This window comes from Marmota flaviventris, chromosome 10 (assembly GCF_047511675.1).
Source record: "Marmota flaviventris isolate mMarFla1 chromosome 10, mMarFla1.hap1, whole genome shotgun sequence".
Classification (NCBI taxonomy): domain Eukaryota; kingdom Metazoa; phylum Chordata; class Mammalia; order Rodentia; family Sciuridae; genus Marmota; species Marmota flaviventris.
In genome coordinates, this window is record NC_092507.1 from 116507088 (window position 1) to 116651266 (window position 144179).

The 144179-nt window shown below is 39.9% G+C and overlaps 4 protein-coding genes and 1 pseudogene across 6 annotated transcripts; all 5 read right to left on the bottom strand.

Moving 5' to 3' along the window:
* Nucleotides 1-17741: 17741 nt before the first annotated feature.
* On the bottom strand, nt 17742-21500 carry LOC139701314 (T-cell surface glycoprotein CD1a-like). Its single transcript, XM_071618288.1, has 5 exons — nt 20354-21500; nt 19317-19595; nt 19021-19134; nt 18425-18515; nt 17742-18248 (listed from the first exon to the last, which is right to left on the bottom strand). Exons 1-5 carry the CDS (start codon nt 20646-20648, stop codon nt 18206-18208), a joined length of 822 nt encoding a protein of 273 aa, XP_071474389.1. The 5' UTR covers nt 20649-21500; the 3' UTR covers nt 17742-18205.
* A 99-nt stretch (nt 21501-21599) lies between these two features.
* Nucleotides 21600-68953, bottom strand: LOC114079111 (T-cell surface glycoprotein CD1a-like). The gene is made up of 10 exons (XM_071618289.1): nt 68682-68953; nt 68363-68553; nt 65397-65601; nt 57291-58893; nt 56720-56999; nt 56256-56537; nt 55827-55917; nt 54618-54765; nt 27998-28094; nt 21600-23091 (listed from the first exon to the last, which is right to left on the bottom strand). The coding sequence occupies exons 5-8, from the start codon at nt 56901-56903 to the stop codon at nt 54624-54626; spliced, it is 699 nt and encodes a 232-aa protein (XP_071474390.1). The 5' UTR covers nt 56904-56999; nt 57291-58893; nt 65397-65601; nt 68363-68553; nt 68682-68953; the 3' UTR covers nt 21600-23091; nt 27998-28094; nt 54618-54623.
* A 5470-nt stretch (nt 68954-74423) lies between these two features.
* Nucleotides 74424-79762, bottom strand: LOC114079118 (antigen-presenting glycoprotein CD1d-like; annotated as a pseudogene).
* Nucleotides 79763-93126: 13364 nt separating this feature from the next.
* Nucleotides 93127-116769, bottom strand: LOC114084634 (antigen-presenting glycoprotein CD1d-like). Of its 3 annotated transcripts, none has more exons than XR_011708937.1 (6): nt 97727-97787; nt 97167-97433; nt 96619-96897; nt 95865-96143; nt 94304-94761; nt 93127-94191 (listed from the first exon to the last, which is right to left on the bottom strand). XR_011708937.1 is itself a non-coding variant. In XM_071618286.1 (6 exons), exons 1-6 carry the CDS (start codon nt 97785-97787, stop codon nt 94740-94742), a joined length of 1011 nt encoding a protein of 336 aa, XP_071474387.1. In that variant the 3' UTR covers nt 94642-94739. The 3 variants fall into 3 exon arrangements, 1 of the variants encoding a protein (XP_071474387.1); XR_011708938.1 differs by lacking the exon at nt 97727-97787 and adding an exon at nt 116709-116769 and having other exon boundaries at nt 93128-94191; nt 97167-97378; XM_071618286.1 differs by lacking the exon at nt 93127-94191 and adding an exon at nt 94859-94961 and having other exon boundaries at nt 94642-94761.
* Nucleotides 113259-117085, bottom strand: LOC139707290 (antigen-presenting glycoprotein CD1d-like). The gene is made up of 6 exons (XM_071618287.1): nt 116709-117085; nt 116149-116415; nt 115601-115879; nt 114844-115122; nt 113862-113964; nt 113259-113764 (listed from the first exon to the last, which is right to left on the bottom strand). The coding sequence occupies exons 1-6, from the start codon at nt 116767-116769 to the stop codon at nt 113743-113745; spliced, it is 1011 nt and encodes a 336-aa protein (XP_071474388.1). The 5' UTR covers nt 116770-117085; the 3' UTR covers nt 113259-113742.
* Between the last annotated feature and the right edge of the window lie 27094 nt (nt 117086-144179).

Consider the following 144179-nt stretch of genomic DNA (forward strand, 5'->3'; position numbering starts at 1 on the left):
AAAAGGTGATTATTTTGCATTCCTCTGGAAAGGAAGTTCCAATTACTATTGGCTTTTGAATGGCAAGACCCAAATACCAAAGTAACTACCCAGTAATGTTGGACCGTCCTACCTCAGGGATTTAAAAACTCTCTACTCTGTTTAATGAATTCCTGGCAAAAGATTTCCAAGGGCTACATCTGGATCAGGGAATCCTCTTAAAATATGTGGATGACCTGCTTATACCTACCACAAACTATGAACATCATCTTTCCAATACTGTTGCTGCTCTAAACCATATAGATTCATGCAGATAAAATGTGTCCACTAAAAAGGCCCAAACTTACAAACAAGTCACTTACCTGGGATTTCAGCTTAGCCAAGGGATCTGAAGTGTGCTGGAGACTGAACGCAGGCAATCTTGAGCCTCAGGGAACCCAGAAACTGGACCTAGTTATGTGGGTTCCTGGAAGTGGCAGCATTCCACCATATCTGAATCCCTAACTTTGGATTTTTAGCCCTTGTGTGAGGCATCAAGAGAAACAGAATTAGAACCTTTTATTTGGACCCCAGAATGCCAAGCTTCCTTTGAGAAGTTAAAACATAGCTTCATGACAGCCCCTGCCCTAGGTCTTCCTGGTTTACAAAAGGAATTCAGATTATATGTGCATGAGAAACAAGGTACAGTCCTTGGAGTTCTCTTACAGACACTGGGAGATACACCATGACCAGGGAACTGGTAATAAAACAGCTGGACCACACAGCCAAAGATGTACCTCTGCCCATAGGCAGTAGCTGCCACGTGTGATTTGCTACAGGAGACTGAAGCATTCTCTCCAGGACAACCCATCACTGTGTTTTTTTGTCCTTCACCAAGTCTTGGCCCTACTAGGACAGGAGGATGGCTACTGGCTGACTGCTGGGAGGATGGGGAGGTATCAGGCCATCCCACTAGACAACCAAACTGTCAACCTTAAAGTTGTGTCCATGTTAAATCCAGCAACACTGCTGCCATCAGATGGTAACAAAACATAATTGCCTAGAAATTTTAGAAACTGACTATTCCAGCAGATTGGAATTGTCTGATCAGCCTATTACACAGCAGGATTGGGACATCTTCACAGATGGGAGGAGCTACATGGATCATGGCCAGTGACCTGGATACCCTGTGGTCATAGAACAATAGGTACACCGATGGGGCACACCATTGGGTCCTCCAAATCTGTCAAAAACTTTGATCACCTCAGCCAATGAGACAGCCTTGTCCATCTCAAACTATCAGACTTCTCTGGGATCCTTGGTAAAGGTAGTTCTAGATAGCTACATGCATTAGACTATCTATTAGCTGAACAAGGGGGAGATTCTGCCATAGCTAATAAATCTCCCTGCATTTACATTAAAGCTTCCTCACAGGTGGAGACCAGGATTGAAAAGATCAGGCGACAAGCAACCTGGCTACAACGGAAGCTAGACCACCACACAGCCCTTTTGGATGGGTTGGAGATAGTCCTAACTGACTGCGTCTCTAGCCTCTTCTCTCGGATATGGAGAGACAGTAAGTCTATTTCACTAGGTCTTCTCTTCCTCATTCTGATGACCCTCTTCATCATCACCCTTGTGTGTGGGTCTCCATTCACTTCTCTGTTGCTATTCCACCCTTTGCAACTGGGAAACAGAAATCCAGAAGGGAGAGTGGCAACAAGTAAAACCTTCCATTCCAGAGAACCCCTTATCACCCCTTTTCAGCAAGAAGTAGCCTGGAGATGTCCTCACACACTGTCCATAGAAATGAAGCTGGAAATTGACACTGGGGAAACGTAACAGGGGTTACCTTGATGCTCTGACTCTGTGCCTTGTCACAATAAAATTTACATGTTTTTTTTTTTTCTTTTCCCCAACCCTCTTTTCCCTCATCTTCTCCTCCCTTTTCTTTTCCCTAACTTTATCCTCCCTGATCTTCTTTTCCCTGGTTTTCTCCTTCCTAATCTCTCCTCTCCAATCTCATGTCCTGAATTACGTCTTTACAAAACCCTGCTCCTGCTGATGGGCAGAATCACAGGCTCTGAGACAGGAGTCCCCTGTGATTCTCCTTTGCTAGCAAATCAATAAAACTTTTTCTTTTTTCTCAAAAACAAAGTATATGGAAGAGGTTCTGTATGTACAGGCATTTACACACTTGCCTGATAAGGAGGGTGAACAATCAGAAAATAAGTTGAAGATGAAAAAAAAAAAAAAACTATCTCTTTGTTTAAAAATATAAGGACACCAAAAAAAAAGTGGTTAAAAAATATTTAAATCTAGAGTTGAGTAGAAAAAAAACAGCCGAATACTCCCAGGAAGTATAAGCCTAACAGCATTTCTCACACCCTCCACAGGAGCCTGGGAGGATATCTACTTGATGTCCACAATTCATGGTTGTGAAATGAGAATTCAGAATCAGGCAGAAAGGCAGTCTCAGTCCTGGCCATCACAGGTGGTTGGCACCCAAGATTTGCAGCTTCAGCCAGTGAGAGTTTGGGCATGTGTGGGATGCCTGTCTCTGTCCTGGGCAGCTCACAGGAGGGTGACCAGGCAGTGGGAACTAGAACTCAGTTGACCTGACTGAGTCTTTTTCTGGTAGCAGAGAGAGTACTCCAGTGATCTGTGTCAGTTAGACAGGAGACTTCTGCACACAAACAACCTGCAGAGAACCCAGAACCACAAGTCCCACATTTGCAGATGGCAACCAGGCCCTATGCCACTTTGACTAGGACCCTGTGGATGGGAGCAGGAGCATGGTGACCTGTGATAGAGTGACAGCCCAGAGCCCTGCAGTCTGAGCTTCTGTGTAGAACAGAAGCAGTCAGCAGACACAATGTCATAACCTCTGAGCATCCAGCCTCAGGTCCCTGAGCTGACAAAAAAGAACCAGCTGCTGGGAGGACCACAGCAACTGGGGGAGTGGCTCCTATGCCCCAGCACCTTTGGGAAGATCCAAAGTTAACCAGTGATGGACATCTTTTAAAGATCTTAAATTCTGACGAAATCCAGACCAAGACTCAATAACAATTTTCTTCTCCTTGACCTGTTTTACTAAAAATAATTGTGATATCAACTTTGATCTTATACATGTCATTCCTGATCTGGATTTGGCATTTGTTACCATAGTATTTGACATCATGCCCTCGACCCATTTGATTGTTTTTCTTCTAATGTTTTAAAGCTCTAATTGCAATTATTCTCTTTGTTTTGCTAGCTCAGGTTTACACTTGCTGTTGTATGGGTTCTGGTGTCTCTTACCTTACCTGCTACTGTCTCAAATTCCACCCCATCCAACTTTTTCTTCCTTTACCCATGGTGTGTATTATTTTGTTCTTTATTTATTTATTTCCCTCTTTCTTTTTCTTTTATTCTTCTTTGCCCAATATTTCTCTCCTTGCCTTTTCAGCCATTATATAATACTGCATAAAAGTTACTATATTTAACAACTATATTTTCATCCTATTCCAAAACTTTACCACAAGTTTATACCTGGATTACAGAAATTATGAGAACAGTATCAAAAAGTTTTGGTGTTTTATCTAAGATTAAATAATATGTGGCTTGCTCTGAAGTGATTGTAGTAAATAGGTTCCAATGTCTTTGCGTAAAGTGGTTTTGCTTGTGAAAAAATGATTTCTATATTAAACTAAACAGTATATTAATATAATTGAATGGATTAACTGAGTGGGTCAATGTGACATTGGTATATATTTTGTCCCTGGTGAAAGGAGAACCATCTCCTCTCCCTACCCCCCTACCCCCCACCTCTCTCTCATCTTTGTTTCTGGGAGGTCCTGTCCTGAACCACTTTCTTCCATCACACTGTTCTGCCAAGATGTTATCCCTCTACTCAGGCCCTTAGGAATGGAGTCAGCCATCTATGAACTGAGACCTCTGAAACATAGGCCCCTATAAACTTTTCCTCTTTAAAGTGGTTCTTGTCAGGTCTTTAAACGGTCACAGCAGTGAAAACAGTGACCAAAACAAGCCGATGACACACAGTGAGTTAAAGTGTTAATACTATTTGCTCAGGATATTTTCCCAACCTGGGGTTTTCCAGAAAAAGAGGTTCACTAAATAGACTGTGGCATAAAAAAGGCAATAATCATCTCCACAGAAGGGGAGACAGGAGCAGTATGGAAAAGCAAAGGGACAAACCACCTCAAAGAGCCCACAACACTCCAACAGTTGACTTCATTAATGGTGTGGTGAGAAAAACGTCAGAGAAAGGATTTAGAACATTATGGATAAACATTTTAGTGAGTTAAAAGAAGATTCAAGGAATGAACTTAGAGAGAAAATGAAAGATCATTTCAACAGAGACAGAGATTCTGGAAAACAACCAAATGGAAATCCTGGAAATGAAAGACTCAATAAATCAAATTAAAAATTCAATGAAAAGGATCACCAATGGATTAGACGACTTTGATGACAGATTATCAGGCCTTGAAAATAAAGTATATAATATCAAAAATAAAGTCAAAAATAAAGAAATTATATTAAGAGACCATGACAACCATATTCAAGAAATCTGAGATAGCATTAAGTGACAAATTTAAGAATCATTGGAGTAGAAGAAGACTCCAAAACACATACTATGGCTATGCACATTTTTAATGAAATAATATTAGAAACTTGTCAAAATTTTTGGAATGAGATGGAAACCCAAACAAAAGATTTATATAGAACCTAAATAAGCAAGATTAAAAAGAGATCCTCTACAAGACACATTACAATAAAAATCCCAAATATGCAAAATATGAATAAAATTTTAAAAGCTGCAGAGGAAAATAAGGTATCATATCTAAAAGTAAACCAATTCAGATTTCCAGTGATTTCTTAACCTAGACCTCATTTGGGGGGCAAAACAAGGAAAGCTTGGAATAATATACATTTAGCCCTGAAAGGAGTGCCAACATTACTATATTCTGCAAAATTATCCTTCAGAATTGAAGATAAAATTTTCAAAATCTTACATGATCAGCAGAAACTTAAAGAATTTACAACCACTATGTCTGTGTTGCAAAACATACTCAGTGAAATCTATAGAATACAGAAGAAAAAAATTGAAGAAACTTTAGAAGATGAAAATACTCCTTGGGTAGGCCGAATTAATATTTCTTAAATGACCATACTACCAAAAGCACTATACAGACTCAACACAATCCCCATCAAAATTCCAATTATATTCTTCATAGAACTAGAAAAATCAGTTCTGGAATTCATTTGGAAAAATAAGAGACCCAGAATAGGCAAAGTAATCCTGAGCAAGAAGAGAATGTGGGAGAGATCACAATACTGGACCTCAAATCATACTACAGAACTGTGGTAGTGAAAACAGTGTGGTATTGGCACCAAAATAGACATAAAGACCAGTGGATAGAATAAAACACACAGAGGCAAATCCACAAAAATACGGTAAAATTATACTCGAAAAAGGTGTCTAAAACATGCTTTTTTATTCTACTACTGCTGGTTCAAAAGGTGAAACTGAGTGATAACTCAAACTATGATTCAGGATCTAACACTGAATGACACCCAAGAAATTAGACTTGCCCATGAACAGCTGTGGCTTGGCACCAATAACCAGTGGTGAGTTTAGTCTTAAAAATTTCTGCCTCATCCAACATTAACTAAATTTTTGGTGAAATCCAAATAATTCTGTACCCCTCCTAGTAGCCATGCATAGGAAGGTAAAGACATATGTGTGGAATTAAAAACAAAGTAAAAGAGTTGCATAACTTTGTCCTCACTGTTATCTCTACACAGATGTCTGACTTCCCATGATTCAACTTAAGATTTTTCAACTTTACGGTGGCATGAAAATGACATGTATTCAGAAGAAGCTATACTCTGAGTTTTGATCTGTCCCCAGACTAGTCATATGTAGTACAATACGTCCTCTTGTTGCTGGGCAGTAGCAATGAGCCACAGTTCCCAGTCAGCCACACGATCAGGATAAACACTCTATATTATACTATAAACACTCTATATTTCACAATACATTGTGTTAGTGAGCTATAATGTTCATTAGGTTTAGTGTATTGAATGTTTTTTGACTTAAGATACTTTCAATCAACGGTGAGTTTATTGGTCTATAACTGTTGTAAGTTGTAGAGTATTTGCACAGTTTCAGTAAATGAGAAAATATAACATATGGTAAAATGATATCCATAAAAAATCAACAAATCTGAAAAATAAATGAATAAATTATTATCTAATTTATAGACATCAGAACTAGCACAAAATTCTGGGCACATTGGCACATACCTGTAATCCCAGTGGTTTGGAAGGTTGAGACAGGAGGATCACAAATTCATAGCCAGCCTTAGCAAAAAATTGAGCAAGGCCCCAGGCAACTTAGCAAGACCCTGTCTCTAAATAAAACACAAAAAGGGCTGGGGTTGTGGTTCAGTGGATAAGTTCCCCTGAGTTCAATCCCCAGTACAAAATGATTTTAAAAGTTAGTATCATAAATACACTTGAAGAATTATAACCAAAAAGTGAAATAAACGTGTAATATGGGGAATTCCATAAAGTGGATGCAATTTTTAAAAAATCATAGAATCAGTTCTAGAAAACAAAAACATAGTAGATGGCCTGAACAGCAGTACACATTGTGAAGAGAGTCAGTGATCTCAAAGAAAGATCAATAGAAATTATCCAAAATAAAAAATAGAAAAAAAATTGACAGATCAAAAATCTTAAAACAGCCTCTATGACCTGTGCTGTATAATTATTGTATGAGAAATTCCACCCAGAGTACATCCACAGCCCTCTTTTTTTTTATTTTGAGAGAGGTTCTCACTAAATTGCTCAGGCTGATCTCTTGATCTTACCTTCAGCCTCAGCCTCCTGAGTTGCTGGAATTACAGGTATATGCCGCCGTGCTTATCCAGAAACATTTTTCTTTTAGAAATAATGGCAAATTTCCTCAAAAATTGATGAGAACTGTAAATTTGAAAATCCTAGTGAGAAATAAGGATGTAGTGTCTGTGATAGAGAGCATAAGGTCTTGGAACCAATTCCAAGCACCGCAAAACAACAACCCAAAACAACCACTTCTTCCTCCAAATTCCCCCCATCCTACTCAATCCCAAGCAAAATAGATACAAATAAAACTAAGCACGCCATAGTCAAGCTGCTGAAAACCAGAGACAAAAATTAAAATCCTAAAAGCAGTCATGAAAAAAAAAAGAAAAAAAGATAGTACTTGAATGGGAAGAATCACAGTAGGCTTTTCATCAGAAATATAAATTAGCATGTAATGGAACAGACAAGATCTTTAAAAAGGCTAAGAACAAGCAAATAAAAACAACCTATCTACTTAGACTTCTACATCAAGCAAAATATTCTTTTACACTAAGGTGAAATAAAGACATTTTAATGATTTAAAAAAAGAAAAGAGAAAAGAAAGCTTAGGGGTGTTTTGTCAGTGAATATTTAAAAAATGCTAAAAGATCCTTGTAATTCCAGCTATTTATGAAGCACAAAAAGTTTAAGACTCCTCTAGAAAACTAAGTAAGACCCTATCTCACAATAATAAATTGAAAGGGCTGGGGTCGTAGCTTAGTAATAGAGTGCTCCTGGATTTAGTTCCCATTGCTAGAAAAAGAAAAAAAATTAAAGAAAGAAAGAACTGCAAAGAAAAAAGTCCTATAGGATGAAGAAAACACAAGATGTAAGCTCAGATATACAAGGAAAACTGAAAGGAATTGGAATACAAATTGTAAATAAGTGCAATTCTCATAATAATAAAAATAGTTTACAAAGAAGACTTTAAAATTCTAATTTATGTAATAACAAAATTTCAAAATCCATGATGGAAAAAAATTGGTTTTGATTGATTCATTTGATACAAAGGGAGAAATAAAACAAACCAAAACCCTGGTTGGCAATATTAATTCTGCCTATCCAAGAACATGGAATCTCTTTCCATCTTCTAAGGTATTATCCGATTTCTTCTTTGGAGGTCTTCTCCAATTTCTGTTCAGTGTTCTATAGGCTTCATTGCAGAGGTCTTTTAACTCATTGGTTAGATTTATTTATTGAGGTTATTGATGGCAACGTGAGAAAGATAAGGGTGTCAAGTCAGGCTCAACAACATCTTGGGTTCCAACCCCTTGAATGCAATCTGGGAGACCAAAGATTAAGTATAAATTTGTTATTGTTGTTGTTGTTTTTACATGCCAGATTATTTATCTTATCCTTCTCCTAGGATGAGATTTGTTATGTAAATTAAATGCACAGATAAGTTTACCAAAACAACAACAACTCCATTTCCAATCTCACCAGACATCAAGGAAAAAGAAACTAACCACACTCTACTGTAGGTCTATTAAAAATATGAGGAAGGCTGCGTGGACCAAAAGGACCCTGAGAGTGGCTATCAGTGTTATCTCAGAGGTAACCTGCACCAGGAAGTAAAAATACCCTCCTTAAGAGAGAAACCCTGATAAGGATCCAGCCTCTTCTGGACAAATTTTTAAAACATCTATCATGAGAAGGCCAGCACCTCACCAGGGTAATCTTTCCTGCTCAGAAGGGGATAAACCAGAGAAAAAATAAAAGTTCGAAGAAGTTAGCAAAAAATAAAGAGTCAGAACTGAGAAATAGTTTTAAAACATATGGAGCACCTGATAGATCCAATCCACACAGGAGCTGGAGCTGGACAACTAGAAAAAGGCTTCAGTTGTTTATTTAAGAGGGTTCATCAAGGACAGGGGTAAGGATTCAGCAGGAGGAGTCTTGCTTTATGGTGTCTTGCAGTCAACAGGTTGATTGGCATCTTGGCAAGCCACACCTATCTCTGAGAGGCTGTGTTGTTCATGTGGCTCCAGCAGGTCACCCCATCTCTGCTGCTGTGTTGGACCTGGCAGAGCTAAGTATATTGTCACATGTCACCAACAGGAGTACTGCTGGGAGTTCCCTGATACCAGACTTTCCTATCCAAAGGCTTCCATGCCCATTTGGTTCATGCACAGCACACAGATGGCTTCCAACAACATGCATTGAGCCAGGCTGGTGGAGCACACCTGTAATCCCAGCAGCTCTGGAGGCTGAGGCAGAGGACCATGAGTTCAAAGCCAGCCTCAGCAAAATTGAGTCACTAAGCAACACAGTAAGACTCTTCTTCACCTCGTGGACCACTGAAATGAAGGAATCTATACTTCAGGCCTGGCACCTGTGGCTCTAAGAAATGACTCTCTCTCAGGGCTACAAATGAATTATGACTTGTGACAGGGCTCAGCTGGAGTTCAGCCTTTACCTCACCTCTTTAAAAGCCCACTGTTCCCTGGATAAAAACACAGCCTCTGGGGCTGGAATCCACTTTGTATTCTCCTTTGCAATCTAAACAATGACACTTCCTTTTCCTTTTCCTCAAATATTTTACTCATTATCATGTCAGCATTGGGCATGAGGACTGAGGTTTTGGTTTCAAATGGAATATAATAGTCACTATGATTGTGTAGACAGGGAAGGCTAAAGAGATTGAACGACAGAGAAGAAGACCCCACTTTAAAGTGTCCACCAAAAAGTGAAGAAGATGAGGGTACCTGATTGGAGAAAAGGGTGGCCCTAGGATACCTCTGAGGAAAGACAATACAGCTCAATCCTGCAGTCCATGGGAGACATTGGCTGCATATGTAGCAGGAGACTGAAGTATTTGAAGAATCAGGGTTTTGTTTATAGCAACATCTCAAGTGTGAGAACTGCAGGTTTATGGTGAGGAGAGCAGAATATGATTCAGAACAAAGAGTAGGCTGTTTCCTGGAGAAATAAAAATTATACTGAGACACCCCCACATCCCTTCTCCCTTACTACTCCCCAGTGAGGAAACTGAACTCACGCTCAGATGGTAAAACCGCAGCATGAAGCTCCTAAACAACTCTGATAAAGTGTAACTGGGAAAATCTATCCAGGTCCCCCAGATCCTTATTACTGAAGTTGCCCCTGGACCAGGGATACAGGAAATTGATGGTGCCAGAGCTGCTGGTCCAGATGTGAGTCTGCAGCTCCCCCAACCAGCCTGACCACAGATGTCGTACCTGGGAATCATTGTAAAAAGGAAGAAATATGGAACATGGTAGGGGGAGATAGACTCTTCAGACCCTGCAGCAAATAACAGAGAGAATTGGGAGAGAGGAGACATTGGGAAGGAGAGAATTGAGAAAACCAGGAGACCAGAGTAGGGAGGCAGAGAATCTGTGGAAAAAGAGAGCCAAAGTCATCTTAGCAGACATTAGCCAGCCAGAGGGTCCCAGGATTTATCAACAACCTCCAGAAGAACACAGAGACTTTGAGTCAGGGACACTCAGAATGGTTCCAAGGCATGGCATGGCACTCTTAGGCCCAGGAATACCCTGGGGAAACTGGCCTACACACACACACACACACACACACACACACAATGGAACCCAACTAGTCAATTGCCAGAGTTCTCACCAACTTCATTCTCAACACCTGGGAAGAGAGCAGTTTAAAAGGGAATCAGAAACAGCGTGGCACTACACGGTGTTCCTTTTTTCTGTTTTAAAAGTTGGTCTTTGGTTTCTGTTCTAAAGAAACCTACCTACAGAATAAACCTAGCCCACAGAACCACTCTTCCTTCTCCAAGCAATAGACACACCTCCCCTGTTTACTACAAAAAAGTCTGTTCCCTCCCAATACCCTGCTTCTCCTACTCAGTCTCCCGTTTCCTCTCTGGTCCTGAGTCCCTCCTCAGACTTCAAACTTCTCTCAGTGGCACGAACTCCCATTGGGTTCATCTTCACCAATTCTATATGCTGTAGAAAAAAAATTTTGTGGCATTGAAGAGTCGCCTTATCACTAAAGACAATTTTTGTTTCTTTTTACTTTTTTTTAATAAACTTGAATTTCTGTGTCACTACAGTGTGCTGATTTTAGATTTCTTGGTAAATACCATAGAGTGAAATACCTGGGTCATAGGCTGACTCCATTTCCAGTTACAGAGGAACCTCCGTGTTGCTTTCAAGAATGATTGTTCTAATTTGGAGCCCTACGATGTGTAAATGTACTTTTCCCCCAACATTCTCATCAGCATTTATTCCTTTTTTTTTTAATTGTTTCATCAGCATTTATTCTTATTTTTATTGTCAGTAACTGCCATTCTGATTAGAGTGAAATAAAATCTTGGTGTAGTTTTCATTTGCATTTCCCTGATTGCTAGTGATGTTGAACACTTGTTATTATATCTGTTGGAGATGTATTTGTTTTTTCTTTTTAGAAATATTTATGTAGCATTTATTCCATTTATTGATTGTTTGCTTGGCTTTGTTTGGTGTTGCTTTGCTTTGTATGTTTGGTGTTAAGATTTTTGTGTTCCTTGTATTCTGGATATAACCACCTTTCCAAGGAGGAGCTGGCAAAGACTTTCTCCCTTTCTGTGGGCCCTGTCCTCACGCTTTTAATCATTTCATTTCCTGTGCAGAAACTTTTTAATTTGGTGCCATCCTATTTCCTCATTGTTGACTTGATTTCTCAAGCTACAGGGACTTGTTTGAAAAGATAGTGTCTGCACCAGTGTCCTGGAGTATTTACCCTATGTTTTCATCTACCCATTGTAAGGTTTGTGCTCTAATTCCCAAGTCTTGGACCCATTTTTATATTTTATTTGACATTTGTGCAGGGTGAGAGAAAGACATAGTTTCATTCTTCTACATATGAATAACCAGTTTCCCCAACACCATTTGTTAAAAGGCTATGTTTTCTCCAACACATATTATTGGAACTTTTGTCATGTAGCAGAAGTCTACAAGGATATGGGTTTGTCTCTGTGTCTTCCACTCTATCTACTGGTCTTTAAGTTTGTTGTGATGTCCACACCATGCTGTTTTTATTACTAAAGCTCTGTAGTATCATTTGAAAACAGGTATTGTGGTGCCTCCTGCATCCCTCTTCTTACTCAGGATTGCTTTGGCTGTTCTGGGTCTCTTATTATTCCAGTTGAATATGAGGATTTTTTTTTCTAGTTGTGTAAAGAACATCATTGGTATGTTGATCAAAATTGCATCTAATGTGTATATTGCTTTTTTAATATGGCCATTTTAACAGTATTCGTTCTGCCTATCCATGAAATGGAAGGTCTTTCCAGCTTCTAAAGTCTCCTTCAATTACTTTCTTCAGTGCTCTATAATTGCTGTCATACAGATCTTTCATCTCCTTTGTTTCAGTAACTCCCAAGTATTATTGTAATTTTTGAGGTTGTTGGTGTCCTGGTTTCTTTCTCAGCAGCGTCACATTAGGATAGCTATTGATTTATGGATGTTGACATGGTATTCTGCTGCCTCACTGAAGTCTTCATTTATCAGTTCGAGAAGTCTTCTTGTGTTTTTTTTTTTTTTCTTGGGAAGGGGGTGTTCTAAATATGAGATCATTTTATCAGTAAACAGAGATTGTTTCTTTTTCTATTGGTATCCCTTTAGTTTCCTTCTCTTGTCTGATATCTAGCTAGAATTCTGAGAACTAAATTAAATAAAATTGGCTTTGTCCTATGTAGCCTTTATGCTGTTGAGGCATGTTTCTTCCTTCCCTAATTTCTCCAGGACTTTTAACATGAATGGGTTCTGATTTCTACCAAAGAACTTTGCTGCACCTATTGGGATGATCCTATGATTCCTATCCCTTATTTATGTGGCAAATTACACTTATTGATTTGTGTATTATGTATGTTTATGTATGTATTAATTGGTGTATTGTGCTGTGTGTGGTGAACCAACCTTACATCCACTTAATCCTGGAGTATTACCTTCTTAATTTGTTTTTGAATGAGGTTTACTAATATTTTATTAAGGATTTTCTGAATGCATGTTCATTCAGGGATACTGTTCAGTAGTTTTCCTTCTTAGATGTGTTGATGTGTCTTTATCTGGATTTGGTATCAGGTTATACTGGCTTCATACAATGAATTGGGGAGTATTCCCTCCCTCTCCGTTTCATTGAATAATTTGAGAATGTCTGGTGTTTGCTCTTGTCTAACTGTGTGCTAGAGCTCAGCTGACAAACCATCTGGTCCTGGGTTTTTCTTTGTTGAAGGACTTTAATTGCTATTTCAATTTTTATTACTTGATATTGTCTGTTTAGATTTTCTATATCTTCCTGGTTCAATTTTTTGGGGTCATATGTGTCTCAAAATTTTTCAGTATCTTTTAGATTATGCAGTTTATTGGAGTAAACTTTTCAGAGTAGTTTCCAATGATCCTCTGGATTTCAGAGGTGCCTGTGGTGGTGTCTTCTGTTTTATCTCCAATTTTGTTTACTTGGGCCTTCTCTCTGTTGTTAAAGTAAAAGTAAAGGTTTGTCAATCTCACTTAACATTTTGAAGAATACAATTTTCGTTGCATTGATCTGGTATTTTATGCTTTTTTATTCTCAATTTTACTCATTTCAGCTCTGATCATTATTATTTCTTGTTTTCTACTGATTTTGGAATTCATTTGTTCTTCCTTCTCTAAGACTTTGAAGTGAAGTATTAGCTTATTTCCTTGAGTCTGAGTAGGGGTAGGATAGGAGAAATAAAGACAGGTCAAAAGAAGTCTAGGGGGAAAGGAAAAGGAACTGACATTAACTCTAAGTTCCATGGACACCCTCCACTAACTTCTCAAGACCATTTTCCTGGACATAAATTACTAACAGGCTATTGAATCTTGGAGTATTGATATCAAAATCTGGATGTTTTTGGCATTCAGCTTGACTGCACAAGGCAGGAAACTCACATTAATAATATCTTCTAAAAGATGTAGTTATGTTTCTCTCCCTTGTTAAAAGACTAGAAATAAGTTTTTTTTTTTAAGTGGTTAGGGCATTCCATGGTGTCAGGGATTGGTTTCCCAGCTTCCTCTTTTGTTTGGGGGAATTTTTTATTTTTCAATTTTGTTTCATTTTGTTTTGGTCTTTACCATCCTTTGTCCCCATTCCTAAAGTCATTTCATCCCTGAGAACATTTCCAGAGTGTGGGTCTGCAATGAGGAGAAATAGAAGTGCTGGACCTACCACTTCCTGTCTTCATATACACTTTGCAGGAGTTAAAAAATCCACAGATCAGACTGAAGCCATGTGACCATAACAAGTTGAAAGATTTCTTCTATTTGATTGAACAAAGAAAAGTAGCTTTTTTAGTTTTATTTTATTAGCTACACATGACATTACAATGATCTTGGCAATTCATACATTTAAGTCATTGGGGTATAATTTCTCATTTTTCCTAATTGTACAGATTGCAGAATCACACTGGTCATAGAGTCACCTATATACATACAGCAATCATAAAGTAGCTTTTTTTCATCCCAGATAATAATTCAGAAAGGAGTGGGGGATTCATTCTAGAGGAAGTATAAAACAGATTCTGGGAGACAACCAGTGGTCTCTGGCACATAACCCCATTTTTCCCAAGACTAGTATCCATTTAGGTATATAGTATAGAGTTGGTAACCCATTTTGTCTGAATGAGAATCTGAAAATAATAGCTCAAAGACCGTGCATAGGGCCAGTAGCTCCTGCTCTGTTTCTAGCACATTTTTGGAGTCCAAGGATCTTCTCAGCAATTCTTTAATCTCCTCAAATCCTATCATAAAATTTATTCCAAACCTAAATGAGTAAGAATAAATTCCCATTATTCATAACCAACAACCCTGGCCAATAAAGTAGATACTAAAATTCTTATATGACAGGTTAGGAATTTGAGGCTCAGAGAGGTAACATAATTTGCCACAGAGCTCATACTTCTTGATGATATACTTGGATGGAGTCTATATTGGCACAAGGTTGTAGAAAATAATCTGTTAATATGGATCAAGCCTATTAAAATATTCAAGCCCTTTGGGGAAAAAAATAAGACCTGTGCATGGTTTTTGTTGATTTTTATGTTTGTTTTTTAGGACATATTATGCCCATATTGGAGTTCACATCTGTTTTAAATATTTTTTGTCTAAAATATGTACATATTAAATACACACGTACATCAAGATGAATAAGTTTAAACACATAAAATAAATTTGCTCTTACACCGAAAATAATTTAAATTAGTTATGCGGGATATTTGGAGTTTATATGTTCAATTAGATGACTTAAGGTCTATCTACCCTTAAGTTTGCCAGAAAACCAGATACTTGCATCCCAGCTCCAGGTCAAGTTGTGTTGTATAAAATTACTTTTCCTAATTCTTACTTCAGACTAATATAATCATGTTCCTTAAGGGACAGTATCACACAGTACTATGAATCTCATAAAATTTACTAAAACGACTCTCCTGAGAATGTTGTCCATGGTATCAAATAGTTTCTCCAGTACAAGAGCTGATAGGGAAAATCTCCATGCGGCCTCAGGACCTGGAAATTTCTCCTGAGCAACTCATTGTTGTTTCTTCTAGACTCTGCGAATATGTAAATGAGCCTGTCTTAATCATCTTATGGTCCTCTAATAATTGTGACCCACATACAACCAGTGAATAAGGTATCATAGGCCTCATTTTTTAAGTTTTCTCTGTATTTTATTGGCAGTATATTCCCCTGGAATCTATTCTGATATTATTACTGATACATTTTAATATTATGTGCATATTTTTGTAAGTAATTTTTAATAATTTTTGGAACTATAAATTATTATAAATTGAATAATGGATTTGTAAGCTGATTGATAATTGTAAGCTATTCAAGGGCTTAAGCCTTCACATTTTTAAGTTATAAGGATGCTAAAACTTTGTTTTAATCACTAGTGCCACCATTGAGAAATTATAAAAAATTAATCTACTTTATGGTCTTTCATAATGTTTGTAAAAACCCTCACATTACCAACCAGAGAGCTTTGATGTTGCAGGTACTTTATTCTGTACTTAGAAATCTAAGTATTTTATATGACTTTATACATTTATTATTTTTCCCTGAGAAGTATCCTTGGCACAATCTGTTAGTACAGTTCAGTCTCTTTCCTACAGCGCATAATAATTTTACAACATTTTTGTGCATTCTGTTCTGTCTTTGGAACCTTAACTACTGATTGTTGGGTTACTAATTTTCCTGTATTAATTATTTTCCTCATGAGTATAATTCACTCTAATGCTCTTTTCACATTTTATTGGTTCTTTTTAGTTACACATGACGGTAAAATCCATTTTGATATAATTATATAAGCATAGAATATACCTTCTTTTATTTCAGATCCCTTTCTTTTGGATGTACATGATGCTGAGAGTCACTGTGACATATTTATATATATATATATATGACTTAAGGTCTATCTACCCTTAAGTTTGCCAGAAAACCAGATAGTTGCATCCCAGCAACTATACACACACACACACACACACACACGAAAATTATATCAGGTTCATTCCACTCTTTCCTTTTCCTATACCTCCTCCCAGTTGTGCTTCTTCTATTTAACTATTCAAACCATTTAATTTTTTATCCCAATTTTTTTGCTTTCCCCAACATTTTAATATATTAATCTATCATCCTTCTCTATCTATGGTCTTCTAAAATGTGTTGCTTTTGTGTTAAAAGATGCTTCGTGCATAATGCATTTCATTTAGCGTGCTCTTAAAGACCTTCCCACACCACTCTACGTCTAGCCCATGTCTGGCCTCAACAAAGGACCCCATAGTGTGCATCTGCCACATTTCACTAAAGTGGTAACATGTTTACCACAGGGTAAACATATCAGGTATGCTTCTAACACCTTTTTAGCATTAAATTGTTGTGAAAAACATCATTGCATATTCCCTCTTGGAACTGTGGAGACATTATGTTCAGAAGTGGGATTTCAAGCACAACATGTACGTACTTAGATAAGACACTGCCACAAGCTCTACCTATCACTTCACCACATCAGTGCAGGAGGAGTCCAACTATTGCTCATTCCTGCATACACTGGGTTTCTCTGGATTTCTGATTTTCCCATTTGGTAATGTAAAATAACACTTTCTTTTAATTTTCACTTCTCTAATTACTAGTGCATTTGAGTATCATTAATATATGTTCATCTTTAGGGGTTTTCATCTGGGAATGGGTTATTTACATACTTTGTTTATTTTATAAATTTTTAATCTTGTGCAAAATTTTCTTTTCATCCCTCAAAACACTGACAGAATATATCGTGCCTTAATATAACTGAAGAAAAGAATAAGGAAACTTCAAAATCACTCACTTCCTCAGGAGCATAACCACCACGTTTGTTCCCGGTCAGTGCTTTGACAAAAATTCATGAAATGTCCCAGAGAGGGACCAATGCACATGCCACAGTTAAAACCAAAGTAGTATAAAAGTTGAAAAAGATAGGGACTTGTATTTTAAAAAAATAAAAGAGGTATGTTTTAAGGAATAGCCAACTTCAGGAAGAAAGTGGGAGGAAGAAGGAAATAAAAGGATGTTGCGACCAAAAGTAGAGATCATCTGAGTCCCCTGACGTCTGTATGCATCTAGCAGGATGATTTCAGTCTCCAACAAGAGGACACCCAACTTGATGACCTGAGAAAACTCAAGGAAGCATACTGACCAATAGGACTGAGAAATTCAGGGTCATGCAGGCTTTGGTTACAGTGGAGCAGGACTCTTCTGTGAGTACTTTACCTCTAACTTCTGGTCTGTATGATTTCATCCCTAGATTTGTTTCTCAATGCTGAAAAATGACTTGGGGAAATTCTACCCAGCATGAAATGTCTCAACTACAACTCAGGTGGCACAAAGGCAGCGAATTTAAAAAGAAAAAAAACTGCAAACCTTACATAAATTCAACACAGGTTTTTATTCCAGACACTTCACCAGGGATACAGATACTTCAAAAGCACGTGCTTTGCTCTCTATGTTCTAAAAACTGAAAGAAATAAACAAAGCTACACAACCGCCACAGAAGTAGACAATGAGGGGTACAGTTGACAGGTGGGGACACACAGATGGAGGGGAGATGGCTCCCCACTGTGGATCTAGGAAGGACCCCTGGAGGATGTGACACCTGGAATTCTTCTGATGATCCACTATATCTAACCCAGCAGAGATTGCTAGGTTCCTATTCCATTCACAGGTGAAGTCTCAGCCCAGGTCAGAACACACATCCTGCAAGATTCCACTGAGCCCATATTGGTAACTGATCATAAACCAGATAAATTATAGAGGCTTCACAAGGACAGTTGAGGTGATGTCATCACCCTGTGGTGTTCAGGTGTAGACTGGGCACCTGGGTAGCTGGGTCCTCACTTCAAAGGGACAGCACTGCAGGGAGCTTCACAGTGTGTCCTAAGTGAACCAAATGAGAACAGAGAAATAACAGACCTTCATAAGGTGGAGGTGAGAACTGAGCAGAAAATGGAAATGGGGCTGAGAGGAGAAGGAAAGTGAGGAAAAAGTCAAAACAGAAGGGAAGAGCATTGGGGAGGAGGGACGAACAGGACAGATGGATACAAAGAACTCACCAGCGTTTCCTAAACCAAAATCCAAGACCTGTCAGAAGAGCCAGGGCCACTATCACAGCCAAGAGGATCCAGCCCAGGGCACTAGGAGGTGCTGCAGATTCAAGTGGACACCAGGACGTTGTTTCCAATCCATTCCCCGTTTTACTCCACACACTCCCTGTTTGCTGTATTAACTATTTTCCTTGAGTTTCTACTGCACCAATCATTCCTCCTATTTTATTCTTATCCCTTTTCAGAGGGGAATCCTTCTTCTATCCTACATATTTCTGCATCTGCAGATCCCTCATGTTTAATTCTTCCATTCCTTGGATTAAAATATTTGTCTTCTTTTGAGTCTAAAATCCCTAATCTCCCAAATTTTTGCTGGCCCTCAAGCTCTGCTGTAGCAGACTGCCTCCCCCCATCTCCAGCCTGGGTCCCACTCTTACCACCCCAGTGGAGGACGAGGTCCTGCCTTCCTAGGCTGCTGTGCTTCACCCTGCAGGCCAGGCCAGCCACCTCCCCAGCTGCCACATCCAGGATTGCTCTGAGATACCACGTCCCATCAGCATTGGGCAGGATGTCACCTCTCTGAGTGCCCTGCTGCTCCTCCTCACCTCGCATCCACATCACCCACATGGGCTTTGGGTAGAAGCCAGACACATGGCACACCAGCAGCAGACGGCCAGGCCCAGGACTGGGGCCACTGGACAGCCAGGCCTCAGGCTTCACTGCAAAGGACAGAAAACACATCCAGACACAGACTCTAACATAGACTGAGAGGTTCAGAACTCCACATGAGACTACATGGATATATACTTCCCCCTTCTGGAAATGTCACTCGATATCCTCTTTTTATCCTGAATTTGACTTTAAAATAGAAAAATTCTTTGAGATGGGCTACAAGACTGACCTTGTTGCTGGAGCTGAGCCTTCCCTGCATCTAGAAGACCCAAGGTGAAACGTGGGCAGGTGTCACTGAGGAGCCTCTGTAACCTCTGTGTGTAGTCTTGGTTCTGACTGAGCAGTTTGCAGACTTTCTGGGCCTTTCTTCCACCCTCTGGAGATGGTGACCATGTTTCATTCTGGAAGCTCATGAACTCATATCCTTGGATAGCTACATGCTTCAAGCCTAGGAAGCCCTTCCCAGAGTGCAGTTCACAGCCTGTTGCAATCTGTAGATCAAAGGGATCTGGGGAAGAAGAGTCATGAATTAGAGGAGAAAGGGGAGAAAATGAAATGAGATGAAAGCAAAAGACTATAAAAGCAGAAGGGAGTTTGGGGAGTTTAGGGGATGGACCACAGTGTGGTTTGGTCTGAGGTTCACAGAAAGGAGAACTGGTAGGAGCTGGAGGTGGAGGAAGAGATGATAATATGAGGAAGGGAGGGGATTGTTCAAAGGTGATAGTGATGGTGGGGGGTGAAGGAATTAATGTGAGAGAGCTGAGACCTTAACTAACCAGGGTGAACGTATCCATGGTAACCATAGCAGTTTAGATGGGGATGACTGAAGAATGAAATGGGAGAGAAAGTCACACTTTAAGGAGTCAACCGAAGAGTGAGGAAGCTAAAGGCACCTGGCTGATTTCTGGGGAAAAGAGTGGCCACGGGATGCCTCTGAGGGGAGATAATAACGCACAGCCCCGCAGGCAATGAGGGAGCAGTTCATAAGTGGCAAAAACTGAAGTTTTTGAAGAATTGGGTTCTGGTGTATAGCACTTTCCCAGGGTGTGATTGCAGTTTTATGCTGAAGAGAGTGAAGTAAGATTCGGAACAGCGTAGGCTGTTTACTACAGGAATAAGAAGTTCACTGAGGGCTGAGGATACAGCTCAGTTTATAGAGAGCTTGCCTCACATGCACAAGGCTGGGGTCAATCCCCAGCACCACAGATAAAAAAGCTCACTGAGAAACCTTAGCTTTCTTCTCCCCAGCAATGGAACTAAACTCACCTTCAGACATGAAGTAATCAGTGTAAAATTCCTGAATTCCAATGGAGTTTACCCGGAGAAACCTTTCCAGATCCACCAACTCCCTGTTACTGAAGTTGCCCCTGGACCAGGGATACAGGTAAATGATGGCATCAGAGCTGCTGTTCCATCTGTGAATCTGCAGCTCCCCCAACCAGCCTGAGCTCAGATGTACCCAGGAATGGTTGTGAAAGGACGACGTCTGGAGGAGATGGTAGGAGACAGGCTCCTCAAACCCTGTGATGAAGAATAGATAGAATGTGGGGAAATGTGACATTGGGAGGGAGAGACTAGGAAAAGAAAGTTGTCAGAGTGGGAAGACTCAGAGTCTGGAAATGTGGAGAGCCACCGTTACCTTAGCTGACATCTGCTGCCCCCCAGGGTCCCATGCTCTATCAACATCCTCCATGACAGCACAGAGGGCTTGAGTAAGAACACGCAGAATGAGGCCAGCTTGGCACTCGTTCTCTCCAGGTATGTGCAGGGGAAACTACCATCAACACACACACACACACACACACACACACACACACACACACTTGCCCCTAACAGGTCTCTTGCCACAATTCTTACCATATTCACTGTCACCTACTGGGAAGAGAGCAGCTAACAAGGGGAGTAGCAGAGACATCATGGCACTTGCAGATGCTACCTCTTTCTCTTAAGAAAAGTTGTCCTTGGATTTCTGTTCTAAACCTACCCCACAGACCTCTCTTCTGACTTCCGTATTCAACCAACAGACAGACCTCTCCTGCCTGAAAATCTGCTTCCACCCCAAACCCTGACCACCTACTCAGTTTCCCATTTCCCCTGCTCTTCTGAGTCTCTGCCCAGTCTTCCAACTTCTCTCACTGTCTCATATTTCCATCCTGATCATCTTCCCCTATTTCAACTGCTATGCAACATGTTTTATGTGGCACTGAAAGTCACCATACCCCTAGGAACTCTTCTTTCAGTGTTGGGTATTGATCCCATGATTGTAAGCATTTTGAGTTATTTGAATAATTTTGAATTCTTCCCCCATGTGTCCTCTTCCCTACCCCATCCCCCATGCCACCATCTTCATATCGCTGACATCACTGGTTACTTATTTACTTCTTCAGAATCACTTTGGATTGTCCTCTACACCAAGTATCAAATAATTAATCTGTGGATCCTGTATCCAGGGTGTACTCTGGGAGGCATGCAGCCAGTCCAATAATACACTTACTGCTCCATGATCACCACCTTGAATTTTATAGTAATTTTATTGACTTTGTGTTTCATAAGCAAAGTTCAGTGAAACTTCTATGGGAGCTCACAGAGCCTCCCCAGCTTCTGTAGGGTTCTCCCTCCCACAACCTCACCACAGGTGCAGCACCTTTCCACCTGCTCCTCACTGTCTAGGGCCCTGGTAACTCTACACTCTTCCTATCCACCTCCATCCTGCCACCACTGCACTGACCATGTCTCTCTGAAGGCCCCATCTGCCATCAGCCTTGGTCACTGCCCCATGACTTGCAGACACAAAGGGAGAATGGCACATGCACCCAACAGTGTGTGGGCAGAACACAGGGGCAGTGATACCATCTAAAGTCTGCACCAAGTCATTTTGTAACTTGTCCACACTTATTCCAAGTACCAAATGCATCTCCATATAATTTTGTTGCAATTTCTCAGTGCTCATTCCTGTGCCAAGTGTGGGGAGGGTGAGTTCAAATTCCCACTTCAGTTCAGCCAGGGTAAGGATCATTTGAGCAGCTGGGGTAGCAGGAACCAGGCAGGGAAGCTTGCTTGAAGTCATGAACTGCAGAGCCCAGGTGTCTAAGTGCTCCTGCAATCATCCCGTAAGTATCCCTGTGCCCAAGGGACATAACATTAGCAAGTCAAATAAAAACACAGAGACATAACCTTTCCTTGAAATAAGAAGTTTTGAATTTTAGTACCTTTAAAAGCACTCCCTCCCCTCCCTTTTGAGCACACACCTCCTATGTTCTGAATCTTTATGTCTTCCCCAAATTCACATCCTGGAGTCCTAACCACCCATGTGATGGTATTAGGAGGTGGGGCCTTAGGGAGGTGATTAGGTCATGCTGTCTCCATCTCAGAAATGAGACTTGTGCCTTATAAAGGGGACCTCAGAGAGACCAAATAAACCTTCCATGATGTGAAAATATTTTGAAGGTATCTTTGATGAACCAAAATGCAGGTCTCAATACAAACTACATCTATCTTGACCTTGGACTTTTCAGACTCCAGAAATGTGAAAAATAATTTTTAGTGGTTATAATCCACCCATTCTATGGCATTCTGTGATATTAACCTGAATGACTCAGAGAAGGTTCTACATTTTCATTTTTCCCTGGATCCCACAAAATATATGACTGCTGCTCTTGAGTGTGGGATGGCAAAATCAAGGAGAAGATAGTTACAGTTGGACAGGAAAGAGAGCAAAGAAAATTAACTAAATAAGGAATGAGGTTCTGGGACCAAAAAGTTGTGAGCTGATAAGAGAAAAAGAAGGATATAACAGATGCAGGAGAAGGAGGAAGAAGGGTGTTTTAGTGAGCGTTTTTGCCTCTGAGACCAAAGGACATGACAAGAAAAATTTGAAGAAGGAAAAGTATATTTTGCGTCTCACAGTTTCCAAGCTCTTAGTCCATAGATGGTCAACTTCACTCCTCAGGGCCCAAGGTGAGGCAGGACATCATGGCAGAAGAGTGTGGCAGAGGAAAGCAGGTCTGGATATGGCCACCAAGAAGCAGAGAGAGAGAGAGAGAGAGAGAGAGAGAGAGAGAGAGAGAGAGAGCTCCACTCATCAAGGACAAAATATATGCTCCAAAGTCACATCCCCAGGAACCCACCTCCCCAGCCACACCTACCAACCCACAGTTACACTCAGTTAATCTTTATCAGAGGATTAACTTACTAATAGGGTTAAGGCTCTCAAGACCCAGTCATTTCACCTCCAAATCTTCTTGCACTGTCTCACACATAAGCATTTGGGGGACACCTCATACCTAAACCATAACAAGGGAAGCATAAAGGGAGTGGAAAAAGAATTCAAAATTTGTTCCCCTCTACTTTCCCCTGGCAGAGGGCTCCTGGTGAGGATGCAGGTAGCAGCTGGTGCTTGGGTCAGAGTCCCACTGAGGATCTGCAGCTCCCCAGTCCACTGCACCCCTGAGTGAGCTCTCAGCTGTGGAGGGGGAAAGACAAGGTCTGAGGAGGAGAGAGGAAAGGATGGAGACCATTGGGAGCTGCCTGGGGAAGGCTGAGATCTGGGGGAGCTGAGAGAGAGCAAGAGTATAGAGAAAAAAATAAGAGATAAAATAGGTGGGAAGTGACCAGGACCAGAAAAAGAAAAAATCTTTGAGAGAGGAGATGGTTATACAGATCACTGATGGTTGTGTGCTCCCTGGTCACAGGAAAACATGATGAAAATCCAGATGAGTAAGATCTATGCCAAATAGAACTCAGCCAGGCAGGGTGATTCTGCTATTTTAGGGGCATCCATGATGTTAAACCCCAATGCAAAGAAAAGACCACCGACTCTAATTTTAAATCATATTAAAGCAAGCTTGCATTGGTGTACACCAGAGCTGGCCAGGACTGTCTTTCCCGAAAACCCTGGGCTAGAGACCAGTACCCCAGCTCTCTAGGAACACAATTTTATAGCACAAAAAGTTGCGAAATGGGGGTATCTTGAAAACTTACAGATAACAGGATTTTGACAAGCATAATACAAAGGCAGATAGTAGGTTAAAGATCTACATGGCATGATATTTCAAGGTAGGAAGCAAATTCAAATGCAAACATCAGAACTTATGAGGTTTCAGAGAGGGTTGTTACCAGGTCAGGGAAAATTAGGCATGGGTGGGTTCAAGGCATGGGCAGGCATTCCAAACAAGTTTAGAAATCACAGTCATTTATAGTAAAACACAAATTAACTTTTCATGACTTTGTGATGAAATGGCTCCCAAACTCAAGATGGAATTAGGCTGGGTTCATCACAGGATTCTTCTCTTTGTAACAAGACCTTCCTTCAGGATTCTTCTTCTTGATTCATCTTTGCTTAGGCTACCAGCATGCTGTGTTCTTCCTAACACTTCTAACTGTTGCTCCCTGCACGCACCACAACTCCTGAACTTCTCCTTCCCCACACAGCTTCCCCGGGAACCAGGACATGAGCTCCCCCCTCCACAGGATCTCACTGTGCCATCTGACTTCCCCTCCTCACCAACACAGACCTCAATTTCTCTCCCCGAGAAACCCACTGCCTGTCCTAACTTCCTGCCAGCACTGTGCTTCTCCTTCCCATCCATACTTCCTCAAGTTTTTCTCTTGTCTTTCTGTCTTTCTTACATATAACCGGTGTGTTTTTTTCCTCTCATAGCAAATTTCTTGCAGTAAATGGAGCTTCAGACTGAGACTCATGTGATTTCGCGTACAGAACACCTGCACCAAATTGCAATGTCCTGAGCCTGGCCTGAGTGTCCCTGAATGTAAAATGACAGGAAGGAACTGAATGTTAGCTGCTATCCTGTGGCTGTGACGTTCTTTGTGACTTGCTGTGCTCCATGTCTACCCACCCATGTGTCCTCTCTTCCCTACTCTGCTTCTCTCTCCTCTTTCCCTCCCCAGGTTTTCACCATCATTCTTCACTTAGCTCTTATCTCAGCCCCAGGACCTCATCTCTCTTCTGTTTCTCCCTTCTATCCATTCAGTTTAACCTCCATCCTTCCTCCTTGACTCCCTTGACAATCCCAGTAAAATAATTTATCACATGGCCCTTGGAATCCTCTGTGTTAATGTAAAACACAAAGTTATGCAGTTGTTTCTGTCGAGATGCCTCATACAATAGGTTAAAAAGACCTGCCAGTAGAAAACACCAGGAAATGTGAGATTACATTTTAAACTAGTTTAAATGCAGAGCAGCATTTAGAATAAAATAAGGGAAGTCCTTTGGGGGAAAAAAGCAAAGACATGTAAAACTGGTATCTGGCACCAGTGTACACCCAAGTTCCCTACAGGTTGGGCTGCTGTGGTCTCCTGGATCTGAAATTCAGGACTTAGGTCTGGGCAAACAAGGTCAGAATTGTAATGCAGGCTTCTTCCATACCTTCAATTCTGAGACAGAAGAAGCTAGGAAAAAATCGAACCAAATTATATACGAAAGGAAGCTGGTATATCTGTTTGCTAAATGATGGTTGGTTGTTTTCCTCATTCTGAAAATTACAAATCACTGTTCTGAATTCAGAGTTAAAAAATATCTACTTACATAATCCTGGAATAAAATTCATAATAAGAAAAATTTATTGCAATTTTTATTGATTTTTTTAAGAATAAATGATAGCAAAATGCATTATAATTCTTATTTTTTATACATATACAGCACAATTTTTCATATCTCTAACTGTATATAAAGTATGTTGACACCAATTCGTGTCTTCATACATGTACTTTGGATAATGATGTCCATCACATTTCACCATCCTTGCTAATCCCCTGCTCCCTCCCTTTGCCTCCCACCCCTCAGCCTTATCTTGAGTTCATCTATTCCTCCCATGCTCCCCCTCCCTACCCAACTATGAACCCCCTTCCTTACATCAGAGAAAACATTTGGCATTTGTTTCTTGGGGATTGGCTAGCTTCATTTAGCATTATCCTCTCCAACTCCATCCATTTACCTGCAAATGCCATGATTTTATTCCCTTTTATTGCTGAGTAAAATTCCATTGGGTATATATGCCACATATTTTTAGTCCACTCATCTACGAAGGGCATCTAGGTTGGTTCCACAGTTTAGCTATTGCAAATTGTGCTGCTATAAACATTGATGTGGCTGTGTCCCTGTAATATGCTGATTTTAAATCCTTTGGGTATAGACTAAAGAGAGTGGTAGCTTGGTCAAATGATGGTTACATTCCCAAATTTTCAAGGAATCTGCATACTGCTTTCCATATTGGCTGCACCAATTTGCAGCAAAGTATGAGTGTACCCTTTTCCCCACATCCTCGCCAACACTTATTGTTATTTGTCTTCATATAGCTGCCATTCTGACTAGAGTGAGATGATATCTTAGAGTAGCTTTGATTTGCATTTCTCTAATTGCTAGCGATGATGAACATTTTTTCATATATTTGTTGATTGATTGTATATCCTCTTCTGAGAAGTGTCTGTTCAGGTCATTGGCCCATTTATTGATTGGATTATTATTTTTTTTTTTTTGGTGTTTAGCTTTCTGAGTTCTTTATATATCCTAGAGATTAGTGTCTGATGTGTGAATAGAAAGACTACATCCTGGGAGCAAATTTTTTATTGTAAATTTTTAATACCTCTATGAAAGCAGGTAAAATTTAAAGCAAAATTGATTAGGAGAACCCCCACCAACAAGCTGTGAAAATGACCCACACAAAGACTTCCTTAATTAGCCACAGTTCAAATGTAGAGGGTAGAGATTAAAATAATACACCATGAATGAAAGTTGACAGAGGAAATTTAGTTGACCCAAAAAACACACACATAGGAAATTACGTGCTTAAAGTTAGAATTATATGGTAAAAGAAAAATAAATCATACAAAAAAGGGACATGATTTAAAAAAAAATACCAGACACATTTGTAAAGCAAATTTAACCTTAAAACTACTGTTATTGCTATAATTGTATACAAACTCAAAAAGTAGACTAAACAAAAGAGAAATAATTTTGAAATATTTCTGAATCAGAAGGTCTGAAAACTTCCTTCTAATGCAATATACAGATGAAAGCTTTTGGGAAAAATGGGGGGCATTGAAAGATATAAAGCGTAGCTAGATGAGGTGGGTCCCACCATTTGTTCCAGTGAATCAGGAGACTGAGGTAGCAGGTTTGCAGCTTTGAGGTCAGCCTGGGCAACTTAGTGAGACCTTATCTCAAAGAAATAAAATAAAAATGCAGCTACGTGGTAGAGTGGGCCTGGGATTAAATTCCAGCATCAACTAAACAACAACAAAACAAAAGGGACAAACATTAGTTTGAATCCCAATATAGTCCTATGAGAATGTTATAAGGAGACAAAAACATAATGGAAAATGATATACTTAAAGAAATTGTGCCTGAGAATTTTCCAGAATTAATGAAATATGTGACTCTCAGTATTGGTAAAAGGCAAAATCTCCAAAGTAGAGTTAATGAGTCTGAAAAATAATTTTTATTTTCAAAGAGAATTTTCAAGAGATCCAGGAAACTCAGAACATAAAACAAATGTAAAACAAACTTTTTTATATAGTTGTTATTCCTGGAATAGGCATTCCATCTGCGTCTACAATATAGCAAGGATTGAATTCAACACTAGGATTAAAAAGGATATAAAGATAAAAGCTGAAACTCTAGAGAAAAGCACATATTAACCAACCATGAAAACAGCACATCAAAGAAAGTACAGAGAAAAGAATGAGCTTCATTAAATATGTTTTATTTTCATTAGCACTGCTCACATGGACTTAGTCTTGGAACCAGAATTTGGGCTGAAATAATCAGATATGACCAAGGCAGTGAGAACACATAACCATGAGACTATCTCAAGTGATTTTTAATTCAGAAATATATGAAGAAGTCAGAAAGGATTGACTTTGAACCTATACACTAACCACCACCTATGGTACCTTCAGAGTTCAGGAAACAACTTCTCTAACTCCTCAGTAGAAAGCTGAGAAATCCAGGGTGGTGTCCTGTGTTAGCCGGTTTCCATCAGTGAAATACCTGCAATAATTAAGTTTCTGAGAATAAAAGGGGTTTTGGGCTCACAGTCTTAGAGGCTCCAGTCCACAATTAGGTGATCCCATAACTTTGGGACAACAGTGAGACTGCACGTTATATTGGGAGAACATGACAGAGCAAAACTGCTGGCATCATAATCCAGGGAGCAAAAAGGAGATAGACAAAATAGAGGAAGAGACAGAGGTCCTACAAATCCCAACAAGGTTAAGCTTTCAATGACCTAAGGACTTGTCTCCTAAAGGTTACACCACCTCCCATTAACCCCACTCTGGCAACCAAACATTTAACACATGAACCTATGGGGACATTCAACATCCAAATATAGTGGGGCTCCCATGACCTGATCCCCTTCCCCATGCTTCATCCCTTAAAGATCTGCTACCTCTCGATACTTTACATTGGGAACCAAGATTCCAGAACATGAACCTCTGGGGAACAAACCACACCAAACCACAATACTGCAATGTTCTATTTCTTGACTGGATTCCAAGGAACCAATATCCTTTGCTGTATTACAGTTGAATGTATAATTTTTCTTTTAATTTTATATATTTGAGCTAAGCCTTATCTATTTTGACATTTCACAATAAAATAATTTAAAAATAGCATCACCCCCACCACTGGAAAAAAATAAAAAGAAAGAACAGTTTTAATTTGAGTCTGTCTTGTGCTCCATTTTCTGGAAACCTATTTTCTGTTCTTTTCTCAGATAGGTCTCTCCTGGTCATGCTTTCCTTCATATTCCTGGTCTTTAAAATGACATGCAGAGACTCCTTAGCAATTCATGTGCACTTGTCCAAGCTTCTGTATATATAGTGATATTGCTGAGAAGGTTTTGCCTGCCTCCAAATGTACTCTAGAAAATGACTGGCACTTGATTAAACTTGTTTTTTGTGTATTTTTTTGTGCCTGGAATTGTTTCATGCATGGTATTCAAGATACTGTTTTCCAAATAATAAAAAACATGAATGCCAGGAATATTCCTTTGTATTCTACACCTTTAGCCTCTAAAAGAATTTTTCAATGACGTCACAAGCAAAGCCACACAGGGTTCTAATAAAAATCAAAAAACAAAACACTCAATATTATAGGCATGTCAGTCTTAGGATCTCACTTCCTTAACAAAATTCCTGTGGCACAAGAAGTAAAATCAAGAATCAATAAATGGGACAGATTTGACCTAAAAAGCTTCTCAACAAAGGAAACAAACAGTAATATGAAGAAAGCGCCTACAGAATGGGAGAAAATCTTTACCATTTACACCTCAGATAGAGCATTAATCTCCAAGATATATAAAGAACTCAAAAAAAAATAAAACCATAAAAATTAATCAAAAATGGGCTAATGAAGTGAACAGAGCATTCCAAGAAGAAGAAATGCAATCAATCAAAAAATACATGAAAAAATGTTCAATATCTCTAGCAATTAGAGAAATGCAAATCAAAACTACTCTTAAGATTTCATCTCACTCCAGTTAGATCAGCAGTTATCAAGAATACAAAAAACAATAAGTGTTGGTGAGGATGTGAGGGAAAAGTACACTCATACTTTGCTGGTGGGACTGCAATTTGGTGCAACCCTTATGGAAAGCAGTATGGAGATTCCTCAGAAAACTTGGAATGGAACCACCATATGACCCAGCTATCCTACTCCTCGGTTTATACCCAAAGGATTTAAAATCAGCATATTACAATGATGCAGCCACAACAATATTTATAGCAGCTCAATTCACAATAGCTAAACTATGTAACCAACCTAGGTGTCCTTCAATAGATAAATGAATTTTTAAAATGTAATATATATATATATATATATATATATATATATATATATATACACACACACATAATATAATATTACTCGGCCTTGAAGAAGAATAAAATAATGGCATTTGGACAGAGCTTGAGAATATCATGCTAAGCAAAATAAGCCAATCCCCTCAAAAAACAAAAGCTGAATGTTTTTTCTGATATGCATTTGCTAATTCAATGGAAGGGGGAGCTAGGGAAGAATAGAGTTTCCTTGGATTGGGTAGAGGAGAGTGAAGGATGGGGAGTGGGCAGGAGGAAGGAAGAACAGTAGAACGAATCAGACATTATTACCCTATGGTTTACCCTATATATAACTACACCACCTGTGTGATTCTACATCATGTACAATCAGAAGAAGGAGGAATTATGCTCCATTATATATGATATAGCAAACTGCACTTTACTGTCATGCATAACTAATTAAAACAAATTTTTAAAAATTTCTTTTGAAAATAGTAGTGGATCATGCTTAGTTTTCTTCCACAATGTAGATCCTAAAGCAAAAAACAAGAGAAAAATCACAGTAATCTATATTGATATTGGGAGCTTTAAAGATAGAACTTTATTTGGGGACATGACGCTAGGTCCCAGGAGTGGGACACTAAGAAAGGTACAACAGGAAAGGATGTAAAGCCACAACAGTGAAGTTATCAGCCTTGTCACAGTTATGAAAAACTAGGGTCTGACCTACCTGGGAGCTCCTCATCCTGCATACTGATTGCGACCCTGAACTACCTCCCTGAGAGTTGAGAGAGCACATATTCATAACCTCTCATCCATTAATAGTCAAGGATTGCCCTGTGAGGTATTACCTCCCTGACACTTGCAGTTTTGAGCATTCACAAATGCTATGTGGCTTCTCTCAGGTGTCCCAGTCACATTGCAAGAAAAAATCCTGGGGCAAAGATGCAGAGGATATACAGTGCAGGGCAAGTTAGCTTCTATCTCAATTGCTTCAGTAGGGATGGTACAGAGGCATCTGCTACTATCATGTTATATTGACAAGTTATATATATATATATATGTGTGTGTGTGTGTGTGTGTGTGTGTGTGTGTGTGTGTGTGTGTAATACATACAAAAATTAAAATTAAAAACAAAAGATAAGAAAATCAATCATTTTTTTCCCAAAGCCTCAAAACATTCCACTGCCTTAGTTGAACTGTTTAGCTCTCTGCGCCACCTAGTGGTGAAATATAAACATCCACAAGTGTCAGTAAGTGTTTAAATAGAAAACTTGCTGTCTCCCTCTGTTCCAAATTGAAATTCTGGTGCCTGCTGTAGAATGCTCACCTGCAGTGACAGCTGTTTGTCTGTTAGGACCATTTTCTTAAGCCACTACTCTAAGATGAACAGGGAAACTCAATTTGGTACTTTTAAATAAATTATATTGGTGTGGGGAGCTTTGAAGGTGAGACAGTGCTATAAATGGAGGATTTTATCTGCCTCCGGGCTACTTCCCACATATTTTGTTCTACGGTTATGGTCAGCCTTATATAAGATTTGCAAACTGCATTTGTAATCTAAACAAGCCTAATTTCTCCAGTGTTCTGGAGATCACTGTGTTCTTAAATCTCCAGACTAAAGTATTCCTGACAAAATATACCAAACTAATTTCAATAAGCAAGCTAATTCCATTATTTTAAAACCATGATTAAAAATAATTGCCATCTTTTCAAATTTTATGTATTCCTTATTAAAAGTATATTTATTGTCATAAAATATTTTACATAAAATAATTTAATATTTTATATAAATTATTTTTATAAAAATTACATAGTAAAAAGACTGATGCATCAAATATTGAATAAAGGTTTTGTATGTTTTCTTTTGTAGCCTTTATTTCTATGAAATGTAATTATAGTAAATTCAACTGTTCCTACATGTCATTATATCTACCATAAAGTGTATTCTGTGTTGGGATTTTCTGGTATTGCTATTTATTTAAAATTTTTGATGAAGCAAAAATGGTTTGTTTAACTCCTTGTTGCACTTCTGATCAGATACTCTCTAATTGCTCTTTGTCCTGAATTGGATTATGATTTTGCTAATTTGGTTCTCCAACAGACTTTACAAACTGTGATCAATCCAGACTGAGAAAGGCCACAGAACACAATTAAATATTCTCTGTTTTATACACTACTGAGTCACTGATAAATATGTGTAGACTTATTTCTTCTCAGGCTTAATGGTTTTAATTCCTTCCTTTTGTCTTATTAACTTTTAATAATATCAAAATATTTAGCACAATGCTAAATAGAAATGACAAAAACAGATATTCTTGCTTTGTTCCCAATCTTGGAAGCATAAAATGTCAACATTCATATCAGATTAGGTGTAGCTTTTTGTTGTCCTTTATCAAACTGAGGACATTTCCCTGAATTCCTAATTCACTGAGAGTTCTTCTCATAAACAGATGTTGAATGTTTCAAATCTTTTACTTGTGTCTGTTGAGATGGACATACGGTTTTTCTCCTAAGGGCTGTTAATGTGATTAATTACACTTTTTGATTCTTAGATATTAAGTCAATGTTCCTTTCCTAGGATAAACATCATATGCCAATGATAAAATATCATTTTTACATTACTGGGTTTCATTATGTGTTGTTAAGAATTTCTGTATCTAACTTTGTGGGGAATATTGTCTGTATTTTTTTTTTTTTGTTATACTTTCATTTTAAGGTATCAGTGTGAGGAATATCCTGACCTCATAAAGCAAATTGGGGACTGCTGCAATCTCTGTTTTTTTTTTTTTTTTCAAAAATTTTGTGTAAAATTGTATTTTCTTTTCTCCTTTAAAGGTTTGATAGAATTCACTTAGCTTTCTGAGCCAGGATACTTCTTTAGTAGGAGGGTTTTTTAAAAAATATGTAGTAGAACTATTATTTTACTTTATTTTATTTACTACGTGTTCAATATATATTGTTTTAATAGCGAATTGCCCAGGAGCTATTCAGATGTTCACTTACTTCTTGTCTCAGTTTCAGTAAAGTTGTGTTCTTTAAGTATTTTTTTCAAGTAATTTATATTTTCAAATATATTACCATGAAGATTTTCATTGTATTCCCATCTTATCCTTTTAATAATAGAGTCTGCAGTAATGTCTTTAATTATTAATACTGGTTATGTGGTGATTATTTTTTTTTTTTTTTTTTTTTGGTACTGGGATTTCAACCCAGGGTTGCTTTACCACTGAGCTACATTCCCAGTCCTAATTATCTATTGAGAGAGCTTCTCACTAAGTTGCCGAGGCTGGCCTGGAACTTGTAATCCTCCTGCCTTGGCCTCCCCAGTAACTTTGAGTAAAGGTGTGTACCACTGGGCCCAGCTTCTTAATCATTCTTGCTTAGGAGATGTCAATTTTATTATCCTTTTTAAGGTGCTGCTTAATTTTCAAATATTCTAACTATTTTATAGATGTCTTATTGTTATTGATTCCAAATCCATTTGCATTGTGATCAGAGAACATACTCAGTGATCTCAATCGTTCCATATTCATGGAAACTTCTTTTGCAGCCCAACATGTGACCTACAACAAAGAATACTCAGTATGTGTTGGAAGAAAACATCTATTCAGAATTTGGTCAGGTATGATGTCTAATAGGTATGTATTTGGTCATGTTGATTGATATGATTGTCCAAGTCTTCTCTATCCTCACTAATTTTGTTTACTTAGTGTGAATATGCTTTAAAAAAAATCTCCCAACCAGGATTTTGATGTAATTATTTCTCCTTTTGTTTCTATCAATTTTTTCATTATGAATTTTAAAATTTTGTTATTAAGTTCATTAACATTTACAATTTTGAATCTTCTATATGAAATGTTTTATCATTACAAAAATTCTACACATTTAATATTGCCAATTCTTTCCAGTCTTGTATACCTGACTTCATAACTTGTATTCTCTTTACATTTCTAGGTTTCTTTCTGTAGTCTGGATTAAACCCAGGGCTTCACACATGCTAGACAAGCATGCAAACACTGAAGTGTACTTCCAAAACATTTATATATTTATTGATTTACTTACTTACTTACTTTGGGGTAGGGTTGTAGTAAGTTGTTCACACTGGCCTTAAGGCCTTAAACAGATCATCCTGCCTCAGCCTCCCAAGTAGCTAGGTTATGGGCATCCCTTAGCATTTTTCAATAGGTCTACTGGCAACAAATCCCCTCAGCTTCCAGTCATCATAAAATGTCTTTATTACTCTTTATTTTTAAAGATATTTTGATGGATGTATAATTCTAATAGGTGGGATGCTTTTTGTTGGTTAGGTCTGAGCATTTCAAAGGCCTCCTCTGCTCCATTACATGCTAGTTTACATTTCTGAAGAAAAGCCGACTGCAGTCCCTCTCAATGTTCCCGTGTGTGTGCTCTGTCATGGCTATTTCTCAGGTTTTTCCTTATCTTTGTTTTTCAACAGTTTGACTTTGACACTCTGTGACATATTTTTATTTGTATTTATTCTCCTTGGGATTCACTAGGATCCGAAGGCATTTGGGGTGTCTGGGGGGAGTTGTTTGCTTGTTAATTGTTTTGTGTGTGATGCTATCAGAATCTAGGGCCTCGTGCCTGCTAGGCAAGGGCTCCACTCTACTGAGCTACCTCCCATCCCTTACTAGGATTCTTTAATTGATAGTTTTCATTAACTTGGGGGAAAAATAATCGTTAGTTAAACAACTTTCATTTCCGGTTGGGCACAGAGGCACACACCTGTAATCCCAGCACCTCAGGAGGCGCCGGAGCCTGAGGCAGGAGGATCATGAATTCAAAGTCAACTTTAGCCACTTAGCAAGACCCCATCGCAAAATAAAAAAGGGAATGGAAGGCTGGGGTTGCAGCTCATTGGTAAAGCACCTCTGGGTTGAATTTCCAGTGCAATTATTACAGCACAAGCCATAGATGCTCTATGGAGATATTTTAATTCCTGAGCCATTTTCCTCTAAGTTATCTTTTATTGACTCTCTTTTCTACTGACTCTCTTTCTTCACAGTGTTACTTCTCTTGTTCAGGTCATCTGCTGTTTTTGCTTTTCAGACTCATGAGATTTTTTCAAAATTCCCTTCATTTTTGAGATTCCTCATATTTACCCACTTGTTTCGTTTTTTTGTTTATAAATTTCCAAGTGTATGTATAGTACTTTTAAAATAATTTTCTGATAGTTCTTATGTCTGGGTTTTCTGATTTTTTTATTTGTTGATTTTTGTATGGGTCCCCTCTTGCACAAATGTGTTGTAAATATTTTCTGGTGTGCCAAATATCATACACCAATGATGTGCCAATGAAATGCTATGCAGTTTAGGGTCGGCTTACAGCCCAATAAACCCATCATAAGTTGAAAACATCTCAAGTCAAGAATGCATTCCATACACCAAACCTACTGAACTTTACAGCTTACCGACACACTACACTGCAGAGTATGGAGTGCTCACTCTTGTGGTCATGTGGCTGCCTGGGAACTGTAGCTCACAGCCTCTGGGCAGCATCTAGAGAAAGTACTCTACTGCATATCACTAAGCCTGGAAAAAAGATCAAAATTCAAAATACAGCTCCTTCTGAATGCATATCATTTTCACACCTCTGTAAAGTTGAAAAATTATAAGTCAAACCATGGTAAGTCAGGGACCTTCTGTATGTAGATAATAGTGGAGGCTGAGTTATGCAACTCAGCCTTGTATTTTTTTTAACCAGACTTGTACAGTCTCTTTTCTCTGTATCATTGCTAAAGTGGAGAGGTTATCATTTGGATTTCACCAAAGATCTAGTTAACCTTGAACAAGGAAGCAGTGCTTAAGGTTGAATTTACTGCTGGTTAGTCTTTCTTCCCAATGTCACAGCTGTTCCTGCCCAAGTCTAATTTTTCTTGGACTTTTTTCCAATGTGTGATCCTGGAGCCTGGTCAGTTTCACATTTAGGATCAGTAGTACCAGAGACCCTCATTTCCAAGCAAGCATAACAAGAATAAATAAGTCTAGAGAGATTTTTTTCTACTTTTTAGCACCATTGTCTCTGTTCTTAGTGAAAATTAGTAGGTCAAGTGCATTTGGATGGGAGGTGTGATGGGGATTAAAACCAGAGGTGCTTAACCACTGAGCACATCCCTAGCCATTTTAAATTTTATTTTGAGTCAGGAACTCACCAAGTTGCTTAGAGCCTCCCTTAGTTGCTCAGGTTGTGGAATTCTCCTCCTGCGCCTCCTGAGGCACTGAGATTACAGGCATGCACCACCTTACCTGACCAGGTCAAGTACCCTTTACTTGCCCTTTATTTGTGAGGATTCTGTACTCCATTCTCCCTGCCCTGCCACCAGTAATGTCAGAACCTCACTGTCTGTATTTGGCAAGCTTTCTCCTCCACCTATTCCTCCAGAATGTCACTCCTTAATGACTTTCTCCTCCAATCCCTGCATCCACCACTCTTCAGTGTTTCATGGTCAAGTCTGAGTTTTATAACATATTAAGGGGTTTTTTTTTCGTTTTTGTTTGGGGCATTGCCATGAGAATGAATATCTTCCACTTTTTCCCATGTGCCAGTCAGAAAATTGTTTGTGTTTAAAAATTGTAGTCAGGTTGTAAAGAAAATTATAGTCTTATTATCTTGTTTACACTGAACTGGCTCTCTTTATAATTATCTCCTGCAGGATGGCAGGGGTGTTTTGAAGGGTAGTTACATGTAAAACTCTGGAATCTAGGATTCTGTTTTTCTCTCAGAAACCTAAGAGCTCATACTGCAAAAGCAGAACACAGATGGGACATGTTCTCTGGGGCTCTGTTTGTCTCAGAATGGAGATCTCCACCCACACTCCTTCAGAAGCAAACAGAGGGCTGGGTTTGTAGCTCAGTGGTTGGACAATTGCCTGGCATGTGTGAGACACTGGGTTGGATACTCAGCACCACATACAAATAAATAAATTGAATACAGGTACTGTGTCCATCTACAACTAAAAGTATTTTTAAGAAAAGCAAGATACACGACTAAGGAACACATGGAAACACAAAAGCTGACCTTGGAGCTTCTATAGCAGAGGAGAGATGGAGACACAACAGGGCACCAGAGAATCGGGCTTCCAGGGTACAGAGTTCAAGCCCAAAAAGTAGACCACTAACTCCAAAACAGCAGAAAATAGAGCAGCCAGCAACTGAGAGTTTCAGGGAGCCAGTCCAGATGCGCAAAATTAAAAGAATTCAGGGATGCAATGAATTCCCCTAGGACATCTGTTAGAGGCATGATCATCCTTGAAATAGCAAGAAAGTGAGAGTTAAGTCCTAAACCACCATGCTGAACCTGAACCTCTGGAGTGGTAAGAAGACAAAAGGAAATCCTCTTTGGAGAAAATATTTCCTGAAGTAGGCCCACTGAATTTGCCTAGAATAAGAACAATTATGACCTCTCATCCCAAATTCCATTTGGAATCTCAAAGGGCCCCAAAGAGTCAAAACTAAATTAATAATGAAGCCTCACACTCCCTGATTTCAAAGCCTATTACAGAACTAAAGACAGTGTGGGACTGGCATAAGACAGACATGAGGATGAATATCACCATATAAACAGCCCAGTAGTAACTCCTTGCATGCCTGGTCAGGTCATTTGGACAAGACTATCCAAATGAGAATGGAGAGTCACTTCAACAAATGGTTCTGGGTAAACTGGATATCCACAGGCAAGAGATATAAGTTGAACCCTTACCTTATAGTGTATATGAAAATTAAATCAAATGAATTGCATATCAAAATATAAGATCTAAAAATGTAAAATTCCTATAAGGGAACATAGGTGGGCTTGGATATCATTTGGATACAACATGGTGGATTTGAATAAAAACATGTCAATGGATTTGGATATAATTTCTTAAAAGAAAGCAAAATTTTGAATAGACATTTCTCTACAGGTTCACAAATAGCCTAACATCATATGAAAATGTGCTCAACATCACTAATCAAGGAAATGCAATTAGAGAATCACAGCCCCTGGGATAGGAGTTCCCTGTGTGTCTCCTTTGCTAGCAAAGCAATAAAACTTTTTCCTTTTTCTCAAAATTGTGTTCTCCTTATTGGATTAGCATCAGGGACAAGGACTGAGTTTATAGCAACAAATCTGGCACCCCAGATGTACACCAGAGCCACCTCTGCCCAGCTTTCCTGGGCAGGCCTGGCTCTCCAAGGAACCCCACTTTCATGCTGAGGACACAACATGGCTGGCAAACTTGAGAGCCAACTGCTGGAGAGTTAGGAGATGGGTGTCTGCCTCATTTGAACCAGAGATGCTATTCCTGGGAGTAAAACAAGGGACTGAGGCACAACCCCAGCAGCTGCTAAAGCTCCTTTTGCTTCGGGGAGCTCCCCCCTCTCCTCCTGTGTAGTACAGTTTGCCCCACTGTGGCCCACGTTGAGAGAAAGTAAACTGAACTCAGGGAAGTCATAACACCCTTGTCCATCTCATGAGTCCCCCAGTGTGCATGCAGAGAGCCTGGTTTCTGAATTATTGTACAATCTTGGAGTTGGAGTTGGTCTGTCAGAGGTAAATTAAGTGGAAGAAATTTGTACCTGTAGGTCTGTTTCAAACGATCCCATCTGCCAGCCATGTTTTCAGTGATCCTCTTTCTTGTCTCTCTCTGGTTTTTGTACCTGTTATTTGCCCTAAGACATGGGTCGAGTTCTGTCGGTCATATCTGTATTATCGTGAGAAGAAAGATCTTGGCTGACTGGGCCACCTATAGATATACATCTGTCTAAGAGAAAGGTGTGCTACTATAACACAGTCTGACCTTTGAAGGATTTTATACAATCTTGCAGTCAAAGCTGATCTACAGGGGTAAAGTATATGGAAGAGAGAATCACAGGCTCTGGGACAGGGGTCCCCTGTGCTTCTCCCCTGCTAGCAAAGCAACAAAACATTTTCCTTTTCTGGAAACTTTGTCTTCATTATTGGATTGGCATCGAGGATGAGGACCAAGATTTTGTTTACAAATTTGGTGACCATGGCAGGTCCTGAGATCAGACCCTACTGCAGATTTCTTGGGCAGGTCTGGCACTTCAAACAACCCCGACTTCCATGTTGAAGATACAAGGTGGTTGGGGAGTTTTTTGGGGGATGAGAGAAATTGAGAGAGAGTGTGACTTTGCCTTGGACCAAACCAGAGGAGCTGTTCATGGGAGTAAAGGGAGAGACTGAGGGACTGTCCCAGCAGCTGAGTGAACATCCAGGGAATAAGATGATGGTGCAAAGAGAGGCACAGCCTTGAGTGTGTGAAGATAGCAGAGAGTCAGTAGAGAGAGTTGAGGAGATTTGATAAACTTGAATCTAACAAGCCACTGAGATCCTAACTCTAACCTGGAGCATGACCAGCCGGCTGGTCTGGTAACACCTCTGACTCCCACTTGCTCCCTTTGTCCCATAAGAAGATCCCTCTCCTGGGGTGATATTTGTTATGTAAATTAAAAGTGCACACGAAGGGAAGGTGGAGGAAGAGGGGCTCCCACTATTGGCATCACAGGGTGACTCAGGGTGAGGGATGGTCTCCCCATCTAAAATCCACTGTGGCACTCCTTTTGATGGGAAGTACCCATTGTTGGGGCAGGCCAATTCCCCCTAAGGCAATACCCCATCAGCATAAATGCACAGGGGCGACCAGCTGGGTATCCCTGTACAGTCTCTTCTTGACCTCTGACTTGATGAATTGGGAAAATTCAAATGTAGCCTATCAAGAAGACTCACTGAAAATGGGTGAGTTGTTTACTGCCATTTTTGCCACTCACCACCCCATCTGGGCAGACCTACAAACTCTGCTTATTATGTTACCCACAGCTGATGGGCACTGAGGAGTGAGAGAGAGGGCAAGGGAAGAAGTTCTGAGGCTCCATTATGAGGACTCTCATCACAGCCCTGCACCAGCAGAAGCTATTCCTAGCAGGGAGCCCAATTGGGCCCCAATTTGGGGGGCAGACAGTGCAATGATTCATCATTATCAGACATGTCTTTTGGTGGGACTCAGGAGGGGAGTACTCAAGCAGAAAATTTTAAATAAGATTCAGGAAAATATCAATTAGGGCCCATTGGAATTTTTAGAGTGAGTTCATCAGGCATAGAGGAAATACACAGATGCAGATGGAGAAGCCACTGAAAACCACTGGACAAAGTGCTTCAGACACAAGAAGGAAACATCAGCAGGTGGAAAAGGGGCAGTTGGTATGAACCCCTCACATCTGTTGTTATTGCCTTTAAGGTATACAATTCCTGAGAGGAGCAGAAATGAAAATCAGCATGTGATTTACTGCAACCCCTGTAAAGGGAGCCTTAAGACAATCCAAAGGAAGGGACAGGGATGGGCACCAACCATTAACGCAAAACCAGTTTGCCTAGTGTAATGAAGGACATTGGAAAAAGGACTGTCCAAGGAAGTGAACGTCCCCAGGCTCAGATCACTCCCCTGAAAAAATAAATGTTTTCCCAAATCCAAGGCTCAGGTGACAAGTGACAGTGCTTGGGGCTCCAGACCTTGTTGGAGGCCTCTTACCAACAGCCACAGAGGAGCCCTGAGTACAGTTGACAGTGGGGACCCAACTGATGGCTTTCTGGTGGACACCAGTGCCAGTTATTCTGTTATAAATTCTAAATCGACCTCCTTAAGCACTGACATGGTGGCAGTAGTTGGAGTGACAGGCCACACAGAGCCTCATCCATTGCTCCTGCCCCTTGTTGTAAACTGAGAGAAAAAAAACTAAGGCACAGTTTTTTTGTATGTGCCAGATTGCCCAATCCCTCTCCTGGGATGACATTTGTTATGTAAATTAAATGCACAGATAACATTCTCACCCAAAAAGCAACAGCTTCATCTGCAAGTGCCCCCTGAAAATGCACTCTGGCCCCAGCTTTTGCTTGCTAATCAAGGAAAGGAAACTGAACCCAAAACATTGAAGGTCATCAGAAAAGTGAATAAAACTGTATGTGCTGATGGGACTTCAAGGAGGACCATTAAATTTACTCCCATCAAGATCTTGTTTAAGGAGGGGATAACCTGCCTTTAAAAAATAAATAAATAAAAGTACCCTCTTAAAAGAGAGGGACTAATAGGAATTCCGCTACTTCTAGATGTTTTTAAAATAGGAGTTGATTCAGCCTTGTCAGCCCCCCTGCAATACACCTATCCTGCCCATTAAGAAACTTCACACTGGATTGGGGCTGTAGCTAAGTGGTAGAGTGCTTGCCTAGCATGCATAAGGCACTGGGTTCAATCCTCAGCACTATGTAAAAATAAACAAATAAAATAAAGGCATTCTGTCCATCTACATGTATGAGAAAAAAAATTTTAAAAAGAAACCTCACACTGATGAGTGCCAATTTTTGCAAGACTTGAGAGCTATAGATAATATTATGCAGGACATTCATCCCTCAGTACTTACTCCATGCACCCTGTGGATTCCCATGCCAGGTAACCATGGCTGGTTCACAGAGCTGGGTTTATAAGGGGCATTATTTTGCATCCATCTGGAAAGGCAGTTCCAATTACTATTGGCTTTTGAATGGCAAGACCCAAATACCAAAGTAGCTACCCAGTAATAGTTGTACCTCCCTACCTCAGGGATTTAAAAACTCTCCTACTCTGTTTAATGAATTAAACAAATCTGGCAAAAGATTTCCAAGGGCTACAGGTGGATCAGGGAATTCTCTTGAAATATGTGGATGACCTGCTTATACCTACCCCAAACTATGAACATCATCTTTCCAATACTGTTGCTGCTCTAAACCATCTAGATTCATACAGATAAAATGTGTCCACTAAAAAGGCCCAAACTTACAAACAAGTCACTTACCTGGGATTTCAGCTTAGCCAAGGGACCTGAAGTGTGCTGGCAGACTGAAAGCTGGCAATCTTGAGCCTCAGGGAACCCAGAAACTGGACCTAGTTATGTGGGTTCCTGGGAATGACAGCATTTCACTGTATCTCAATCCCTAACTTTGGATTAACAGAAAAGCCCTTGTATGAGGCATCAAAAGAAACAGAAATAGAACCTTTTATTTGGACCCCAGAATGCCAAACTCCTTCTGAGAAGTTAAAACATTGCCTCTTGACAGCCACTGCCCTAGGACTTCCTGGTTTACAAAAAGAATTCAGATTATATGTGCATGAGAAACAAGGTTCAGCCTTCGAGTTCTCTTACAGACACTGGGAGATACACCATGACCAGGGAACTGGTAATAAAACATCTGGACCACACAGCCAAGAAGTACCTCTGCTCACAGGCAGTAGCTGCCACTTGTGATTTGCTACAGGAGACTGAAACATTCTCTCTAGGACAACCCATCACTGTGTTTTTTGTCCTTCACCAAATCTTGGTCCTACAAGGACAGGAGGGTGGCTACTGGCTGACTGCTTGGAGAATGGGGAGGTATCAGGCCATCCCACTAGACAACCAAACTGTCAACCTTAAACTTGTGTCCATGTTAAATTCAGCAACACTGCTGCCATTAGATGATAATAAAATATAATTGCCTAGAAATTTTAGAAACTATCTATACTAGCAGATTGGACTTGTCTGATTCTGATCAGCCTACACAGAAGGACTGGGACCTCTTCACAAATGGGAGCAGCTACATGGAGAATGGCCAGTGACCAGGATACACTGTGGTCATACAACAATAGGTACACCAATGGGGCACACCATTGGGTCCTCCAAAATCTGTCAAAAACTTTGATCACCTCAGCCAATGAGACAGCCTTATCCATCTCCAACTAACAGACTTCTCTGGGATCCTTGGTAAAGGTAGTTCTAGGTAGCTACATGGCATTAAACTCTCTATTATATGAACAAGGGGGAGATTCTGCCATAGCTAATAAATCTCACTGCATTAATATTAATGCCTCCTCACAGGTGGAGACCAGGATTGAAAAGATCAGGCGACAAGCAACCTGGCTACAACAGAAGCTAGACCCCACACAGCCCTTTTGGATGGGTTGGGGATAGTCCTAACTGACTGGTTCTGTATTGTCTTCTCTTGGATACTGAGAGACAGTAAGTCTATGTCACTAGGTCTTCTCTTCCTCATTCTGATGACCCTCTTCATCATCGCCCTTGTGTAAGGGTCTCCATTCACTTCTCTGTTGCTGTTCCATCCTTTGCAACTGGGAACAGAAATCCAGAAGGGAGAATGGCAACAAGTAAAACCTTCCATTCCAGAGATCCCCTTATCACCCCTTTTCAGCAAGAAGTAGCCTGGAGATGTCCTCATACACTGTCCATAGAAATGAAGCTGGAAATTGTCACTGGGGAAACGTAACAGGGGGTCACCTGATGCTCTGATTCTGTGCCTTGTCACTTTGAAATTTACATGTTTTTTTTTCTTTTCCCCAACCCTCTTTTCCCTGATCTTCTCCTCCCTTTTCTTTTCCCTAACTTTATCCTCCCTGATCTTCTTTTCCCTGATTTTCTCCTTCCTCATCTCTCCTCTCCAATCTCATGTCCTGAATTACGTCTTTACAAAACCCTGCTCCTGCTGATGGGCAGAATCACAGGCTCTGAGACAGGAGTCCCCTGTGATTCTCCTTTGCTAATAAATTAATAAAACTTTTTCTTTTTTCTCAAAAAACAAAGTATATGGAAGAGGTTCTGTATGTACAGGCATTTACACACTTGCCTGATAAGGAGGGTGAACAATCAGAAACTAAGTTGAAGATGAAAAAAAAAACCACTATCCCTTGTGTTCAAAGATAGAAGGACACCAGAAAAAAAATGGTTAAAAAAGATTTAAATCTGGAGTTGAGTAGAACAAAGAGCCAAAAACTCCCAGAAGTGCAAACCTCACAGCATTTCTCAAGCCTCCACAGAAGCCTGGGCAGATATCTACTTGATGTCCACAATTCATGGTGGTGAAATGAGAATTCAGAATCAGGCAGAAAGGCAATCTCAATCCTGGCCATCACAGGTGGCTGGCATCCAACCAGTGAGAGTTTGGGCATATGTGGGATGATTATCTCTTCCCTGGGCAGCTCACAAGAGGGTGACCAGGCAGTGGGAACTAGAAACCAGTTGAACTGGCTGAGTCTTTTTCTGGTAGCAGAGAGAGTACTCCAGTGATCTGTGTCAGTTAGACAGGGGACTTCTGCACACAGACAACCTGCAGAGAACCCATAACCACAAGTCCCACATTTGCAGATGGCAACCAGGCTCTATGCCACTTTGAATAGGACCCTGTGGATGGGAGCAGGTGCATGGTGACCTGTGATAGAGTGACATCCCAGAGCCCTGTAGTCTGAGCTTCTGTGTACAATAGAAACAATCAACAGACACAAAGTCATAACCTCTGAGCATCCAGCCTCAGGTCGCTGAGCTGACAACAAAGAACCAGCTGGTGGGAGGACCACAGCAACTAGGGGAGTGGCTCCTATGCCCCAGCACCTTTGGAAAGATCCAATGTTAACCAGTGATGGACATCTTTTAAAGATCTTAAATTCTGACGAAATCCAGACCAAGACTCAATAACAATTTTCTTCCGTTTGACATGGTTTACTAAAAATAATTGTAATGTCAACTTTGATCATACACATATCATTCCTGATCTGGATTTGGTATTTGTTACCATAGTATTTGACATTGTGCCCTCAACTCATTTAATTGTTTTTCTTCTAATGTTTTAAAGCACTAATTGCAATTATTCTCTTTGTTTTGCTAGCTCAGGTTTACACTTGCTGTTGTATGCGTTCTGGTCTCTCTTACCTTACCTGCTACTGTCTCAAATTCCACCCCATCCACCATTTTCCTCCTTTACCCATGGTATGTATTATTTTGTTCTTTCTTTCTTTATCTCCCTCTTTCTTTTTCTTTTATTCTTCTTTTGCCCAATATTTCTCTCCTTGCCTTTTCAGCCATTTATAATATCTCATAAAAGTTACTATATTAACAACTACATTTTCATCCTATTCCAAAATTTTACCACAAGTTTATACCTGGATTACAGAAATTATGAGAACAGTATCAAAAAGTTTGGGGGTTTTATCTAAGATTAAATATTATGTGGCTTGCTCTGAAGTGATTGTAATAAATAGGATCCGATGTCTTTGCTTAAAGTGGTGCTGATACTGGGTAAAGGAGTTCTATATTAACCTAAATAGTACATTAATATAATTTAATGGATTAACTGAGTGGGAACTCTAGGTATAAAAGAGGAAATGGGTCACTGTGACATTGGATATATATTTTGTCCTTGGTGAAAGGAGAACAATCTCCCTCTCCCTACCCCCCTACCCCCCACCTCTCTCTCTCTTCTTTGTTTCTGGGAGGTCCTGTCCTGAACCACTTTCTTCCATCACACTGTTCTGCCAAGATGTTATCCCTCTACTCAGGCCGTTAGGAATGGAGTCAGCCATCTATGAACTGAGACCTCTGAAACATAGGCCGCTATAAACTTTTCCTCTTTAAAATATTTCTTGTCATGTCTTTTGGTCACAGCAGTGAAAAAGCTAACCAAAACAAGCCTATGACACACAGTGAGTTAAAGTGTTAATACCTATTTGCTCAGGATATTTTCCCAGCCTGGGGTTCTCAAGAAAAAGAGGTTCACTAAATAGACTGTGGCATACAAAAGGCAATAATCAACCACACAGAAGGGGAGACATGAGCAGTTTGGAAAAGCAAAAAAAAAACACCTCAAAGAGCCCACAACACTCCAACAATTGACTTCATTAATGGTGTGGTGAGAAAAACATCAGAGAAAGGACTTAGATCATTTATGGATAAAAATTTTAGTGAGTTAAAAGAAGATTCAAGGAATGAACTTAGAGAGAAAATGAAAGATCATTTCAACAGAGACAGAGATTCTGGAAAACAATCAAATGGAAATCCTAGAAATGAAAGACTCAATAAATCAAATTAAAAATTCAATGAAAAGGATCACCAATGGACTAGACCACTTTGATGACAGATTATCAGGCCTTGAAAACAAAGTATATAATATTAAAAATAAAGCCAAATATAAAGAAATGATGTTAAGAGACCATGACCACAATATTCAAGAAATCTGAGATAACATTAAGTGACAAATTTAAGAATCACTGGAGTAGAAGAAGACTCCAAAGCACAAACTAAGGCTATGCACATTTTTAATGAAATAATATTAGAAACTTTTCAAAATTTTTGGAATGAGATGGAAACCCAAACAAAAGATTTATATAGAACCCAAATAAGCAAGATTAAAAACAGATCCTCTCCAAGACACATTACAATAAAAATGCCAAATATGCAAAATATGAATAAAATTTTAAAAGCTGCAGAGGAAAATAAGATCATATCTAAAAGTAAAACAATTCAGGTTTCCAGGGATTTCTTAACCCAGACCTCATTTGGGGAGCAAAAAAGGAAAGATTGGAATAATATACATTTAGCCCTGAAATGAGTGCCAACATTACTATATTCTGCAAAATTATCCTTCAGAATTGAAGATAAAATTTTCAAAATTTTCCATGATCAGCAGAAACTTAAAGAATTTATAACCACTATGTCTGTGTTGCAAAACATACTCAGTGAAAACTATAGAACACAGAAGAAAAAAATTGAAGAAACTTTAGAAGATGAAAATACTCCTTGGGTAGGCCAAATTAATATTTTTTAAATGGCCAAACTACCAAAAGCACTATACAGATTCAATACAATCCCCATCAAAATTCCCATGATTCTTCACAGATCTAGAAAAATCAGTTGTGGGATTCATTTGGAAAAATAAGAGACCCAGAATAGGCAAAGCAATCCTGAGCAAAAAGAGAATGTGGGAGAGATCACAATACTGGACCTCAAATCATACTACAGAACTGTGGTAGTGAAAACAGTGTGGTATTGGCACCAAAACAGACATAAAGACCAGTGGATAGAATAAAAGACAGAGGCAAATCCACAAAAATATGGTAACCTGATACTCGACAAAGATGTCTAAAACATGCTTTTTTTATTCTACTATTGCTGGTTCAAAAGGTGAAACTGAGTGATAACTCAAACTATGATTCAGGATCTAACACTGAACGAGACCCAAGAAATTAGACTTGGCCATGAACAGCTGTGGCTTGGCACCAACTAACCAGTGGTGAGTTTAGTCTTAAAAATTTCTTCCTCATCCAACATTAACTAAATTTTTGGTGAAATCCAAATAATTCTGTCCCCCTCCTAGTAGCATACATAGGAAGTTTAAGACATATGTGTGGAATTAGAAACAAAGTAAAAGAGTTGCATAACTTTGTCTTCACTGTTATCTCTACACAGATCTCTGACTTCCCATGACTCAACTTAAGATTTTTCAACTTTACGATGGCATGAAAATGACATGTATTCAGAAGAAGCTATACTCTTGAGTTTTGATCTGTCCCCAGACTAGTCATATGTAGTACAATACGTCCTCTTGTTGCTGGGCAGTAGCAATGAGCCACAGTTCCCAGTCAGCCACACGATCAGGATAAACACTCTATATTATACTATAAACACTCTATATTTCACAATGCATTGTGTTAGTGAGCTATAATGTTCATTAGGTTTAGTGTATTGAATGTTTTTTGACTTAAGATACTTTCAATCAACGGTGAGTTTATTGGTATATAACTGTTGTAAGTTGTAGAGTATTTGCACAATTTCAGCAAATGAGAAAATATTACATATGGTAAAATGAGATTCATAAAAAAATCAACAAATCTGAAAATAAATGCATAAATTGTTATATAATTTATAGACGTTAGAACTAGCACAAAATTCTGGACACAGTGGCACATGCCTGTAATCCCAGTGGTTTGGAAGGCTGAGGCACGAGGATCACAAGTTCACAGCCAGCCTTAGCAATTTAGCAAGGCCCTAGGCAACTTAGCAAGACCCTGTCTCTAAATAAAATACAAAAAGGGCTGAGGTTGTGCCTCAGTGGATAAGTTTCCGTGAGTTCAATCCCCAGTACAAAATGATTTTAAAAGTTAGTGTCATAAATACACTTGAATATTTATAACCAAAAAGTGAAATAAATGTGTAATATGGGGAATTCCATAAAGTGAATGAAATTTTTTAAAAAATCATAGAATCAGTTCTAGAAAACAGAAACACAGATGGCCTGAACATCAGTACACATTGTGAAGAGAGGCAGTGATCTCAAAAAAAGGTCAGAAAACCAGATAGTTGCATCCCAGGTCCAGGTCTAGTTGTGTTATATAAAATTACTTTTCCTAATTCTTACTTCAGACTAATATAATCATGTTCCTTAAGAGACAGTATCACACAGTACTATGAATCTCATAAAATTTACTAAAACAACTCTCCTGAGAATGTTGTTTACGGTATCAAATAGTTTCTCCTGTACAAGAGCTGATGGGCAAAATCTCCATGTGGCCCCAGGACCAGGACATTTCTCCTGAGCAACTCATTATCTGTTTTTTCTGGACTCTGCGAATATGTGAATGAGCCTGTCTTAATCATCTTATGGTCCTCTAATAATTGTGACCCACATGCAACCAGTGAATAAGGTATCATAGGCCTTATTTTTTAAGTTTTCTCTTTATTTTATTGGCAGTATATTCCCCTGGACTCTATTCTGATATTATTACTGATACATTTTAATATTATGTGCATATTTTTGTAAGTAATTATTCATAATTTTTGGAACTATAAATTATTATAAATTGAATAATGGATTTGTAAGCCAATTGATAGTTGTAAGCTGTTCAAGGGCTTAAGCCTTCACATTTTTAAGTTATAAGGATGTTAAACTTTGTTTTAATGACTAATGCCACCATTGGAAAATATAAAAAATTAATCTACCTTATGGTCTTTCATAATGTTTGTAAAAACCCTGACATTACCAACCAGACAGCTTTGATGTTGCAGGTACTTTATTCTGTACTTAGAAATTGAAATATTTTATATGACATTATACATTTATTATTTTTCCTTGAGAAAGTATCCCTGGCACAATTTGTTAGTCCAGTTCAGTCTCTTTCCTACAGAGCTTAATATTTTCCAACATTTTTGTGCATTGTGTTCTGTATTTGGAATCTTAACTACTGATTAAAATGTTCCTGTATTAATTATTTTCCTCATGAGTATCATTCACTCTAATGCCCTTCTCACATTTTTATTGATTCTTTTTAGTTATACATAACAGTAAAATCCACTTTGATATAATTATATAAGCATAGAATATATCTTATTTTAATTCAGGTCCCGGACTTGTGGATGTACATGATGGTGAGATTCACTGTGGCATATTCATATATGTATATAGGAAGATTATGTCAGGTTCATTCCACTCTTTCTTTTTCCTATCCCCCCTCCCAGTCATGCAATTCTTCTATTTAACTATTCAAACCATTTGATTTTTTTATCCCAGTTTTTTCCTTTCCCCTACTTTTTAATATATTAATGTATCATCCTTCTGTATCTATGGTCTTCTAAAATGTGTTGCTTTTGTGTAAAACTCGAATTGTAACACAGAATTAGAAAACAATGCTTCGAGCTGAATGCATTTAATTTAGCTTGTTTTTTTTTTAAGTTTATTTTTTTATTTTTTATTTTTTTTATTTTTTATTTTTTTTATTGGTTGTTCAAAACATTATAAAGCTATTGACATATCATATTTCATACATTAGATTCAAGTTGGTTATGAACTCCCAATTTTACCCCAAATACAGATTGCAGAATCACATCAGTTACACATCCACATTTTTACATAATGCCCTATTAGTAACTGTTGTATTCTGCTACCTTTCCTATCCTCTACTATCCCCCCTCCCTCCCCTCCCATCTTCTCTCTCTACCCCATCCACTGTAATTCATTTCTCTCCTTGTTTATTTTCCCATTCCCCTCACAACCTCTTATATGTAATTTTGTATAACAATGAGGGACTCCCTCCATTACCATGCAATTTCCCTTTTCTCTCCCTTTCCATCCCACCTCATGTATCTGTTTAATGTTAATCTTTTCTTCCTGCTCTTCCTCCCTGCTCTGTTCTTAGTTGCTCTCATTATATCAAAGAAGACATTTGGTATTTGTTTTTTAGGGATTGGCTAGCTTCACTAAGCATAATCTGCTCTAGTGCCATCCATTTCCCTGCAAATTCCATGATTTTGTCATTTTTTAGTGCTGCGTAATACTCCATGGTGTATAAATGTCACATTTTTTAATCCATTCATCTATTGAAGGGCATCTGGGTTGGTTCCACACTCTAGCAATTGTGAATTGTGCTGCTATGAACATCGATGTAGCAGTATCCCTGTAGTACGCTCTTTTAAGGTCTTCAGGGAATAGTCCGAGAAGGGCAATAGCTGGGTCAAATGGTGGTTCCATTCCCAGCTTTCCCAGGAATCTCCATACTGCTTTCCAAATTGGCCGCACCAGTTTGCAGTCCCACCAGCAATGTACAAGAGTACCCTTTTCCCCACATCCTCTCCAGCACTTGTTGTTGTTTGACTTCATAATGGCTGCCAATCTTACTGGAGTGAAATGGTATCTTAGGGTGGTTTTGATTTGCATTTCTCTGACTGCTAGAGATGGTGAGCATTTTTTCATGCACTTGTTGATTGATTGTATGTCCTCCTCTGAGAATATAGTTCTCGAAACACTGGCCAGAGCAATTAGACAGACGAAAGAAATTAAAGGCATAAAAATAGGAAAGGAAGAACTTAAATTATCACTATTTGCAGATGACATGATTCTATACCTAGAAGACCCAAAAGGGTCTACAAAAAAACTACTAGAACTAATAAATGAATTCAGCAAAGTGGCAGGATATAAAATCAACACGCATAAATCAAAGGCATTTCTGTATATCAGCGACAAAACTTCTGAAACGGAAATGAGGAAAAACACTCCATTCGCAATATCCTCAAAAAAAAAATAAAATACTTGGGAATCAACCTAACAAAAGAGGTGAAAGATTTATACAATGAAAACTACAAAACCCTAAAAAGAGAAGTAGAAGAAGATCTTAGAAGATGGAAAAATATACCCTGTTCATGGATAGGCAGAACTAACATCATCAAAATGGCGATATTACCAAAAGTTCTCTATAGGTTTAATGCAATGCCAATCAAAATCCCAACGGCATTTCTTGTAGAAATGGATAAAGCAATCATGAAATTCATATGGAAAAATAAAAGACCCAGAATAGCAAAAGCAATTCTAAGCAGGAAGTGCGAATCAGGCGGTATAGCGATACCAGACTTCAAACTATATTACAGAGCAATAGTAACAAAAACAGCATGGTACTGGTACCAAAACAGGCGGGTGGACCAATGGTACAGAATAGACGACACAGAGACTAATCCACAAAGCTACAACTATCTTATATTTGATAAAGGAGCTAAAAGCATGCAATGGAGGAGGATAGCATCTTCAACAAATGGTGCTGGGAAAACTGGAAATCCATATGCAACAAAATGAAACTGAATCCCCTCCTCTCGCCATGCACAAAAGTTAACTCAAAGTGGATCAAGGAGCTAGATATCAAATCAGAGACTCTGCATCTGATAGAAGAAAAAGTTGGCGCCGATCTACATATTGTAGGGTCGGGCTCCAAATTCCTTAATAGGACACCCATAGCACAAAAGTTGATAACAAGAATCAACAAATGGGACTTACTTAAACTGAAAAGTTTTCTCTCAGCAAGAGAAACAATAAAAGAGGTAAATAGGGAGCCTACATCATGGGAACAAATTTTTACTCCTCACACTTCAGATAGAGCCCTAATATCCAGAGTATACAAGGAACTCAAAAAATTAAACATTTAGCTTCTTCTTAAAGACCTTCCCACACCACTCTACATCTAGCCAGTTTCTGGCCTCTACACAGGACCCTACAGTGTGCATTTACCACATTTCACTAAATTGGTAACCTGTTTACCACAGGGTAAACATATCAGGTATGCTTCTAGCACCTCATGACCATTAAATTGTTGTGACAAACATCATTGTATGTTCCCTCGTGGAACTGAGGAGACATTATGTTCAGAAGTGGGATTTCAAGCACAACATGACTATACTTAGATAAGACACTGCCACAAGCTCTCCCTAATCACTTCACCACAGCAATGCAGGAGGAGTCCCAACTATTGCCCATTCCTGCATACCCTGGGTTTTTCTGGATTTCTGATTTTCCCAAATTGGTAATGTAAAATAATACTTTCTTTTAATTCTCACTTCTCTAATGACTAGTGCATTTGAGTATCATTTATATACTTTCATCTTTAGGGGTTTTCATCTGTGAATGTGTTATTCACACACTTTGTGTATTTTACAAATTTTTAATCTTCTTATTAATGCTTCTGCAAAATTATCTTTTCATCCCTCAAAACACTGACAGAATATATCGTGCTTCAATGTAACTGAAGAAAAGAATAAGGAACCTTTTCAAAATCACTCACTTCCCCAGGAGCATAACCACCACTTTTGTTCCTGGTCAGTGGTTTGACAAAAATTCATGAAATGTCCCAGAGAGGGGCCAATCCACATGCTACAGTTAAAACCAAAGCAGTATAAAAGTTGAAAAAGATAGGGACTTGTATTTAAAAAATAAAATAAAAGAGATATGTTTTAAGAAATAGTCAACTTCAGGAAGAAAGTGGGAGGAAGAAGGATGTAAAAGGATATTGCGACCCAAAGTAGAGATCAGCTGAGTCCCCTGACGTCTGTGTGCATCTAGCAGGATGATTTCAGTCTCCAACAAGAGGACACCCAACTTGATGACCTGAGAAAACTCAAGGAAGCATATTGGCCAATAGGACTGAGAAACCCAGGGTCATGCAGGCTTTGGTTACAGTGGATCAGGACTTTTCTGTGAGTTTGTTTCCTCTAACTTCTGGTCTGTATGATTTCATCCCTAGATTTGTTTCTCACGTGCTGAAAAATGACTTGGGGAAATTCTACCCAGCATGATAACATCCAAAACAAGAAAGAGCATCTCTTTCCCCCACCATCAAATGTGAAAATTGAGCTGCATATAAACTGAGCCAGCCACCTTAGGACAGGTGCATACACTGCCTCAACCCTTAGAGCCAATGTAAATGGGTCTCTGGTGTTTGTCTTGATTTATACATTACCTGTTTTCTTTAGTCTGTCATATTGGGACCTCATGATTGCCTTGTGCTAATCATCGGCACTGAGTGAAGTCAATCAACTGAAACCCCATTGCTGCCATGCAAACGTGAGACAGTGGACTGGAAGCTACATGGTTAGTAGCCAGTCATGTGCAATCCAATTAAAAAGACTTCAGCTCTCCCAGCGTTCATTCTCCCCCGCCCATGTTTTTACCTTTTCCTCTTCTCTCATCACAACTTCTTTTTCCAATTATTGTCCTGTACTTTGGAACTACTCTCAGTTCTCAGGGAATCTATTATTCATACAACTAGTAAGAGTTAGATGCGTGATGAAGGAAGGAAGGACAAGGGATGCTTCAATGAATGTCTCTGGAGGAAATCCACGGGGAATTTTCTTAGGTGTGCTGTCCCCTGTTCCTGGTCTCTCTGTATGTTCCCCTGGCCCTGGGCTCCACTTTCTCAGCTTCCTAAATGAAATAAGGCTAAGTCCCATTCCCCATGTTCATCTCAACTAATTCTTCCAGGAAGCAAAGAAAGAAAGAAAAATGAAAATAATTAACTGCACAATCAAATTGGGTAAGCAAAATTTTCAAGCTCAGAACACAGTGATGATTTTTTTTTCCTTCCATTACTTTAAACTCAATATGCACCTGCTGCTTAGTGAATGTACAGTAGGTGCCTAAGAACTGTTTGTTGAATCAATTTATGAATTTTAAAGTATTGAAGTCTGGTCATGGAGGTCTTGACTCACTGCCGGTTGAGGTCATTAGTACATCCCTATTAGTCAGGACTTCTGAATTACTCTACCTATGGATATTTGTAACCCTGCAGTAAGTATTCAGAGTGCTTTTGTGGTCATTCATGGATATGTACAGAGTGGTACAAAATGGGAGTCAAATGAAGAACACATTCCCTATGAAAGCCAAAAAACTTGATGCTCTGTCTTCAGATTTCACTTCTGAAATCTGGATGAGCATTCTTTGTGTGGTCTACCCAGTGCCATGTTTTTCACACTTTTGTGCTTTTTGTTACTGATTTTGCCAAGTAAAATGATGCCAAACACATCTCTAAAATGCTACCTAATTTCTTAAACTGAAAAGGCTCTGATGTGTATTACAGAAAAAATATGTGTTTTAGCTAAGCCTTGTCAGTGTTATAATGCTGTTTCCTGAGAGTTCTATGTTAATGAATAAACAATGCAATACACAGGAAAATGGAATATGATATTTGATGATTAGTAGGTGAAGCTAGTTTGTAAAGTAACCTCTATAATGCTACGATAAAGCTATAACAAAAACTAAAATTGGGGTTTCTTGAAATGACAGTAGATTATTTTACATATGGTAGACATTACTGTAAGAAGTTTGAAAGCCAAGGAAATTTATGATAACATTAATCAGGGTCAGGAAATTGTTAAACACTTCTCAGATAATCATGCAATTTACAGTAGTAAATATATATTAAATAAGATTTTCAAACAAAATACACAAAAACAAGGTTATGTATTCATCAGTTAACAAAAATATTGTGAACAGAAACTCAAAGGAACCTATCCCTCTATTTACCCTAGGAGCATGGCTCAGTGTTCACTAAGGAAGCATTTGCAGCTGTTAACTGTAGAGAACATAACTGCTGAGAATGCACCTTACTCACCTGCACCTACTTCAGTCCTGAAGAGCAGCATTTTGACTCCTCATTTTTTATTCTCTCTTCAGTGATGCCCTTGGGCCATATTTCAGGTATCACCACCATGAGGTGCCTCTTAACCTTCAATGCATCGATCCATCTTCTGATGATTCTGCTAAAATGAAATTATAATTCAGGCCACAGAGTCTACATTTCTACCAAACTCCATTGTAATAAATCTGCTGTTTGACCATAAACCACACAGGATATGGAAGACCTTCATCTTTCCCTGATCTTTCAGTTTAGAGCACTTGGAACAACAGTTTCACACTAATACTTCCCTAAATGAATAACAGAATCAGTAAGAGGCAACATTGTATTTACTCTCAGAGGCTCAGAGAAAAAACTGTAGAATTAGGGAAGCATAAAATCTCTTGGCCAAGCAAGACTTGAAGTTGGGCATGAAATGTCTCAACTACAACGCAGGTGACACAAAGGCAGAGAATTTAAAAAGAAAAAAAAACTGCAAACATTACATAAATTCAACACAGGTTTTTACTGAGAACATGTTGCATGCAGGCCAGACACTTCACCAGGGATACAGATACTTCAAAAGCACGTGCTTTGCTCCCTATGTTCTAGAAACTGAAAGAAAGAAAGAAAGCTACACAACTGTCACAGAAGTAGACAGTGAGGGGTACAGTTGACAGGTGGGGATGCACAGAGGGGAGATGGCTCCCCACTGTGGATCAAGGAAGGACCACTGGAGGATGTGACACCTGGAATTCATGTGATGATCCACTATATCTAACCCAGCGGAGGTTGCTAGTTTCCTATTCCATTCACAGGTAAAGTCTCAGCCCGGGTCTGAACACACATCCTGCAAGATTACATTGAGCATATATTGGTAACTGATCATGAACCAGGTAAATTACCAAGGTTTCACAAGGACAGTTGAAGTGATGTCATCACCACGTGGTGTCCAGGTGTAGACTGGGCACCTGGGTAGCTGGGTCCTCACTTCAAAGGGACAGCACTGCAGGGAGCTTCACGGTGTGTCCTAAGTGAACCAAATGAGAACAGAGAAATAACAGACCTTCATAAGGTGGAGGTGAGAACTGAGCAAAAAATGGGAATGGGGCTGAGAGGAGAAGGAAAGTGAGGAAAAAGTCAAAACAGAAGGGAAGAGCATTGGGGAGGAGGGACGAACAGGACAGATGGATACAAAGAACTCACCAGCGTTTACCAAACCAAAATCCAAGAGCTGTCAGAAGAGCCAGGGCCACTATCACAGCCAAGAGGATCCATCCCAGGGCACTATGAGGTGCTGCAGATTCAAGTGGACACCAGGACGTTGTTTCCAATCCATTCCCCATTTTACCCCACACACTCCCTGTTTGCTGTATTAACTATTTTCTTTGAGTTTCTACTGCACCAATCATTCCTCCTATTTTATTCTTATCCCTTTTCAGAGAGGAATCCTTCTTCTATCCTACAACTTTCTGCATCTACAGATTCCTCATATTTAATTCTTCCATTCCTTGGATTAAAATATTCGTTTTCTTTTGGACCTAAAATCTCTAATGTCCCAATTTTTTAGCTGGCCCTCAATTTCTGCTATAGCAGACCTCCTCCCCGCAATTCCAGCCTGGGTCCCACTCTTACCACCCCAGTGGAGGACGAGGTCCTGCCCTCCTAGGCTGCTATGCTTCACCCTGCAGGCCAGGCCAGCCACCTCCCCAGCTGCCACATCCAGGGTTGCTCGGAGATACCACGTCCCATCAGCATTGGGCAGGATGTCACCTCTCTGAGTGCCCAGCTGCCCCTGCTCACCTCGCATCCACATCACCCACACGGGCTTTGGGTAGAAGCCAGACAAGTAGCACACCAGCAACAGATGGCCAGGCCCAGGACTGGGGCCACTGGACAGCCAGGCCTCAGGTTTCACTGCAAAGGACAGAAAAGACATCCAGACACAGACTATAACATACACTGAGAGGCTCAGAACTCCACATGAGACTACATGGATACATCTTTCCCCCTTCTGGAAATGTCACTCGATATCCTCTTTTTATCCTGAATTTGACTTTAAAATAGAAAAATTCTTTGAGATGGGCTACAAGACTGACCTTGTCGCTGGAGATGAGCCTTCCCTGCATCTAGAAGACCCAAGGTGAAACGTGGGCAGGTGTCACTGAGGAGCCTATGTACCCTCTCTGTGCTGCCTTGTCTGAGATTGAGCAGTTTGCAGGCTTTCTGGGCCTTTCTTCCACCCTCTGGAGACGGTGACCATGTTTCATTCTGGAAGCTCATGAAGTCATGTCCTTGGATAGCTACCTGCTTGAAGCCTAGGAAGCCCTTTCCCAGTGTGCAGTTCACAGCCTGCTGTCACCTGTAGGTTAAAGGGATCTGGGGAAGAAGAGTCATGAATTAGAGGAGAAAATGAAGAAAAGGGAGAAAATGGGATGATATGGAAGCAAAAAGACAACAGAAACAGAAGGGAGTTTGGGGAGTTTAGGGGATGGACCCCAGTGTGGTTTGGTCTGAGGTTCACAGAAGGGGAACTGGTAGGAGCTGGAGGTGGAGGAAGAGATGATAATATGAGGAAGGGAGGGGACTGTTCAAAGGTGATAGCGATGGTGGGGGGGGGGACTTAATGGTTTCTATGACAGTTTAGACAGGGAAGACTGAAGAGATTACATGGGAGAGAAAATCATGCTTTAAAGAGTCCACCAAAGAGTGAGGAAGCAGAAGGCACTTGATTGAAGGCCTGGGTAAAAGGGGGCCACAGCATTCCTCTGAGGGGAGAGAATAACACAGAGCCCTGCAGGCAATGACAGAGCAGTTCATAAGTGGCAAAAACTAATGCTTTTGAAGAATTGGGTTCTGGTTTATAGCATGTGCCCAGTGTATGGTTTCAGTTTTATGCTGAAGAGGGTGGAGTAAGATTCAGATCACAGAGAAGGTGCTCACTAGAGGAATAAAAGTTCACTGAGATGCCCCACTTCCCCTCCCTTTCTTCTCCCCATCAAGAGAACTGAGCTCACATTTAAACAATAATCTATCACTATAAAATTCCTGAGGTCTGGTGAAGTATATCTGGAAAAAAACCTTTCCAGATCCACCAACTCCTTGTTACTGAAGTTGCCCCTGCACCAGGGAAACTGGTAAATGAAGGTACCAGAGCTGCTGTTCCAGCTGTGAGTCTGCAGCTCCCCCAACCAGCCTGAGCCCTGATGTACCCAGGAATGGTTGTGAAAGGACGATGACTGGATGACATGAAAGGAGACAGACTCCTCAAACCCTGTGGCAAAAGAATAGATAGAATAGGCAGAAATGTGACATTGGGAGGGAGAGACTTGGGAAGGTCAGTTCCAGAATCTGGAAAAGTGGAGAGCCACCGTTACCTTAGCTGACATCTGCTGGCCCCCAGGGTCCCATGCTCTATCAACAGCCTCCATGAGAGCACAGAGGGCTTGAGTAAGGGCACACAGAATGGGGCCAGCTTGGCACTCTTCTCTCCAGGTGTGTGCAGGGGAAACTACCATCACCACACACACACACACACCCATCTGGTCAGTTGCCCCAGTTCTTACCAACATCACTGTCCCCTCCTGGGAAGAGAGCAGCGAGCAAGGGGAGTAGCAGAAACAGCATGGCCCTTGAAGATGCTACTTCTTTCTCTCAGAGAAGTCGTCCTTTGATTTCTGTTGTAAACAAACCTACCCCACAGACCTCTCTTCTGACTTCCTTATTCAACCAACAGACAGACCTCTCCTGCCTGAAAATCTGCTTCCACTCCAAACCCTGACCACCTGCACAGTTTCCCATTTCCCCTGCTCTTCTGACTCTCTGCCCAGTCTTCCAACTTCTCTCATTGTTATGAAATTCCTTTCTGGTCATCTTCCCCTATTTCAACTGTTATGGGACAAGTCTTTTGTGGCCCTGAACAGTCACCTGACCACTAGGGGCATATTTTTCAGTCTTGTGGATGGAACCCAAGGTCTTAAGTATTTTCTGTCATTTTGTCCTGTTGACATTTTGAATTATCCCCCCACATGCTCTCTTCTCTACCCCATGCCCCACTCTGCCATATTCATATCTCTGACATCACCGGTTACTTTACTTACTTTTTCAGAGTCTCCTGTGATTGTCCTCCACAACAGTATAAACAATCACCAACTCTCCATTGTTCTTAGATTGGCCAGTAGCCATCACGGAAACCACAGGGACATGGACACATATACAGAAAGATTTCTTCTGAATTTCATTGATATATTTTCACTCAACAGTCACTTAGCACCTGCCAAGAACAAAGCATCTTGCTAAACTAATGAGTATCCAGTGGTTGATAGTGCAATTGTTTATTAAAGGATCTTTCAGTCTACATAGGGAGAAAAAGGCACCAAGAACTGTAAACCTTGGTGTGCTGGGTTCAAAGAGTAGAGTCTAGATTTTTTTTAAAAAATCCTGCTTGAAAAGTGTAATGTGGCTATCTTTAATGAATGTATGTCCAAACTGTATTTTTACTTCAGTGATTGGTTTGGGGTATTAGTTCTAATATTTTTTAATCCGATGTCCCCACCTAACAGAGTGACTGGCAAGTGGTAGGTATTTAGTAAGTATTTGCTCAATGTTTAAATTACTTGAGTCCATGCATACAATTATTATATTTAGTTATGAAGGAGATCTTTAACATAAAACTTTTAAGGAAATTACAAAGGATACTTATAACCCTACATGATGAAATGAGTATCCTACTTAATTTGACTTAGGATAAAGCATGTTACTAAGCGTAAACTTTACGTACAGGGTTCTGCTAAACTTCCTACTGCTCATAATAAGAAACTAGCCAGAATTTGTAAAACGTTAATAAAGTATTCTGAAATCTTTTACCCAGAATTCCCTTCTCATTGGTCCTACTTAGATGCTCCATAGTTATCTTGTCTTAAGACACTTGCTCCTGGACAGGGTTCCCTTCTTCTTTTATAGTGGTTTTGTTTGTTTGTTTGTTTGTTTGTTTGTTTTGGGGTCCAGAAAGGGGGGCAACAGGGGATGGGGGTGCAGTTACCAGGGATTGAACTCAGGGGCACTTGACCACTGAGCCACATCCCAGCCCTATTTTGTATTTTTTTATTTACAGAGAGAGACTGGCTTTGAACTCCCAATCCTCCTGTCTCAGCCTCCCAAGCTGCTGGGATTACAAGCGTGTCCTACCATGCCCAGCTTTTATAGTGTTTTTAAATATTTAAGCTCTTAAATATGTGTAAATATCACCTTATAAATATGTTTGAGTATTCATTCACTGTCTTGGTTTCTAAGAAAACAAACAATCTCATACAAATTTAGGAAAGAAATAAATTTTTGGAAGGATAAGGGTGCAGAAAGCTGGAAAGAATTCCACTCCCACACTTGCAATTTTTAAAGGCTAAATAACCAAAATCACAACTTGATTGGAGGAGACTTGAAGTATCCGGGCAACGTATGAACAACCCCCAAATCCAAGAAAAAACAGACTCCTCCAAGGAAGGATGGGAGGAAAACCTTGTGTACTTGGAACAGTTGACAAATGCTATACAAGTCAGTTAAAAGAATCCGATAAAATTGGTAACAAATTACCAAAGGCCAAGATGGTTTTACAGAAGGCCATCATCCACAGACACAGGGAGAGTTCACACCAGTCTCCAGACTGTTTTTCACAGACCCAAGCAAGAGCCCCTGAAAGACTGGAATCTGAGATGAAATCAGATACATAATCTCATGACGCAATTGTGAGGAATGACAGCAGCTGGCTACATGGAAAGGTAGGAAATCCCAACAAGGTCTTTTTGCTTTATTTTCTACCCACAAAGGAAGCCTTAACCTGACAGGGAGAGGCCAGAAATCTCTGCAGCCCTCAGGGTACAGGAGAAACCCCACTACACTTGGGGGAAAGAAAAAAGTGGAAAGAGACAAGATAGCACCCTGCTCCTAGACGAACAGAAGGAACCAGACTGCTAGGAAAAAGTCAGGAGCAATTCTATATCTCAAACCTGCTGAGAGCCATAGCCAAATAGGAATGACGCATGGCATTTTTGGTTGAAAGGTGACCCCAGCAAGCCATTGAGATGATAATGATTATGTTAAGATGTGCATTCAATTGGAGATTAGACCCCTGCTGTCTGCCTAGGCCTGCTACTTTGGAGCTCTCCAGGGACTCCTGGAGAGTTCCCATTGGTTGGGGAAGTGCCTTAGGAGGGAATTCCGGAGGAGGGATTTCCTTTTGGTGTAGTGTGTCCCGAGAGAAGGCCCCGTGCGTGGCATTTTCGCGGGAGTTTTGGAAATAAAGTTTGTTCCTGCTTGAGTGGCTCCAGCCAGACTGCGGCACAAACCCAAAATATAAAAAACAAGTCACCTGCTTAGCAATGAGATGAAACAAGACAGTGCCTTTCATCCCTCTCCCCAGCAGCATAGCAAACAGCCAGCAGCAAGATCACTCCTACAATGACATTCTTCACCCAATTACAAAAAGCAGTCCTTCAATTCATTTAGAAAAATAGCAGACCCAGAGCAGCCAAAGCAATTCCAAGCTGTAACAGTAGTGCTGGAGGCGTCACAGTATCCAACCTCAAGTTAAACCACCGAGCTAGAGTAACAATAACTTCAGGATACTGGCATGGAAAACAGACACATAGACCAATGGAACGGAACAAAAATCAGAGACAAATCTGAACAGATGTAGCCGTCTGATCTTTAACAAAGATATATGTCCAAGAAAAGTCTTTTTTTCTTCTTTTTTTGACAAATGGTGCTGGGAAAGCTAGAAATGCCTATGTAGAAGAAGAAAACTAGATCCTTCTCTCTCACACTGCACAAAAGTCAACTCAAATGGATCAAAGACCTAGGACTTAGACCAGAAACTTGACGACTCCTAGGAGAAAACTTAGGATCAGCACTCTAACATTCAGAAGCAGGCAATGACTTCCTCAATAGAACTTCTAAGTCTCAGGAAATAATACCAAGAATTAATATATGAGATGGCATCGAATTAAAAGTTTCTTCACGGCCAAGGAAACAAGAGCATGAAGCAAGAACCTACAGAATGGGAAAAAGATTCTTTGCCATCTACTTCTCCAAGAGAAGATTAATATCCCAAACACACAAAGAACTCAAAAACCTTATACACACACACACACACACACACACACACACACACACACACCAAAAAAAATCAATTAACCCAATCAAAAAATCAGTAAAAGAATTAAACAAGCCAAGTATGGTGGTGCATGCCTGTGATCCCAGCAAGCTCAGGAGGCTGAGGCAGAAGAATTGCAAGTTCAAATCCAGCCTCAGCAAAAGCAAGATGCTAATCAACCCAGTGAGACCCTGTCTCTAAATAAAATACAAAATAGGGATGAGGATGTGGCTCAGTGGTTGAGTGCCCCTGAGTTCAATCCCTGGTACCCCCCACCAAAAAAAAAAGTAACTAAATGGATATTTCTCAAAAGAAGAAATAAAAATGGCTGACAATTACATGAAAAAAATTTTTGACATCTTTAGCAATCAGAAAATGCAAATCAAAACACTAAGATTTTACCTCACTTCAATTAGAATGGCAACCAATGAGAATACAAATAATAATGAATGCAGGAGAAGATGGGGGTGAAAACAGTGATATAGACACTACAGTGTTTACAGCAGTTCAATTCACAATAGCCTAGCTAAGGGACCAACCTATGTACCTATCAACAGATGAACAAATAAAGAAAATGTGGTAAATACACACAATGGAATATCACTCAACCTTAAAGAAGAATGAAATTATGGCATTTGTTGATAAGTGGATAGAACTGGAGACTAACACACTAAATGAAATAAGCCAGTCCCAAAGACCTAAAAGCCAAATGTTCTCTATGACACACAGATTCTAACACACAACAAGTGGGGGAAGAGAGAGAATAGAAGTTTATTGGAATAGACAAAGGAGAATGAAGGGAAGGGAGGAGGATGGGAATAGGAAAGACAGAAGGACAAATTGGACATCACTTTCCCAAGTCATATAAGAATACACGACCTGTGTAACCCCACATCATGTACAACCACAAGAATGGGAAGTCATACTCCACGTATGTGTGTCAATAATTAATATTTATAATAATTATATAATAATAATTATACATGACTCTACTGTCATGTATGTCTGAAAAGAACAAATATGATAATATGACTTTTTATAAAAAGAAAAAATTGAACTGGCCAGGGCAGAAAGAAAGTCCCCTTCTCTCATCCACGTATTTCCACGGACCTCTATCTGGTGACAAGACCGCCAGGCTCACGTAATTGGAAATCTGCAAGAGGCAAAATGAGTCTGTGGATCTCTTGGACCCAGGGCTGGCTCCAAGGGGCATATAGACAGTTCAGTCACAGATAATTTAATTATCCTGTGATCACCAGCTTGAATTTTATAGGAGTTTTATTGAATTTGTGTTTCATAAGAGAAGTTCAGTGAAACTTGCATGGGAGCTCATAGGAGCCTCCCCAGCTATAGAGGTTCCTCCTCCACAGCCTCACCTGCATGCTCAGCCCTCCTCCACCTGCTCCCCACTGTCTGGGGCCTTGGCAACTCCATACTCTGCCTCTCCACCTCCATCCTGCCACCACTGCAGTGACCAGGTCTCATTGCAGGGACAGGGCAGGCCCCTTCTGTCATCAGCCTCTGCCACTGTCTCATACCTTGCAGGCACAAAGGGACAATGGGACACGCACCAACGGTGTGTGGGAAGAACACAGGTGCAGCTCTCCCATCCAGGGTCTGAACCGAGTTCTTTTGTAACTGGTCAGGGTGAGCCTCTTGCCCACTCTTGTTCCAAGTATCAGATGCATGTGCATGTATTTGGTTGCAATTTTTCAATGGTCACCCATGTTCCAAGTGACGGGGTGACCACTTTGAGAAGGGGAAATTAACTCTCACATTCATTCCAGCAGACGCAAAGGTCATTTGAGCAGCTAGGGCAGGTGGCACTAGGCAGCCAGCCAGCAGTTTGCACCTAGTCATGGAATGAGACCCCCAGGTGCCCAAGAGTTCCTGCAGTCATCCTGTAAGCATCCCTGTGCCCAAGGGACACAACATCAGCAAATCAGATAAAAACACACAGACATAACCTTCTATAGAAATAAGAAGTTTTGTATTTTAGTAGCTTTAAAAGCACTTCCCCCCACTGCCTTTTGAACACAAACGTGCTATTCTCTGAATCTTTATTTCTTCCCCAAATTCATACACTGGAATCCTAACCACCCATGTGATGAGACTAGGAGGCAGGGCCTTTGGAAGGTGATTAGGTCATGCTATCTCAATCATCAGAAATGAGATTATTGCCTTAAAAAAGGGACCCCAGGGAGGCCCCATTACGCTTCCACCATGAGAAGACATCTTCTGAAGGTGCCTTTGATGAATCAAAATGCAGATCCCACTAGAAACCAAATCTACTTTGGACTTCCCAGTCTCCAGAAGTGTGAAAAATCAATTTATGGCATTTATAAACCGCCCAGTCTGTGGCATTAATAGCCTCAAGGGCTGACAAGACTCCACATTTTCACTTATCCCTGAATTTCACAAAATATTTGACGGCTGCTCTTGAGAGTGAGGTGTGAAAAGCAAAGAGAGGACAGTTGGTTTGGGGTGGGAAAGAGAGGAAAGAAAATCAACTAAATTAGGAAAGAAGATCTGGAACCAAGAGGTTGTGAGCTGATAAGACACGGAGGAGGAGGAGGAGGAGGAGGAGGAGGAGGAGGAGGAGGAGGAGGAGGAGGAGGAAGAGGAGGAGGAGGGGGAGGAGGAGGAGGAGGAGGGGGAGGAGGAGGAGGAGGAGGAGGAGGAGGAGGAGGAGGAGGAGGAGGAGGAATAGGGGTGTTTTAGTCAGCCTTGTTGCCTCTGTGACCAAAGGACCTGACAAGAACAATTTGAAGGAGGAAAAGTTTACTTGGGGGCTCACTGTTTCAGAGCTCTTGGTCCATAAGTGGCCAACTCCACTCCTTGGGGCCCAAGTTGGAGGCAGAACATGGGTCGCTGATGGTTGTGGGCTCCCTCGTCACAGGAAAAGATGAGGAAAGGTCAGGGTGGGTAAGATACATGCTGATTGTAACTCAGCCAGCGGGTGTCCCCAGCTCTCCTAGGGACATCCAGGATTCTTCCCTTTGTCACAAGACCTTCCCTCAGGATCCCTCTTCTTGAATCGTTGTTGCTCAGGCTTCAGACATGCTTGTGTGGCTTCCTAACTCTTGTTCCCTGCGCACCACCCTAACTCCTGGATTCCTCCTTCCCACACAGCTTTTCCCAGAACACAGATAGAGGCTGCCCTGCCCACAGGAGCTCACTGTGCCCTCTGAATTCCCACCTCGCCAACACCAATCTCAGTCTCCCTCTCTGGGAAACCCACGCCCGTCCTGACTTCTGGCCCTTTCTGGGCTCCTCATTTAACCTCTCAAACTTCCTCAGGTTTTTCTCCTGCCTTTGTGGCTCCCTGCAGATGGCCTACGTGTTCTTTCCTCTCAGCAAACTCCTTGCAGGGAAAGGAGATTCAGACTGAGCGTCAAGGTCATCTCTTCAAGGTCATCTCCTGCACGGGTCACCTGCATTGCATTAGGATGTCAACACTCTGGCCTCAGTTCAAAAGAACTGAATACTGGCTAGTACCACTTATGGCTCTGACGCTCCTTGTCACCTACCGTGCCCCCCTCTCCACCCATCCCTGTGTCCTCTTCCCACTCTGCTCCTCCCTCCTTCCTTCTCACTCCACCATGTTTTCACTGTCAGTCTTCACTTACCTTGATCTCAGCTCCCAGGGCCTCATCTCTGTTTTCTTACTCTGTTCATTCAGTCTATGCTCCATTCTTCCTCCTCGATGCCCTTTCCAATCCTAGAACATGAATGTGTCCGTCCCATGGCCCTTGGAATTCTCTATGTCACTATAGAAGGCACAGTCCCCCAGTGGTTCCTGTCAAGGTGGCCCACGACATAGCTTTAAAAGACCTGCCAGGAGGAAACACCCAGAAAGGTGAGCTTTTATTTTAAACTCTTGAAGACAGAGCTGCATTCACAATGAAATAAGGGAAGTGTTCTTGAGGGGAAAAAAAAAAAGCAAAGAAAAAATATAATCTGACGCCAGTTTACAAATATCATTAGGTCCAGGTTCCCTAGTGGTTGGGCTATGAAGCCAATGTAGATACTCACTAAATCTTGGTTGCTTTTGCTTTTGCTTTTGCTTTTCTCATTCTGAGAATTACAAATCACTGGTCTGAGTTTTGAGTTGACAGATATCTACTTGCATGATCCTGGAATAAAATGCATACGATAAAAAGTGATTGCAAATTTTGAATACCTCTGTGACACCTGGTAAAATTTAAAGCAAAGTTGATCCAGAGATCCCCCTCAAACAAGCCATGAAGGCCATCCATGCAAAAGCCTTTCTTAGCTGCAGCACATACAATCTTTTAAAAGCATGCCTTCTTTCTAGGGGAGGGAGGTAGAAGAATCGTCTAACCTTGGCTTTTGAGTTTGTGATCTTGTCTTAATTTTTATGTTGGCTGTTAGTGAAACATGCCGATATGTGTTTTCAAGAATTTTTGTTTAAGGACGTGTTATATGAAAGGTTACAAAATGAAGATTTGAATATGTACGCAAGATAGCACACAAGTGTACAAGTGATTATTAACCTTGTTGTTTTATAAATTTGTATGAACTGGAGTATCTGTTGCCCATGACTATACATGTGCAAATAAATGTGGCTTAGACTTGTGTGACTGCTTAAGGAAAAAAAAAATAGAGATCCCAGAAATAAACCCACACATCTACACTCAACTGAATCTCACAAAGGCTGCTAAAACATATATTGGAGAAATAACAGTCTCTTCAATTAATCATGCTGGGAAAAATGGATATCCACATGTAGAAGACAGAAACTGGACCCCCATCTCTGATCCTGTACAAAACTCAACTCAAAATGGATAAAAAGCTTAAATGCAAGACTTGAAATTTCAAATTAGTAGAGGAAACAGAGGAATTAGCTCAAGATATTGGCACGGACAATGATTTTTCTGAACAAAACCCAAAAAAATCACAGGAAACAAAAACAAAAATTGACAAATGAAATAACATCAAACTGAAAAGGCTCTGAACAGCAAAGGAAGCAATTAACAAAGTGAAGAGACAATGTACAGAATGGGAGAAAATGCTTGTCACCTATGTACCTCACAGAGGGTTAAGACCAAGAGTGCATAGGGAACTCCAAAAAGAGCTTAATAACAAAAACGTAATACATTTAAAATGGACAAATGATCTGGAAAGGCATTTCTCAAATAAAGAAATACAAATGACCAATAAATACATGAAGAAATAATATAATTAGCCATCAGGGAAATGCAAGTCAAAACTAAATGAGATATCATCTCATCCCATTTACGACGACGGGTTGAGTGTAGTGGCACATTCCTTAATACCAGCTACTCAGGAGGCTGAGACATGAGGATTCCAAGTTGAAGGCTAACCTGGGCAACTTAGGGAGGCTCTGTCTCAAAATGAAAAATAAAAAGGACTGGGGATATAGCTCAGTGGTAAAATTCCCCTGGATTCAATCCCCAGTACCAATAAGGAAATAAATAACCTACTGGTGCTGGTGAGAAAAAGAAACTGCTATACATTGCTGTCAAGAATGTAAATTACTACAGTCACCATGGAGAATAGTATCAGTATGGAGGCTCCTCAAACAAATTCAAAATAGAGCTACGATATGATTCAGCTACTCCACTTCTGGGTGTTTATCCAAAGGAAAGCAAATCATCATGCCAAAGAGAGACCTAGACACTCATGTTTAGGCAACACTTTTCACAAGAGCTAAGATATGAAATTGACCTAAGTGTCCATCAACAGATAAATGGATTTTTAAAACATGGCATATATACATAATGGAAATTATTAGACCATAAAGAAAATCCTGCCATTTGCAGCAAAATGGATGGGACTGGAGGACATTATAACAAATGAAACAAGCCCAGACACTGAAAGACAAGGAGTGCATATTCCCTCTCATATGTGAAAGCTAAAACAATTCAACCTGAGTATTGAATAGTGACTAATCAAAGTTTGGAAGGGGCACAGAGGGGAAGATGATAAAAGGAAAATTAGATTAGATCCATGCATGCTATATGTATAGGTGTAGAAATATCAAACAAACCCCACTAATGTGTACAATTATCATGTTAATAAGTAAGAATAAAATTTGAAATTTAATAAGGGAAGAAATTCTTTAAAAAATACATATAACCTCTGACCCAGCAATCCCATTTCTATGTATATTCCCTAGAGAAACCAGTGCTTATGTTCATAAAGACATGGCACAAACCAGGTGTGGTGGCACTACTTGGGAGGGTGAGGCAGCAGTATCACAAATTTGTGGCCACCCCAAGCAACTTAGCAAGACCCTAACTCAAAATAAAATTTAAAAAGGGTTGGGGGTGTGGTTCAGGAGTAGAGTGCCCCTGGATTGAATCTCCAATACCACCGAGAAAAAAAAATATACAAAAAATGCTTAAAGTAGCATTATTCAAAATAGCTAAAATCTGGAACAATTAAATGTCCATTTATAGTAGAATGGGTAAACTGCTGTGTATTCACATGACTTAATACTACACAGCAATGAAAGTGTTGAACTACTGTTACATGCACAAACATGATAAATATCACAGAAATAATGTTCAACAACAACAAAAAAAGGCAGACATAAAATAGTACTTACCATTAAGATTCCGGTAATGTGAAGTTCAAAAACAGAATTAAATCTAATATAATGTGTTAGAGATCAGAATGTTGATTGTCTTTAAAAGGTTACTGATTGGAAAGGGCATCCATGAGGGAGACTTCTTGGTGCTGAAATATTTTTTTATAAGAGTAGTGGGTCAATTTTGGATTTCTTCCACAATGGAGATTCTAAAACAGAAAGGAAGGTCTATATCAGCATTGGGAGCTTTAAAGGTAGAACTTTATTTGGGGGCACTAGGAAGGGTAAAACAGGAAAGGATGGAAACTCAATACAGTGATGTTATCAGCCTTGTCACCTCCATGAAAAACTGAGATCCGACTCACTGGAAGCTTCCAATCCTCCGTACAGACTGTGCCTCTGACTTTTCTACCTGAGAGATGAGAAGAGCACATTTTCATGACCTCCCATCCATTAACAGACCAGGTATTATCTCCCTGACACTTGCAGTTCCGGGCGTTCACAAATGCTCAGTGGCTTCTCTCAGGTGTCCCCATCACATTGCAGGAAAAGTCTTGGGGCAAAGGTGCAGAGGGCGGGCGATGCAGCTGGAGTGAGCCTGTCACAATGGCTTCCGTGGGGATGGTACAGAGGTGTCTGCCACTATCATGTTATGTTGATGAATTATATATATGTATGTAGCACAAAAATAAATAAATATTTAAAAGTAAAAAAAAAAAAAAAAAATCAATCTTTCCCCCCCCCCCCCCCTAAGAAAGCTTCAATACTCCAGTCTCACAGCCTTGGTTTAACTGTTTAGCACTCGCGCCACCTTGTGGTGAAATATGAACATCCACAAGCTACAGCAGGTGTTCAAAGAGAAAATGGGCTGTTTCACTCTGTTCCAAACTGATATTCTGGTGCCTGCTATATAGAATGCTCACCTGCAATGACAGCTGTTTGTCTGTTAGGACCATTTTCTTAACCCCCTACTTTAAGATGAACAGGAAAACTCAATGTGGTACTTTTAAGTAAACTGTATTGGTGTGGGGAGCTTTGTAGGTGAGAAAACAGTGCTTAAATGGAGGATTTTATCTGCCTCTGGGCTATTTTTCCTATATTTTCTCCCACAGTTATGGTTAGCCTTAAATAAGATTTGCAGACTGTGTTTGTAATCTAAACAAGACTAATTACTCCAGTCTTCTGGAGATCACTATGTTTTTAAATCTCCAGACTTAAAGTATCTATGACAAGGGTCTGGGGTTGTAGTTCAATTGCAGAGCGTTTGCCTAGTACGTGTGAAGCACTGGGTTCAATCCTCAGCATCACATAAAAATAAACAAATAAGATAAAAGTATGCTGTCCATCTACAACTACAAAAAAAATTTTAAGTATCTATGACAAAATATACCAAATGAATTCCATTAATCAAACTAATTCTATTATTTTAAAACCACAATTAAATAATTTCTACCTTTCCCAATTGTATTTATGCTATATTCATTGTGATAAATTATTTTATATAAGACTTTTACATTTTATATAAAAAGTACACAGTAAAAAACTGATGCATCAAATATTGAATATAAAGGTTTTGTGCATTTCCTTCTGTAGCCATTATTTCTATGAAATGTAATTTTATTAGATTGAATTGTTCCTAGAAGTCATTTTTTCCACTCTAACATGTATTCTGTATTGGTTTTTGCCAGGATTCATATTTATTTAAGATTTTAGATAAAGCAAAAATGGTTTCTTAACTAATTGTTGCACTTCTCATCAGACACTCTCTAATTGCCTTTTGTCCTGAATTGGATTATAACATTGCTAATTTGCTTCTCCAACAGACTTTGCAAACTGTATACTAACTAGGCCCTCTGGACTGAGAAAGGGCACAGAACACAATTAAATATTCTCTGTTTTATACACTACTGAGCCACTTGCAAACATATGTAGGATTATTGCTTTTCAGACTTAATGGTTTTAATTCCTTCTTAATAATATGGAAACATCCAGTGCAATGCTGAATAGAAATGATGAACACAGACGTTCTTGCTTTCCTCCGAATCTTAGAAGCATAAAATGCTAACATTCATATCACGTTACAGTTTTTGTTGTTCTTTATCAAACTAGGACATTTCCTTCAATTCCTAATTTACTGAGAGTTCTTCTCATAAACAGATATTGATTGTTTGAACTCTTTTATTTCTGTTGAGATGAACACATGATTATTCCTCTATGATCTGTCAAGATGATTAATTATGCTGTTTGATTTTTAAATATTAAGCCTATGTTCCTGTTCTGGGATAAATTTCACATGCCCATGATAAAATACCTTTAGATACATTACGAGATTTTGTTAAGTTTTGTTAAGAATTTTTGTATCTAAATTTATGAGAAATATTGGGCTGTAATTTTTTGTTATAATTTTATTGTAAGTTATTGATGTTAGGAATAGCTGACCTCATAAAGCAAATTGGGAACTGCTGCCATCTCTGTTTTTACAATGAATTTATGTAAAACTGTTATTTTTTTCTCTTTTAAATGTTGTTAGAATTCACTGAGCTAAGACATTTCTTTAGTGGGAGGATTTTTAATAATATATGTAGTAGTAGTATTTATTTACTTATTTGATCTACTATATATTTGATATTTATTGTTTTAATAGCAAATTACCAAGGAGCTAACAGATGAACACTTTTTTCTTGTCTCAGTTTCAGTAAAGTTGTGTTCTTTTAAGTATTTTTTTCATTTAATTTATATTTTCAATTATATTACCATGATATTTTCATTATATTCCCAGCTTATCCTTTTAATAATATATTGTAATAATACCTTTTCGTTTATTATTAATATTTGTTATTTGATGTTTTTTTTTTCTTTTTCTTTTTCTTTTTTAAGGTACTGGAAATTTAACACAGGGTTGCTTTACCACTGAGTTACATGCTCAGTCTTTTTTCTTTTTATTTATTTATTTATTCATTTATTCATCTACTTTTTTGAGACAGAGTCTCACTAAATTGCCTAGGCTGGCCTAGAATTTGTAATCCTTCCACCTCAGCCTCTCTGGTATCTGTGAATACGGTTGTGTGCCACTGTATCCGGCTTCTTGACCATTTTTGCTAGAGAGACATCAATTTTATTAATCTTATCAAGGTGCTGTTTAATTTTCAAATATTCTGAGTACTTTCTAGATGTCTTATTGTTAGTGGTTTCAAATTTATTTCCTTTGTGATCAGAAAACATACTCAGTAATATCAATCCTTCCATATTAATTGAAATTTCTTTTACAGCCCAACATGTGTCCTACTACAAAGAATCTTCTGTATGTGTTGGAAGAGAACGTGGCTACTAATGACCAATAACGGGGAGGAGGGGGGAATAGAAGCTCATTGGATTAAACAAACAGAAGGAAGAGGAGGAAGGGGGGATGGGAATAGAAAAGACATTAGAATTAATCGGACATGACTTTCCTATGTTCATATACAAATACATGAACTCTGTAATTCCACATCATGTAAAGCCACAAGAATGGATCTTAATTAGAATAAGTTATACTCCACATATGTATAATACATCAAAATACATTCTAAGTTCATGTATACCTAAAAAACAAATAAAGAAAGAAAACATATATTCAGAATTTTGTCAGGTATAAAGTCAAACAGTTGTATATTGGGTCATGTTGGTTGATATTACTGTTCAAATCTTCTCGAGTCTCACTGATTTTATTTACTTATTCCATCAATTGCTGAGAGAAGAGTATGCTTTAAAAAAAACTCCAAACACTATTTTGATTTAATTATTTCTCCCTTTGTTTCTGTTGATCTCTTCATTATGAATTTTAATTTTTTTTATTTTTAGGTTCATTAACATTGAGGATTTTTAGGTCTTCTATATGAATTGTTTTATCACTGTGAAAAATTCTACTCATTGAATATTGTCAATTCTTTCCAGTCCCCCTTGTATATTTGAGTTTACAACTTGTATTCTCTTTACCCTGAAGGACTTCCTTGAACATTTCTTTGTTTCTTTTTGTACTGAGGATTGAACCCAGGGCCTTGCACATGCTAGACAATCAGGCTACCAATGAAGTGTACGCCTAGGGTCTTGGTAAGTTGCACTGGCTGGCCTTAAACTTGCAGATCATCCTGCCTCAGCCTCCCAAGTAGCTAGGTTATAGGCATCTTTTAGCATTTTTCAGTAGGTCTGCTGGCAATAAATCCTCTCAGCTTTCATTAAGCATAAGACATCACTTTATTTTTAAATTTTTTAAAAATATTTTTTAGTTGTAGTTGGACACAATACCTTTATTTTATTTATTTATTTTTATGTGCTGAGTATCAAACCCAGTGTCTAGCATGTGCTAGGCGAGCGCTCTACCACTGAACCACAGCCCCAGCCCTAAAATTATTTTGATGGATGTATAAGTCTAATAGGTGAGTTGCTTTTGTTTGTTGGGTTTCCACATTTTATTTATTCTATTACATGCTAGTTTACATTTCTGAAGAAAAGCCAACTGCAAGTCTTCTCATTGTTCCCACGTATGTGTTCTGTGCTGCTTCTAGGGTTTTTTTCTTTATCTTTGGTTTTCAGCAGTTTGACTTTGACACTCTTTGATACAGTTTTCTTTGTATTTATTCTGCTTTGAATTCACTGGAATTGGGGGGTCTTTGGGGTGGCTGGGGGGGAGTCGTTTGCTTTTTGTTTGTTTAGTGTGTAGTGCTGGGAGAACCTCGGGCCCCGTGCATGCTAGGCAAGGGCTTCATTCTACTGAGCTACCTCCCATCCCTCACTAGGATTTTTGAATTGATCGTTTTCATGGACTTGGGGAAAAAACAGTCATTACTTCAAAATTAGTCATTTTTTCAAAAAATATCATTTCTGCTTGGGCACAGTGGCACACACCTGTAATCCCATCAACTCAGGAGGTTCAGGAGGCTGAGGCAGGAGGATCATGAGTTCAAAGTCAACTTCAGCAACTTAGCAAGACCCCATCTCAAAAAAATAAAATAAAATAGAAGGTTGGGGGATGTAGCTCAGTGCTAAAGCACCCCCCGGATGAATTTCCAGTACAATTATTATAACACAAGTCATAGATGATGTTTTAATCTGTCAGCATTTTTTCCTCAGTGTTCTCTTTTGAATAATTTCTATTGACCTTTCTTCAAGATCCTTGATTCTTCTTTCACAGTGTTTGTTCCATTGTTAAGGTCAACTGCTATGATTTTGCTTTTTGGACTCATTCTATTAGGTTAGTTTTTTGTTTTTTAAGTTTCCTTTCATTTTTATGAGATTCCCCATATTTACCTGCTTGTTTCGTCTCTGCTTATAACTTTCCAAGTGGATTTTTTTTGTTTTTTATTGATTTTTTTTAAATGACAGTAGAATGCATTACAATTCTTATTACACATATACAGCACAGTTTTTCATATCTCTGGTTATATACAAAGTATGTTGACACCAATTGGAGTCTTCATACATGCACTTTGGATAATGATGTCCATCACATTCCACCATCCTTGCTTGTCCCCTGTCCCCTCCCTTTCCCTCCCACCCCTCTTCCCTATCTAGAATTCATCTATATAATTTTCTGCCAGTTCTGGTTTCTGAGTTGTCTATGATTTTTTTATTGATTGACTTTTGTATTTTGTATGGGTCTCATTTCCACATAAATGAATTTAGAAGCATTTCCTGGTATACTGAACATCATACTCCAATGATGTACAATTTAGATGCTAAGCAACTTAGGATGGGCTTACAACCCAATAAACCCATCATAAGTGGAAAACATCTTAAGTCAAGAATGCATTTAATGCAACAAACCTATGAACTTTGCAGCTTGGCCACACAGTGCACTGCAGAGTGTCAGCTGTTCACCCTTGTGGTCACGTGGCTGCCTGGGAAGGACAGCTCACAGCTGCTGCCCAGGGTCTAGAGAAGGTATTGTGCTGCATATCACCAGCCTGTAAAGAGATCGAAATTCAAAGTACAGCTCCTTCTGAATGTGTATCATTGTCACATCATTGTAAAGTTGTAAGATCATAAGTCAAACCATGGTAAGTCAGAGACCTTTTGTATATAGATAATAGTGGAGACTGCATTACACAACGTTTTTGCTTTGTTTTTTTATTACCAAACTTGTACAATCTCCTTGTTCTGTATCATTGATAAAGTGGGGAGGTGATCATTTGGATTTCACCAACTATCTAGCTAATCTTGGACAAGGAAGCCATGTTTAAGATTGAATTTACTGCTGGTTAGCCTTTCCTCACAATGCCACAGCTGTTCCTGCCCGAGTCTAATTTCCTTCATTTTTTTCAATGTGTGACCCTGGAGTATGGTGTGGGTTGGCACTCAGTTTCACATTTTGAATCAGACGTAGAAGAGCCCCCTCATTTCCAATCTCCTCAAGAATAAATAAGACTAGAGAGTTTTCTTCTACTTTTTAGCCACTGAGATTACAGGCATGGACCATACCATGCCCGACTAGGTCAAGTACATTTCTGCTGCATTTGGGAGGTTTCTACACTCCATTCTCCCTGCTCTCCACCAATATTGCCAGTACCTCTCTGTCAGTCTGGCAAGCTTTCTCCTCCACCTGTGCCTCCAGAATCTGTCACTTCTCAATGACTTCATTTTCTGAACTTTGCATCCACCACCCTTCAGTGCTTCATGGACAAGTTTGAGTTTTATAACATCTTAAGGGGTTGTGTTCTTGTTTTTATTTTGTGCATTGCCATAAGAGTGAATATCTTCCACCTTTTTCCACATCATAGTCACAAAGCCGTTTGTGTTTCAATTGTAGCCAGGCTGTAAAAAAAAATTATACTTTCCTTATTTTGTCTATAACTGATATGGCTTTCCTTATAATTATCTCTCCTGCTGGGTAGCAAGGGTGTTTTGAAGTGTAGTTATGTTTAAAACTCTGGAATTCAGGATTTTGTTTTTCTGTCGGGAACCTTGGAGCTCCTGCTACTGCACACACAGAACACAGAGGGGACATGTTCTCTGGGGCTCTGTTTGACTCCAAATGGGAGATCTCCACCCACACTCCTTCCAAAGCAAACACAGAGGGCTGGGTCTGTAGCTCAGTGGTAGAGCCCATGGGAGGCACTGGGTTCTATCCACATACAAATAAATAAATAAGATAAATGTATTATGTCCATCTAGAAAAATATTTTTTTTAAAAAAAAGCAAACAGAGACATAACTAAGGAACAAATGAAAACATAAACAACAGCTCAGCTTGGAGCTGCACAGCAGAGGAGAGAGACTCGGGCTTTGAAGGCATAGAGCTCAATCCAAAAACAGTAGAACACTAAGGCAAAAACAGCAGAAAATAGAGCAGCCAGCAACTGAGAGTTTCAGGGAGCCGGTCTCCATGTGCAAAATGAAAAGAAAGCATGGATACCCTGCAATGAATTCCCCTAGGAAATCCGTTAGCGGCATATTCATCCTTGAAACAGCAAGAAAGTGAGAGCTAAGTCCTAAGCCACCGAACCTGAGATGTCATTAGTCAGCAGTGTTCATTTGGGATGTCACACAGAATATTCTGCAAAATCATGCTGACGTTTTAAAATCAGACATGTCACATAAAATTCCAGATTTCCAGTCTTCTTGGGAAATGCAGATTACAGCCAAGCTAGAGTTTGACTTTGTACTTGACAACAGGCCACCGCAGCTGCCACCTTGGCACAGGATATGAGCTTCCCAGCTCAAGACAGATTCCATCACTCAGAGGCCAACACATGCACTTCCACCCTAGTCCCTGTATCTCCGCATTGCCTGCAGGTAAACACGGGAGTTTGCACTGCTGTTTGTACAGAATCACTTGTAACAGAAGGAAAAAGAACTTAAACTCTTTTAGATAAATGTTAAAAGAGGAGGTGATTATTTTTGTTACTTCTCCAAGACCACGCTCACTTCACACTCAGTTCCTGAGCAGGGGAAGACTACAGTCCTGGGAGCTTGATGCTCGGCCTCCAGAGAGGCAGGTGGCCAGGAGACTCACAGGAAGTCTTCATAGGAGCTGTGAGGGAGTAGAAACGGAGACACCTTTAGGAAAACAGGAACAGGGGATGGAGAAGAGAGAATGAGGGAAGGAGCAGATGGAAGGGGAGACTTACCTGCATTTCCTAATCCAGAAGGTTAAACCTAGAATGAGCATAAAGAGGAACACCAGACAGGTCACCACCAGGAGGACCAAGCCTACAGAGGTGTGGGTCCCATCTGCATGGGGGAAAACAAGGTGTGTGTCAGCACAGGACCCTTCCAGGTATCAAGTTCCCTGGCCTAGCACATGTGAGGGGGCCAGGTGCTGCTTATTCCCCACCACCACCATGGATTTAAAGCATCAACTTCTATTCCTCAGAAGTTTCGACTCCCCACCTTTTCACAGGGTCTAGGCACCTGCACTACAGTTCATTTCACTATATAATAACGTAGCGTACAGGTGAAGCTGTGTAGCCAGGCAGACCTGAATCGATATCCAGCTCTTCCACCTTCTATGAGACTCTGGGTAGTTAACCTATCTCAGCCTCAATTTCCTCATTTGTAAAATAAAATAACAGTAACTGCTTCAAAAGAGAGTGGTGATGCTCAGGTAAAGCACTGGATGCAGCGTTGCCTGGCCCCACGCAGGAAGCACTCAGTATACCACAGCTCTCCTTGTTAACCTGCTTTTCATAAGTCCCTGATCCCCATTCTGCTGGGAAATGAGTTTCCCAGAATTCTGTTTTCATTTTATATGCAGTGCTGCTGGTTGAATCCTAGAGTCTGGGACAAACCACTGAGCTGCATCCCTAGCCCTTATCTTTTATTTTGAGACAAGGTCTCCCTAATTTGGCTAGTCTGGCCACCTACTTGGAATTCTCCTGCATCAGCCTCCCCAGCAGCTGGGAATACAGATGAGTGCTGTCATGCCCAGCTTCCAGGGATTTATTATTTGCCAATAACTTCCAGATCTCTAAGATTATCAATCCCATTTCATCTTGTATTAATACATCAGATCTCAGTCCCATTTTTTTTTCCTTTCTGTGTCTGGAATCCATCCTTCTAGCCCTCCTAGTTGGTGTGCCAACTCCATCCTTCACAGTCGCTCCCTCTATGCTTCAGAACCACCTGTCTCCATTTCCAACAGAGCCCCAGCCCTTTCTCACCCCAGTAGAGGACGAGGTCCTGCCCTCCTAGGCTGCTGTGCTTCACCCTGCAGGCCAGGCCAGCTGCCTCCCCAGCTGCCACATCCAGGGTTGCTCTGAGATACCACGTCCCATCTGCTTTGGGCAGGATGTCACCTCTCTGAGTGCCCAGCTGCTCCTTCTCACCTCGCATCCACATGACCTACACAGGCTTTGGGTAGAAGCCAGACACGTGGCACACCAGCAGCAGACGGCCAGGCCAAGGGCTGGGGCCACGGGACAGCCAGGCCTCGGGCTTCACTGTATCCAATAAGGGATGAGGAAACCATAAGGTGAGAACTCTGCATCAGAGGTCCCAGGCCTCCTCCCAGGTTCATGCTCCCCAAAGGTCCACTTCTGGAGGTGGAGTCTCCAAGTAGCTTTGATCCCTTTGTTACCTTGCCCAGGAGACCCATCCCTCATCTCCTTCCCCTCCTCTGATCCCAGTGCCCTATAAATGCCTCACCTCCTACTCTAACACTCTGAGCTCAGCTGGAGCACACAGCATGTCTCAAACATTGTCTGAATCAATTCTGACCCACAGACTTGATTCAATTCAACTCATGGAACGAACCCAGCAGGTACTCAGTGACACTGGGTGATATGAACAAATACCCTCAATGTCAACATACCTTATATATAATCAGAAATATGATAAATTATTGAATAATGGTGTATTAAGAATTGTAGTGCAAAAATAAATAAGTAAATAAATAGAAAATATACCCTCAAGCCTTATTCATCCTTTCCTGTGTCCTGCTCTTTCTCTGATGCTTAAAGGAAAGCAAACCAACTGAGCAGTGATGCACAACTGTAATCCCAGCAGCTCAGGAGGCTGAGGCAGGAGGATCTGGAGTTCAAAGCCATCCTCAGAAAAAAGTGAGGTACTAAGCAACTCAGTGAAACCCTGTTCTCTAAATAAATACAAAATGGGCTGGGGATGTGGATCAGAGGTCGAATGCCTCTGAGTTCAATTCCAGCACCCCCAAAAAATAATAAAATGAAATGAATTTTTTAAAATGGAAAGAAAACCCTTGGATGGCAAAACCTAGAGGAGTCAGAGTGTAGGGTAGATGGAGAGGACAGAAGACTGACCTTGCTTCTCCAGTTCTGACTTCCCTGTCTCTAGGAGGCTGTTCACAAATTGGGGGCAGATGTCATTGAGGAGCCACTGAACTGTTTCCCTTGTCCCTTCGTCCTGGTTGAGCACTTTGATGACCAAATCTACCCACTGGGGGGCCTGTGGGGGCAGGCTCCCAAGCAGTTCCCTGGAAACTCAGGATATATTCTCCTTGATATGCTACATGGAGAAAGTGTTCTGAGACGTTCCCAGGGTGCACCTCACAGCCACCAGACAGCTGCAGCTCCATGGGATCTGTGGAGAGAAACGTGCAAAACTCAAATGAGCTTTAAAGGACTGAAAGGGAAGAAGGAGAAGAGACTGGTACTGGGGTTACACGGGGGACCCACAGTGGAAAGAAATGAGAGTGGGTGGCCTGATGCCTGAAACTGGGGCATGACCAGGCAGAAGTGCAAGCCCTCAGAGAGGGAGAAAGCAGACAACCTCATCCCCTCTCCCAGCAGGACTTCCATGCCCATTCTCACACTGTGGCGCCTGCCCTGGATCCATCCCCTCAACTCACACTCTAAGGACAGCATTTTGGCGAATCCCTGTATGTCCCTGGTGAAGCTGCTTCGAAAAACCCGAAATATATTCTGCAGGTGGACCCACTGCTGGCTGCTGAAGGTGCCCTGGGCCCAGGGCTTCACAAAGCTGATGGTGTCCGAGGCGTTGCTCCAACTGTGCGTCTGCAGCTCCCCCAACAGGATCAAGGCGTCAGTACGCATACAGCTGCTGTTAGCTAAGGAGGAGATCTGGAGATAGCGGAAGAGGACACTCCTTCGCAGGACTGGGGACAAGAAGACTGGGTAAGTACAGCGAATGGCCTACGGAGCAGACAGCACAGGGAGAGGAAGGAAGCAAAGCAGATCGTGAGTCCAGGAGGGTCAGCTGGGGTGCGCCTACCCTGACCCGCACCGCGCTAGGAGCCAGAGACCCCACAATCTCTGGTGCATTCGTGCGCGCCGGGCTCCACGGCCCAGCGCTCATCCCCTCGTCCAGGGGAGCCTTTCCCAAAGTCTCAAGCCCGCTCCCCCTCTTGGTCCTTTAGCGCCAGGACTCGGGCACCCTGGGCCACTCACCGTCAGAGCTTCCCCACACCTGCGGGAGCACCCACAACAGCAGGAACCAGCTGCACCCCAAGCCGCAGAGTCTGGGACCTTGCGGGCTCCGCCCTTCCCAGGGCGCTGCTCTCCACGCCACGCCCCCAGCAGCCTTGTGCGCTCCGCTTTTGGAGCGGACCCCAGCCAAGTCCCAGGCGCGTCTCAGGCAGCCGCCCCGCTCCTGCTGGGGTGCGTTTTACTCTTCTGCTAGACTGTCGCCCTAGCCCCTATGGGTTTCATCTGCAAGGAGTCCCTGCTGGAATGGGAGGAGTCCCGAAGCAGTCGCTCACTTCACTGGGTTGCACAACCAACTCACTTTCCCAGGATCTGTCTCAATGCAGAAGGAATATCAAACAGCACCTGCAGCACTTTGCAACTGTTATCTGTTAAAAGAGGACATTAGGTGTATAAGTTTTACCACTGCGACAGTGCCAAAAAAAAAAAACAAAAAAAAATTTTTTGAAAGAATTTGGTTTAGCGGTGTGGGTCGCCAGGTGGAGAGACTATGGGTGATTTTGATTTGTTTTACACTTTTAAGTCTTAAAAAAAAAAAATCTACAAGTGAATCTATACATTGACCATGAACTACAACATTAAAACCAATTTTCTCAGTGTCCTGAGGTAGGATAAAAGACATAGGATAGGTACAAAGGAGACAAGGGATAAAAATCAAGAGTAGCCTGGATTTAAGGTTCAGATTTAAAGTCCATGTTCACATGGATTAAAAGTGCAGGTTTCAAAGTCACTTTCACGTACTCTGATTACAAACAGCACTGCTCCAGCCATTATTAGTCCTCACCCACAGGACCTTAAATAACTTCTTTCCTCACCTGGACCCACAAGAAAAAAAATGGGTCTGAGAAATGCCTTTGCTCAACAAGTAGATATTCTTACAACTCATACATTGAGAATTGATTAGTCATCTATATGTTACTCTGCATCAAACCCTCAATGTTACACCAATGTAGTAACATTTAAGTTCACATGCAGAACAATGAACCCCCCCCTCCCGGGGGGGGGGTTGCAAAAAGCGATTTCTCTTCAAAAATAAATCAGAAAAGAAAATAATGCCTACTGGGTAATTGTTAACCTTTCCACTTACTGTCACAAAGCAGGACTAAACCACCCTCTTAGATCATGTCCCTGTACTACAAAGAGTTCACTCAGTTTGGGGAACTTGGTCCCATTTGCTCCCCTCACCAGCTTCCTGTTATAACCACTCTGACTTCAGGCTCTGAGATCAATTTCTCAGGGGAGTCTTCTGAGCCTCCCAGACTGTGAGCAAAGGCAGGAGAACTAGGCCAGCTCCACCTGCACTCCTTGCTCACTAACTTGCTTTGCAAACCTTTCTCCCAGCACCTGCAGAGCCTGTCATTATAGAAACATTCATGTGTGTGTCTCTTTCTGTGTGCTCTTGTCAATCAGCTGGAGGGACAGCACATGTAAGGATCACATCTCCTGGCTCCACTTCCTCCCATTTGACCACATGAATACTTCCCTTCCTCTCATACCCCCTGTGTCCCTAGAGAACACGCATCTGCCCCTCACTCTGAGCAGGGATCCTGGAGATCGCCCTAACCCACCTACCTTACTATAAGGAATTCCCAAAACAGTTTGAAAGAACACAGAAAACTTATTTGGGTAACAAATAAAGGTCTAAGTGATTAAATGAGAGTTCAAAATAGCCCAAATAGTGGATGGGAAGGGAACTGGGCATAGACGTGAGAAGAAAAGTACTGGGGACTGAATTGGAGCAAATTATATTCCATGCTTGCATAATTATATCAAAATAAACCCCAATATTATGTATAACTGTAATGCAGTAATGAAAAGATTAGAAAAGAAATGGAATTAATCTGTGTATTAGAGGTTATTTCATATAACTGCAATCTGAATGGCTGGGTATCCAGCTAGAAAATGAAGCAATATTGGAAGCTCTGTCCACATGGAGCTGCCTGTACCTCCCTCTGCCATTGATTTCATTGTATATTCTGAGGCCCTGCAGAAAGCATCTCTAAAGAGGTCACGGCAAGGGCAGAACTTTCCCTCTGGTCTTAGCCGAACCTCTACTGGTATCACTGGACTTGGTACTTCCCTCCATTCCTCCTTTCACTTTACTTTGTTCAACTTGCTTTGCAGACCTTTCTCCCAGCACTTCCTTTACTCTATTTGTCTTATCTACTGTTTAATTTTTATTAGTGCATTATAGGCATACATAAAGGTGAAATTCACTGTGGTACGTTCACTCGTGTACACAGGATCCTTCAGTCCACCATTCTTCACATTTTCTGCCTCTCCTCCCTCCCTCTCCTCCAACCCCTACCTCTACTCTATTGGTCTCTCTTCTGTTCTGATGAGATTCCTCCTCCCCTTTTTTCCCTTATTTTGGTCTAGCTTCTGCATAAGAAAGAAAACACTTGATCCTTGACTGTATGGGTCTGGCTTATTTCATTTAGCCTGATCCTCTCTGGTTCCAGTCATTTACTGGCAAAAGCTATGACTTCATTCTTCTTTATGGCTGAGTAAAGCTCCATTGTGTACATATACCATGCTTTTGTGATAGTAGGAGCAAATGTGACTCCATTTTGTTTTATGACTTCATCCTGTAAAACAACCATGCCAAGTAGAAGAGTCATGACTGGAGCAAGATGTTCTTTTCCTTTTGCTTTAGAAACCTATAAGAACACAGAACTATCTAATGGGGCATTGTTTCTGTAACTAGGGTAACAGGGCTCTGTTTCTGTAACTGGGGTGACTGGGCTAACTGTGATTGGTTAGGCTTCCCTCCGCTTGACTGCACTGTCTTGCTTCTGTAACCTGGCTTGCTTGCATTGGCTAGACCCCCTGAACACCCCTTTTGCAGTTTTCAGGCTTATAAGGAGTGCCCTTGCAATTGTTCGGGGCTGATCAGGGGAACAGCTTTATGTTCTGGTCAGCCGCCACCGGTGTGCTTCAATAAAGGCTTGATTCGATTATATGTGAGTGGTCTGGAAGTCAGTTTATGAAACCCTGGGACGAAGCTTTAACTATAACACTTTCTTTAACCATTCATCTGCTGACAGGCATCTGGGCTGGTTCCATAACCTGACTGGTGTGGATTGCACTGCTATAAACATCGATGTGGCTGTATCGTGATGGTAGGATGACCTTAGATCTTTACAATATGTGCCAAGGAGCTGTTGAGATCTATTTCTTAGTTCTATATTGTACACCTTAATTCGTCTATTTGTCCATTCCTATCTTATTACCATAATGTTTTGATATGGTGGCCTCTGGGTTTAGTATTTTGAATGGCAGACACTCTGACCCCATCATTACATTTTTTTTTCCTATTTTGGAGCCATTTTAATGCTACTTAAAATTTTATTTAACTGAAAAATTCGGGAGCTAATTAATATTTTGTTACATTAAGTGTTCTGAACCGAGAAAGGAATACATCTTTTCACTAATTCAAAATGGTTTTTATCCTTCAGAGAGCTATACAGTTTTTGATATGTGTCTGTACTATTCATATGAAATATATTCCTAAGTATCCTCTTTCTGTTTTTGGATTTTGAATACGTCACTTATTCCCATTTCCATTTCTAGTTTGTTGTAGTTAACACATGCTTTCATTTGTATGTGTTTATCTTTTTTACTTGAATAAACACCTTTATAAATTCTAGCAAATGTACTTTCAAACAGGGTTGTTGTTTGTTCTAGGTACATAATCACATCATTGGTGAAAGGATTCAGTTCATCTCTTCCCCTGTGGGTCCCTCTGCCTCAGCAGCTGCTCTTGGTCCAACAGAAGGGTGCACCTCCTGAATCCCCAGAGACTTCAAAGTCCAGAGGAAATTTCAACTGTCACATTCTGTGCCAGCTGATGCCCTTGTTTAGGATTAGGCCACAAAGCCTGCATCTTTTTTTCTATTTTTAGTTATACATGACAGTAGAATGTATTTTGGCAGAATATACATACATAGAGTATATCTTATTCTATTTAGGGTCTGCATTCTTGTGGTCATATACAGTGTGCAAATACAAGGCTAGGAAAGTTATGACCAATTAATTCTACTATATCCTATTCCCTTCTCCCCTCCCTTCCCTTCATTTCACTTTGTCTAATCCAATGGACTTTTATTCTTCTCCTTCCCACTCTCTCTTGTTGTGAGTTAGTATCCACAACAACATTCAGCCTTTGGTTTTGGGGGATTGGCTTATTTCACTTATCATGGTATTCTCTAATCAATCACCATCAATTTACCAGAAAATACTATAATTTCATTTTCTTTATTGCTGAATAATATTCATATTTTGAAGGCTATGTTGAATAGGAGTCATGGAAGAGGGCATCCCTGTCTAGTTCCAGTTTAGAGAGAGAATACTTTCAGTTTTTCTCCATTTAGATTGATTTTGGCCTCAGGTTTAAAATATTTAACTTTTACAATGTTGAGATATGTTCCTGTTATCCCTAGTTTTTCTAGTGTTTGAACACAGAGGGGTGCTGTATTTTGTCAAATACTTTTTCTGCATCTCTTCAGATGATCATATGATTCTTATCTTTAAGTCTATTGATGTGATGAATTTTATTTATTGAGTTTTGTATATTGAACCAATCTTGCATCCCTGGGATGAACCCCCACTTGACTGTGGTTGGCTCTTTTACATATGCTACAAAACTTGCATTATCTGGGGCAGGTTCCCTTGATCATGGTGGTAGGAAATTAACTCAACTTCCTGCTTCCTGCTTAGAGATAAGGGAGACAGCCACCTTCTTCTCTTAGAACCCAAAACATCTCTTTCCCAACTACACAAACCAAGCTAGTCTGGAAAAATTATTTCCCACTTCTTGTTTCTTCAAGAATTTCTGTCCGTGCCTTTATGTCCCATGTTCACTGCTTAGAGAAGCCCTAGAAAAAAATAACAGAATGATTGGGAAGCTATCTCTCTTTTCTCTCCTGCCACATTCTTCCCCTGAAGCAAAGAGAAACGTGTAGTTAACTTTCATGAATAAAGGGAAGGAAAGAAAAAAAATGCAAGGAAAGAAATAAAAGCATGTGCTAAAATGCCAAAATATTATCTAACAACATGACTTTAGAATTTTCCAGAAGGGCAGGCATAAAAATTAAATAATAAATAAGCCAAGGAAACACAAACCAACCAAAATGAAAAAGGCCAACTTCCCAGGATCCATTTGATGAATGGCCAATCTCTAATGTCCACTTAACTCAAAGCAGCACAGGAGAATTATGAACAGTGAGCACCAAGGCCCACACTTGCCTGCTTCCCTGTTTGTAAAATAAAAATAATCGCATTTAGTTTCTGCAAAAAGACAAAGAACAGTGAAGGGGCATCCAGGAACTTCTAGTGATCCAGTCCAGAAAGAGTGAATCCATTACGTTACTAAAGTGTTAAGAAAACCAGAGAAGGATTGTATTTTCTCAAAAAGTATATATATATATATATATATATATATATATATATATATATATATATATATTGGAAAGCTGTGTTGGTCAGCACTTTTTGACTAAAATAACTAACAAGAACAACTTAGAAGAAGAAGAGTTTATTTTGAGCTTATGGTTTCAGAGGTTTCCCCCACGCTGTGATGATCCCATTTTTAGGGGCTTGAGGTGAAGTGGGACACCACAGAAGAAAGAGGCAGGGGAGGAAAGCTGTGGGCTGTGGAGAGGCCACAAGCACTGCCATGGGCAAGGACAAAGGGGCACAGCTCAACACCTCGGGCCCCAGAGGCCAAAGTGAAGCTGCAGGACTCAGCTGCCCAGCTGGGTTTCGAGATTTGTTTTGGTCCCATCCTTCTATCCAGGCCCCTGTTCCTCGAGTTTGGAACGGGCACATTTACCCTGTGCCATTGTGCCTTGGATTGATGTGATTTGCTCTTGACCATTACTGGGCTCACAGCCAAGAGTTTCCCTGAGTCACAGATGAGACTCTGGACTTGGACTTTGGGGAAATGCTGGAACTAGTAAGACTATGGACAGTCTGGAGATGGACTCATGCATTTTGGGTTGTGAGATGGCATATGTTTGGGGGGACCAGAAATGAAATGCTACAATTGTATATCGGGTGTCCCTCCAAAGCTCTTGAGTTAATGTGGGAATATTCAAAGGTGAAATGATTGCACTGTGAGAGCTCTAGCCTAATGGACCTTCCTGGTTTGAATGGACTAAGTGCCAGGTAGCTGTAGGCAGATGCCATGGCTGGAGGAGGTGGGTCACTGAGGCCTGGAAGACTCTGACTTTGCCTTGGCCCCTTACCCCCTCTCTCTGCTTCCTGACAGTCTGTGAGCTGAGCTGCTCTTCTCCACCACCTCCTCTGGCCATGAAGCTCTGCCTCACTTCAGGCCCAGATTCATGGAATCAGTCAACCATGGACGGAACCTCTGCAACCATAAGTCCACAATGAACTTTCCTCCTCTGGTCGGGTATTTTGATCAAAGCTATGAAAAGCTGACAAATGCGAATACTTTTCAAAGTACATATTTTCTGTGAGCTTTCAACAATCCTTGAGCACCTTCTGGCTGTGAAGTATCCTTTGCTCCTTCCTTATTAGACTTTTCTGCCTTTCATTTTCATTTGCCAATTGGAGTATTTTGGCAGATGCTTGGGAACATTACCTGATTTTTTTATTCTCAGTTTCAATGACTGATTTTCTTGTGGCCTTCCACCATTGCTATCTAAAGACTGTTCTCACTGACACCCTGGTGTCAATTCTATGTTCATCTTCATGTCCTCTCACTGCCCTCGGCCCTCTGAGGGCTAAAGTATATCCTCACATAGGACAGAGCTACCTCCTGTTTGATTCTGTCAAGCACATCAAGGAAGCATTCAAATGTCCACCCTGTGTTCCAAAGATAAGCCACTGGACATTATAATACTGAAAGCACCCTGTCTGCTTTTTAGAAGAAACTTATTCGCATTAGCAGTTTAGGAGGAAAATGAAATAAGGGGACGTGTTCTTATTGTCATCTTCATTCACCAAACACTTTAGGAATCAATCAATATTGTCATCTCCGTGGAGTATGCAAGATCTCAGAGCATTTGACACTGAATCCATAAAAAGATTTCCACATGGGCCTGTTGTTCAGGATAAGACAAAAAACACATGTAAATAAGTAACAGAAATATATAGTTTTAAAAGATGGGTGAGATTTCTTTTATCTCATCAGGAAAGATCAACTTGTATGGAGCATTTCATACAATAAAAAAAAACATTTTGTTGACGTTGCAAACACTAGTATGCAGAAACTAATGGTTCCAACTACTGGGAAAAACAGAAAGTGAGGACTGTGAACAAATACAGGAACATATTCCAGATAATCACATAACTTTCCTTCCTCTGTCCACTTGGGGACAATTTCAGATCAACTCACATAGAAACCCTGCCAGGGCTAGTTACTCTCACTAAGATGAAGAGACAAAGATTTAAGTCCAGAGACACAGAGAGCTAGGTATAGTGTCAAGTGGTCTAACACGTTTACCATATTTGCAAGTGGGGCCTGAAAGCAAGAAGCTCAACAATCTCTCTCTCTCTTCTCTCTCTCTCTCTCTCTCTCCCTCTCTCTCTCTCTCTCTCTCTCTCTCTCTCTCCATACAAACACACACACACTCTGAAACAATGAAATTAACTTGATAAACAACAGGGATAAACATAAAATTTTGGAAGCCTTCAGGGTGAAATACACCTTACATATAGGGAGGAAATGAGAACAGTTTGTAAGTAAAATGCAAGCCAGAAGTTAGATAAATAACATATTAAAAGTGCTTTTAAAAACTCTCAAACCAGGATTCTATATCCAACAAACATCTATCGAAACTTAAGGTGAAAAACAAAGTATTTCAAAACTAAAAACTGAATGAATTTGCTTCCCGCACAGGTACATGAGAAATTCAAAAGGAATTTCTTCAACTTGAAGGAAAAGGGTGCTAGAGGAAATCTTGGATCTATAAAAAACAAAGAAGAGTGTCAGAAATGGTAAACGCATCAGTAAATATTAAATATTTTTTGTTATTTTTTAAAATTTAATTTAAAGGTAACTGTGTAGAGCAAGAACAAGACCGAGTACTGTAAATTAATTTCATATTTAAAAGGAAAACATATGGCTGCCCCTTGCCTATGCAGATCTCTGGCCCACTGCTGGGTGAACCTCCCAGACCTCAGGCTCCCCATCTACCAACACCAGGGCTCCTCCAGCCACCTCCTCTTGGCACACTGCAGCTGCCCCCATAGGCCCCTCAACATGGTAACCTCCACCTTGAGACACCAGACAGGGCCTGGAGGCAGGTGCCCACGGCAGTACTGCCTGCTACAGAGCTGTATCTCTGCACAAGCCATCCAACAACATCCCAAGGCCCACCCTCACTACCTCATCTCTGAAAGCTGTTGCCTCCATCTTGGGACACTTCTGCCGCCATCTTGGGTTACCTCCACTGTCACCATTGCCATTTTTAATTGGGGCAGCTTCCATCTTGGGACACCAGCTGGGGCCCAGAAGCCCAACATCAAGACACCTACAAGTTTGTCACAGCCACCAGCTAGAGACACAGCCACTTCCATCTAGGGACAACACCCAAGGCATGGATGACCACCACAAAGATCTTACAGTCTTGGTTACATGGGAGATCTCTCTGCTAGGTGTGCTAGTAGCCACTATCTTGCTGCAGAGTCAGGAGAGAATTTTGCACAGGGTTTCTAGGTTGAAAGAGATTGTGAGGAGATCTTAATCCGGGCTCACCCACCCAAACAGCCCAGCACCCACAGGGTTTTCAAGGCCAACTCTGGCAGCACTTGCTGGGACCCAACACCAGCCCAGTCCCCAGTCCCTCCCCAATCCAGCATCCACTGATCACCTGGTCCTACTGGTTTGGCAATCAACAGGGCCCTCTGGCTCTCCAATCCCCAGTCTTCCAGCACTCTAGCCACCAACCTGGCTCAGCACTTGCAGCAACATCGCTGGCCTGCTGCTCTCAGTGCCTGGTCCTCATCTGCACAATACACAACAGCTCTCCACAACAGGCACACTGATCCTGGTGCTCAGCCCTGAGGACCTCCAGAGAGAGATTCCAGATTAGGAAGTCAAAAGCATAGGTGTGAGAGAGATACAGTTTAGAAACTAAGTTCCAGACCAGGAATTGAGGGGTCCACAAGTTAAGACCAGGCTCCTACAACACACAAGTGGACCCCCAAGGAGATTCCTGGGCTTCAGTATTCCAACAGGGACTAGCAATTGCTAAGCCCTATCTCCAGGAGTTTCACATCCAAGACAAACCCTCCCAACCCTAGTAATCTTCATTTCAAGAAAGAGAGATTCTCAAAGAAATCCAAACAGAAATGCTCAAAATGAAGGAAACAATAAAAAAAACTGAAAATTCAATAGAAATCATCACCAAAAACAATTCTGGAAACAGAACCTCAGGCAATAAGGACATAATATATAATCTTGAAAATAAACTTGACCACACAGTGAAGATGGTAAGATATCATGATCAGAAACTCTAAGAATTATAGGATAACACAAAAAGACCAAATTTAAGATTTATTGGAATAAAGAAAGGCAGAGAGATACAAACCAAGGAAATATACTATTTTTTCAATGAAATAATACCAGAAAATTTCCCAAACCTGTAGAATGAAATGGAAAATCAAATACAAGAGGCTTACATGACACCAAATGTACAAAATTATAACATGGCTATTAATTTTGTCTTTCTGAGCAGTTTATCTCTGACTTTAAAATTTCCTCATAAAAATTGTGAATTATCTCTCTTTCAAGGAGACAACCCATGAACTGTCTTTTAAATGTAAGGAGTATTTTTCTCATGGAGTTTGGTTCTGCTAGAGGCATTTAGCTCTACCACCTAAAATTATCTCCATTCCCCACCCCACCCACCCACAAGTATATATCCTCACAGACTCACACTAAAGAAATCCTCCAACTCTTAAAAAATTTCCTTCCCAAGGCAAAATTGGGAAGTAATTAAAATTACTCTTTGATGCTTTGGGATTATTTATGTGTCAAAAATCTCATGTAATGCTTGCCATATAAATTAGATATTTTACAAATAAGGAAGTGAAGAACAAACATTTTTGTTGTCACATGATCAATAAATGTAAAGTTGGAATTTAAAAAAATTATAACAGATCCACACCCAGGCACATTATAATAAAAATACTTAGCATACAGAATAAGGAGAGAAATTTATAATAAAAATACCAAGCATACAAAATAAGGAGAGAATTTTAAAGGCCATAAAAGAAAAGTACCTTCTATTGTACACATATAGAAGGAAACCAATTTGGATCTCAGTAAATTTCTCAACCCAGACCCTCAGAGCTAGGAAATCCTGGAACAATATATACCAAGCTCTGAAAGAAAATGGATGCCAACCAAGAATCTTACATCCAGCAAAATTAAGCTTCAGATTTGATGATGAAACAAAAACCTTCCATGATCAACAAAAGTTAAAATAATTTACAACTAGAAAGCCTGCACTACAGAATATTCTCAGCAAAATATTCCATTAGGAGGAATGAAAATCAGCAAAAGGTGGAACTACATTGGAAAAGTCAATCAAAGGAAAAAACAAGTCACCTTAAAAAAACAAAAATAAACCAAAATGAATACAAATCATAGATCAATAATAACCCTGAATGTTAATTGCCTAAACTCATTAATCAAAAGACATAGTCTGGCAGATTGGGTTTCTTAAATAGACCCAACAATGTGCTGCCTTCAAGAGACTCATCTCATAGGAAAAGATATCCACAGACTGAAGGTGAAAGGATGGGAAAAAACATATCACCCACATGGACTGCGTAAACTAGCAGGGGTTTCCTTCCTCATGTCAGATAAAGTGGACTTCCAGCCATAGTTCATCAGAAGAGATAAATAAGGACATTTCACTCTACTTAAAGGAACCATACATCAACAAAACATAAGAATCATAAATATGTATACCTCAAGCAATGGAGCATCTATGTACATTGAACAAACCCTTCTCAATTTCTAGAATCAAATAGACCATAACAGAATAATACTGGATGACTTCAACACACCTCTCTCGCCACTACATAGATTCTCCAAACAAAAACTAAACAAAGAAACTATAGGAATCATCCATCAATAAGAAAATGCACTTTATTCTCAGCAACACATGGATCATTCTCTAAAACAGAACATATGTTATGCCACAAAGCATATCTTAGAAAATACAAAATAATAGAGATACTATCCTGCATTTTATAAAATTTCATAATAGAATGAAATTTGAAATCAATGATAAAATAAAAAATAGAAGCTACTCCAACACTTGGAGACTAAATAATACACTACTGAATAACAAATGGATAGCAGAAGACATCATGAAGGAGATTAAAAAAAACAACTCTTAGAAGTAAATGAGAACAATGATACAACATGTGAAAATCTCTGGGATTTATGAAGGCAGTGCTAAAAGGTAAATCCATTGCATTGAGCTCATTCATTAAAGAATAAAAGTCAACAAACAAATGACCTGACATTACATCTCAAAGCCCTAGAAAAAGAACAAATCAACACCAAAAGTAGTAGAAGACAGGAAATAATTGAAATCAATAAAATTGAAATAAAAGAAACAATTCAAAGAGTGGACAAAACAAAAAGTTGGTTCTTTGAAAAAATAAATAAAATTGATAAACCATGAGCCATGCTAGTGAAGAAGAGAGAGAAAACTGAAATTACTTAAATTCATGAGGAAAAAGACAATATGAAAAAGAAATATCATGATATAAGGATTGAAATACAGAAGATAAATTAGAAACTATTTTGAAAATTTACACTCCAGGAAAATAGAAAATATCAAAGATATCAACAAATTTGTAGAGACATATGGTATGGACAAACTGAGTCAGGACATACACAATTTAAACAAATCAATTTCAAGCAATGAAACAGAAGATGCCATCAAAAGCCTGCCAACCAAGAAAAACACAGGAACAGACAGATACACTGCTGAGCTTCTGCACGACCTTCAAAGAAGAATTAATTCCAATACTCCTCAAATTACTCTATGAAATAGGAAAGAAGGGACCCCTTCCAAACTCATTCTATTAAGCTAATATCACCCTGATACCAAAACCAGACAAAATCACATCAAGGAAAGAACTCTTCAGACCAATAGCCCTAATGAACATAGATGCAATAATTCTCAAGAATTCTGGCTAATTACATACAAAACACATTTAAAAAATAGTGCACCATGATCAAGTGGGGTTCATTCCAGGGATGCAAAGTCGGTTCAACATACAGAAATCAATAAATGTAATTTATCACATCAACAGACAAGAATCATACGATCATCTCAATAGATGTAGACACACATTTGACAACTACAGCACCTCTTTGTGTTCAAAACAGTAGAAAAACTAGGGGTAACAGGAATGTATCGCAACACTGTAAAAGCTATTTATGCTAAGTCCAAGGCCAACATCATTCTAAAGGGGAAAAAAATTTTTAAAATTCCCTCTAAAAACTGGAACAAGACAGGGATGCCCTCTTTCACCACTTCTAGTCAACATAGTCCTTGAAACTCTAGACAGAGCATATAGACAGAAGAAGAAATTAAAGGGATATGAATAGGAAAAGAAGCACTCAAACTATCACTATTTGCCAACAACATGATTCCCAATTTACAGGATCTAAGAAACTCCAACAGATAACTCCCAGAACTAATAAATGAATTCAGCAAAATAGCAGATGCCCTTAAACAGATGAATGGATAAAGAAACTGTGGTATATATACACAATGGAATATTACTCAGCATTAAAAGAGAATAAAATTATGGCATTTGTAGGTAAATGGATGGAGTTGGAGAATATCATGCTAAGTGAAGTAAGCCAATCCCAAAAAACTAAAGGTCCAGTGTTTTTCCTGATATGTGGATGCTGATTCCTAATGGGGGTTGGGGGAATATGGGAGGAACTTTAGATAGGGCAAAGGGGAGAGAGAGGAAGGGAGGAGTCATCAGGGTGGGAAATATGGTGTAATAAGATGGACATCATTACCATAAGTACATGTATGAAGACACCAATGGTGTGACTCTACTTTGCGTACAGCCGGGTAAATGAAAAATTGTCTCTATATGTGTACTATGAGTTGAAATTCATTCTGATGTCATGTATAACAAATTAGGATAAATAAATAAATTTTTAAGATAACAAAAGTAGCCTGTGATACAACCAAAAAATTACATTGAAAGCTGGAGCGCTGATGTACTTATAAATACATAGCCAAAAAGCTACTCTTGGCTATAAATAAAATCCTAAAAAGGAACAAGAAACGTGGGGTAAGTAAGAAAAGAATGGCAAGACAGCAGACTTAATCCATACCCCAAATTATATTGCTTTAATGTGACACAAATCACATGCAAATGGTGAAAACAATCACTTAAAAAATCAGATTGTCATATAGAATAAAAAGGTAAAATACAACTATCTGCAGTCTACAGAAAAACACTTTAAGAACAAAGACAGCAGTACAATGAATCTGACATGACTTTCCCATCTATATATATGTGATTAAATGACCAATGTAACCCCACATCGTATACAACCACACTAATGGGATCCTAAGTGGAAAACCACACAAAATACATTTGGGGAATCAAAGAGAAAGCCAATGACTAAAATACCCATAAAATACAGAAAACATTTGATAATTACACAGTATATTTTTAAATAACCAATAGACCAAAAAAAAAAAAACGAAACATATTTACTATTCAATTTCACAGTTCCACTTCTCAGGATTTACTTGAGATAAGGAAAACCAAGGGCACCCAAAGACTCTTCGTAAATGTTCAGAGCAGCTTCATTCCTGATGGCCCAGCATTATAAATCACCAAAGTCTGTGATTCCTTTAATCCGTAAGTATTAGTATATGGGAAGGAACTATTGATAAATGGAACATGGATGAGTCTCAACACACATTGTGTCAAGTGAAGAACACAAACATTCCATTCCATTTATATCAAATTCTCAGACTGGTAAAACAAAAAGAAGTAGAATGTAGATCAACACAAACTCATGCTGGTATTAACAAGGAGAAATCACAGACTTTGGGGAACTGAAAAGTTTTTGTGAACTCTGGGAAGATGGGAAAGTAGTTACATGGGTGTAGATATTAGTATAATTCCTTGAACTATAGGAACCCCTTCTTGTATTCAAATTATACTTTAAGTTTATTTTATTCAAGTTTATTTGTTTGTTAGCAAAACTAATAAGATTTTATAAGGAGGGTGCTCAGGAGAACAGATATAGGTCAGTTCTCAAGATTCAGAAAATTTCTCGTAGTAAGCAGGTGTTGAAATGGATCTTGAAGAAGGGAAAAGAGACATGATCTGGGTGCACCTGAGATGTGACCAGTCAGCAATGCTTATTTATCACAAAGAATATTTTGTCCAAAGATAAGTTAACTTTTTAAATCACCTGTCACAAAACCCACCTGAATCAAATGTATGAAATATGATATGTCAAGAGCTTTGTAATGTTTTGAACAACCAATAAAAAAAAAGAAATATTAAAAAAAAAAATAAATCACCTGTCACATAAAATTCTAGATTTCCAGTTTTCAGGAGAAACATAGGCTGCAATCAGGCCAGAGTTTGACTGGGCACTTGACAGCTGGCCACTGCAGCTACCACCTTTGCAAAGGACACGTTTTCCCAGCTCAGGACAGACCCTGTCACTCCATGGCCAACAAGGGCACTGCTACCCCAGCCCTTACCTGCTCCTTGCCAGCAGGTCATCAGAGGAGTGGGGCTCCTGTTTGCACAGAATCACTTGGGCTTAAAAACTTGTCATACAAGGGAAAGGACTCGAACTCTTTAGATAAACATTGAAAGGAGGTGGATGACCCTTTTCTTTGTTACTTCTCCAGGTTAACTCTCCATTCATCCTCCATTCCTAAGCAGGCAAAGACTGCAGTTCTGGGGACTTGAGGTCTTGGGCTCCAGACAGGCAGGTGACCAGAAGACTCACAAGATGTCTTCATAGGAGCTGTGAGGGAAGAGAAAGGGAGACACCATTCAGGAAACAGGAACAGGGGGTGGAGGAGAGAGAGCGAGGGAAGGAGCAGATGGAAGGGGAGACTCACCGGTGTCTCCTGATCCAATAGAAGCCTAGAATGAGCACAAAGAACAGCACCAGGCAAGCCAGTACCACCAGGATGACCAAGCCCACAGAGGTGTGGCTCCCACCTGCAGGGGACACAGGACCATGTACCAAGTTCCCTGGTCTAGCACATGTGAGGGGCCAGGCGCTGCCTTTTCCCTCCCCCTATTTAGAGCATCAACTTCTATTCCTCAGAAGTTTAGACTCCCCACCTTTCACAGGGTCTAGGCACCTCCACTACAGTTCATTTCACTATATAATAACGTAGCGTAGAGGTGAAGCTGTGTAGTCAGGCAGCCCTGAATCTCTACCCAGCTCTTCCACCTTCTGTGAGACTCTGGGTAGGTAACCTATCTCAGCCTCAATTTGTAAAATAGAATAACAATAAGTGCTTCAAAGGAGAGTGGTGATGCTCAGGTAAAGCACTGGATGCAGAGTGGACAGGCCCCCACGCAGGAAGCACTCAGTAAACCACAGCTCTCCTTGTTAACCTGCTTTTCATAAATCCCTGATCCCCATTCTGCTGGGAAATGAATCTTCCCAGATTCTGTTTTCATTTTATATGCAGTGCTGCTGGTTGAATCCTAGAATCTGGGGCAAACCACTGAGCTGCTTCCCTAGCTTTCACTTTTTGAGACAAGGTCTCCCTAATTTGGCTAGGCTGGCCACCTACTTGGAATTCTCCTGCATCAGCCTCCCCAGCAGCTGGGAATACAGATGAGTGCTGTCATGCCCAGCTTCCAGGGATTCATTATTTGCCAACAACTTCCAGATATCTGAGATTATCAGTCCCATTTCATCTTGCATTTAATACATCAAATGTCAGTCCTATTTTAGTTTCTAGACTCTATTTTCCTCCTTTCTGTAATTGGAATCTCATACTCAGGCCGTGCTGTGTGCCAACCGACCTTTCCGGGTCCTTCCCTCTATGCCTCTATGCTTGAGAACCACCTGTGTCCATTTCCAACACAGCCCCAGCCCTTTCTCACCCCAGTAGAGGACGAGGTCCTGCCCTCCTAGGCTGCTGTGCTTCACCCTGCAGGCCAGGCCAGCCGCCTCCCCAGCTGCCACATCCAGGGTTGCTCGGAGATACCACGTCTCATCACCATTGGGCAGGATGTCACCTCTCTGAGTGCCCTGCTGCTCCTGTTCCCCTCGCATCCACATCACCCACACGGGCTTTGGGTAGAAGCCAGACACGTGGCACACCAGCAGCAGACGGCCAGGCCCAGGGCTGGGGCCACTGGACAGCCAGGCCTCAGGCTTCACTGTATCCAATAAGGGATGAGGAAAGCATAAGGTGAGAACTCTGCATCAGAGGTCCCAGGCCTCCTCCCAGGTTCATGCTCCCCAAAGGTCCACTTCTGGAGGTGGAGTCTCCAGGTAGCTTTGATCCCTTTGTCACATTGCCCAGGAGACCCATCCCTCATCTCCTTCCCCTCCCCTGATCCCAGTGCCCTATAAATGCCTCACCTCCTACTCTAACACCCTGAGCTCAGCTGGAGCACACAGCATGTCTCAAACACTGTCTGAATCAATTCTGACCCACAGACTTGGTTTAATTCAACTCATGGAACCCAGCAGGTACTCAGTGACACTGGGTGATATGAACAAATACCCTCATGCCTTATCCATCCCCTATGTCTTGATCTTTGTCTGATGCTTAAAGGAAAGCAAACCCTTGGATGGCAAAACCTACTTGAAGCTTAAAAGTAGGATAGATGGAGAGGACAGAAGGCTGACCTTGCTTCTCCAGTTCTGACTTCCCTGTCTCTAAGAGGCCATTCAGAAATTGGGAGAAGATGTCATTGAGGAGCCACTGCACTGTTTCCCTTGTCCCATCATCCTGGTTGAGCACTTTGATGACCAAATCTACCCACTTAGGGGCCTTTGGGGCAGGCTCCCAAGCAGTTCCCTGGAAACTCAGGATATATTCTCCTTGATATGCTACATGGAGAAAGTGTTCTGAGACGTTCCCAGGGTGCACCTCACAGCCACCAGACAGCTGCAGCTCCATGGGATCTGTGGGGAGAAACGTGCAAAACTCAAATGAGCTTTAAAGGACTGAAAGGGATGAAGGAGAAGAGACTGGTACTGGGGTTACACGGGGGACCCACAATGGAAGGAAATGAGAGTGGGTGGCCTGATGCCTGAAACTGGGGCATGACCAGGCAGAAGTGCAAGTCCTCAGAGAGGGAGAAAGCACACAACCTCATCCCCTCTCCCAGCAGGACTTCCATGCCCATTCTCACACTGGGGCGCCTGCCCTGGATCCCATCCCCTCAACTCACACTCTAAGGACAGCATTTTGGCGAATTCCTGTATGTCCCTGGTGAAGCTGCTTCGAAAAACCCGAAATATATTCTGCAGGTGGACCCACTGCTGGCTGCTGAAGGTGCCCTGGGCCCAGGGCTTCACAAAGCTGATGGTGTCCGAGGCATTGCTCCAACTGTGCGTCTGCAGCTCCCCCAACAGGATCAAGGCGTCAGTGCGCATCCAGCTGCTGTTAGTGAAGGAGGAGATCTGGAGATAGCGGAAGAGGACACTCCTTTGCAGGACTGGGGACAAGAAGACTGGGTAAGTACAGCGAATGGCCCACGGAGCAGAGAGCACAGGGAAAGGAAAGAAGCAAAGCAGAAAGTGAGTCCAGGAGGGTCAGCTGAGGGTGCACCAACCCTGACATGTACCGCGCCAGGAGCCAGAGGCCCCTGGATCTTCATTGCATCCGTGTGCTCCAGGCTCCATGGCCCAAGGCACATCCCAGCGCCATGGAGAGCCTTTCCCTAAGTATCAAGCCCGCTCCCTCTCTCCGCACTTTAGCAACAGTACGCGGGCACCCTGGGCCACTCACCCTCAGAACTTCCCCACGCCTTGGGGAGCACCCACAGCAGCAGGAACCACCCGCACCCCATCCGCGGAGTCTGGGGACCTTCCTGGCTACGAACATAACAAAGAGCTGCCATCCACGCCCCGCCCCCAGCAGGCTCTTGTGCTCTGCTTTTGGCAGGGACCCCAGCCAAGTCCCAATGGCAGCTCCTGCTGGGGTGCGCTTTACTCTTCTGCTAGACTGTCCCCCTCGCCCCTAGCGGTTCCATCTGCAAGGAGTCCCGAAGCTGTGGCTCACTTCACTGGGTTTCACAACCAACTTACTTTCCCAGGATCTGTCCCGAAGCAGAAGGAATAGGAAACAGCACATGCGACACTTTGCAACTGTTATCTGTTAAAATAGGACATTAGGTGTATCTGTGTTAGGTCTGCGACAGTGCCAAAAAAAGAATAGGAAATAATTTGCTTTAGCCATTGGGGTCGCCAGATGGAGAGACTATGGATGATTTTGATTTATTTTGCATTTTTAAGTCTTCAAAAAAAACCTACAAGTGAATCTATTACATTGTCCATAAACTACCACATTAAACCAATTTTCTCAGTGTCCTGAGGTAGGATAAAAGACATAGGATAGGTAGAAAGGAGACAGGGGATAAAATCAAGAGTGGCCCGGATTTAAGGTTCAGATTTAAAAATCCACTTTCATATGGACTAAAAGTGCAGGTTTCAAAGTCTCTTTCACGTACTCTGATTACAAACAACACTGCTCCAGCAGTTGTTAGTCCTCACCCACAGGACCTTAAATAACTTCTTTCCTGACCTGGACCCACAAGAAAAAAACAGGTCTGAGAAATGCCTTTGCTCAACAAGTAGATATTCTTACTACTCATACATTGATGCTGATACATCTTTATGTCATACTCTGCATCAAACCCTCAATGTTACACCAGTGTAGTAATGTTTAAATTTGCAAGCAGAACAATGAAAACTCCCCAGGGGTACATTATAAGCCATTTTTCATCAAAAATAAATCAGAGAAGGAAATGACCCTACTGGGTAATTGTTAACCCGTCCAATCACAGTCACAAAGCAGGACTAAACCACCCTCTTAGATCATGTCCCTGTACTACAAAGAGTTCACTCAGTTTGGGGAACTTGGTCCCATTTGTTCCCCTCACCAGCGTCCTGTTATAACCACTCTGACCTCAGGCTCTGAGGCCAATTTCTCAGAGGAGTCTTCTGAGCCTCCCAGACTGTGAACAAAGGCAGAAGAACTAGGCCAGCTCCACCTACACTCCTTGCTCCTAACTTGCTTTGCAAACCTTTCTCCCAGCACCTGCAGAGCCTGTCATTATAGAAACATTCATGTGTGTGTCTCTTTCTGTGTGCTCTTGTCAATCAGCTGGAGGGACAGCACATGTAAGGATCACATCTCTGGCTCCACTTCCTCCGATCTGATGACATGAATACTTCCCTTCCTCCCATACCCCCTGTGTCCCTAGAGAACAAGCATCTGCCCCTCACCCTGAGCTGGGATCCTGGAGATCGCCCTAACCCACCTACCTTACTATAACGAATGTCCCAAAACAGTTTGAAAGAACACAGAAAACTTATTTGTGTAACAAATAAAGGTCTAAGTGATTAAATGAGAGTTCAAAATAGCCCAAATAGTGGATGGGAAGGGAACTGTGGGCATAGACGTGAAAAGAAAAGTACTGGGGACGGAATTGGAACAAATTAAACTCCATTTTTGTATAATTATGTCAAAATAAATCCCAATATTATGTATAACAGTAATGCAGTAAAAAAAGATTAGAAAAGAAATGGATCTTGCCACAGTGAGAATTAATCTGTGTATTAGAGGTGATTTCGTATAACTGCAAAGAATAATGAACAGCTGAGCTGGGTATCCAGCTAGAAAATGAAGCAATGTTGGAAGCTCTGCCCACATGGAGCTGCCCTGTACCTCCCTCTGCCATTGATTTCATTGTATATTCTGAGGCCCTGCAGAAAGCATCTCTAAAGAGGTCACGGCAAGGGCAGAACTTTCCCTCTGGTCTTAGCCGAACCTCTACTGGTATCACTGGACTTGGTACTTCCCTCCATTCCTCCTTTCACTTTACTTTGTTCAACTTCCTTTACTCTATTTGTCTTATCTATTGTTTAATTTTTAATTAGTGCATTATAGGCATACATAAAGGTGAAATTCACTGTGGTACGTTTATTCCTGTACACAGGACCATTGATCAGTTTCATTCCACCATTCTTCACATTTTCTACCTCTCCTCCCTCTCCTCCATTCCCTATCTCTACTCTATTGATCTCTCTTCTGTTCTGATGGGATCCCCCTCCCCTTTTTTCCCTCTTATTTTGGTCTAGCTTCTGCATAAGAAAGAAAACACTTGATCCTTGACTGTGTGGGTCTGGCTTATTTCACTTAGCCTGATCCTCTCTGGTTCCAGTCATTTACTGGCGAAAGCTATGACTTCATTCTTCTTTATGGCTGAGTAAAGCTCCATTGTGTACATATACCATGCTTTCTTTAACCATTCATCTGCTGACAGGCATCTGGGCTGGTTCCATAACCTGACTGGTGTGGATTGCACTGCTATAAACATCGATGTGGCTGTATCGTGATGGTAGGATGACCTTAGATCTTTATGATATATGCCAAGGAGCTGTTGAGATCTATTTCTTAGTTTTATATTGTACTCCTTAATTTGTCTATTGGTCCATTCCTATCTTATTACCATAATGATTTGATATGGTGGCCTCTGGGTTCAGTATTTTGAATGGCAGATACTCTGACCCCATCATTACATTTTTTTTTCCTATTTTGGAGCGATTTTAATCCTACTTAAAATTTTATTATTTGAAAAACTGGGGAGCTAATTAATATTTTGTTACACGAAGTGTCCTAAACCAAGAAAGGAATACATCTTTTCACTAATTCAAAATGGTTTTTATTCTTCAGAGAACTATACAGTTTTTGATATGTCTGTACTATTCATGTGAAATATATTCCTAAGTATCCTCTTTCTCTTTTTGGATTTTGAATACATCATTTATTCCCATTTCCATTTCAAGTTGTAGTTAACACATGCTTTCTTTTGTATGTGTTTATCTTTTTTACTTGAATAAACACCTTTATAAATTCTAGCAAATGTTCTTTCAAACAGGGTTGTTGTTTGTTCTAGGTACATAATCACATCATTGGTGAAATGGATTGAGTTCATCTCTTCCCCTGTCGGTCCCTCTGCCTCAGCAGCTACTCTTGGTCCAACAGAAGGGTGCACCTCCTGAATCCCCAGAGACTTCAAAGTCCAGAGGAAATTTCAACTGTCACATTCTGTGCCAGCTGATGACCTTGTTTAGGATTAGGCCACAAAAACTGTTTTTTTTCCTATTTTTAGTTATACATGACAGTAGAATGTATTTGGCAGAATATACATACATGGAGTATAACTTATTCTATTTAGGTTTACATCCTTGTGATCATATACAGTGTGCAAATACAAGGCTAGGAAAGTTATGACCAATTAATTCTACTCTTTCCAATTCCCCTCTCCCCTCCCTTCCCTTCATTTCCCTTTGTCTAATCCAATGGACTTTAATTCTTCTCCTCCCCACGCTCTCTTGTTGTGGGTTAGTATCCACCAATTAAAGACGACATTCAGTCTTTGGTTTGGGGGGATTGGCATATTTCACTTAGCATGATATTCTCTAATCAATTACCATCAATTTACCAGAAAATGCCATAATTTCATTTTCTTTATGTCTGAATAATTTTTATATATATATATATATACATATATATATATGTATATATATATATATGTATGTATATATATATATATATATCACATTTTCTTTAATCTTTCATCTGTTGAAGGACACCTAGGTTGTTTCCATAGCTTAGCTATTGTGAGTTGAGATACTATCAGGATGTGACAGTGTCCTTGTAGTATCCTGTTTTTAAGTCCTTTGGGTATATACCAAGGAATGGTATAACTGGGTCAAATGGTGGTTCCATTCCAAGTTTTCTGAGGAATCTCCATACTGCTTTACATAATGGTTTCACCAATTTGCAATCCCACCAACAATGTCCCCCACATCCTCCCAACACTAATTGTTTTTATAACTGCCTTTTCTGACTGGAGTGAGATGGAATCTCAGTGTAGTTTTAATTTGCATTTCTCTAATTGCTAGAGATGTGGAACTTTTTCTCATATATGTTTTGGCCATTCATATCTTTTCTTTGGTGAAGGATGTGTTCAGTTCTTTTACCCATTGATTGAGTTATTTATGTTTCTGGTGTTAATCTTTTGTGAGTTTTTTGTATATCCTGGAAATTATTGCTTTATCTGTGGTATTGGTGGTGAAGATTTATCCCAGTATGTAGGATCTCTGTACACATTCTTGATTCTTTTCTTTGCTGTGAAGAACCTTTTCAGTTTGATACCATCCCATTTATTGATTCTCTATTTTATTACTTGCACTTTAGGGGTCTTGTGGAGGAATTTGATTCCCAGGCTGACATGTGACAGTTGGGCCTACTTGTTCTAAAAGTAAGTGCAGGGTCTTGGGTCTAATGCCTAGTTCCTTTATACACTTAGAGTTGAGTTTTTTTCAGGGTGAGATACAGGGGTTCAATTTTAGTTTTCCCAGTACCATTTGTTGAAGAGGCCATCTTTTCTCCAATGTACATTTGTGGCACCTTTGTCTTGTATGACACAACTCTACTTATGTGGGTGTGTCTCTGTGTCTTCTATTCTGTTCCATTGGTCTTCATGTCTTTCTTGGTGCCAATACTATGCTGTATTTGTTACCATCACTCTGTAATATAATTTAATGTCTGCTATTGTGAAGCCTCCAGCATCACTTTTTGCGCTAAGGATTGCTTTGGCTATTCTGGGTATCTTATTTTTCCAAATGAATTTCATGACTGCTTGTTCTATTTCTGTGAAGAATGTCACTGGGATCTTTATAGGAATTGCATTGAATCCGTATAACATTTTTGGTAGTACGGCAGTTTGATCATATTTATTCTGCCTATCCAGGAGCATGGGAGAGCTTTCCATTTTTGAGGTCTTCTTAAATTTCATTATAAAATTCTTTCATTTCTTTTGTTAAGTTGATTCCAAATTTTTTTTAACTATTGTAAAGGGGATAGTTTCCCTGATTTCTCTTTCAGCTGATATATCCTTGGTGTATAAAAATGCAACTGATTTACTGATATTGATTTTAATACTTGTTACTTTGCTGAATTCATTGGGGAGATTTTTCAAAAAGTTTTTGAGTCTTCTGAATATAAAAATGACGTTGTCAGTAAATAGGGATAGTTTGAGCTCTTTTTTTATTATTGTGTCCCTTTAATTTCTTTCTTTTCTCTGATTTCCCTGGATAGGGTTTCGAGGACTATGTAGAATAGGAGTGGTGGAAGAGAGCATTCCTTTCTAGTTCCAGTTTAGGGAGGGAATGATTTCAGTTTTTCTCCATTTAGATTGATTTTGGCCTCAGGTTTAACATATATAGCTTTTACAATGTTGAGGTATGTTCCTACTATCCCTAGTTTTTCTACTGTTTGAACATGAAGGGTGCTGTATTTTGTCAAATGCTTTTTCTGCATCTCTTCAGATGATCATATGATTCTTGTCTTTAAGTCTATTGATGTGATGAATTGTGTTTATTGATTTTTGTATATTGAACCAACCTTGCATCCCTGGGATGAACCCCCCACTTGATTGTGTTTCTCTCTTTTACATATGTTACAAAGTCTTCATTATCTGAGGCAGGTTCCCATTGATCATGATGGTAAGAAATAACTCAACTTCCTGCTTCCTGCTTGGAGATAAGGGAGACAGCTTCATTCTTCTCTTAGAACCCAAAACATCTCTTTCCCAAATACAAAAATCAAACTCTGGCAAAAGTATTTCCCATTTCTTGTTTCTACAACACTTTCTGTCCATGCCTTTATGTCCCATGTTCACTGCTTAGAGAAGCCCTTGAAAACATAACAGAATGATTGGGAAGCTATCTCTCTTTCCTCTCCTGCCACAATCTTACCCTGAAGCAAAGAGAAATGTGTAACTTTCATGAAGAAAAGGAAGGAAAGAGAAAAAATGCAAGGAAAGAAATAAAAGCACATGCTAAAATGCCAAAATATTATCTAGCAACATGATTTTAGAATTTTCCAGAAGGGAAAATTAAATTAAAAATTAAATAATAAATAAGCCAAGGAAACACAAACCAGCCAAAATGAAAAAGGCCAACTTCCCAGGATCCATTCGATGAATGGACAATCTCTGATGTCCACTTAACCCAAAACAGCACAGGAGAATTATGAACAGTGAGCACCAAGGCCCACACTTGCCTGCTTCCCTGTTCGTAAAATAAAAATGATTGCATTCAGTTTCTGCAAAAAGACGAAGAACAGTGAAGGGGCATCCAGGAACTTCTAGTGATCCAGTCTAGAAAGAGTGAATCCATTATGTTACTAAAGTGTTAAGAAAACCAGAGAAGGATTGTATTTTCTCAAAAAAATAAAATAAAATATTTATTGGAAAGCTGTGTTGGTCAGCTCTTTCTGACTAAAATAACTAACAAGAACAACTTAGAAGAAGAAGAGTTTATTTTGAGCTTATGGTTTCAGAGGTTTCCCCCACGCTGTGATGATCCCATTTTTAGGGGCTTGAGGTGAAGTGGGACACCACAGAAGAATGAGGCAGGGGAGGAAAGCTGTGGGCTGTGGAGAGGCCACAAGCACTGCCATGGGCAAGGATGAAATGTTACAGTTGTATATCGGGTGTCCCTCCAAAGCTCTTGAGTTAATGTGGGAATATTCAAAGGTGAAATGATTGCACTGTGAGAGCTCTAGCCTAATGGACCTTCCTGGTTTGAATGGACTAAGTGCCAGGTAGCCGTAGGCAGATGCCATGGCTGGAGGAGGTGGGTCACTGAGGCCTGGAAGACTCTGACTTTGCCTTGGCCCCTTACCCCCTCCCTCTCTGCTTCCTGACAGTCTGTGAGCTGAGCTGCTCTTCTCCACCACCTCCTCTGGCCATGAAGCTCTGCCTCACTTCAGGCCCAGATTCATGGAATCAGTCAACCATGGACGGAACCTCTGCAACCATAAGTCCACAATGAACCTTCCTCCTCTGGTCGGGTATTTTGATCAAAGCTATGAAAAGCTGACAAATGCGAATACTTTTCAAAGTACATATTTTCTGTGAGCTTGCAACAATCCTTGAGCAGCTTCTGGCTGTGAAGTATCCTTTGCTCCTTCCTTATTAGACTTTTCTGCCTTTCATTTTCATCTGCCAATTGGAGTATTTTGGCAGATGCTTGGGAACATTACCTGATTTTTTTCTCAGTTTCCATGGCCTGAACTTTTCTTGTGGCCTTCCACCATTGCTGTCTAGAGCCTATGGTCACTGACACCCTGGTGTCAATTCGTTCTTCGTCTTCATGTCCTCTCACTGCCCCCGGCCCTCTGAGGGCTAAAGTATATCCTCACACAGGATGCTGCTACCTCCTGTTTGATTCTGTCAATCACATCAAGGAAGCATTCAAATGTCCACCCTGTGTTCCAAAGATAAGCCACTGGACGTTACAATACTGGCAGCACTATGCCTGCTTCTTAAAGGAAACCTATTCTCATTAGCAGTTTAGGAGGAAAATGAAATAAGGGGACGTGTTCTTATTGCCATCTTCATTCACCAAACACTTTAGGAATCAATCAATATTGTCATCTCCGTGGAGTATGCAGGATCTCAGAGCATTTGACTCTGAATCCATAAAAAGATTTCCACAATGGGCCTGTTGTTCAGGATAAGACAAACACATGTAAATAAGAAATGGAAATATATAGTTTTAAAAGAAGGGTGAGATTTTTTTACCTCATCATGAAAGATCAACTTGTATGGAGCATTCCATACAATGAAAAAAATACATATATTTTGTGGACATTCATCAACACTAGTATGTGGAAACTAGTGTTTCCAAATACTGGGAAAAACAGAAAGTGAGGACTGTGAACAAAATACAGGAACATATTCCAGATAATCACATAAGTTTCCTTCCTCTTTCTACTTGGGGACAATTTTCAAATCAGCTCACAAAGAACCCTGCCAAGGCTAGTTACTCTCACTAAAGTTGAAGAGACAAAGATTTAAGTCCAGAGTCTCACAGAGCTAGGTATAGTGTCAAGTGGTCTAACCCGTTACCGTATTTGCAAGTGGGGCCTAAAAGCAAGAAGCTCAAATCTCTCTCTCTCTCTCTCTCTCTCTCTCTCTCTCTCTCTCTCTCCACACACACACACACACACACACACACACACACAAAGAAATTAACTTGAGAAACAACAGTGATAAAGAGAAAAATTTTGAAGCCTTCAGGGTGAAATACACCTTATATATAGGGAGGAAATGAGAACAGTTTGTAAGTAACAATGCAAGCCAGAAATTACATAAATAACATCTTAAGAGTGCTTTTAGAAACTCTCAAACCAGGATTCTATACCAGCAAATATCTATCAAAACTTAAGGTGAAAAATAAAGTATTTCAAAACTAAAAACTGAATGAATTTACTACCAGCTCAGGTACACTGTGAAAAATTCAAAAGAAATTTCTTCAACTTGAAGGAAAAGGGTGCTAGAGGAAATCTTGGATCTACAGAAAACAAAGAAGAGTGCCAGAAATGGTAAATGCATCAGTAAATATTAAATATTTTTCTTATTTTTTTAAAATTTACTTTAAAGGTAACTATATAGAGCAAGAACAAGACCAAGTAGAGTAAATTAATTTCATAGGCCCCTTGCCTATGCGGATCTCCTGGCCCACTGCTGGGTGAAACGCCCAGACCTCAGGCTCCCCATCTACCAACACCAGGGCTCCTCCAGCCACCTCCTCTTGGCACACTGCAGCTGCCCCCATAGGCCCCTGAACATGGTAACCTCCACCTTGAGACACCAGACAGGGCCTGGAGGCAGGTGCCCATGGCAGCACTGCCTCCCACAGAGCTGTATCTCTGCACAAGCCATCCAACACCATCCCAAGGCCCACCGTCACTGCCTCATCTCTGAAAGCTGTTGCCTCCATCTTGGGACACCTCTGCCACCGTCTTGGGTTACCTCCACTGTCACCATTGCCATTTTTAGTTGAGGCAGCTTCCATCTTGGGACACCAGCTGGGGCCTAGAAGCCCAACATCAAAGCACCTACAGCTTTGCCACTGCCACCAACTAGAGACACAGCCACTTCCATCTAGGGACAACAGCCAGGGCATGGATGACCACCACCAAGGTCTTGCAGCCTTAGTTACATGGGAGATCTCTCTGCTAGGTGTGCTAGTAGCCATCATCTTGCTGCAAAGTCAGAAGAAGACTTTGCACAGGGTTGCTAGGTTTGAAGAGGGTGTGACGACATCTTGATCCTGGTTCACCCACCCAACCAGCCCAGCACCCACAGGGTTTTCAAGGCCAACTCTGGCAGCACTTGCTGGGACCCAACACCAGCCCAGTCCCCAGCTCCCTCCCCAATCCAGCATCCACTGATCACCTGGTCCTACTGGTTTGGCAATCAACAGGGCCCTCTGGCTCTCCAATCCCCAGTCTTCCAGCACTCTAGCCACCAACCTGGCTCAGCACTTGCAGCAACATGGCTGGCCTGCTGCTCTCAGTGCCTGGTCCTCATCTGCACAATACACAACAGCTCTCCACAACAGGCACACTGATCCTGGTGCTCAGCCCTGAGGACCTCCAGAGAGAGAGATTCCAGATTAGGAAGTCAAAAGCATAGGTGTGAGAGAGATACAGTTTAGAAACTAAGTTCCAGACCAGGAATTGAGGGGTCCACAAGTTAAGACCAGGCTCCTACAAAACACAAGTGGACCCCCAAGGAGATTCCTGGGCTTCAGTATTCCAACAGGGACTAGCAATTGCTATGCCCTATCTCCAGGAGTTCCACATCCAAGACAAACCCTCCCAACCCTAGTAACCTTCATTTCAAGAAACAGAGATTCTGAAAGAAATCCAAACAGAAATGCTCAAAATGAAGGAAACAATAAACCAAATTGAAAATTCAATAGAAATCATCACCAAAAACAATTCTGGAAGACAGAACCTCAGACAATAAGGACATAATATATAATCTTGAAAATAAACTTGACCACACAGTGAAGATGGTAAGATATCATGATCAGAAACTCTAAGAATTATAGGATAACACAAAAAGACCAAATTTAAGATTCATTGGAATACAGAAAGGCACAGACATACAAACCAAGGAAATACACCATTTTTTCAAAGAACTAATACCAGAAAATTTCCGAAACCTGAAGAATGAAATGAAAAATCAAATAAAAGAGGCTTACATGACACCAAATGTACAAAATTATAACAGATCCACACCCAGGCACTTTATAATAAATATACCTAGCATACAGAATAAGGAGAGGATTTTATAATAAAAATACCTAGCATAGAGAATAAGGAGAGAATTTTAAAGGCCACAGAAGGAAAGTACCAGATTGTATATAGAAGGAAACCAATTTGGATCTCAGTAAATATCTCCACCCAGACCCTCAGAGCTAGGAAATCCTGGAAGAACACATAAAAAGCTCTGAAAGAAAATGGGTGCCAACGAAGAATCTTATATCCAGCAAAATTAGCTTCAGATTTGATGATGAAATAAAAACCTTCCATGATCAACAAAAGTTAAAATAATTTACAACTAGAAAGCCGGCACTACAGAATATTCTCAGCAAAATATTCCATGAGGAGGAATGAAAATCAGCAAAAGGTGGAACTACATTGGAAAAGTCAATCAAAGGAAAAACCAAGTCACCTTAAAAAAAAACAAAAATAAACCAAAATGAATACAAATCATAACCCTGAATGTTAATTGCCTAAACTCATTAATCAAAAGACATAGTCTGGCAGATTGGGTTTTTTAAGGAGACCCAACAATATGCTGCCTTCAAGAGACTCATCTCATAGGAAAAGATATCCACAGACTGAAGGTGAAAGGATGGGAAAAAACATATCACTCACATGGACTGTGTAAACTAGCAGGGGTTTCCGTCCTCATGTCAGATAAAGTGGACTTCCAGCCATAGTTCATCAGAAGAGATAAATAAGGACATTTCACTCTACTTAAAGGAACCATACATCAACAAAACATAAGAATCATAAATATGTATACCTCAAGCAATGGAGCATCTATGTACATTGAACAAACCCTTCTCAATTTCTAGAATCAAATAGACCATAACAGAATAATACTGGATGACTTCAACACACCTCTCTCGCCACTACATAGATTCTCCAAACAAAAACTAAACAAAGAAACTATAGGAATCATCCATCAATAAGAAAATGCACTTTATTCTCAGCAACACATGGATCATTCTCTAAAACAGAACATATGTTATGCCACAAAGCATATCTTAGAAAATACAAAATAATAGAGATACTATCCTGCATTTTATAAAATTTCATAATAGAATGAAATTTGAAATCAATGATAAAATAAAAAATAGAAGCTACTCCAACACTTGGAGACTAAATAATACACAACTGAATAACAAATGGATAGCAGAAGACATCATGAAGGAGATTAAAAAAAACAAAAAATGCTTAGAAGTAAGTGAAAACAATGATTCAACATATGAAAATCTCTGGGACTTATGAAGGCAGTGCTAAAAGGTAAGTTCATTGCATTGAGCTCATTCATTAGAGAATAAAAGTCAACAAATAAATGACCTGACATTACATCTCAAAGCCCTAGAAAAAGAACAAATCAACACCAAAAGTAGTAGAAGACAGGAAATAATTGAAATCAGAGCTGAAATCAATAAAATTGAAATAAAAGAAACAATTCAAAAAGTTGACAAAACAAAAAATTGGTTCTTTGAAAAAAATAAATAAAATTGATAAACCATGAGCCATGCTAATGAAGAAGAGAGAGAAAACTGAAATTACTTAAATTCATGAGGAAAAAGAAAATATGAAAAAGGAAATATCATGGATATAACGATTGAAATACAGAAGATAAATTAAAAACTATTTTGAAAATTTACACTCCAGGAAAATAGAAAATATCAAAGATATCAACAAATTTTAGAGACATATGCTATGGACAAACTGAGTCATGACATACACAGTTTAAACAGGTCAATTTCAAGCAATGAAACAGAAGATGCCATCAAAAGCCTGCCAAGGAAGAAAAACCCAGGAACAGATGGATACACAGCTGAGTTCTGCAAGACCTTCAAAGAAGAATTAATTCCAATACTCCTCAAATTACTCTATGAAATAGGAAAGAAGGGACAGCTTCCAAACTCATTCTATTAGGCTAGTATCACCCTGATACCAAAACCAGACAAAGCCACATCAAGGAATGACCAATGGCCTGATGAACATAGATGTAAAAATTCTCAATAATTCTCAATAATTCTGGCTAATCTCATAGGAAACACATTTAAATGATAGTGCACCATGATCAAGTGGGGTTCATTCCTGCGATGCAAAGTTGATTCAACATACAGAAATCAATAAATGTAATTTATCACATCAACAGACAAGAATCATACTATCATCTCAATGGATGCAGACACACATTTGACAAACTACAGCACGTTTTTGTGTTCAAAACAGTAGAAAAACTAGGGGTAACAGGAACATATCTCAACACTGTAAAAGCTATTTATGCTAAGACCAAGGCCAACATCATTCTAAATGGGAAAAAAAATTAAAAGGATTCCCTCTAAAAACCGGAACAAGACAGGGATGACCTCTTTCACCACTTCTATTCAACATAGTCCTTGAAACTCTAGCCAGAGTAATTAAACAGAAGAAGAAATTAAAGGGATATGAATAGGAAAAGAAGCACTCAAACTATCACTATTTGCCAACAATATGATTCTCAATTTAGAGGATCTAAAAAACTCCACCAAAGAACTTCCAGGACTAATAAATGAATTCAGCAAAATAGCAGATGCCCTTAAACAGATGAATGAATAAAGGAACTGTGATAGATATATATATATATATACACATACATACGCACACATACATATACAATTGAATATTACTCAGCATTAAAAGAGAATAAAATTACGGCATTTCAGATAAATGGATGGAGTTGGAGAATATCATGCTAAGTGAAGTAATCCAATCCCAAAAAACCAAAGGTCCAGTGTTTTTTCTGATATGTGGCTGCTGATTCCTAATGGGGGTTGGGGGACCATGGGAGGAACTTTCGATAGGGCAAAGGGGAGGGAGGGGAAGGGAGGAGTCATTGGAGTAGGAAAGATGGTGGAATAAGATGGACAATATTACCCTAAGTACATGTATGAAGACACGAATGGTGTGATTCTACTTTGTGTACAGCCAGGTAAATGAAAAATGTGTTCTATATGTGTACTATGAGTTGAAATGCATTCTGGTGTCATGTATAACAAATTAGGATAAATAAATAAATTTTTAAGATAATAAAAGTAGCCTGTGATACAACCAAAAAATTATATTGAATGCTGGACCGCTGATGTACTCATAAATACATAGCCAAAAAGCTACTCTTGGTTATAAATAAAATCTTAAAAAGGAACAAGAAAGTTGGAGCTAGTAAGAAAAGAATGGCAAGACAGAAGACTTAAACCATACCCAAAATTATATTGCTTTAATACAACACATCACATGCAAATGGTCTAAACAATCATTAAAAAATCAGATTGTCATATAGAATAAAAAGGTAAAATACAACTCTCTGCAGTCTACAGAAAACACACTTTAAGAACAAAGACAGCAGTACAATGAATCTGACATGACTTTCCTATCTTTTTTATGATTAAATGACCAATGTAACCCCACATCATGAACAACCACAATAATGGGATCCTAAGTGGAAAATGTTAAAATTATTTTATGTGTGTGTGTCGAATTACACCCTACTGTCATGTATATCAGTAAAGAAATATTAAATAAATGAAAAATTAAGTAAAGAGAACAAAGATAGGTTAAAGCAGAAGATGGCAAAAGATACACTTAACAAAACCTGATAAATGAAAGCAAGAGGACTGGGGTTGTGGCTCACAGGTAGAGCGCTTGCCTAGGTTCGATTCTCAGCACCACATAAAAATAAATGAATAAAATAAAAGTACTATGTTCATCTATTTAAAAGAAAGAAAGAAAGAAAGAGTGACTATTTTAATGTCAGAGTAGAATTCAGGACAAGAAATATCAGACATAAAAGAAATCATTTAATGATGATAAAAGGGTCAGTCCACCAAAAAAAAAAACTGATTTTATATTAATAACACAACTTAAAAAAACCTGGAGCAAATACAACAAAAAGTTAGAAATGAAAGGGAAAACATTTACATCCACAAATATAGTTGGAGATTTCAACTCTCATGTCTCAATAAGTAACAGAGCAGGTAGACAGGAAATTAGTAAGGATATAGAAGATTTAGAGAACAACCTAACTGACATTTATAAGGCAGTCCACCCAACAACAGAACACTTTCTTTTGCAGTGCACATGGAATATTCAGAGAGAGAGACTGCAGATAGCAAACAACTTCCAATAGATTTCAAAAGATTAAAACCACACAAAATATATTTGGGGAATCAAACAGAAAGCCAATGACTAAAATACCCATAAAATACAGCAAACATTTGATAATTACACAATATATTTTTTAAAAGAGAGAGAGAGGGAGAATTTTAATATTCATTTTTTAGTTTTCGGTGGACACAACATCTTTGTTTGTATATGGTGCTGAGGATCGAACCCAGGTGGCACGCATGCCAGGTGAGCGCACTACCGCTTGAGCCACATCCCCAGCCCAACACACAATGTATTTTTAAATAACCAATAGCTGAAAAAACTGAAACACATTTACTATTCAGTTTCACAGTTCCACTTCTCAGGATTTACTTGAGATAAGGAAAACCAAGGGCACCCAAAGACTCTGCGTAAATGTTCAGAGCAGCTTCATTCCTGATGGCCCAGCATTATAAATCACCAAAGTTTGTGATTCCTTTAATCCGTAAGTATTAGTATATGGGAAGGAACTATTGATAAATGGAACATGGATGAGTCTCAACACACATTGTGTCAAGTGAAGAACACAAACATTCCATTCCATTTATATCAAATTCTCAGACAGGTAAAACAAAAAGAAGTAGAATGTAGATAAACACAAACTCATGCTGGTATTAACAAGGAGAAATCACAGACTTTGGGGAACTGAAAAGTTTCTGTGAACTCTGGGAAGATGGGAAAGAAGTTACATGGGTGTAGATATTAGTATAATTCGTTGAACTATAGGAACCCCTTCTTGTATTCAAATTATACTTTAAGTTTATTTTATTCAAGTTTGTTTGTTAGCAACACTAATAAGATTTTATAAGGAGGGTGCTCAGGAGAACAGATATATGTCAGTTCTTCATGATTCAGAAAATTTTTCGTAGTAAACGGGTGTTGAAAATGGATCTTGAAAAAGGGAAAAGAGACATGATATTGGTGCACATGAGATAGGACCAGTCAGGAATGCTTATTTATCACAAAGAATATTTTATCCAAAGACAAGTTAACTTTTTAAATCACATGTCATAAAATTCTAGATTTCCAGTTTTCGGGAGAAACATAGGCTGCAATCAGGCCAGAGTTTGACTGGGTACTTGACAGCTGGCCACTGCAGCTACCACCTTTGCAAAGGACACGTTTTTCCAGCTCAGGACAGACCCTGTCACTCTATGGCCAACAAGAGCACTGCTACCGCAGCCCTTACCTGCTCATTGCCAGCAGGTCATCAGAGGAGTTGGCGCTCCTGTTTCTACAGAATCACTTGGGCTTAAAAACTTGTCATACAAGAAAAAGGACTCGAACTCTTTAGATAAACATTGAAAGGATGTGGATGACCCTTTTCTTTGTTACTTCTCCAGGTTAACTCTCCATTCATCCTCCATTCCTAAGCAGGCAAAGACTGCAGTTCTGGGGACTTGAGGTCTTGGGCTCCAGACAGGTGACCAGAAGATTCACAAGATGTCTTCATAGGAGCTGTGAGGGAAGAGAAAGGGAGACACCATTCAGGAAACAGGAACAGGGGATGGAGGAGAGAGCAGGAGGGAAGGAGCAGATGGAAGGTGAGACTCACCGGTGTCTCCTGATCCAATAGAAGCCTAGAATGAGCACAAAGAGCAGCACCAGGCAAGCCAGTACCACCAGGATGACCAAGCCCACAGAGGTGTGGCTCCCACCTGCAGGGGACACAGGACCATGTATCAAGTTCCCTGGTCTAGCACATGTGAGGGGCCAGGCGCTGCCTTTTCCCTCCCCCTATTTAGAGCATCAACTTCTATTCCTCAGAAGTTTAGACTCCCCACCTTTTCACAGGGTCTAGGCACCTCCACTACAGTTCATTTCACTATATAATAATGTAGCGTACAGGTGAAGCTGTGTAGCCAGGCAGACCTGAATCGATATCCAGCTCTTCCACCTTCTGTGAGACTCTGGGTAGTTAACCTATCTCATCCTCAATTTCCTCATTTGTAAAATAGAATAACAATAAGTGCTTCAAAGGAGAGTGATGATGCTCAGGTAAACCACTGGATGCAGAGTGGCCAGGCCCCCATGCAGGAAGCACTCAGTAAACCACAGCTCTCCTCGTTAACCTGCTTTTCATAAATCCCTGATCCCCATTCTGCTGGGAAATGAATCTTCCCAGATTCTGTTTTCATTTTATATGCAGTGCTGATTTTTGAACCCTAGAGTCTGGGATAAACCACTGAGCTGCATCTCTAGCCTTTAATTTTTGAGACAAGGCCTCCCTAATTTGGCTAGTCTAGCAAACTACTTGGAATTCTCCTGCATCAGCCTCCCCAGCAGCTGGGAATACAGATGAGTGCTGTCATGCCCAGCTTCCAGGGATTCATTATTTGCCAACAACTTCTGGATCTGTAAGATTATCAATCCCAATTCATCTTGTATTAATACATTGGATCTCAGTCCTATTTTCCTCTTTACTGTGTCTGGAATCCTTCCTTCTAGCCCTCCTAGTTGGTGTGCCAACTCCATCCTTCACAGTCGCTTGAGAACCACCTGCCTCCATTTCCAACACAGCCCCAGCCCTTTCTCACCCCAGTAGAGGACGAGGTCCTGCCCTCCTAGGCTGCTGTGCTTCACCCTGCAGGCCAGGCCAGCCGCCTCCCCAGCTGCCACATCCAGGGTTGCTCGGAGATACCACGTCTCATCACCATTGGGCAGGATGTCACCTCTCTGAGTGCCCTGCTGCTCCTGTTCCTCTCGCATCCACATCACCCACACGGGCTTTGGGTAGAATCCAGACACGTGGCACACCAGCAGCAGACGGCCAGACCCAGGACTGGGGCCACTGGACAGCCAGGCCTCGGGCTTCACTGTATCCAATAAGGGATGAGGAAAGCATAAGGTGAGAACTCTGCATCAGAGGTCCCAGGCCTCCTCCCAGGTTCATGCTCCCCAAAGGTCCACTTCTGGAGGTGGAGTCTCCAAGTAGCTTTGATCCCTTTGTGTCACCTTGTCCAGGAGACCCATCCCTCATCTCCTTCCCCTCCCCTGATCCCAGTGCCCTATAAATGCCTCACCTCCCTACTCTAACACCCTGAGCTCAGCTGGAGCACACAGCATGTCTCAAACATTGTCTGAATCAATTCTGACCCACAGACTTGATTTAATTCAACTCATGGAACCCAGCAGGTACTCAGTGACACTGGGTGATATGAACAAATACCCTCATGCCTTATCCATCCCCTATGTCTTGATCTTTGTCTGATGCTTAAATGAAAGCAAACCCTGGGATGGAAAAACCTACTTGAAGCTTAAAAGTAGGATAGATGGAGAGGACAGAAGGCTGACCTTGCTTCTCCAGTTCTGACTTCCCTGTCTCTAGGAGGCCATTCACATATTGGGGGCAGATGTCATTGAGGAGCCACTGCACTGTTTCCTTTGTCCCTTCGTCCTGGTTGAGCACTTTGATGACCAAATATACCCTCTGGGGGGCCTGTGGGGCAGGCTCCCAAGCAGTTCCCTGGAAACTCAGGATATATTCTCCTTGATATGCTACATGGAGAAAGTGTTCTGAGACGTTCCCAGGGTGCACCTCACAGCCACCAGACAGCTGCAGCTCCATGGGATCTGTGGAGAGAAACGTGCAAAACTCAAATGAGGTTTAAAGGACTGAAAGGGAAGAAGGAGAAGAGACTGGTACTGGGGTTACACGGGGGACCCACAGTGGAAGGAAATGAGAGTGGGTGGCCTGATGCCTGAAACTGGGGCATGACCAGGCAGAAGTGCAAGTGCTCAGAGGGGGAGAAAGCAGACAACCTCATCCCCTCTCCCAGCAGGACTTCCATGCCCATTCTCACACTGGGGCGCCTGCCCTGGATCCCATCCCCTCAACTCACACTCTAAGGACAGCATTTTGGCGAATTCCTGTATGTCCCTGGTGAAGCTGCTTCGAAAAACCCGAAATATATTCTGCAGGTGGACCCACTGCTGGCTGCTGAAGGTGCCCTGGGCCCAGGGCTTCACAAAGCTGATGGTGTCCGAGGCGTTGCTCCAACTGTGCGTCTGCAGCTCCCCCAACAGGATTAAGGCGTCAGTGCGCATCCAGCTGCTGTTAGTGAAGGAGGAGATCTGGAGATAGCGGAAGAGGACACTCCTGCGCAGGACTAGGAACAACGAAGACTGGGTAAGTACAGCGAATGGCCCACGGGGCAGAGAGCACAGGGAGAGGAAGGAACAACAGCAGAAGGTGAGTCCAGGAGGGACAGCTGGGGTGCGCTGACCCTGAGCCTTACCGCGTCGGGAGCCAGAGACCCCGCAATCTCTGGCGCATCTGTGCGCTCCGGGCTCCGCGGCCCAGGGCTCATCCCAGCGCCCTGGGGAGCCTTTCCCTAAGTCCCAAGCCCGCGCCCTCTCTCCGCCCTTTAGCGCCAGTACGCGGGCACCCTGGGCCACTCACCATCAGAGCTTCCCCACGCCTGGGGGATCACCCACAACAGCAGGAACCACATGCACCCCATGCCTTGGAGTCTGGGATCTTGCGGGCTCCGCCCTTCCCAAGGCGCTGCCCTCCAAGCCACGCCCCCAGCAGCCTCCTGCGCTCCGCTTTTGGGGACCACAGCCAAGTCCCACGTGCAGCTCAGGCAGTCGCCCCGCTCCTGCTGGGGTGCGCTTCACTCTTCTGCTAGACTGTCCTCCTCGCCCCTAGCGGTTCCATCTGCAAGGAGTCCTGAAGCTGTGGCTCACTTCACTGGGTTTCACAACCAACTCACTTTCCCAGGATCTGTCTCAATGCAGAAGGAATATGAAACAGCACATGCGAAATTTTACAACTGTTATCTAACTGTTAAAAGAGGACATTAAGTGCATCTGTGTTACGACTGCGATAGTGCCAATATATATATGAAAGAATTTGGTTTAGAGGTGAGGGTCGCCAGGTGGAGAGACTATGGGTGATTTTGATTTGTTTTACACTTTTAAGTCTTCCAAAAAAATCTACAAGTGAATCTGTTACATTGTCCATAAACTACCACATTAAAAACAATTTTCTCAGTGTCCTGAGGTAGAAGACAGGATAGGTAGAAAGGAGACGAGACGGGATAAAAATCAAGAGTGGCCTGGATTTAAGGTTCAGATTTAAAGTCCACTTTCACGTGGATTAAAAGTGCAAAGTCTCTTTCACCTACTCTGATTACAAACAGCACTGTTCCAGCAGTTGTTAGTCCTTACCCCCAGGTCCTTAAATAACTTCTTTCCTGACCTGGACCCACAAGAAAAAAACAGGTCTGAGAAATGCCTTTGCTCAAGAAGTAGATATTCTTACAACTCATACTTTGAGAATTGATTACATCATCTATATGTCATACTCTGCATCAAACCCTCAATGTTACACCAATGTAGTAATATTTAAGTTCACATGCAGAACAATGAACCCCCCCCGGGGGGGGGAGGTGGGGGGGATTGCAAAAAGTGATTTTTCTTCAAAAATAAATCAGAAAAGAAAATGACGCCTACTGGGTAATTGTTAATCCTTCCACTTACTGTCACAAAGCAGGACTAAACCACCCTCTTAGATCATGTCCCTGTTTCATATATAAATACTCCTGGCTGAGATGTATCTAGCACATTCTTCACCAGCACCTATACTCTACCCTGTCAGAGTGTGTACTGCTTTCTTTCTCACAATAAAATCAAGGGCTGGGGATGTGGGTCAAACGGTAACGCGCTCTCCTGGCATGCGCGGAGTGCTGGGTTGGATCCTCAGCACCACATAAAAATAAGATAAAGATGTTATGTCCACTGAAAACTAAAAAAATAAAATTAAAATTAAATAAAGTCAATCTGTGCCGTCCTTCAACTCTATTTTGCCATGACATCAAGGAACCTCAGACATCAAGGAACCTCAGGACCTGCATCACTTTCTTTTGGGGCCCCTCCTCAGGACCCACATCCTTGTGAGAGTATATCAAGGGAATTGCATTAGGTTGACTAAGATTCTTTCGAGTGCACATATCCCATGTCATTTTTTTTTGCATGTCACTTTATTGTGTTTCCCAGATAACAGCTTTGTAAAAATTGCACATTTATGGCAAGCTTGCACAGATCAATCAGCCCCTTTTTTCCACCAGCTCCCATGATCATAAGTAGTTTTAAGCAATTAAGTAATTTCAATTAATCGGTGTACATTTTTAGACACACAATATTGCACACTTAATGAATTATAGTGCAGTATAAAGATAAGAAACCAAAAACTGTGCGTGACTCCCTTCGTAGCACTATTCACTTGATCACAATGCTCTGGAACCCAAAGAGCAATATTCCTGGTCATGCCAGTTCCCCTGCATTGCCCTCCACCTCTCACCCCTCCTGCCTGTCCTCTCTACCTACTGGCTTCCTCTCCTGCCTTCCTGCTCCCTCCCTCTCCTAATATGAGCCTCTGTTCTAAAGACAAGACATAAGATTCAAATGTGTCTGTGAACCTGGAGGGACAAATACCCACTTCTCACAATGAAAACAAGAAATTGTGACAGACACAGTGGCTTGGAGTCCTGATCCCCTGGACAGTGATTCCTTCTTTAATCAGTCAGAGCCTCAGCAGCATCCTGACACCCCTCTCCCCCATCTTTTGACCCACCCACTACCAGGGAGGCTCCACATTACATAGCTCTTAAATGGCTCTCTTTCTCCACCTTCCACCTTCATCACCACCCTAATGTTTTGCCGAGTCCCTGGAAATAGCTGTCTTCGGTAGGAGAGCAAAAATCAATGGCATGGCCTACAAGAGCACGTGGCCCTACCCTGCTCAACCTTTGAACATCATCTTGCACCCCAGTCTCACTTCATGATGATACGCTTTCAGTTTTTCTCATATGCACAGAATCTTCCTGCCAAAAGCCTCTGCACAAAGAGTTCACTCAGTTTGGGGAACTTGGTCCCCTCTGCTCCCCTCACCACTTCCTGGGCCTAGTTTTTTCCACTCTGACCTCTGGCTCTGAGGTCACTTTCTCAGGGGAGTCTTCTGAGCCTCCCAGACTGTGAGCAAAGGCAGGAGAACTAGGCCAGCTCCACCTGCACTCCTTGCTCACTAACTTGTTTTGCAAACCTTTCCTCTCAGCACCTGCAGAGCCTGTCATTATAGAAACATTCATGTGTGTGTCTCTTTCTGTGTGCTCTTGTCAATCAGCTGGAGGGACAGCACATGTAAGGATCACATCTCCTGGCTCCACTTCCTCCCATCTGACCACATGAATACTTCCCTTCCTCCCGTACCCCCTGTGTCCCTAGAGAACAAGCATCTGCCCCTCACCCTGAGCTGGGATCCTGGAGATCGCCCTAACCCACCTACCTTACTATAACGAATGTCCCAAAACAGTTTGAAAGAACACAGAAAACTTATCTGTGTAACAAATAGAGGACTAAGTGATTAAGTAAAAGTTCAAAATAGCCCAAATTGTGGATGGGAAGGAAACTGTGGGCAGAGACGTGAAAAGAAAAGCGGTTGTGTGGATCACGGTACAACACCTAACTTCATTCTCCAAATTTACGAGCTCCATTTAAAAACTTGAAGAGTTCTATTTAATTTATCTGTATGTCAAACTTTTGATGCAAAAATTCTCTCATATGTAAAGACAAGAATGTGGGTTGTTTTTGTTTTTATTTGGTTTGGTTGTTCTTGTTTTGCTTTGTTTTGTTGTTTTTTTTTAATAAATAATTCCTAGTTGCATAACCTCAGATCCAGTTATGGCTATTTGGACTTATGGAAATTTTTTTTCCAAAGGTAGGTTGAGTCAGACACTTTTTGGCTATTACAACTTCCACAACTTTCTTCTGAAACCTGGGAGATGCAGTATCACCATCTATCCTAGCTGGTGAGCTAATGCTGGGTTCACAAAATCTGACTATTCCAATAACTTAAGAAAACTGACAAAGAAAGCACGCAGACACACAGAAGTACCTTTTCAAAGTCCAAGATGGCTCTCTGACCTTATGGTCCGTGGAAAGAGAGAGAGCCACTGGAATTTTTTATTCTTATATAGGGGACACACAAGGGGAGGGCCCATGGAACATTCTATCTTCAAAAGGGCAAAGGGGTAGGATTATAAAGGAACAGGTGAGTATAACTCAACCCCCAGGGGTGACTGGTGATGCCTACTCCTGGAGCCATTGCCCTGTTATCCAAACTGAAGTAACACCCACGTGACTGCAACCTGGGACTACCCTGCCAGACTGAATGCAATAATTGTTCAGAACCCATACATTAGGACGTAAAGGCGTCTGCATCCAGGCCAGCTCCCGACAATGCAGTAATTTGTTACCTTGAAATAATCTCTGGTTTTAAAAGTTGTATTAACCTGTATTAATAATACATATTAATGGAGTTCAGTATGATACTACCACAAATGCAAACAGCATGCCCTGACTATCCAAGCTCCATTCAGCCCCTTCCCCCCACACACTCCATTCCCAACCTCTACTAATCACTATTTTACCTTCATGTTAACGTATTTTACTTTCCACCTGTGAAAGAGAATTTGCACTACTTGTCTTTCTATACCTGAGCTTGTTTTGCTTGATGTGACTTCCTCCAGTTCCTTCCATTTCACTGCAAATGACAGGATCCCATTCTTATTTATGGTTGAACAATACTCCATTGTATGTGTAGCACATTTTCCCATCCTTTCTTCTACTGATGGACAAGTAGGCTAATTCCACATGTTAGCCACTATGCGTGTTGCTGCAATAATCATGAGTATACAGGTAACTCTTTGGTATGTCTATTTCATTTCCTTTGGATATATACCCAGGAATGGGATAACTAAATCGTATGGTAGATCTAGTTTTAGTGTTTGGATGAAATGCCATACTGTTTTCTATAGTAGCTATTCTAATTTACATTTCCATCAACAGTGAATAAAAGTTCGTTTTTCTCAACATCCTTGCCAGCATTTATTTATTTATTTGTTTGTTTGTTTGTTTGTTTTTGGATGTAGCCATTCTGAGAGGAGGTTGTGTTATAATTTTTATTTGCATTTTTCTGATGGATCATGTTATTGAGCATAGTTTTGACCATTTACATGTCTTCTTTTGAGAAGTATCTATTAAGATCATTTGTTCTTTTTTTAACTGAATTACCACGTCAATATTAATGAATCTCACTATTTTCTTTCAATGGCTGCCCATTGTCCTGTGGTTTGCCTGATAACAGAGACTGCTAGTTGCCTCCCCAAATTCATTAGTTATAAAATTCATTTTTTCAAAACTAAGATTTTATCTCACTCCAGTCACAATGGCAAATATTAAGAATACAAGTAACAATAAATGTTGGCAAGGAAGTTGGGCGAAAGTTACACTCACGCATTGCTGGTGGAACTGCAAACTGCAAACTGTGAGTGTTGCGACTGTCATGGAAAGCAGTATGGAGATTCCTCAGAAAACTTGGAATGGAACCACCATTTGACCTAGCTATCCCACTCCCTGGTTAGTAACCAAAGGACTTAAAATCAGTATACTACAGTGTCACAGCCACACCAATGTTAATAGCAGCTCATTTCACAATAGGTAAACTATAGAAACCAACCTAGATGCCCTTCAACAGATGAATGGATAAAGAAATTGTGGTATATATACATGCTGGAATATTGCTCAGCCTTAAAGAAGAATGAAATTATGGCATTTTCAGGTAAATGCATGGAACCATATAATATCATGCTAAGCTAAATAAGCAAATTCCAAAAAACAAAGAATAAATGTTTTATCTGATATGTGGTTTCTTCTTTACAATAAAGGGTGAATGGACTAGGGAAAAATAGAGGTACTTTGGATTAGCCAGAGAGAAGTGAAGGGAGTGGAGGGGTACGGGATAGGAATGATAGTAGAATGAATCAGACATTATTACCTATGTGCATACATGATTACATGACGAGTGTGATTCCACATCATGTACAACCAGAAGAATGAGAAGCTATTTTCCATTTATGTATGATGTGTCAAAATGCGTTCTATTTTCATGTATAACCAATTAGAACAAATTTTTAAAATGGAAAAATATATATATAAATAAAACCTCATTTTGGGATCAGCATATTATCACCAAATTAAATATTATATATCCCAGCCCCTCCTGAGATAGATATTGGCCTATGACTATTTCAGACCAAAAGCATGTTTGCGCTGTTTGTGTCCCGCTTCTAATAACTCACATTAAAAGTGGAAATGGAGTGATCTTTCATGCTAGCAGAAGCCCTCATGATGGATTAAACTTCATGTTGAGGCATAACTGTAACTAACAGAGCACTGAGCTTGAAGAAGCCTGGCTCCCTAGAAAGCCCATGGAACTGGCCTTTGAGTACCACCTCTGGACTGCGATTATGTGTATGAAAGAGAAACTCAGTATTTTTAAGATCCTGTTATTAAAGAGAAACTTAGTATTTTTAAGATCCTGTTATTGGTCCGTTTCTGATGTAATTAGGACTAGATGCAGAAACACCACCTAGTCCTAATTAATGCCTATTTCCATTATTTTTGCCACTATAAAACACATGCATACGTGCATACCCAAAGAGTTGCAACATTCATCTTTGGACATATATCCTCAAATTCTGGTACTTTACCTTCAATATGATGTGTTTCCAAATATACAAGTTTTTCAGCTGAGGGATCAGAGAATTTTGCCAAATAGCTTTCCGAATTCCTGTTTAAAAAGCCATGTATTAATGTATTATCCCTCTTCAGTATTGTCAATTTAATAAATTAAAATGAACATCCCACTTACATTTTAATTTTCAAAATACCATGACTGCTAATGAGGATGATCATCTTACCTTATGTTTATTAGCCATTTGGGATTTTTCTGCATGAGTTATCTTTTCATTCTTTGTCCATTTCTTGTTTTCAGTTTGCATTTTGTCTTATAAGTTTGTAAGAAACTATGTCACTGATAAGATTAACTAGCACTGTCATTTCCAGTATAGATATTTTTGCCTGATCTATAGTTGAGTTATACCATCTATTGCTTTTCATTTTTGCATTTTTAAAAATACATTTATAAATTTTATAGAATAGGTTCTGAGTTCCTATTTTGGAATGTGTGTATTATATGTGTACTTGGAACTTTCAAGTCTTTAATACATCTGGAATTACTTATATTTACACTATAATGTAAGAGTTCCTATATTGCTTCATTTTTTGTTCTTGTTGTTCTTGTTGTTGATGTTGTTTTGTTTTGGTACTAGGGATTGAACTCAGGGGCACTCAACCACTGAGCCACATCTCCAGCCCTATATTTGGTATTTTATTTAGAGACAGGGTCTCACTGAGTTGCTTAGCACCTGGCTTTTGCTGAGGCTGGCTTTGAACTCTTGATCCTCCTGTCTCAGCTTCCCAAGCCACTGGGATTACAGGCATTTTCTATCATTCGTGGCCATTTTCTTTTTTATAAATTAATATTTTATTGTTGTATACAATCACATATCATTTTGGTGGGTATTTAGTCTCCATACTTCATTCTTTGTAAAAGTAGAAGGTTTAATTTTGATTATTTTAATGGAAATAAAACTTATTTTTTCTCTATTTTTAGTTAGGTATAAGTACTTATTTGAGGATATTGATGATTTTATAAATAAAGCATACATAGTAAACACACACAAAAGATTATTTTACAGACCTTAACAACATACGGATGCTGCCCTGAGTTTTATTTTAGAAACTGTTATGACATTATTTGAACTACATAACATTAAAATCTCTTTACATAAAAGCAATGATTTCCTTACTATGTAAAGAGCTTCTAAAAATGAATAAAAATAAGGTGGATAAACAACATAAAAGAGTTGAAACAACTGAAATAAATAAGACTAACATGCAACCCAATGGAAAATGTTAGAAGGCAAGAAAAGGGTTCACATAAAAGCAATACTTTGGTTAATAAATGCATGTCAAAATGTTCAACCTATGTTAAATCAAGAACCAATATAGTATGTTAACCTATCACTTAAAATTTAAAGGACATTTTCATAGGACCTACATTTCATTTGCCCTCAGATTAAAATAAACATTTCAGATAGCTCAAAAGTTGGTCTCAATGCATTTCATAAAGAGGATAATGTGGGGAGCCACTCTGAATGACCCACACCCTCCAGTCCTGAAGCAGGAGGCTCTGGCCAGTCATTACATTACATGGTGACTTGGGTGTTGCCCAGCTCCTGTGTGTTCAGGTGTAGGTGTCACCCTGGGGTTGAGTTACACTCACCTGTCCATTGTAACCCTGCCCCTTGCGGCCTTTTTTGGATGAAACTTTCTAAGAACAAGCGTTCTCCACCCATAAAAGCCCACTTCTGAACGTGCTTGCTCTCTCCCGCTAGGCTCTCTTGCTGACTTTCTCTTGCTCTCCCTTTTGGGGACCCTGAGGCCCAGAGTGGAGAAGCCGTCCTGAAGCTTTCATAAAGGTAATTTGTGTCGGTGTTTTATTTGGTGTCCCTGCAAATTCACACGATCCACCCTAAGTTCAGCTGCCCGTGCAGGTTGGGGACGGCAGTACAAGTGTTTTCCCCCTTTCTTTTCTTTTATCTTCAGGATGTGATTTTTCTCTTTGGCTTCTTCACGTTTTCTCTCCAGATACAGTGTTAGCTATGTCTGCAACAAATTTCTGCCACACATTGTTGAAAACAAGCTTTTGAAGGATATGTATGCAGCTTCACAGAAGAAAAGTTCCATGCGTGTGAATTATAAAGGCATTTGTCATTAAGCCCTTAGGTTTAAGTGCTGTATTTTCAATTATCAACATTCTTAGAAAAGAGCTGCCCAGATGAATTGTGAAAGCTATTACTTGCTCCCAAGCACCAGCCAACCAGGGAACAAAGAGAGGAGTAGGAATGGGGTGGAGGCGTTTCGATGAGTTAGGTTCTCATTTTAAATAAATTTTAATTATTAAAAATATTTTTACCTTGTCCATGGAATTAACCAATGTTGCCTTTTTTAACTTGATCATAAAATTTTAGATATCAATAGTCATGCTTCTTAGTGACCATTGTCATGGATTATCACATTTAATTCTTGTTATAATTATATGACATAGTAGCTATAACCATTCCTAACTCACAGGTGAAGAATTTAGCACATAAAGACTTTATCCAAAATCATATGCCTAGTAAGTGCTCCAAATACTTCTCTAGTTGGACATAATCCACAATGTTCTCCTTCATCTCAGCGTCTACAATGCTTGTCATCCCAAATCATCAAGAAACATTCCCTGTAAAAGTCAAGAGTAGACCCAGTCCAGCGATGCCATTAGAGGTTCGGCTAAGACCAGAGGGAAAGTTCTGCCCTTGCCGTGACCTCTTCAGAGATGCTTTCTGCAGGGCCTCAGAATATACAATGAAATCAATGGCGGAGGGAGGTACAGGGCAGCTCCATGTGGACAGAGCTTCCAACAGTGCTTCATTTTCTAGCTGGATACCCAGCTCAGCTGTTTATTATTCTTTGCAGTTATATGAAATCACCTCTAATACACAGATTAATTCTCACTGTGCCAAGATCCATTTCTTTTCTAATCTTTTTATTACTGCATTACTGTTACACATAATATTGGGGTTTATTTTGACATAATTATACAGCATGGAATATAATTTGCTGCAAATCAGTCCCCAGTACTTCCCCTTTACCTCTGCTCCTCCGTCCCCTGTTCCCCTCCTCTACTCTACTGGTCTTCCATCTATTATAGATTTTTATTAGTGAATTATAGGTGGGTACATAAAGGTGAAAATCACTCTGGTATACTCCCTCATGTACATAGGAGAGTTGGGTGAGTTTCATTCCACCATTCTTCACAGTTTCTGTCCCTCCTCCCTCCCTCTCCTCCATCCCCTATCTCTACTCCACTTTTCTTTCTTCTGTTTTCATAGGATCTGCATCCCTTTTCCCCCCTTATTTTGGTCTGCATATGACAGAGAACAGTTAACCCCTGACTCTATGGATCTGGATTATTTCACTTAGCCTGATCCTCTCCGGTTCCATTCATTTACTGGCAAATACCAGAACTGTGTACATATATCACATTTTTTTTTGAGAGAGAGAGAGAATTTTTAATTTTTTTTTTTTTTTTTTTTTTTTTTTAGTTTTCGGCAGACACAACAACAACATCTTTGTTTGTATGTGGTGCTGAGGATCAAACCCCGGCCGCACGCATGCCAGGCGAGCGCACTACCGCTTGACCCACATCCCCAGCTCTATATATCTCATTTTCTTAATCCATTCATCTGCTGAGAGGCATTTGGGCTGGTTCCACAACCTGGCTAGTGTGGATTGTGCTGCTGTAAACCTTGATGTGGCTGTGTCCCTGTCGTGGGATGATCTTAGATTTTTTTGAATATATGCCAATGAGTGGGTCAGATCTATTTCTTAGTATTATATTTTACTCCTCAATTCTTTTATTTGTCCATTTCTATCTTATTACCAAAACATTTTGATAAATTTGCCTCTGGATTTAGGTATTGAATGGCAGAGTAGAATCGGGCTCACAATGTGTCTGGGAAGTCTTTCACAGAAGGAAATGTCCACTGAAGTGGAGTTCATCTCTGCTTCTCCCAGTGGGGGGTGCTGTGGGTCCCTCTGCCTCCGCAGCTGCTCTCAGTCCAAAACAAGGGTGTTTCTCGTGTATCCCCAAGGTCACAAGGAAACTTCAACTGTCACATTTCTATACCCGCTCACCACCTTGTTTAGGATTAGGCCACAAAAACTACATAATCTGGGTCAGGTTCCCTTTGAACATGGTGGTAAGAAACCAACTCAGCTTCTCGCTTCTCCTTTATGGCCTTTGGTCCTTTCAATTCTGAAACACAGCACAAAACATGTAAATTTTCAAACACTAAAAACTTCATTAGAAGTCAAATTCACACTTTTAAGTGGAAATTTCTCCAGGGTAGAGCCCTAGTCTCACCAAGCTATTCTGATGATTGGACCACGCTCTGGTATTATTGATGAAATGAAGAATCTATAGATACAGGCCCAATATTTAACTTCCCACTTTCCTCCCTTTCTAATTATTTTCCTGTAACTAACAGAAATTAACCTCAGAAAGTTCTAACAAGGCTGCCTGGATCCTCCGTTTCTCCCATCTGTAAACTCCTGTATGTCCACTTCTGAGTTATAAATTCCCTCTATTGTCATCTCTCAAACTGAGATTATTAGAGGCCCTAGGAGTTTCAGAATTCGGCATCAAATCCTAAATCCATCTCAAGACTTCAAATAAGTCCCACACAAACACAGCAGTTGTTTCAAAGCACACTGGCTCCAGTATTAGGGGTTTTAATTTATCCAAGATGCAGTCATATACTGTAATATGATGTTTAGCAATCCCACAAAAATCCCACAGGTAATGAACATAAATATTAGACCAAAAGTTGAATGTGCAAGAAGGATCAGTTTATTTTCCATCAGTTAACCTGGTTGAGAGCTGTCCGTGGGCTATGTGTGGACTGTCGCACATCACAGCCTAGTGAATAGGAGAATCTGGTTTGGGAACTTCAGTGGACATTTCCTCCGTGAAAGACTTCCCAGACACATTGTGAGCCCGATTCTGCTCTGCCTGGTCCCACACAGCACCAGAGATGGGGTGACCTGCTGTAGCCACACATCACCTCTGAGATGGAAGTGATCTGCCAAGATGCCGATCAACCTGCTGACTGCAAGACACCATAAAGCAAACTCCATCCCTGAAATCTTACCTTGCCTTTGATGTCCCCCCTGATAAACCAAAGGAGCCATTTTCTAGTTTTCAAGCTCCAGCTCCTGTGGGAACTGGACCTATCAGGGATCCATCTTTAAAACCATCTTTTCTGACTCTTTGTCTTTCATTCTTCATGAATTATTCTAGACTTCAATTTCTTAGAGGCTTATCCCTCAAAGCAGTCATGAATTCTCTGGTGAGGAGCTGGCCACCCCACGATATAACCTAATTTCTAATTCTGAGTATCATGGTACATAAGGTGGGAAAAATGTAACTTTAGCTTTTCCTACTTTCTTTCCCCATTCCAGTCCCTAGAGTTCTAACTCTCATAGTTTGGCCCATGGCACTCATTCATGAAGCCATACAGACTACAGGTGAAGTGTCCACGTTACTTCCCACACAGCCTCTTCATTCCCAGTGTTCTTTCTGGAATTTCTGTGCCACAATTATGAGTCGAGTTGCCTGGGGAAGGCTCTCCATCATCTGCTGGCCAGTCATACCATATAGTCATTCTCTCTAGGATCTCCCTGTTAGAGATAAGGGAAACATCCTCCTTCTGTTCTTAGAACCCAAAACATCTCTTTCCCAACTACAAAAAAACAAACTAATCTGCAAAAATTATTTCCCACTTCCTGTTTCTTCAAGAGTTTCTGTCCATGCCATTATGTCCCATGTTCACTGCTTAGAGAAGCACTTGAAAAAATAACAAAATGACTGGGAAGCTATCTCTGTTTTCTCTCCTGCCACAATCTTCCGCTGAAGCAAAGAGAAACGTGTAGTTAACATTCATGAATAAAGGGAAGGAAAGAGAAAATTCAAGAAATAAAAGTATGTGCGAAAATGTCAAAATATTTTCTAGCAACATGACTTTAGAATTTTTCAGAAGCGCAGGCACTAAAAATTAAATAGTAAATAAACCAAGGAAATACAAACCAACCAAAATGAAAACGGCCAACCTCCCAGGGCCTCTTTGATGAATAGCTGATCTGATGTCCAGTCCACTTAACTCAAAACATAGGAGAATTATGAACAGTGAGCACCACACTTGCTTGCTTCCCTGTTTGTAAAAACCAAACATCTGCATTTAGTTTCTGCAAAAAGACAAAAAATGTTCAAAAGGCATCCAGGAACTTCTGGTGATCCAGTCCAGAGTCAGTGAATCCATTATGTTACTAAAGTATTAAGTAACCAGAGAAGAAATTGAATTTTCTCAAAAAACAGTTATTTGAAGGCTGTGCTGGTCAGCTCTTTGTCTGTGTGACTACAATAACTAACAAGAACAACTTAGACAAGAAAAGTATATTTTGAGCTCATGGTTTCAGAGGTTCGCTCCACGCTCTGATGATTCCATTGTTAGGGGCCTGAGATGAGGTGGAACATCACAGAAGAATGATGCAGGGGAGAAAAGCTGTGGGCTGTGGAGAGAGCCAGGCTGAGAGAGGCCACCAGCACTGCCATGGGCAAGGACAAAGGGGCACAGCAGGCTGAGCCATTTGGATGTCTCATCTCCGTCCCTTGTGCCCAAGATGCACAGGTGAAATTGCACGACTTGATTGCCCAACTGGGTTTCAAGATTTGTTTTGGTCCCATCCCTTCTTTCTCAGCCCATATTCCTCCCTTTTGGAATGGGCACGTTTACTCTGGGCCATTATGTTGGGATTGATGTAATTTGCTCTTGACCATTACAGGGGCTCACAGCCATGAGTTTCCCTGAGTCTCAAATAAGACTTGGGACTTGGACTTTGGGGAAATGCTGGAACTGTTAAGACTATGGGGACTCTTGGAGACGGACTAATGAATTTTGTGTTGTGAGATGGGCATATGCTTTTGGGGACCAGGGATGAAAAGTTACAGTTGTATATAGGGTGTCCCTCAAAGCTCTTGAGTTAATGTGGGAATATACAAAGGTGAAATGATTGGACTGTGAGAGCTCTAACCTAATGAGTGTGAGTTTGCCATGGCCCCTTACCCCCTCCCTCTCTGCTTCCTGTCCCTTCCTTCAGCTGAGCTGCTCTTCTCCACCACCTCCTCTGGCCTTGATGCTCTGCCTCACTTCCGGCCCAGATTCATGGAGTTAGTCAACCATGGACGGAACCTCTGCAGCCATAAGCCTACCATAAAAGTTTCCTCCTTTTGTCAGGTACTTTGATCAGAGCTATGAAAAGCTGACAAATGCAAATACTTTTTAAAATACATAATTTTTGTGAGGTTTCTACAACCTTGAGCAGCTTCTGGCTTTGAAGTATCCTTTGCTCCTTCCTTGTTTGACGTTTCTTTTCTGCCTTTCATTGTCATCTGTCAATTGGAGTATTTTGGCAGATGCTTGGGGAAAGTTACCTGACTCTTTCTCAGTTTTGATGAACTGAACTTTTCTTGTGGCCTTTCACCATTGCTCTTTACAGACTGTTCATCACTGACACCATGTTGTTAGTTCATTGTTCACCTTCATGTCCTCTGGGTCCTTTATTTTCACATATGACACATCTATCTCCTTTTCATTTCTGTCAAGCACATCAAGGAAGAATGTCAATGTTTACCCTGTATTGTAAAGATAAGCCACTAAAGATTTTAATACTGGCAGCACCATGTCTGTTTGTTAAAAGTAATCTCTTATTATTATCATTAGCTGGTAAGGAAGGATATGAAATAAGGGGACAGGTTTTTATTGTCATCTTCATTCACCAAATTCTTTAGGAATCAGTCAATGTCATCTCCTTGGAGACTTCAGGATTTCAGAGAGCTTAACATTGAATCAAGGGGCTGGGGATGTGGCTCAAGCGGTAGCGCGCTCGCCTGGCATGCGTGCGGCCCGGGTTCGATCCTCAGCACCACATACAAACAAAGATGTTGTGTCCGCCAGAAACTAAAAAAAAAATAAATAAATATTTAAAGAAATTCTCTCTCTCTCTCTCTCTCTTTAAAAAAAAAAAAAAACAACATTGAATCAATAAAAAGATTTCCACATTTTGGGGTCCTGTAGTTCAGGATGAGACAAAAATAAATGTAAAAAATATATAAATATAAAAACTAAAATGTAGTGTTGAAATTATGGATGAAACTTTTTATCTCATCATGAAAGATTAACTTGTATGGAGCATTTTGTAAAATACTAAAAAAATGATTTGTGGATGTTAGTCAACAATAGTATGTTGAAACTAGTGTTTCCAAACATTGGGAAAAACAGAAAGTGAAGACTGTGAGCCAAATACAGGAAAATAATCCAGATAATCCTATGACTTTCTTCATCTTTCCCTTGGGAATAATTTTCAAATCAACTCACAAAGAAAGAGAACCCTGCCAGAGGCTAGTTACTCTCACTAAGTTGAAGAGACAAAGATTTAGGTCCAGAGTCTCAGAGAGCTAGGTATAGTGTCAAGTAGTCTAACATGTTTGCATCAGGGGCCTAAAAGCAAGAAGCTCACCAAAACACTCTCTCTCTTTCTCTCTCTCTCTCTCTCTCTCTCTCTCTCTCTCACACACACACACACACACACACACACACACACACACATACACAGAGAGAGAGAGAGAGAGAAAGAGAGAGAGAGAGAGAAACAGTGAAATTAACTTGATAAACAACAGTGATAAAGAGAAAATTTTTGAAGCATCCAGGGTAAAATATATATGTGGGGAGGAGATGAGAACAGTTTGTAAGTAACAATGCAAGCCAGAAGTCAGATGAATGACATCTTAAAATTGCTTTTAAAAACTATCAAACTAGGATTCAATACCCACCAAATATCTTTCAAAAATTAAGATGAAAATCAAAGTATTTCAAAAGTAAAAACTGAATGAATTTGCTGCCAGCACAAGTACACTATGAGAAATATAAAAGGAATTTCCTCTGCTTGAAAGAAAAGGATGCTAGAGGAAATCCTGGATCTACAGAAAACAATGAAGAGTGTCAGAAATGTTAAATGCATCAGTAAACATTGAATATTTTTTCTTATTTTTTTAGTCTACTTTAAAGGTAACTATAAAGAGCAAAAACCAATGACCAAGGGGATCCAAGATGGCAAGCTAGAGGAGGCTGCATTCTGTGTCACTCTGTGACCTGGGATTCTAGTAGTGGAAATGTTGCTTCTCTGAAAGTTATTAGAGGACCCCCAACAGCTGCTCCTGCACAGGAATCCCAGCCTCCAAGCCCATGCAAGTCTCCAGATCTCAGCATTAGCACAGGACTCTGGGCCAATTGCCCACACAGGTCCACTGGCCACCATGCCCCAACAAGGCCACCAGCCATCACCCACCAATGTGGAGCTCCCTCAGTAGCCTCCATCTTGGGACACTGCAACCAATGCCATAGTCCCCTACACAAGATAGCCTGCACCTGGGGACACAGGACAGGGTCTGGAGACAGCCGCCAATCACAACACTGCATGCCACAGTGCTGCATCTCTGAACACACCACCCAATGCTACCACCTGGCCCAACCCAACCCAACACCCCATCTCTGAAAGCAGCCACCTCCATCTTGGGACACCTTTTTTTCCACCTTTAATTGGGGCAAATCCCAGCTTGAAATGTCTTCTGGGACCCTAGAAGCAATATCAAGGTACCTATAGTCCCCAACACCCCCCCTCCCACAGCCACTAACAGCCACTAACTGGGCACAGTACTTACAGCTACTCGGCTGGTCCATAGCTCACAAAGCCTGGCCCTGAACTGCCCAATATAAAACAGCTCTCCACAATGGGTGTGCATCCCCTACAGCACAGCCCACAAGACCTCTGGAGACATAGGTTCCTGGTTGGGAAGTAGAAAGGGAGAGGGTGAGTGAGATACAGTTTAGAGACTAAATAAGAGACCAGGAATTGTGAGGCCTACAGGTGACATAAGGAGATAAGATCAGGCACCCACATCACATGAGCAGGCCCCAAAGAAGATCCTGGGGTGCAGTGTCCATCAGGAACTGGCAAGTGCTAAACCCTACCTCCAGGAGCTGTGCCCCCAAGACCAACCCTCCCACCCTAATAACCTGAGGATGGAGATACCAGCAAACAACAGACAGCCCCACCTATTGGATGAGAAGGGAAGCAGAAAGACACTGAACTCCAACAGGAAAAAAAAAATGTGTTTTTCTTTGATATTTTTTTCTTTTCTTTTTTTTTTAATTCTTTTCTCTCCCTCTTCTCACTCCCTCACATCCCCAATATTTTTTAAACCAAGTACTTTTCATGAATTAGGCTACTGAGGACTGGGATGTTTGAATAGTAGATTACAGTTGTGTTGTATACTCTTGTATATCCTTTTTTCTAACTTTTTTTATGTTTCTTAATTCTTATATGTGTTTGTTTTTTGTACTCTCTCTATTGTCTTCCCACTTACTTGTCTCCCCCAAATCACTTTCTCTCTTTTCTCCTGCTACTAGCCAACTTCTTTAGATTCCTCTTTCAAGCTTCCTAAGATCTAATAACTCTGTATCCTCACCTCCTATCTCCTCAACATCTCATCCTATACCTCACCCCCAGTTATTTGTCCACCTTCAGAAACTGTAAATCCTTTTGCAAACCTACTGTTAATATTGTAGATAATATGTGAACTCACAGTTTCTGCCTATTGTGACAAAACAGTAAACGTCTTAACAGGAGCTATTTGGTTTAAGGCTGTATATTGTTTGTATTGGGATCTATTAATATTGTCCTCCACCTAAAATCAGAGGTATTGGAAACCTGCAGGAACACCATAAATCTGTAGCATAAAAACAGTAACAACTTGGGTCTTCAGTGCTAGAAGGGAAGACACACAAATGACATTAAAAAAAAAAAAAAAAAAACAAGGGAAGAAAGTGCCTTAAACAAACCAAGTTACTACATTATTAGAATCCATGGCCAGCAGCACAGCAGAAGAAATTACAGAGAAGGAGTTCAGGACGAGGAATGATATAAGAGCAAATGCAGGCAGCAAAACATCATTTCAACAAAGAGCTACATAAGCAAATACAGGAAGCAAAAAATTACTTCAGTAAGGAGATAGACATTCTGAAAAAAAAAAAAAACAGAAATCCTTGAAATGAAAGAAACAATAAACCAAATTTAAAACTCAATACAAAGTATCACTAACAGATTAGATCACTTGGAAGACAGAATCTCAGATAATAAAGACAAAATACATAACCTTGGGAAAAAAAAAAAAGGTTGACCACACATTGAAGATGGTAAGAAACCATGAGCAGAACATTCAAGAATTATGGGATAACATAAAAAGACCAAATTTAAGAATTATTGGGATAGAAGAAGGCATAGAGTTATAAACCAAAGAAATGAACAATCTATTCAATGAAATAATATCAGAAAAGTTTCCAACCATGAAGAACGAATTGTTAAATCAAATACTAGAGGTTTACAGAACATTAAGTGTACAAAATCACAACAGATCTATAATAAGGTGCATTATAATGAAAAGACCTAGCTTACAGAATAAGGAGAAATTTTTTAAAACCACAGGAGAAAGGAATCAGATTACATATAAGGGGAAACCAATTTAGATCTCTGCAGATTTTTCAACCCAGAACCTGAAAGCTAGAAGATCCTGGAAAAACATATACCAAGCTCTGAAGAAAATGGATGCCAACCAAAAATCTTACATCCAGCAAAATTAAGCTTTAGATTTGATGATGAAATAAACAAAAACAAAAGTTAAAAGAATTCACAACTAGAAAGCCTGCACTTGGCAAAATATTCCATGAGGAGCAAATGAAAATCAGCAAAGGGAAGTATTACACTAAAGGAAAAACAAATCAAAAGAGAAACCAAGTCAATTTAAATACCAAAAGTATTCAGGAATATAAATCATGTCTTAATAATAACCCTGAATGTTAATGGCCTAAATTCACCAAACAAAAGACATAGACTGATAGGTTGTTTTTTTTAAAAAAACAGACCAAACAATATGCTGCCTTAAAGAATCTCATCTCGTAGGAAAAGACATCCACAGACTGAAGGCTAAAGGCTGGGGAAAAACATACCACTAACATGGACTGTGTAAACAAGCAGGGATTTCCATCCTCAAATACAGAAGACTTCAAGACAAAGTTAATCAAAAGGGATAAAAAAAAAAAGGACATTTCATACTGCTTAAGGGAACCATACATCAATGAGACATAACAATTATAAATATATATGCCCCAAACAATGGAGCACCTACATTCATCAAAAAAAACTCTGCTGAAGTTCAAGAATCAAATAGACCACAATACAATAATTCTAGGTGACTTTAATACACCTCTTTCACCACTATATATATCTTCCAAACAAAAGCTAAACAAAGAAACTATAGAATTTAATAATACAATCAATAACTTAGACTTAATAGACATATATAGAATATTTCATCCATCAATGAGTGAATACATTTTCTTTTAAGCAGCACATGGATCCTTCTCTAAAATAGACAATATCTTGGGGCTGGGGTTGTGGCTCAATGGTAGAGTGCTCACCTAGCACATGTGAGGCCCTGGGTTGAATCCTCGACACCACATAAAAATAAATTCTAAAAAAACTAAAGATATTGTGTCCAACTACAACTAAAAAAATAAATACTAAAAAAAGAAATCATATCTTATACCATAAAGCAACTCTTAGTAAATACAAAAAAAGTAGAGATACTACCCTGCATTTTATCACTTCACAATGGAATGAAATTAAAAATCAATTATAAAATAAAAAATAGAAGCTACTCCAACACCTGGAAACTAAATAATATGCTATTGAATGAACAATGAATTACAAAAGACATTAAAAAGGAGATTAAAAAATTCTTAGAAGTAAATGAGAACAATGATAAAACATATGAAAATCTCTGGGACACTATCAAGGCAGTACTAACAGGAAAGTTCGTTGCATGGAGTTCATTCTCTAAAAAAAGAAAAAGTCAACAAATAAATGACCTAACATTACATCTCAAAGACCTAGAAAAAGATGAACAAATCAACACCAAAAGCAGTAGAGGAAAGGAAACAAGTAAAATCAGAGCTGAAATCAATGAAATCTAAAGAAAAGAAACAATTGAAAAAAATGACAAAACAAAAAGTTGATTCTCTGAAAAAATAAATAAAATTGATAAATCCTTAGCCACACTAAAAAGAGAAGGAGAGGAAAAACTCAAATTACTAACATCCATGATGAAAAAGGAAATATCATGATGGACACTACAGAAATACAGAAGATAATTGGAAATTATTTTGAAAATTTGTACTCCAATAAAATGGAAAAAATCAAAGGCATAAACAAATTTCTACAATCATATGATTTGCCCAAACTGAATCAGGCTGATATACACAAGCTAAACAGATCAATTTCAAGCAATGAAATAGAAGACACCATAAGAAGCCTACCAACCAAGAAAAGCCCGGGACCAGATGATACACAGCTGAGTTCTAAAAGACCTTCAAAGAAGAATTAATACCAATACTCCTCAAATTATTCCATGAAGTAGAAAAAGAGGGAACACGTCCAAACTCATTCTACGAGGCCAATATAACACTGATCGCAAAACCAAAGACACAATCAATGAAAGAAAACTTCAGACCAATCTCTCTAATAAACATAGATGCAAAAACTCTCAATAAAATTCTGGCAAATCAAATACAAAAACATATTAAAAATATAGGGTATCATGATCAAATGAGGTTCTTCCCAGGGATGCAAGTTTGGTTCAACATATGGAAATCAATAAATGTAATTCATCTCATAAATAGATTTAAAGATAAAAATCATATGATCATCTCAATGGATGCAGAAAAAAGCATTTGACAAAATACAGCACCCTTTATGTTCAAAACACTAGAAAAAGTAGGGATAACAGGAACATATCTCAACATTGTAAAAGCTATCTATGCTAAGCCCCAGGCCATTCTAATGATGCCATTAACCTCATTCTAAATGGAGAAAAATTAAAAGCAAACCCTCTAAAAACTGGAACAAGTCAGGAATGCCCTCTTTCACCACTTCTGTTTAACATAGTTGTTGGATCTCTAGCCAGCAATTAGACAGATTATCGCCATCTATCCCAGCTGGTGAGCAAAAGCTGGGTTCACAAATCTGACTGTTCCAATAACTTAAGAATAACAGCAAAGAAAGCATGCAAACACATAGAAGTACCTTTTCAAAATCCTGGATGGCTCTCTGAACTTAGGGGTCCATGGAAAGAAAAAGAGAGAGAGCCACTGGAATTCTTTTTTCTTATATAGGGGACACACAAGGAGAGGTTCCATGTAACATTCTATCCCAAAAAGGGCAAAGGGGTAGAATTACAAAGGAACAGGTGAGTGGAGCTCAACCCCACCAGGTGAAGCCAACTCCTGGAGCCACGCCTCATTATCCTAGTGGAGAAAAAGCCCAAGTTATTGCTGGGTGCAATAATTGTTCAGTGTATCTTGCTCAGGTCTTAAGGGCATGTATTTCCAGAGTGGCTCCTGATATAGCCTCCCTTTCTTCTTTTTTTTTTTTTTTTAAGAGAGAGAGAGAGAATTTTAATATTTTTTTTTTTTTTTTTTTTAGTTATCGGTGGACACAACATCTTTGTTTGTATGTGGTGCTGAGGATCAAACCCGGGCCGCACACATGCCAGGCGAGCGCGCTACCGCTTGAGCCACAACCCCAGCCCCTCCCTTTCTTAATATAAAAAAGCAATTGGGGAATTATATCTTCCAGTTACTGGACTCTTGGTCCGAGGTTGTCATGCTCTACTATTGAAACACAAAAGGTATTAGTAGAAAACGTTATTTCAATAACATACCATATAAAATGTTTTAGCATATTTTTAGTATTAACTTTGAAAGATCCAGGTTATTATTATTACTCTGCCAAACATTCATCAGAAGATTCTTAATCTTTTCCCAATTTTATTGGGAAGCATTGTGTTTGGCCATAGTAACAGACATATTTAATTGGCATGGCATTTAAGCCTTTCTTCAAACCATACAGCAGAGAGCTCATTGTATTATTCATTATAGTGGTTCCAATCATACCATCAGCACTTATCTGACTATGAAGAACCTTGGAAGTAACTTACGTCAAATTACTTACAATTCACGTTGTAAGGTTTGAAACATAGCCACAAAGTCTGCATTGTAGGAACAATGAATAATATTTAAAGCAGTTAGTCACTTCAAGGATCATGAGATCAAGAGCTTACCTAGGCATGCACCTGTTTCAAAGCCTGACCGTTAACTTCAGCATGCTAGCTGGCAATAGGACAAAGGAACACGGAGGAAGGATCAATGTCTTTCTTCTCTACTATAACTAGTAATAAAGTTAGGCAAGTTGCATTTTTTATATGTTACAGGATTTTTAATCATGAGTCTTTTAGGTCTGGCAGTAATGTAAAAATTCTGAGAGCAGAAGTCAAACTCAAAACATCTTTTTGGGTGCCATCCCGCTGAGGGTTAAAGTTTCTAGGAGTTACACCATCCTCATGTAATTCTAGGAGACCAGCCTAAAATATATTCATTATTTTTAGACACCTCATGTTCTACTGGCAAGACACTTGCACAATTCATCCACTTAGGAAAGCCAGTTTCTATGGTAGAATGATTAGGGCAATAATACAATGGTAGATATATTATGTAAATAACTGGACTATATAGGAAAATTCTATTTCAATAATATTTTTATTTTGACAATTGTCCAGATAGATAGTCTTAATTTCTAATGACCAGCATCATTGGCTGATTTAGGTTTCTCATGTACTGTCTTTTCCTCAAAGGATACTCCCAGGCAGCTTGTTTACCATAGGTATAACTGACCATTAGAATCAGTACAATTAATCCAATTAATCTAGTTTCATGGGTGGACTTTCCAGTCCACACTGTGATGCACTTTAAAGGTGGACCTGAGAGATGGGTCCACAAAAGTCTCTCCATAAATTTTATTCACATGATAAGCCTATGAAGCTGCATGGCTATAAATTCTGCAGCTGGAAATGTACCATCCTGTGCCAGGTTTTTCAGTCATTTTCATGATGACAGGTTTAAACTCTCCTTTGAAATCTGATTTAACTTACTGAATTATGTTCAGCAGCAGTAAAACTCTAAATATTACAATTGAAGAAAAGTTTTGAAGTATTTGTAAGATCTAGTGTGTGCATGTAAGGGTCCTGTTTTTCCCCTTTATTTAATAAGTTGAATAAAAGGCTGGTAAAAGTCATAATATCATTAGTTTAAGTTATACACAATAGTGCAAGTATTTAAATAATAAGAAAATATTTAACATCTTTAGTTGGTCTTGAATTTTGACAAAAGTCATTTAAAGAGACTATGGTAAAAAGAAACTTAGTCTTTATTAATTGTATGACTTGATTTTAGTTTTAATGAAATTATCAAAAATGGAAAATATAATAAGTTGTATGTGAAATTTTGTACTTTGAAATTAGTTCTAGATTAACTTAAATAATTATCTTAATTTGTGATGAGGCTAGTGACAGAGTTTTTAACTTAGGAGCTGTGGCCTTTACTAGGGGCATGAGAAATATATAAATATCTATCCAAAATAGGAAGTACACATGCTAAATAAGCCTAGAGAATATATTTTGTTTTTTTTACAAATAAAAAAAAAGAATAGCCTTTTATTTACCAGTCTATGAAAAACTGTCACTATTGTTATCAAATCCAATGTTGACATAAGTATGGAGAGTTAGTATCTCAAATATTAATGGGTAAACACAAGTCAACAGTATTGTTTAAGACAGTGATCTAATTTAGAATTTTATATGACATTGAGTTAGCAATAACATTTTTAGGGATCTTATGTCAAAACAGTCTTTGTGTATAAAGAAAAGTTGTATGAGCATCCTTAATAACTTTACTTAATGCAGTAAAATTAGCTCTAACAGTTATGTATAATTTATGGCTTTACCAATTTCAAAAATATCAATGTATGTAGGACATCATCTCATATTATTAAAGTTGAGAAAAGATCTATCATGTTAAATTTCTTATTGAAATAAGTTATCAGCTGTTGAGCTGATTTATTTATGGGTGTCTAATATTTTAGGGGTAACTATTTTTAGGGTTATTTTCCTCAGTGACAAATTTTTGTCAGAGGCTTGATGTAAGGTCCTGTTTCAATGTTTAGAGGTTTCCAAAATCTGTTTATAACTTAGAAGAGGAGTAAAATTTTTAACCAGGAAGCTGATTTTTCTTGGGGTAAGATTAGCATTTTAATCTCTTTCTGTCTATATGTTTGCATTTTCTTTCTTTCATTTGGTTCCATTCAACTATGATGTAACATCCAAACTTGGTTAGGACTAGTTAACCCTTGGAATGTCTAGGGCTAACTGGACGATAAACATTTGAAAATGGATGGCCCCCTATAAACCCAGGGTGCTGTGCTGTCTTTTTTGGGCCTCTCTATGAAAATAGAATTTTTCTAAAGGCCTACCATAATCATTTGCTAGGCATCCTGTTTATCTGTTGGATTCCTGTCTTGGGGAGTTGTCTGTTCCAGACAGACCAGCAGGGTTGTCCCTATGTTGTTATTGGGACACAGTTAAAATAAATCTCCTTTAAAACTGTTTTTAAGATGGCCTTCTATTTTAAAGTTTAGCTAAGTAATATATAATATCTCTCTGGCTAAGGTTAGACCACCTGGCATATATTTTGAAATATTACAACAAATGAATTTGGATCTCTCAAAAATCTCCCTGAATTTGTTCTGGTCTATATTAAGTTTGAGAGGTCCCCGTTGATCTTTCTTTCTAGTAGATAATTTTTAAGGCTTTCTCTGTTAATAGTAATAGGCTAGATATGAAAATGAGATACTTTTATTGATCATTGTAATTAGCTAATATAGAGACCAGGTGATCCATTTTGATGTTACATGTAAATGAACAATTTAAAAAGAACTGTCAATCTTTTCTTGAGAGAGGTCTCAAAATATCCCGATATCTCAGAATGTTATCCTTTAAATAGATGTCTCTTAATTGTCTCTTAAAAAATGATTAAAGTTACTTCCCAGTGTAGGGAGAAGTATACAAGTCTTACTGTTTCATGGATTAGAGGTCCAGTTAGAGAATTTATAACAATACAAATTAATTTCCCACAAAGTTTGAAAATTTTATTGATCAAAACTAACATATGACTTTAATTTGAAGAGCTCCAGTTCTAATAAAATGTTCTCCTAAATCCCACAAATATCCAACAAACAGAAGTACTATGCAGAATCAGCAGTGATTATTACTGATGTCTTTGAATCAATCAAATTTAGTCTCCAAGAAGAAGTGTCAAAATTGGAATTTAAGTCAACATTTTAAAACATTTATTGTTTGATCAAGGATGTATGAATTTAATTCATTAAAAATTGGTTCTTGTTCAAACAGCAAGAATTATGAGGAAGAAGATTGATATTTTAATAAGCTCTGTCATGTCAGAATGTAGACAAAAATCTTGGCTTACATCAGCATAATAAAATCAGGGAGAAAAGCCTGAAATATCCTAGAATTAATCAGTTCAAATTTTTATAGTGAGTCCATTATATATAAATCTGTTTTTCAATTATTTTAACCTTCTATATCATCTGTCTAGATAATGATATGAAGATTTCCCTATTTAGGAAAATCGTTTTATCATTAAAATCTAGAATAGAAAGACTTTTGTTTTGCCCAAAGATGATTTCTTTCTTTTTCTTAGGACCTCCAATGTGTGCTTCCTCTCTGTACAAGTATCTTCTTCTCCTTTTAGAATTTTTCTTGGTTATATTTTGGAGCAATTTCTGTAAATCTTAGAATCTAAACAAATTTATTGTACCTTGATAAGAAGAACTATCTCATTGAAAATATAGTTAAAGCCCTTAGACATTTGGTTGACAGAATCATATCTGTGTGAGAGCAGCTGAGTTACAGTCCACTCGATTTTACTTTTTGGTAAGGATGCAGTGAGAGGCTCAGCAGATTTATTTACCCAATTCAAATTGTCTAAAGAATTCTAGAAAACAAGAATCAAATAAAAAAAATTAAAAGATACTTTACTTTTTTAGAAGTAGAGAACTTCAGGAATTTTAATGTCCCACAAATAAAACAATCTCTCCTCTCTCCCTTCATTCTCTCAATATTAGTTTCCAGTACATAAATTTAAAAAATCTTATCCTAAACATTTCAAACCACAAAAAAAATCCACATTAGTTTCACAATAAGTCATAAAAAGCATGCTTATGAGCGAGGGCTACACTTTGACCTATGCATTTTATCAACTACCTTAAAACATCCCAGCGAGCCTTCCATTATCGCCATCTGTCCCAGCTGGGTTCACAAATCTGACTATTCCAATAACTTAAGAAAACAGCAAAGAAACCATAAAAACACACAGAAGTACCTTTTCAAAATCCTGGATGGCTCTCCAAACTTAGGGATCCATGGAAAGAAAAAGAGAGAGAGCCACTGGAATTCTTTATTCTTATATAGGGGACACACAAGGAGAGGCTCCCGTGGAATATTCTATCCCAAAAAGGGCAAAGGGGTAGAAGTACAAAGGAACAGGTGAGTAGCTCAACCCCACCAGGTGAAGCCAACTCCTGGAGCCCCGCCTCATTATCTTAGTGGAGACAAAGCCCAAGTTATTGCTGGGCTCAATAATTGTTCAGTTCTCTTGCTCAGGACTTAAGGGTGTGTATTTCTACAGCAGCTTCCAACAATGGATGAGAGAAAATAAAGGGACACAAATAGAAAAAGAAGAACTCAAACTATCATTATTTGCTGACAACATAATTCTATAATTAGGGGATCCCAAAAATTCCACCAGAAAACTTCTAGAACTAATAAATGAATTTAGCAAAGTAACAGGATATAAAATCAACACCCATAAATCAAAGGCATTTCTGTATATCAGTGACAAATCCTCTGAAAGATAAATGAGGAAAACTACCCCATTTATAATAGCTTCAACAGAAATAAAATACTGGGGAATCAACTTAATGAAATAGGTGAAAGACCTCTACCATGAAAACTGCAAAACACTAAAAAGAAATTAAAGAAGACCTTAGAAGATGGAAATATCTCCCTAGTTCCTGAATAGGCAGATTCATATTGTCAAAATGACCATACTACCAAAAGATGTAAAGCAATTCCAATCAAAATTCCAATAACATCCATCATAGAAATATAAAACTCATCATGAAATTCATCTGGAAAAATAAGAGACCCAGAACAGACAAAGAAATCCCTAGCAGGAAGAGTGAAGCAGGTGGCATCACTATACCAGACCTTAAACTATACTACAGAGCTATCGTAACAAAAACAGCATGGTATTGGCACCAAAATAGACTTGTAGACCAGTGGCACAGAATAGAGGACACAGAGACAAACCCATAAAAATAGTTATCTCATACTAGACAAAGGTGCCAAAAACATATATTGGAGAAAAGATAGCTTCTTCACCAAATGGTGCTGGGAAAACTGGAAATCCATATGCAGCAAAATGAAATTTTACAAAATTCAACTCAAAGTGCATCAAGGACCTAGGAATTAAACCAGAGACCCTGTGCCTACTAGAAGAAAAATTAGGCCCAAATCTCCATCATGTCAAATTAGGCCCTGACTTCAACAAGACTCCTATAGCTCAAGAAATAAAATCAAGAATCAATAAATGTGATGGATTCAAACTGAAAAGCTTCTTCTTATTAAAAGAAACAGTAAGGTGAAGAAAGCCTACGTAATGGGAGCAAATTTTTATAACACACACATTAGATAGAACACTAATCTTTAGGATATATACAGAACTCAAAAAACTTAACACCAAAAAAACAAGTAATCCAATTAATAAATGGGCCAAGGAAATGAACAGACACTTCTAAGAAGATGATATACAGTCAACAAATATATGAAAAAATGTTCAGCATCTCTAGCAATTAGAGAAATACAAATCAAAACTATCTATGATTTCATCTCATTCCAGTCAGAACGGAAACTATTAAGAATACAAACAACAATAAATGTTGGCAAGGATGTGGGGGAAAAGGAACGCTTTTACATTGCTGGTGGGACTGCAAATTGGTGCAGCCAATCTGGAAAGCAGTATGGAGAATCCTTCAAAAATTTGGAATGAAGCCACCATTTGACCCAGCTATCCCACTCCTTGGTTTTTACCCAAAGGATCATACAATGATACAGCCACATCAATGTTTATAGCAGCACAATTCACAATAGCTAAACTGTGGAATTAACCTAGATGCCCTTCAATAGATGAATGGATAAAGAAAATGTGGTATATATACACAA

Bases quoted from the DNA above. Each gene is read 5' to 3' on its own strand.
- LOC139701314 (XM_071618288.1), bottom strand. From the start codon at position 20,648: ATGTCACATTTCCCCACATTCTATCTATTCTTCATCACAGGGTTTGAG. The intron at 19,596-20,353 runs GTGAGTTTAGTT...CTTCTTCCCCAG, and splicing joins TGATTACTTCATGTCTGAAG to ATCCCTTTGATCTACAGATT. The intron at 18,249-18,424 runs GTGAGTTCTTTG...TGGTTCACTTAG, and splicing joins TTTTGGTTTAGGAAACGCTG to GACACACTGTGAAGCTCCCT.
- LOC139707290 (XM_071618287.1), bottom strand. From the start codon at position 116,769: ATGGGGTGCATGTGGTTCCTGCTGTTGTGGGTGATCCCCCAGGCGTGG. The intron at 116,416-116,708 runs GTGAGTGGCCCA...CGTTGTTCCTAG, and splicing joins GGCGTGGGGAAGCTCTGATG to TCCTGCGCAGGAGTGTCCTC. The intron at 113,965-114,843 runs GTGAGAAAGGGC...TGTCCCCTGCAG, and splicing joins GGACCTCGTCCTCTACTGGG to GTGGGAGCCACACCTCTGTG.
- LOC114079111 (XM_071618289.1), bottom strand. From the start codon at position 56,903: ATGAGCTTCCAGAATGAAACATGGTCACCGTCTCCAGAGGGTGGAAGA. The intron at 56,538-56,719 runs GTCAGTCTTGTA...TGTCCTTTGCAG, and splicing joins GGCTCATCTCCAGCGACAAG to TGAAACCTGAGGCCTGGCTG. The intron at 55,918-56,255 runs GTAAGAGTGGGA...TTGAATCTGCAG, and splicing joins CCTCGTCCTCCACTGGGGTG to CACCTCATAGTGCCCTGGGA.
- LOC114084634 (XM_071618286.1), bottom strand. From the start codon at position 97,787: ATGGGGTGCGGGTGGTTCCTGCTGCTGTGGGTGCTCCCCAAGGCGTGG. The intron at 96,898-97,166 runs GTGAGTTGAGGG...TTCTCCCCACAG, and splicing joins CAAAATGCTGTCCTTAGAGT to ATCCCATGGAGCTGCAGCTG. The intron at 96,144-96,618 runs GTCAGCCTTCTG...TATTGGATACAG, and splicing joins GTCAGAACTGGAGAAGCAAG to TGAAGCCTGAGGCCTGGCTG.